The 139,516-nt window shown below is 45.8% G+C and overlaps 2 protein-coding genes across 3 annotated transcripts; one reads left to right on the forward strand and one right to left on the reverse strand.

Moving 5' to 3' along the window:
- Window positions 1–26,747: 26,747 nt before the first annotated feature.
- On the forward strand, window positions 26,748–101,263 carry LOC134346431 (uncharacterized). Its single transcript, XM_063047800.1, is given in 15 exon segments — window positions 26,748–27,755; window positions 27,834–27,929; window positions 28,278–28,511; window positions 29,716–29,738; window positions 29,835–29,953; window positions 36,289–36,800; window positions 36,802–36,844; window positions 83,282–83,805; window positions 83,884–83,979; window positions 87,576–87,809; window positions 89,012–89,034; window positions 89,131–89,249; window positions 97,675–98,186; window positions 98,188–100,283; window positions 100,406–101,263. Coding segments are annotated over 14 exon segments (3,009 nt in total). The 5' UTR covers window positions 26,748–27,344; the 3' UTR covers window positions 98,251–100,283; window positions 100,406–101,263.
- Window positions 47,858–79,495, reverse strand: LOC134346545 (sialidase-1-like). Of its 2 annotated transcripts, none has more exons than XM_063047961.1 (3): window positions 78,976–79,495; window positions 55,776–55,965; window positions 47,858–48,260 (listed from the first exon to the last, which is right to left on the reverse strand). In XM_063047961.1, exons 1-3 carry the CDS (start codon window positions 79,030–79,032, stop codon window positions 48,178–48,180), a joined length of 330 nt encoding a protein of 109 aa, XP_062904031.1. In that variant the 5' UTR covers window positions 79,033–79,495; the 3' UTR covers window positions 47,858–48,177. The 2 variants fall into 2 exon arrangements, with proteins under 2 accessions (XP_062904031.1, XP_062904030.1); XM_063047960.1 differs by having other exon boundaries at window positions 78,878–79,476.
- Window positions 101,264–139,516: the final 38,253 nt, after the last annotated feature.

Genomic DNA, 139,516 nt, shown 5'->3' on the forward strand with positions numbered 1-139,516 from the left:
CCCAGTGCAGGGTGGTGATGTGCAAGAACTGCAAAACCGAAGGCCACCTGACCAAAGACTGCATGCAGGCCAAGTCCTGCAACCTTTGTGGACAAGCTGGCCACCTGTACAGAGCCTGCCCGAGGCGTGGGGGCACCTACGCACGGGCGATCAGGGAAGGTGCTGGCCCTGAAAGGGCCCAGGCAGTTTCGGACGCCCCTGCCAGCACTGCAGAAGAGGCACCCGACAGGGCGGACGATGAGACCAGGGAGGAAGGGGCAAGCACCCCGAGACCTGCCACCCCACTGCAGACCCTCCAGGACCAGGCAAACGACGAGCAGGAGTCCATGGAGGAGGGGAGAGCTGAGGTGGAAACTGAATGGAAGGTCGTGAAACGCAAAAAGACCCAAAAGGCGGTGGCCAGGCGACAGAAGGCGGAGCAACGCAAGAAAAGGTCAGGGAACCACACAGCCTCTGGTACCCTGTCCTCTTCAGAGGAGGAAGGAGTTGGGGGAGGCCAGCAGCCCCAGCGGAAGAAGCGGCTGGCAGAACAGGTGGAGAGGAGGAGGGAAGTCTGCTGGCCACCCCCCAAGTACAGGAGGCGGAGAGCAGCAGACACACAGAGCTCCGGGAATCCGGGAGCAGAGCCATGGCTGGCACCCAGCAGCCGGAAGGGGAAGCAGCCCAGGAAGCCAACAACCCCCCGGGCCCAGAACCAGAACGGCCACACACGGAGGAGTACTACCAGCAGTACCTGAGCCCACAGGAGGTGGAAAACTTCACAAAGGCGGTGGGAATGAAGGCTCAGGATGGCAAGGGTGAGGACGGAGAGCAGCCAAAATAAAAGACCTGCAATGATGGCAGACCTTAAATTGGCGTGCTTGAATGTGCGAAGTTTGAAGAGTACTGGGCGATGCGTCAGCACGCTCCAGTACCTGGACACTGTAAAGGCCGACGTGACCTTCCTCCAGGAGTGCGGACTACCACATCTCCGTAACTACCGGAGGTGGTCACGGTGGTGGAAAAAAGGTTTGTCTGTGTGGTCGGGGGGCAATGATTGTCGTGCTTCCGGCCTGGGGATTCTGCTGCGGGGAGGCAACTTCTCAATCACCCAAGTTAAAGAGGTGGTTGCGGGGCGCCTCCTGGTAGCAGACGTCAAATACCGGGGCACTACGCTCCGGCTGATCAACGTGTACGCCTCCCCCGTTCGGAGCGAGCGACTGGCCGTCTTCGAGCAGCTCCCACAGCTGCTGTTGACGTCCCAGCTGGTCGTTCTGGCCGGAGACTTCAACTGCACCATTGATGCGGCTGGAGGACCCGGCAGGCGAGACAGTACCTCTAGACCCCTGAGGGAAACGGTGAAGACAGCCAAGCTGCGCGACGCCTTTGGCACCCCCACAGGTGGAGCACAGCCGCAAGCCACCTGGACACGATCGGACGGCTCAGCCCGCTCCCGGATCGACTTCCTCTTCCTGTCAGAGTCCCTCACGGTCAGGTCCACCGATGTCACGCCGGTGTTCTTCTCTGACCACTGTCTTCTGAGAGCCACCTGTCTCTTACGGGAGGACCAGAAGGCAGGCAGGGGGACGTGGAAGCTGAACGTAAAGCTGCTGACCCCAGAGAACATCGAGGAACTAGAGAGGGAGTACACAGGTTGGAGAGCCTTGAAAGCCTTCTTTGATTCCCCTGTTCACTGGTGGGAAGCCACCAAGGAGAACATTAGGAGGTTCTTCATCCGCAAGGGTATCCAGAAAGGAAGGCAGGAGCAGAGGGAACTGCGTAAACTCCAGACAGAGTTGCAGCAACTTCTCCTTCTGCAGTCGAAGGGGGTGGATGTCAGGGAGGAATTGCGAGAGGTGAAGGGCCGACAAGCCCATAACCTCGCCGCCGAATCCTCCAAGATCATCTTCCGATCAAGGGTCCAAACCGTGGAGCAGGACGAGACGTGCTCACGTTTCTTCTTCCAAAAGGTGCACAGGGGGAGCTCTGTGATCCACAACCTTAAGGAAGAGGACGGCTCAGTCGCGTCCTCGCAGACCGACATACTGAGGATCTGCAAGTCCTTCCATGCCGCTCTATACGACGAAAAGGCCATAGAATCCACAGCCTCCCGCAACTTCCTGTCGTCCATCACGCAGATCTTAGACGACGACAAGCGGGAGAGTCTGGATCAGCCACTGACCCTGGAATAGCTGACGGGCTCCATCCGTTCCTTTGGGTCGGGTAAGACTCCCGGAAGCGACGGCTTACCGGCTGAGTTGTACTCGGCTCTGTGGAACTGGATGGGCCCAGACCTGCTGGAAGTGTACAACGCTATGCTTCTGGCCGGCAGTATGTCTGAGTCCATGAGAGAGGGCATCATCACCCTCATCTACAAGCAGAAGGGGGAAAGGGAGGACATTAGCAATTGGAGACCCATCTCTCTCCTGAATGTGGACTACAAGATCCTGTCCAAGGCTATCGCCAACAGGGTCAAGTCTGCTCTGGGACAGGTGATCCACCCAGACCAAACCTGTGCTGTACCAGGCAGGAAGATCTCAGACAGCCTCGCGCTGCTGAGGGACACCATCGCCTACGTGCAGGACAGGGGGGTGGACGCCTGCCTGGTCAGCTTGGACCAGGAGAAAGCCTTCGACAGGATATCTCACACGTACATGGCGGACGTGCTCTCCAAAATGGGATTTGGGGAGGGAATCCGGAATTGGATTAGACTGCTCTACACAGACATCCGTAGTGCAGTCCAGGTCAACGGGTGGGAAACAGACAGCTTCCCCATCAGGTCTGGAGTCAGGCAGGGCTGTCCCCTCTCCCCTGTCTTGTTTGTGTGCTGCATAGAACCCTTTGCGGAAGCCATCAGGAGGGATTGAGGGCATAAGAGGGGTGACGCTGCCAGGCAGTGGAGGGACCCAAGTGAAAACCTCCCTGTACATGGACGACGTCACCGTCTTCTGCTCTGATCCGAGGTCAGTTCGCAGGTTGATTGGCACCTGCGAACAGTTCGAGCTAGCGTCGGGGGCCAGGGTCAACCGCACAAAGAGCGAAACCATTCTCTTCGGCAACTGGCCCGACCGATCCAGCGTCCCCTTCACCATCAGGTCTGACCACGTGAAGGTGTTGGGGATCTGGTTCGGAGGGGCCGAGGCGTGCAACAAGAACTGGCAGGAGCGGACCGCCAAAGTGAAACAGAAACTGGGACTGTGGGGAGGGCGCTCCCTGTCGATAACGGGCAAGAACCTGGTCATCAGGTGTGAGGTGCTCTCAGGGCTGCTGTACTTGGCGCAGGTCTGGCCCGTCCCCCGCTCCTACAGCTCGGAAATCACCCGGGCTGTCTTCAGATTCGTCTGGGGATCCAAGATGAAGCAGATGAGACGGACCGCCATGCACAAGTCCCTGGACAACGGGGACAAGAACGTCCCCAGTGTCGCCCTCACCCTGATGGCCAGCTTCGTATCTGGCTGCATCAGGTTGTGTGTGGATCCCAGGTATGTGGGCACCAAGTACCACTATGTGCCCAGATTCTACTTGTCGCCTTGGCTACGAAGGATGGTTCTGGCCCCACTCCCGCGCAACGCCCCAGTCAGCTGGTCGTTGCCGGCATACCTGTCCTACGTAGCAAAGTTCTTCCAGGAGAACGCCTTTGACCACAGGGCCATCAGGCAGTGGTCAGCACGTAATGTCCTGCAGGCACTGCAGGAGAAGGACGTGATGGACACAGTGGGGTGGTTCCCTGAGCAGACTGTCCAGTTCATCTGGCAAAATGCCTCATCGCCAGATCTAACCAACAGACACCAAGACCTCACCTGGCTGGCGGTGAGAGGGGCCCTCCTAGTCAGAGCCCTCCTGTACGCCCGGAACGTCGTCACCGCACCCCACTGCCCACGGGAGGACTGCAGTGAGGAGGAGTCTGTGACCCACCTCTTTGCACACTGCCAGTTCGCAAAGAGGGTGTGGAGGAGGATGGACGGTCTAGTGTCACGGTTTATCCCCAGCAGCTGCGTAACAGAGGACTCTCTGATCTACGGGCTGTTCCCGGGGACACACACGGAGACCAACGTCCGGTGCTGCTGGCAGATCATCAACTCGGTGAAGGACGCTCTTTGGTCGGCCCGAAACTTAATGATCTACCAGCACATGGAGATGTCCGTGGGAGAATGCTGCCGACTGGCACATTCTCGACTGCAGGAGTACGTGCTGAGCGACGCACTGAAACTTGGTGCATCCACCGCAAGGGCCCAGTGGGGAAGGACCACAGTATAGGTTTCTCCACCCGTGGGAGTGGGAGGGGTCGGATGGCGGGGAATATACCCCTCAACAGTGAAATGATATGGTAAGCTGAACTTCTGGAGTGCCATGTGGGTGGCTAGAAATACGAATATGTACTGTGTAAAATGGAAACGTATGTAAAGGATGAAAACTTTTTGAATGGTTTATTGTATATATTTATTTTTGAATAAAGTATATTTTGAAATTAAAAAAAAAAATTCACCCGCAGAGCTGCTATTCACTGCATGCTTTCTGTTTTTCACACCATCCTCTGTAAACTCTCTCACAAATTCCTACAGTTGTACCGTGGAGAACATGTTAACTGGTTGCATCACCATCTGGTATGGGGGGGGGGCTAACACACAGGATCAAAATAAGCTGCAGAGAGTGTCAAACTCGGTCAGCTCCATCACGGGCACTAACCTCTGTGGTGTCCAGGACAACTTCAATGAGCGATGCCTCAAAAAGGCAGCATCCATCATTAAGGACCTCCTCCACCCAGGTCGTGCCTGATTCTGATTGCTACCATCAGGCCATCCAATTTCTGAATGGACACTGAACCCACGAACACCACCTCACTACTTTTTAAATTTCAATTTTTGCACTACTCAGTTAACTATGCAATATACGAGGGGTGATTGATAAGTTCGTGGCCCAAGGTAGAAAGAGAGGTTATTAACTTCAAACTTACTGCATTTTCACTCAAAGGGTTGAACACACGAGCGTGTAAGGAGAACTGTATAACTCATCTCCTTCTATCTGAGGCTACTAACATAGTAATCACCCCTACTGTGGACCACCTGGAGGTCCAAGATGCTCTCGTTACCTGCACGTGCAGTTCAACTCTTTGAGTGATAATGTAGAAAGATTGAAGTTAATAACTCATCTCATTCTACCTTAGGCCACAAACTAATCAATCACCTCTGCTGTGGACCACTTCTACAAAGAAGGGATCCGTATGCTCCACGACCGCTGGACTAAGTGTGTACATGAAGGAGGGGACTATGTTGAAAAATAAATAAATATGCCAGGTTTTCTAAAATTGACTCCTTCTACCCTAGGCCATGAACTTATCAATCACCCCTCGTATACTTACTGTAATGCAGTTCTTTTCTATTATGTATTGTTTTGAATTGCTGCCACGAAGAAACAAATTTAATGACATGTGGTAGTGGTATTAAATTGGATTTTGAACTGTAGAGACTGTTGTGCTTGAAAAGATCAGCAGTTTGTGAGATACTCAAACACCCTACCAGCACCAACAATCATTTCACATTCACTGAGTCAGCAAAGTCACTGGGATCATCCCCAGTCTGAATAACAAACAAACCTCGTGACCATGTCCACATGTTTTTACGCATTGAGTTGCGACCACATGATTGGTCGATAAGATATTTGCATGAACGAGCAGGTGTACAGATGTATCTGATAAAGTGGTCACTGAATCTCTTGCTTACAGACAATTATATAAAAATACTAATATAGGAAAGTTAAACTGCAAAGAAAAATAACAATTCTACAGCCTAATCCAACAAGCCAAAGCATCACACAGCAAGCAGTGACAGCTGTGGTCACACTATTGTTTTGCAAACTTCAAACATTTTATTACTTTACTTGCTTTTACCAGGAGGCAATAAACGATACATTCTGGACAATCTTATCAGGCTGTGATGCTGTTTTAGGGGTCACTCAGTCCAAATTGTGATTGTTTTTTTTCTGTACTCTGTTATCTGCAGATTATCATGTTTTTGTAATAAACATAACCTCATACCTCTCTGGAGTGAATCCCATTCATCAGATTTCTGCCCAGCTCAACAGACCACTGACATACCCTCACAGTTATCAGGAAGAAAACTGTATAACCAGCTTCGATACAGATTGTAAACTCCTTTGTCAGGTCGAAAATTTCATCATCATGCATGGATGGACGCACCATTAAAAGCAATGGACTCAGCACTAAACCTCATGACCAACAGCCTTGTAACTACAAAAACTCAAGGTACTCAGCACTAAACCTTACAACCAACGGCCTTGCAACTAAGACTCCCCTTGTCCAGCCCATTCAATGGCCCCGTTTAGTGAGATTGCAAATAACACATGACCTCGGTAACATTTTCCTGTGATTCTCAACGTATATTAATGACAGAGTCTCCACAAGACTCTTGCATCAAGTATTCTAAAACCTGGGTGAGGAAGTATCTCACAGAGCAAAACACTGTGGATGAATGATTCTGTTGTATTTCTGTATTTTTCAGTAAATGCCCACAAGCAAATGAATATGATGGTGGCATATGGTAACATGATAGTAAATTACTTCAAACTGTTAAACTTTGGACAAAAATTCTTCAGTCCAACCCTGGCGTGCACGACCCTGGTGCTCGCCCAGCTAATCCCAATTTCCTGCATTCGGCCCATATCCCTCAAGTCCTGCCCCTCCACCTACTGTCCAAGTGCTTTTTCAGTGGCATTGTTACCTGCCCCAAACACTCCCCCTGGCAGCTCGTTCCATGCACTCACATCCCAGTCCTGTATGGCCAGCCCCTGATGTGGGCACAGCCGGAGGAAACAACCACCCCATCTCTACTCTGTTAAGCCCCATCCAAAACTCATGCACTTCAATAAGATCTCCTGAACTGAAGAACGTGGCCCCATTTGCTAAATCTCCCCTCAAACTTGCCAAGCCCGTCGTCAGCACAGTTCGGCCTCAAAGTCACCTACACTCAGCGGCCACTTTATTAGGTACCCCTGCTCCTGTGGCAGCAGCTCAATGTGTAAAAGCATGCAGGAGTGGCCAGAAACAGGTTTAATGCCACCAACACACGTCATGAGATTTGTTAACTTTACAGCAGTACAGTAAAAGACATGATAAATAGAGAAAAACTATGGTAGTATGTATATCTGTATACACATACACACATATAAATTAGTGCCATGAAATAACAGACAGTACAGTTGCCTGGATTGGGGAGCATGCCTTGTGAGAATAGGTTGAGTGAACTCAGACTTTTCTCCTTGGAGCGACGGAGGATGAGAGGAGACCTGACAGAGGTGTACAAGATGATGAGAGGCATTGATCGTGTGGATAGTCAGGGCTGAAATGGTTGCCACAAGACGACACAGGTTTTAAGTGCTGGGCAGTAGGTATGGAGGAGATGTCAGGGGTAAGTTTTTGACTCAGAGAGTGGTGAGTGCGTGGAATGGGCTGCCGGTAACGGTGGTGGAGGCGGATAAGATAGGGTCTTTTAAAAGACTTTTGGATAGGTACATGGAGCTTAAAAAAAATAGAGGGCTATGGGTAACCCGAGTAATTTCTAAGGTAGGGACATGTTCGGCTCAACTTTGTGGGCCAAAGGGCCTGTATTGTGATGTAGGCTTTCTATGCATATGGTTCAAGGATTTATATTTATGAATCCTAACTAAAGGTTTGGTGAAGAATAACAAAAAAGGGCCAATTTTAATTAAACTGTCAAATGTGCTGAAGCTGGAGTTCACCTTGAACTTCTCTGTCACTATCACACTGGGCCGTCAGTCAGCGTGAATGTACACAACACCTTCCGACCATCGCTCGCAATCCATCTCGAACCAAGGGGTCTCTCAGCAGATCGTATGCTACGATCGGTTCTCCCCAGTGTCTTCTCTATCCATCTCCTGCCAAACAAAAAACCCAAGCCCAACCTCAGCGTTCCTCACTCGAGAAACCTTCCCAACAATTCGACCATCCTAAATGGATGGCACACATTTCTCCTCATCTCTTATCTTCAACAATAACCCAAACAAGCTGAAAACAGAACAGGCTGCTCTGACAGAACTGCCAAAATGAAACACATACAGCAGAACAGTAAAAATATGAACCAGGGCATTGCATATATATGTCCATTAAATAGTTCAGTTCAAATCAGTAGCCCAAAACAAAAACAGAAATTTAAAAGGTGGTGAGGTAGTGTTCATGAGTTCAATCCATTTAGAAATCATATGGCAGAGTTGAAGAAACTGTTCCTGAATCACTGAGTGTGTGCATTCAGGGCTCCATACCCCCTGCCTGATGGTAACAATGGGAAGAAGGCATGTCCTGGGTACAGCGCCAAGGGAGTGATGGTCAAGAGGTTCAGTTGCTGTTCAGATCAGTCATCAGAATAGAGAAGAAATGTGATCTAAGTGACTTTGACCTTGGAGTGCATGTCAGTGCCAGATGGGGTGTTTGTGCATCTCAGAAACTGCTGATCTCCAGGGGTGTTCACGCACAACAGTCTCTAGGTTTTACAGAAAATGGTGTAAAAAAAATCCAGAGTGGCCATCATGTGGGCATAAACACTTTATTAATGAGAGAGCTCAGACTGGTTTAAGTTCACAGGAAGGCGATAGTAACTCAAATAACCACACATTACAAAAACAGTGATGTGCAGAAGAGCATCCTTGAACGCATATGTTGAACCTTGAAGACCACAAACATACATTCAGTGGCCACTTTATTGGAGGTAGCAAATAAAGTGGCCATTTAGTGTATTCATGCACCATTAGTTATGGTCCTTCACTGCAGCACATGAGCAACACACACTCACACTCTGTTGGAGGAGCTCAGCAGCGATGGAGAGGAATACGCAGTCTATGCTTTGGGCCAAAACCATTTCCTGCAACATCATCTTTTCTCCCCCTTTCCAGACTTGCTACCTGAACTGTTGAGTTCAACCAAAAAGCACTGCAGGACCGCACGGTACACTGTTGGTAGACAACTATTGGATCAGGAAACCATCTGCACTTCACAATGTCTATGGCGGGCTTGTAAATTCGTGACAGACTCATCTGACCACAGCAATCACCTATTCAATCTCCTGTTGCCCAGCAGGAGATACAGAAACATCCGCACACAGACATCCAGACTGAGAAACACATGTTCCCCAGGGTTGTCGTGCAACTGAACAATGCACCCCACCCACCCACAGCCCATAGGTACCATGGACACCTCCAAGTGCAACACATGGGCATAATTATTCATACTATATTTTATGTACAATCATTGTTTAATTTAGGTGTCACTCTAAGTAACTCAGACATTATTTTAAAATTTAAATGCTGTCATTGTGTTTTAGTCATTGAATTGCCAGTGTGCAGTTTTGCTCGGAATGGAGCAGCATTGCAATCTCGTCCTCAGCAACGACAATAAAACTCTAACCCAGTCCCTCCCGCATTTTGTGTGTGTTGCTCTGGATTTGCAGCATTTACAGAAATACTTGTGTTTCTTTCTGTAGCATATGATATGCGCCTGCTCTTATCACGAGTTCTTTGGTCACCAAGATATGCAGATGCTTCAGAATTATCTGGTCACGACTCTCTAACCAACAGCCATGTTGTTCAGAATACGAGAGGAGATCTCATCCCACAACCATCTGACTCTCTCTGCACCCATGTCTGTGGGGCTAGGCACGGCTCAAATCCCATCTGTAAATTTGCTGACGATACAACTATTGTCAGCAGAACATCAGATGGTGGTGAGGAGACATATTGGAGAGAGACAGATCAGCTGGTAGAGTGGAGTCACAGGAACAAACTTGCACTCCACATCAGTGAGACAAAAGAATTGATTGTGGACTTCAGAAAGAGTCAGACGAGGGAACACAGTCCTCATCGAGAGATCAGTAATGGAAAGGGTGAGCAATTTCAAGTTCCTGGAGGTCAGCATCTCCAAGGATCTTCTCTGGCCACAAAAATATGGCGGGGTGTTGGGGTATGCACGCCACAGGATCAAAATAAGCTGCTGGAAGTTGTAAACTCAGTCAGCTCCATCTTGGGCACCAGCCTCCGTAGCATCCAGGACATCCTCTCGGAGCAATGCCTCAAAAAGGTGGCATCCTTCATGAAAGACCTCCATCACCCAGGACATGCCTTCTTCTCATTGCTGCCGTCAGCATGGAGGTACAGGAACCTGAACACACAAACTCAATGATTCAGGAACAGCTTCTTCCCCTCTGCCATCAGAATTGTGAATGGGCAATGAACCCATCAACATAAACTCACTACTATTCTTTTCTTTTTGCACTACTCATTTAATTTTTTAAAAATGTATTTACATATACTTCTCACTATAATTTACAGTTTTCATTACATATTGCAATGTACTGTTGGATAAACTTCACGTCATAAGACAGTGATTTTAAACCTGATTCTGAACTGAACTGAACATTCATTCCTACTGACCCTATTTATTTGCTCCAATAACCCATCGAAGTTCAAAGTAAACTTTTTTATCAAAGTACGTATACATCACCATGTACAACCCTGGGATTTTTTTTCTTGCGGGTGTATTCACTAAATCCAATAACCATCATGGAATCAATGAAAGACAGCACCCAACAGGACGGACAAATAACCCACGTGCAAAAGTCAACACACTGCGCAAATACAAAAACAAACAATAAATATTGAGAACATGGGATGAAGAGACCTTGAAAGTGAGTTTATAGCTTGTGGGAACAGTTCAATGATGGGGCGAGTAAAGATATCATCTCTGGTTGAAGAGCCTGCTGGTTGAGGGGCAATAACTGTTCCTGAACCTGGTGGTGTGGGTCCTGAGGGTCCTGTACCTTTTTCCTGATGGCAGCAGTGAGAAGAGAGCATGGCCTGGACAATGCTCCTCAGACAGAGCTAGAGGGACCGGACTATTGAGGAGGTTGTATAGGTTAGGACTTTATAGTTTGGAGCATAGGGGATCGTACGTTGCTGTATAAAATCATGAAGAATAGAGACAGGGTGAATGAATACAGTTCTTTTCCCAAGATTAGGAAATGAAGAACTGGAGAGTACAGGTTTAAGGTGAGAGGGAAATGATTTAATAGGAAAGCAGTGGAGAGGGCTGCGGAGTGGGTAGTCCGTATATAGAATGAGCCATTAGAGAAAATGTTTGAGGAGAACACAATATTAACAGTGGTGAGAGTACACGGAGGAGACAGAGAGCTGAGTGATATGGTGGAACGGATCTTTCCCCCAAAGTCAGCAAAATTTAAGAGCTAATCATTGACTGTAGGAAGTGGGGAGGGGCGGTTGTGAGATGGTGCACGTCCTACTATTTGCAGCGTATTACAGAGGTCGAGTTCATAGGAGTGAATATCACCAGTAGCCCGTCCTTTCTAACCACACACACCACAGGCAAGAACGCTCATCAGTGCTTCTACTTCCTCAGGCTGCTAGTGAAATTTGGCTAGTCCCATTTCACCCTCACGCCATTTTTATAAAAGTTGACACACCAGAGAAAGCACATTATCCAATACAGTAGGGCTTGCTACAGAAACGACTCTGTCCAGGACGGCGAGAAACTGGACAGGTTTGTGGACGCTGCTCAGCACATCACGGAAAATAGCCTCTCCTCAGAGGACTCTGTCTGCAGTGAACAGAATCAAAGACCCCAACCGCCCGAGACATCCGCTCTCCACCCTCTCCCATTGCTCTGAAGATACAAAATCCTGAAAGCACGTACTACCAGACCCAAAGACAGCTTCTATCCCTCTGTTATAACTGAACGGTCCCGGAGAACGATAACTAACTTACTGCCGGTTACGCTGCTGGAGTTTCAGGGCAGCAATGAAGGTCCTGCATCTCCGGCTGTGTCCAGGGCTTCCTTCATCATGCCAGCAGCTTCCTCCTGGTTTTCACTACAGTCAGCCCTGCAATCCCGGGTGGAGACTCAGGAATACCGTCACACACAAAGTAGGATTCTTCATTGCTGTTTTCATAACTTCTGTTTGACAGTCAGGGTTATTAGCCGAACACCACCCCCCCACTACCCCACAAACTTGGAAGGCCGGTGGATCCCTCTTACTCTGGCCTCTACCCTTTGACTTGTTTGACATGGGTAACCCTTCCAAGAGCCAAAGCACAAAGCCCTGACTCCAGCCAACATAGCTCTCCGGGTCACTGAGGCACACCGGCCTCCAAACCACGACAAGGCTGTGGTCCTCTCGGAGGCTAGCATGATAAGATCTAGTCTTTAACCTCACGATCTATCTTGCTATGGCCTTCCACCTTATTGTCTGCCTGCACTACACTTTATTCTGCATTCTGTTAACTGCTTCTCCCTTGTAACAGCGACGCACCGATGTGATGACATTATCTATACAGATGGTTTACAAAACAAAGGCTTTCACTTTGCCTCAGAGACAATAATAAACCATTTACAATGTTGGCCACCTAACCACTTGCCTTCTCAATGCTGAGAAGCTGGTGTACAGAGATCCCCTGGTCCTGCAGAACACCGATGTGGTTGTATCGCGGACTGGTCTGGAAACACCAATGCCTATGAACAGACAAGTCTACAGAAAGTGGAGGACACAGCCCAGACCATCAGAGGAACAGATCCCCCCACCACCACTGAGCACATCTACGAGGAGCACTGCCGCAAGAAAGCAGCATCAATGACACCCCCCTCCCTCCCACCATCCAGGCCATGCTCTCTTCTTGCTAGACGTATAAAATCCTTTGGCCCCACACCACCAGGTTCATCAACAATTATCACCCTACACCCATCAAGCTCCTGAATGAGTGTTGATAACTTCACTCACCTCAACACTGAACTGACTCCACAACCTATGCACTCTACAACTCAGTGTTATTTATTTATTTTTAACCAGCATGATTTCTCTTCTCAATGTTGGTTGTTCATCAGTCTTTATTTATAGTTTTTCATAAATCTTACTGTACTTCTTCTTTCCTGTAACTGCCTGCAGGAAAATGAATCTTAAGGTAGTACATGGTCTCAGACTTTGAACTTTGACATCATTCACTCGCTCATCAGTTTAAAAATATCTCTCATTTCTATCACATTCTGTCTGCCATATGGGAAGGATGGCAGAGTGGAGACAGGTCTCTACCAAAGGAGGTGTAAGGTGCTCCTTCCTTCCGCCAGCCTGCAGGTCACCCTCGGCCAAGGTGCAGCACCTGCTTAGCCCCCTGATCAGGGTCACGTGAAGCCATGAGAGCAGGTGGTGGATGGTCCAGACCCAGAAATTTACCATCCCTTCACAGCCCAGGGCAGATTTTATCCAGGAAGGTAAAGCAATGAGGTCCTGAAGGTAGAATGCTGAGATGCAGGACCTCCAGGGCAGTACTCTTGCGATTGCTACCTATGCCACGCACCAGTGATAGTAGAAACAGGTCGATTTAGCAGATAAATGCGTGGCTGGGAAGCTGGTGCAAGGGGCAGGGCATCATGTTCTTGGGTCACTGGGATCTCTTCTGGGGGAGGTATGACCTGTTCGAAAGGGACGGGTTGCACCTGAACCCGAGGGGGACCAATATTCTCGCAGGCAAGTTTGTTAGAGCTGTTCGGGAGGGTTTAAACTAATTTGGTACCGGGGTGGGAACTGGACTGAAGGGACTCAAAATAGGACGGATGTTAAAAAAGCAAACTTAGCATGCAGTCAGACATGGAAATTTACAGCACATTACAGGCCCTTCGGCCCACAATGCTGTGCTGACTATGTAACCTACTTTGGAGACTGCCTGGAATTTCCCCAGTGCATAGCCCTAGGGTTGAGTGAAACAACTGCAAGGGCAAAAGGACCCTGATGGCAGTTACATACAGGCCTCCCAACAGTAGGTGGGATGTGAACCACAGATTACAACAGCACATCGAAAAGACGTGTCAAAAGGGCAATGTTATGATAGTCATGGGAGATTTTAACATGCAGGTCCATTGGCAAAATCAGGTTGGAAATAGATCTCAAGAGAGTGAGTTAGTTGAATGCCTATGAGATGGCTTTTTAAGTGCAGTTTGTCGTTGAATTACTCGGGGATCAGATTTACTGGATTGGGTGTTATGTAATAAACTGGAGGAGATTAGGGAGCTGAAGATGAAAGAGCCCTTAGGAGACAATGAAAACATGACTGGGTTCAAATTCAAATTTGATAGGGACAAAGTAAAGTCAGACATAGCAGTATTTCAGTGGTGTAAATAAAATTATAGTGGTATGAGAGAGGAGTTGGCCATAGTAAATTGGAAGGAGATGTTGGCAGGGATGACAGCAGAGCAGCAATGGTCTGAGTTTCTGTGAAAAATGAGGAAGGTGCAGGTTAGATGTATCCCAAAAACAAAGAAATACTCAAATGGCAAAATAGTACAACCATGGATGATAAAGGAAGTCAAAGTGAATGTAAAAGCAAAAGAGAGGGCATACACCAAAGCAAAAATTAGCAGGAAGACACAGGATTGGGAAGCTTTTAAAAAACCTACAGAAAGCAACTAAAAGAATCAGAAGAGAAAAGAGGAAATGTGAAAGCCAGCTGGTAAAAAAAGATCAAAGTGGATGGAAAAACTTCAAGTATGTAAAAAAATAAAACAGATGAGAATGGATATAGGTCCGCTAGAAAATTAGGCCAGAAAAATACTAGCAAAGAAGGTGCAGATAACATTGAAGAAGCAGGGAGTCTGGAGAAGGACAAAAGAAAGATCGGGAGAATAGGCAAAGAAGTGGTAGCTGGAATACAGATTGGAGAAGTGCATGGTTAAGCACTTTGCAAGAAGGAATAAAGCCACAGACTCTTTTCTAAATGGGGAGAAAATTCAAAATCAGGTGCAAAAGGACTTGGGAGTCCTTGTGCAGAATTCCCAAAAGGTTAACTTGTCGGTTGAGACGGTGGTAAAGAAGGAAAATGCAATGCTAGCATTCATTTTTAAAGCCCTAAAATATAAAAGCAAGGATGTAATGTTGATGCTTTATAAAAGGCACTGGTGAGGCCTCACTAGGAGTTTTGGGCCCCTTACATGATAAAAGATGAGCTGGCATTGGAAAGGCTCCAAATGAGGTCCGTGAGAAAAAATTCTGGGACTGAAAAGGTTACCATATGAGGTACATTTGACGGCCCTGCGCCTGTACTCACTGAAGTTTAGAAGAATGAAGGAGATCTCATTGAAACCTATTGAATATGGAAAGGCCTCGATAGAGTGGATGTACAGAGTATGTTTCCTGTAGTGGAGGAGTCCAGGACCAGAGGGCACTGCTTCAGAATATAGGAACTTTTATGTTCCAAGGGATTAAGTCCTAACCTATTCAATCTTTCCTTGTAACTCAAGTCCTCCAGCACTGGCAACATCCTTGAAAAAAAGCATCTTTCCCTTTACTCTTTCAACCTTCCTCCAAGGGGACGACAACCTTGTCACGGTTTGGAAGCTGGCGTGCCTCAATGACCTGGAGAGCTATGCAGGCCAGAGTCAGGGCAGTAAACTTTGGCTCTTGGTTAGGGTCACACATGCCACACAGGTCAAAGGGTAGAGGTCAGGCTAAAACTGGTCCGTGGTCCACCAGGTTCAGGGGTTCAGCTCAGGGCTAACTGGAAAACCAAAATTGTTACGGAAATGGCAATGAAAAGCTCTTCTACATCAGAGTGTGACGGTATTCCCGAGTCTCCAACCAGGACTTGTATGATTGACAGTAGTGAAAACAGAGAAGAAACTACTGATACAATGAAGGAAGTTCTGAACACCGCCAGAGATGGAGGACCTTCATTGCTGCCCTGAAAGCCAGCGGCTGTAACGGGCAGCAAGTACATCTTTCAACCTTATTTACATCTTTCCTGTAGGTAGGTGACCAAAGTTTCACACAATACTCTAAATTAGGCCTTACCAGTGTCTCAGACAACTTCAACATAACATCCCATCTCCTGCGCTCAAAAACTTCGATTTCTGGCACATAGGCCTTCATAAACTTTGTTTACGACTCTATCTACCTGTGACACCACCTTCAATGAATTATGGACCTGCATTCTGAGATCGCTTTGTACTCCCACACATCTCACGGCCCTACAGTTAATTGTGTTTGTCTACCAAAGTGAAATACCTCGCACTTCACCTTAAAATTCCATCTGTCATTTTTCAGCTGATGGAGATCCTGCTCCAAGCCATGATAGCCTTCTTCACTATGCACTAAACCCTCAATCTTTGTGTTATTGACAGCTTTGCTGATCCAGTTAACATCATCAGCCAGCTCATGGATAGAGATGGCAAACACCAACATACCCAGCACTGATCCCCACGGCACACCACTAGTCACAGGCCTCTAGTCAGTTGTAACTGTGACATTATGATCACTAGTTGCGAAGTATTCCCCTACACAAACTTCTGCCATCTGTCCAATCTGGATATCCCTTTATTGTGAGGCTGTGCCCTCTGGTCCTAGATCCTCACGTTATTGGAAACACCCTCTGCAGGTTTAACTGTACAGCCTTGCAATTCCTCTGTAACTTCAGGACTGTCCTGATGCAACTTTCAACCCAAAAGGTGAACAGTTCCTTCCGACCCACTGAGTTCCACTGAACTGTGGGGTGGCTAAGCTGTGTTGAGTATGTCTGTTGCTTCAGATTCCAGCATCTCCAGTCTCCCACGCTCCAGGGAATAACTTATTCAATAACCTATTCCTATCCTATTCAATCTTTCCCTGTAACTCACGTCTTCAATTCCCTGCAAGTTCTCTGTACACCTTTAATCTTACTGACATTTCCTGTAAAAACATCCTCAAAATTCCCGAGTTAAATTAGGCCAGGCCTCGATGATAACCAGCTGACAGTTGTAGTGTGGCTGAACTGTGAGAGTGTGTCTGTCTATCACCAGGGCCAAATGTCACCTGCTGTATCACAACCACTCCTCCAGTTCTCGTCTCACCTCACGGGGCAAAACCTGCTTGCATTTACCCTATTGATAGCCCTCATCATTTTGTACACCTCTATCAAAACTCTATCCAAACTCCTCTTAAACATTGACATCAAGCTGGCATCCATCACTTGTGTCGCCCACCACAAAGCTGACGGTATCAGAACCACGCCACTTTCCTGAACCCTTCTGCAAATTACTCACAATTCATATTCATTTCGCTCTCCAAGCAGATCATTTCTTTTACTCCCAATCACCTCTTAACTTGAATTCTTGCTGAAACATATTTAAAACTCCCTTTATTTGCCATCAGCGTTTTGACCCTTTCTTTTCCTTCTAATTTTTTGTTCCCCCACCCCACACTGCCCTCCGTACTCTCCACCCCTCCGTACTCCCCGTACCGGAACTAACCCACCTCACACTTATCTCCCACCCTCCTACCTTTTGGTACCCAGCACTCCCATCATCTGCACCTCTACCCCTCCCATTCTCAGTATCCCTCACCCCTCCCACCCTCTGTACTCCTTTGGATCTTCTGTAACCTTTTGGCGGTCACCGTTTGAAGCGAGTTTAACCGTTTGACACTTTCCCTTACGTGTCCAATTCGGGGAACACATGCTCCCTCCCTGCGGTTTGTCCCAGCCCCTCAACTCGACCCCAGAACCCACCCTTATATTCCTCCAGCCCACCGCCACCTCTCGCCCTCCCACAGCCAGTCCCTGTCACCCACCCAGGCCCTCACCTCAACCTGCAGCACCGCGCCGGGTAAGTCAGCAAGCAGGCGGCGGCCAACAGCTGCAGCCCCCGGCCGGCTCCCGATGCGCTGTGACTGCCCGGCCGCCCCTGGGCCATACTCCACGGCGGTCAGAGACCGGTCGACGGGCAGCCGGGTTCTACCAGCCCGATTCTATCAGCCGTTCTGCGGCACCGCGGCGCCGCTGTCTTAACTCATTATTACGTGCGGTGACCGCCCCTCGTGGGCGGGACGTGACGAGACGGGACGGCAGCGGAGGGAACCTCTCACAACCCCTCCCCGCAGGAAGGGCACTCAGCCACCGACACGCTCGCACCCGAAGCCCAAGCTCGTCCACGCAGTCTGTATATTTTTTTTAAAGATTCAACTACAGCGTCTCCAAAGCAAAAAGAGGCACAAGAGACCGCAGCCGCTGGAATCCGGAGCCACACACACACGAAAAGCTGGAGTCTGAGTATGCGATGGGAAGACTCAAAAAGTTACCTTCCCCAAGCAGTCAAGATGGAGGGTTTCGGCCCGAAACGTCGGCTGTTGACTCCTTTCCTCAGAAGCTGCCTGGCCTGCTGAGTTCCTCCAGCATTTTGTGAGTGTTTCTTTACCCCAACCACTAAGGCCGATCAACAACTCCCTCCACTGACCCACATTTCCTGTCACTCACCTCATGTGCAAACGGTCCTGTGCCTGGTGTCACTTTATGGACATACAAGCAATGTATATAAACTAGCTTATGTATTCACATTTGTGTTTTTATTACCGTGTTCTTTATTTTGTAGTAGAACATAGAATAATACAGCACAGTACAGGCCCTTCGGCCCACAATGTTGTGCCGACCCTCAAACCCTGCCTCCCATATAAGCCCCCACCTTAAATTCCTCCATATACCTGTCTAGTAGTCTCTTAAACTTCACTAGTGTATCTGCCTCCACCACTGACTCAGGCAGTTCATTCCACACACCAACCACTCTCTGAGTAAAAAACCTTCCTCTAATATTCCCCTTGAACTTCCCACCCTTTACCTTAAAGCCATGTCCTCTTGTATTGAGCAGTGGTGCCCTGGGGAAGAGGCACTGGCTATCCACTCTATCTATTCCTCTTATTTATCTTGTGCGCCTCTATCATGTCTCCTCTCATCCTCCTTCTCTCCAAAGAGTAAAGCCCTAGCTCCCTTAATCTCTGATCATAATGCATACTCTCTAAACCAGGCAGGATCCTGGTAAATCTCCTCTGTACCCTTTCCAATGCTTCCACATCCTTCCTATAGTGAGGCGACCAGAACTGGACTCCGTACTCCAAATGTGGCCTAACTAGAGTTTTATAGAGCTGCATCATTACATCGCGACTCTTAAACTCTATCCCTCGACTTATGAAGCTAACACCCCATAAGCTTTCTTAACTACCCCATCCACCTGTGAGGCAACTTTCAGGGATCTGTGGACATGTACCCCGAGATCCCTCTGCTCCTCCACACTACCAAGTAACCTGCCATTTACTTTGTACTCTGCCTTGGAGTTTGTCCTTCCAAAGTGTACCACCTCACACTTCTCTGGGTTGAACTCCATCTGCCACTTCTCAGCCCACTTCTGCATCCTATCAATGTCTCTCTACAATCTTTGACAATCCTCTACACTATCTACAACACCACCAACCTTTGTGTCATCTGCAAACTTGCCAACCCACCCTTCTACCCCCACATCCAGGTCGTTAATAAAAATCACGAAAAGTAGAGGTCCCAGAACAGATCCTTGTGGGACACCACTAGTCACAATCCTCCAATCTGAATGTACTCCCTCCACCACCACCCTCTGCCTTCTGCAGGCAAGCCAATTCTGAAACCACCTGGCCAAACTTCCCTGGATCCCATGCCTTCTAACTTTCTGAATAAGCCTACCATTTGGAACCCTGTAAAATGCCTTACTAAAATCCATATAGATCACATCCACTGCACTACCCTCATCTATATGCCTGGTCACCTCCTCAAAGAACTCTATCAGGCTTGTTAGACATGATCTGCCCTTCACAAAGTCATGCTGACTGTCCCTGATCAGACCATGATTCTCTAAATACCTATAGATCCTATCTCTAAGAATCTTTTACAACAGCTTTCCCACCACAGACATAAGACTCAGTGGTCTATAATTACCTGGACTATCCCTACTACCTTTTTTGAACAAGGGGACAACATTCGCCTCCCTCCAATCCTTCGGTACCATTCCTGTGGACAACGAGGACATAAAGATCCTAGCCAGAGGCTCAGCAATCTCTTCTCTCGCCTCATGGAGCAGCCTGGGGAATATTCCGTCAGGCCCAGGGGACTTATCTGTCCTAATGTAATTTAACAACTCCAACACCTCCTCTCCCTTAATATCAGCATGCTCCAGAACATCAACCTCACTCATATTGTCCTCACCATCATCAAGTTCCCTCTCATTGGTGAATACCGAAGAGAAGTATTCATTGAGGACCTCGCTCAGTTCCACAGCCTCCAGGCACATCTTCCCACCTTTATCTCTAATCGGTCCTACCTTCACTCCTGTCATCCTTTTTTCCTTCACATAATTGAAGAATGCCTTGGGGTTTTCCTTTACCCTACTCACCAAGGCCTTCTCATGCCCCCTTCTTGCTCTTCTCAGCCCCTTCTTAAGCTCCTTTCTTGCTTCCCTATATTCCTCAATAGACCCATCTGATCCTTGCTTCCAAAACCTCATGTATGCTGCCTTCTTCCACCTGACTAGATTTTCCACCTCACTTGTCACCCATGGTTCCTTCACTCTACCATTTTTTATCTTCCTCATTGGGACAAATTTATCCCTAACATCCCGCAAGAGATCTCTAAACATCGACCACATGTCCATAGTACATTTCCCTACAAAAACATCATCCCAATTCACACCCGCAAGTTCTAGCCTGGTAGCCTCAGAATTTGCCCTTCCCCAATTAAAAATGTTCCTGTCCCCTCTGATTCTATCCTTTTCCATGATAATGCTGAAGGCCAGGGAGCGGTGGTCACTGTCCCCCAGATGCTCACCCACTGAGAGATCTGTGAGCTGACCTGCTTCGTTACCTAATACTAGATCTAGTATGGCATTCCCCCAGTCGGCCTGGCAACATACCGTGACAGGAATCCGTCTTGGACACACTTCAACTCTGCCCCGTCCAAACGCTTGGAACTAATCAAGTGCCAATCAATATTAGGGAAGTTAAAGTCACCCATGATAACAACCCTGTTATTTTTGCACCTTTCCAAAATCTGCCTCCCAATCTGCTCCTCTGTATCTATGCTGCTACCAGGGGGCCTATAGAATACCCCCAGTAGAGTAACTGCTCCCTTCCTGTTCCTGACTTCCACCCATATTGACTCAAAACAGGATCCTGCTACATTACCCACCCTTTCTGTAGCTGTAATAGTATCCCTGACCAGTAATGCCACCCCTACTCCCCTTTTCTGCCCTCTCTATCCCTTTTAAAGCACTGAAATCCAGGAATATTGAGAATCCATTCCTGCCCTGGTGTCAGCCAAGTCTCTGTAATGGCCACTACATCATAATTCCATGTATATATCCAAGCTCTCAGTTCATCACCTTTGTTCCTGATGCTTCTTGCATTGAGGTACACACATTTCAGCCCTTGTATCTTACTGTCTTTACAATGTTTATTCTGCTTCTCTTTCCTCAAAGCCTCTCTATATGTTAGATCTGGCTTTACTCCATGCACTTCTTTCACTGCTCTATCGCTCCGGGTCCCATCCCCCTTGCAAATTAGTTTAAACCCTTCCGAACCACGCTAGCAAACCTACCTGCAAGGATATTGCTCCCCCTTGAGTTCAGGTGTAACCCATCCAATCTGTACAGGTCCCACCTTCCCCAGAAGAGATCCCAATGATCTAATAATCTAAAACCCTGCTCCCTGCACCAACTCCTCAGCCACGCATTCAACTGCCATCTCCTCCAATTCTTACCATCAGTGTCACGTAGCACTGTTAGCAATCCTGAGAACGCCACCCTTGAGGTCCTGTTCTTCAGCCTTCTGCCTAGTTCCCGAAACTCACACTTCAGGACCTCATCCTTCTTCCCGCCTATGTTGTTGGTCCCAACATGTATCACGACTTCTGGTTGCTTTCCCTCTCGTACCAGGATGTCGTGCACCCGGTCAGAGACATCCCGGACCCTGGCACCCGGGAGGCAACAAACCATGCGGGTGTCCTTCTCATGTCCACAAAATCTCCTGTCTGCTCCCCTGACTATGGAGTCTCCAATGACGACAGCTCTCCTCTTCTCCGTCCCACCCTTCGAACAACGGGTCAGACTCAGTGCCGGAGGCCCTGCCACCGTGGCTCACACCTGGTCGGTCGTCCCCACCAACAGTATCCAGGACGGTAAACTTATTATTCAGGGGAATGGCTACAGGGGTGCTCTGCACTACCTGTCTGCTCACCTTCGCTTTCCCCCCTCTGACTGTCACCCAATGACCTGCTTCCGACAACCTAGGTATGACTACCTCCCTATAGGTCTCATCTATGACTGCCTCATTCTCCCTCATGAGTCGAAGGTCATCCAGCTGCTGCTCCAGATTCCTTACACGGTCTTCCAGATCGCCCAGCCGTGTGCACTTCTGGCAGATGTGACTCTGCGGGAGAGGGGAGTTCCCCCAAGACTGCCACATCTCACATGAGAGGCACATCACCGTCTCAGGAGATGTTGTAAAAACTAACTGGGAACAAGCTCGTCCTCCGCCTCTTCTCGTCGAAGCCTCTCGAGTCAAAGCCTCAAAGCTCCACTCCTTCACTGGCCCACTCACTCACTTGTGTTTTTTGTGTGTATGTGCTGCATTGGATGCAGAGTGAAAATTATGTTCTCCTTTACACTTGTGTGCTGGAAATGACGAACTTGGAGGCCCCACACAGTGCCCTTTATCCTCAGTGTTTGCAGCCGCTGCACCAAGTGTCACAGCAGCCTGGTGTGCTGAGATAAAGAGGCGGTGTGGTCACTGATGGGCTCAGGAAATCTGAAAGCTCGTTTGCACAGAGCACCTATTACCAGCAGTCCATTGACAGGGTATTGTTTCAGGGTCAGCTCAGTATAGCGTTTAATACTGGTATAGATCATGAAATTTGTTGTTCTGAGGCAGCAGTACATTCCAATACATAATAAAATCTATAAATTATAATAAGAAATATATTAAATTGTCCAGGGTAAATATTATTTGCGTACCACAACACAAAAGTTTGAGTGCCCCTTTAAGGGAAAGTGAGGCCATCACTTGCACGAACACCGACACACCTGTGCAAATTTACTGATCACTAGGAAGCAATAATGTAACTCACACCAGTGTAAATTTATTGACGAAATACTGAAAACGCACTCCAAGTGAAACACAAATAAATAGACGTGCAACATCCAAGGACAAGGTATTGAACACTCTCCAAGGTTGTGTGATAAGCAGCTAATTAGAAGTTATCTGTATATTCTCTGTGAGACCATTGTCTGCATGAGGATTTTCTGACAGCGGTATCTGACCTTCCAAATGGGTTCTGTGAGCGTGTCACCGTCTTCTTCACTCATGTTTGTCGTCTCACTCCTTCTTCCTCCAGAAAATGGCTACCCTGATCCTGCCAGAATGTTCCATGGTATCTTATTGGCCAAGTGTTAACAAGACAAATCCAGCCAGCTAATTCAACAAGCCTAACTTATCAATCAACTGAATTACTCGATTGTGTAATGTAATTAAAGGAACGCGTTGCATTTTCAGAAAATCTGCAGGAAATAAAATACCCAACAGCATAACTATTAATAAAACAAAGCATGATATTAAGGCAACGATATTACATATACAATTAAATAACCCACCTCTCCACACCCTTAATGCAACTTCATTGTGTTCTTTGTCTTACTGTGTTCTTTTCAGTGCTGCGTCATATCCGAAGATTATTCTGTTCTTCTTTACACTTGTGCACTGGACATGACATGAAACAGTCTGGAATCTTTGATTCTAGTGCAAAAAAGAGAAAAGAGTGAGAGTGTTCATGGGTTCATTGCCTATTCAGAAATCTGATGGTAGAGGGGAGGAAGATGTTCTTGAAACATTTAATGTGAGTCTTCCGGCTCCAGTGCTGCCTCGTTGATGGTTGTAATGTGAAAAGGAAATGTCCCGGGTGATGGGATCTTTAATGATGGAGCCCCTTTTGAAGGCATCCGCGATGCTGGGGAGGCAGGTGCCCACGATGGAGCTGCATGGGGCAATTTTCAAACTAATGCTGGCATATATTGTTTACCAGAGAGAGCAGATGACCAGCCGACTGAGACATAATGCGCAGAAAGAGGCTCTACTGGGCCTACGCCATCCACACCCTTTTACATTGACTCGTTGTTAAACGTTCCACCTTCCCAGCAATGCCCCCGACCCTACCACGCAACCTGCACACTACTGCAGAGGCAGTACTGTCAAGTACAGGAGGAAGAACCCGGAGGTCCATGAGCCAGTCCTCATTAAGGGATCAGTGGTGGTGAGGTCTATGTCGGAGGGAAGGATTAAATTGATCTTAGAGTAGGTGAGAAGGTCTGCACAATCTGGTTGGCCCAAGGGCCTGTACTAATAACCCAGCTATAATCATCTGTTGCTATAAATTTCTTCATGAAAATGCATTTTCTAATCCACGTGAACTGGAAGCCAAACCTTCTCTGCCGAGAATTGCTCAATACTGACATCAGCGTCCTCTCCTGTTCACTCTGCTACATGACTCTTTTCCTGTCAGCACAGTAGCGACCTGAGTTCAATTCCCACTGCAGCCTGTAATGTGTTTGTACATTCTCCCCGTGACCACGTGGGTTTCCTCCGGGTGCTAAAAGTCATTTCTGCGCTGGGGAAAAGTCTCTGGCCATCCACTCGATTTACGTCTCTCATCTATCGCCATCTCTCATCCTCCATTCCAAAGACGAAAGCCCGAGTTCACTGAACCTGAAAGACATTCTCTCTAATCCAGGCAGCATCCTGCTAAATATCTTCTGCACCCTCACTAAAGCTTCCCCATCAGGTTCAAGTTCAATTGTCATTCAATACTCATGAATACAACCAAAGGAGACAACGTTACCCCAGGGCCAAGGTGCTAATACAGTCCAAACAGTCACACCCAGCACAAGGCACATACACGAGATCAATAAAATACAGTCACACAAAAAGCACATCGTCCCTGACCCTGAGTCCATCATGCTGCAGAAATCTGCAGTCGATCAGAATACAGCTTGTCTTCTAAACTCGACGAATTCTGGTAATGTCTCCCTCCTCCATCCTCCCTCTTTCTAACCATTCTGATGACCGTCCCACTACTTCACCTCCCCACCTGCCCATCACCTCCTTGTGCTGCCCCTCCTCCTTCCCTCTACTCCAGGGTCCACTGTCCTCATCTTTTAGATTCCTCCTCCTTCAGCCCTTTACCTTGTCCACCTATTGCCTCCCACCCTCCCCCATCCACCCACCTTTCTCCTCACCTGATCTCTCCTGTCACCTGTCAGCTTGTACTCCTTCCCCTCCCATCACCTTCTTATTCTGGCCTCATCTCCTTCCCTTTCCAGCCCGAATGAATGGTCTCAGCCTGAGACGTCGAGTTTCTGTTTATTATCTCTGCTATATCTGATGTGAAATGTGTTGCTTTGCACAGACATAACATCACTATGAATTATAAAATAAATAGAGCAAGTGAAGGAATAATGGGGTAATCAGTGAGAATCAAAGAAGATGGTTGTGGTGTTTGGAGCCGATCATCTCAGCCACAGGACATCTCTGCAGGAACTCCCCAGGACAGAGTCCTCGGCCCAAACACCCTCAGTTGCTTCATCAACGACCTTCTGTCCATCGTAAGGTCAGAGGTCGGGATGGTCACTGATGACGACACAATGTTCAGCACCATCTACCACTCCTCAGATAATGAAGCAGCCCACAACACAAATGCAGCAAGACCTGGGCAATATCCAGCCCTGGGCTGACAGGTGGCAAGTGACAATCACATCACACAGTGTCAGGCAGTGATATCTGAGGAAGGGATCTCTGGGAATCATGAGAATTGGGAAAATTGCGAAATATTGAAAGTAGCTGCCTCACCGTTTGGGAAATTACAGTAGTTAGACCAAGGGAGAAGGTCACTGGGAGGTGACGATATGACAGTCAGTACAGTGGTTAGATTGTGGATGTGTTCAGTCAGCAAGGTGAAGCTCACTGGATCAAAGGTAAACAGGTGGAGGTTGGATTGCAGACCACGGCAGGAGAGTTTATCATCAGATAATGAGAGTCACGGCAGGAAACCAGGGTCAGAAATGAAGACAATGAATTACGGAGAGCATTGGGAAATGGATGTCAGTCAGATCGAGAGACACCACATGGAAATAATCAAAGGTCAAATACTACAGAGAAATGTAGCTTTCTGATGAATTTTTATGAAATCCACATGTCACCATTGTATAACAGGAACCCATAATGTCATTGACTCAGTCGAGTATCTTTGCGAAGACACTGGAAGTGTTCTCCGATGTTTACTGCAACAGCGTCTGAATAAACTGACTTGTTCCTGAAACTCACCACTGCTGTCTGGCAGGTTCTTTCTGTGCTGTTCCATCTGAACTGTATTTAAGTGGGAGACTGGTCCCCACTCCCACAACCCAACCCCCAGTCCCTCTGTCCCTCGAGCTGCTGTTGTGGAAGCTCCCTGATGAAGACTGTCAGAGAGCAACACACACAAAACACTGGAGGACCTCAGGGTCTGTGGAGAGGAGAACTGTCGTCGTTTAAGACCGAGAACCTTCAACGCTGTTTATTTCTCTCCATATGCTGCCTGACCGGCTGAGTTCCTCCAGTACATCGTGTCTGTTGCTCTGGAATTCCAGCATCTGCAGAGTCTCTTGTGTTTGTGAGTGGAGATTCCAGCCCAGTGCCCCTGCATTCTGGGGCTGACGGGGTTTAGAAGACAGGCAGCGAAAAATCATTTCCACACGCGGGCCCCGTTCAGAACAAGTGGGACCAGACCTCTGGAGCCGGGCCGTATGTGGTGAAGTCAAGAAGGGAAATGGAGATCAGGATTTGAATGTTTTCCACACTGTGACATACAATGTCCAGTCCTGTGGTGATTCCTGCAGCCACATCTTTGTCATCGCCACAGCATCAGTCTCCTCACAGCAGATTCTCTCCACATCCCGTGTTCCATACTATTAACTGATTTAATAGTTGCATAAATTTACATTAATCACCGATTTTACGCCTCATTCTGACTATCTTCAGTCTTCGAGCTAAACAAAACGAGCTTTTGGAGGAACACCGAGGGTCAGACAGCATCTGTGGAGAGAAATGGACAATCGACAATTCGGTTCGAGAACCCTCATCTGGACTGTCTCTACCCGGAATATCTTCTGACTATTTTTCTCCACAAATGCTGTCTGACCTGCTTAGTTCCTTCCAGATTCTTGCATTTACAGTCCCTTCTCTCTCTCTGCTCAGGACTTGTCCCTTCAGTTCTGCCGCAGACTGAACCAAGCTCTTCTCTCCGGCTTTATCTATGTGAGACTTGTTTGATGTGTTTCTGACCCCTGCTGTGGAAATGAACATGAATCCTTCTCACGGGAAAGGAACATTCATTCCCGAGACCGCAGCGCCCCTAGAGGACAATCGCGGTACCGCAGGCGCTCAGCAGCTCCCGAAAGTGAAAGGATCCTGAACCAGGAAATACCGGGAGTTAACATGGCTTCGAAAGAACAGGTCGAGAGTTTAAGCGAGGAGGCAATTTGTCCCATTTGCCTGGATTTCTTCACCGATCCGGTTATACTGGAGTGTGGACACAACTTCTGCCGCTCCTGCATCACACGGTGTTGGGAAAGGGAGGAGAGAAACTCCTGCCCGGAATGTAGAGAGGAGTTTGCAGACCGCACCCTCAGGGCCAATCGGGCCTTAGCAAATCTGTCTGAGAAAGCTCGAAAACTAAACCTGAATCCGAAAGAGAAGGAAAATAAACTTCACTGCGAGAAACATGGGGAAGAACTGAAGCTGTTTTGTGAGACGGACAAGACACTGATCTGCCTGGTCTGTAGAGATGCGCGGGAACACAAGTCTCACAACTTCATGCCGGTTAACGAAGCCGTTGAAATCTACAAGGTAAAACTAACCAGGTTTTGATCAGCTGTTTACTTAGTTGCATGTTTTGGTTTAATGTCTTTACTCTCTGATTCCCAGGGTCGGGTTCAATCTTCCTTAGACTCTCTCACGAAAAAGAAATCAGACTTCGAGGAAATGGAGCAACAACAGAAAGAGAAGATTTCTGGAGTTCGGGTGAGGCTTCCAGAGCAGAATTTACAAATTCGCTGTTTAGTTTTGTTCTCTTTAATGCAGAATAGCAGAGTATCGCAGCTCCAGTAACCTGGGATCGATCCCGACCCCGGGAGCTGTCTGCGTGGAGTTTGCAATTAACCTTATGAAGTTGGGTGGTCTGTGAATCAGGTCGGAGTTAGTGGGTCAGAGACAGAGTATATGTTTCAGGGAGACGTGGGCGAATGTGATGGAGGGGATTGTTCTGAAAACCAGCAGAGACGTTAATGGGCTGAATGGTTACCTTCCATGTCAGAAGAAAATACAGAAAATAGCCTCAAATAGTAAACTAACCTCTCCTTTCATTGACAGGAACAGTCACACAGCCTTCAGTCCCAGATCACATCCCATTTTGTTGAACTGCGCCGGATTATCACCGAGAAAGAGCAGCGTGTGCTCCGAGATCTCAGGGAAGAAGAGGAGAGGATTCTGAATCCAATGGAAAAAAATCTTCGAGAGATTCAAGAGAATTTAAATTCCATCCAGGAGGAAATCTCAAAGTTACAGGAACGGATGGATCAACAAGAAAATATCACATTCCTCATGGTGAGAGATTTCACTTTGGATTTGTAAAAGTGCACAGTCAAAAAATAATGCATTTTATCTCAAATACTGTAGTTGGAAACTGATTTCCACCATGTGGACATCCTGACTGTTCAGAGTTGTGATTGTCCCAAACCGGCCTCCCACAACATCTGTACATCACAGGACAGTCTGCAACCTTCTTGGGAATGAGTTCTCTCTGATCAGAGCACTGAGCTGGTGATCGTTTCTGTGATTCCCACGTATAATATCCCTGATACTCAGAGTAACACCCAGTTACAGTCACAGGCTGTGAGTGTGCTTCTGATATTCTCTTCACCACGTTTCTTGTGGCATTTATTAAAAACCAACTGATGTTTTATCTTTGACTTTTGGTCTTACACAAGGAGAAATAGTTTCTTGATTCCCACCCCATCAAATCCATTGGGAATGTTAAATTCCTCCATCTGATCCTCCCTGACATTGTAACCAGATAAAAATGCACAACCTGTCCATTCTCTCCTGTAAATTCCATCCTCTCAGTTATGGTATAAATTTCAGAGTTACAAAATACACATGGACTAAGATGTTAGCTGCCCTCTGCTATCACCAGTTGGATCATCAGTTGATCTGCCACCTGTCTTCAGGAGTTTTGGCCCACTTATGATCAAGACTCCCTCGAGGTGGTGGGCCAGCAGTGCTAAAGCACCACCTCCCACTGGTGAGCTTAAAAACTTTGCATCTGCATCTATCAGAGTTGTTGGTCACTTCCATCCAACAGATAGTCTGCTCTTCAGGTGTCTATGCAACTACTGAAGGGTTTGCAATATATATATACACTGTCTGACTATCTGCCCCTCTGGACATACTTGGTCCACACCCATGCTGATCCTTTCTCTGCTGCCTCAGCTACAGCCCTGCTGGTTGACTTGATCTCTCTTCTAGTGAAGCCAAGATCACGCAGCCACTTCTGCAAAGTGAATGCAATAAATCCACGGCAGCCTACTTCGAATGGATAGCATGAGACCTTCCACCCTCTGTCTCTGCACTCATAATCATTCCTTGTACTTACTCCCGTGGTTCTCTGTCCCTCTTTATCCAATCGTTTCAGCGGGAGTGAGTTTAGTGGGAATGTTCAGCAGCTTGTAATAACTTGTCTCAGATTCCTGCTGTCGGGATGCTGATGGTCAGTCTCAGTCAATTGAGATCTGTGTTCTATTTATTTCAGGAGGAAGCTCATCGGAAGAGGAGGTAGGACATGGTCTTTACTGAAACACTGTATGGATTTGTAAAATAGTTCAAATATCACTGATGTTCAGTTTATAACCAGATGTATAATATTTACAGGATTAGTGATGAAGAACAGACATTGTCAGTGACAGATGGTGCCCTACTGGTTGAAAAATTCTATCGCCCCTATTTGTTCGACATTGCATTGGGAGAACCGTTGGACAGCATTAAGCAAGGTAAAACATAAGATTCATTCCGGCACCAACCCCACCTGCTGGGACACATCACTGTCACATGGTCAGCTGGAGATGTCAGACCCTTGAACACACCAAACAAGGGGCAAATTACAATCAATTCACTGGTCTGTTAGGTGAATCATTGCATCCTGATTCCATTTGCACTGGACAAACAAGCCAATGCACGAGTTTGAATCCTCACATGGTAGCTCTGGAATTAATATTCCATTAAACACAAATGAACACACACAAAATGCTGTAGGAACTCAGCGGGTCAGACAGCATCTATTGTAATGAATAAACAGCTGATGTTCTGGGCTGTGATCCCTCTTCAGGACTGAAATTGAAGGGGGGAGATGCCAGAATAAAAAGGTGGGGAGAGGGGAGAGAGGCTAGCTGGAAGGTGATAGGTGAAGCCAGGGGGGTGGGAAAGCTAAAGGGCTGGAGAAGAAGGAATCTGATCGGAGAGGAGAGTGGACCATAAGAGAAAGGGAAGGAGGAGGGGACCCAGGGAGTAGTGATAGGGAGGTGAGAAGAAGTTAAAGGCCCGAGTGGGGAATAGAAGAAGGGGGGTTGATGAGAAAAATTTTACCGGAAGAGGAAATCAATATTCATGCCATCAGGTCAGAGGCTACCCAGGCAGAATATAAGGTGTTGCTCCTCCATCCTGAGGATGGCCTCATCTTGGCACAAGAGGCGGCTGTGGACAGACATTTTGGAATGGGAATCAAAATGTTTGGCCACTGGGAAGTTTCCCTTTGGGCGGATAGAGTGGAACCTCCTTTACTGATAAGATTCCAGCACAGGTCGGCCTTTGTGCTCCTGTTTTTCACCCTCCCACAGCTGCCTCCCACCTTCCCATCTCCCAACCTCCCCCGCAACCTCGCTCCGACTAGCAATCAAAACTTTCATTGTGTTGGTCTCCACCTGTCATTCACTTCCCAGTGTCTCCCAACCCCACAGTCCACACTCCCCACCCTTCCGCTACCTGGAGCAACTCTGCACCTCTCATAACCTTATATATTTCTGTCAGATCACCTCCCAGTCCATTTACCTGCATTTGGCCCGTATCCGTCTAAACCTTCCCTGTCATCATTTCTCTGTCCCAGGTCTCAACTCCTCTTCTGTGCCAGTTCCACAGGGCCCTCAATTCTCCTGTGTTACAGAAAATGATCGACCTCATTTTCTACCACATTACAGAAGCGAATGTGCTGCAGGTCCTGAAATGCATAAAGTTCAATAAATCCCCAGGTCCTGATCAAGTTTATCCCAGGACATTGTGGGAAGGTCAGGAAGAAATTGTGGGGCCCTTTTGGAGATATGTGTGTCATCGATAGCTGTGGGTGAGGGGCCAGAAGACTGGAGGGAGACTAGTGTTGAACATTTATTGAAGATCGGCTGTAGGGAAAAACCTGGGACGTACAGACCGGTGACCTAACGTCGGTGGAGGGTACATTAATGCAGGGGATTCTGAGAGACGGGATCTACATTCATTTAGAAAGCCGAGGACTAATCAGGGATACCCAGCTTGGTTTTCTGCATGGACGGTACGGTAGCATAGTGGTTAGCACAACGCTTTACAGTACCAGTGACCCGGGTTCATGTCCAGTCACTGCCTGTAAGGAGTTTGTAATTTCCCCATGACCACGTGGGTTTATTCCAGGTGCTCCGGTTTCATAGTCCGAACCTGTACCGGTTGGCAGGTTAACTGGTCATTGTAACTTGTCCCATGGTCACGCTCAGATTAAATCAGGGGTTGCTGGGTAGTAGGGGTCATTGTAAATTGTCCCGTGGTCAGGTTCGGATTAAATCAGGGGTTGCTGGGTGCTGGGGGTCATTGTAACTTGTCCCATGGTCAGGCTCGGTCTGAACACTCTGCCTTCAGTTAGTCCTGACGAAGGGTCTCGGCCTGAAACGTCGACTGCACCTCTTCCTAGAGATGCTGCCTGGCCTGCTGCGTTCACCAGCACCTTTAATGTGTGTTGCTTGAATTTCCAGCATCTGCAGAATTCCTGTTTGCGTTTTAAAATCAGGAGTTTCTGGGTGGTGGAGGGTCATTGTAACTTGTCCCATGGTCAGGCTCGGATTAAATCAGTGGTTGCTGGGTGGTGGGAGTCAAAGGGCCGGAAGGGCCTATTCCGTGCTGTATCTCAATAAATAAATTACAGTTGATGAAAGTGCAGTAGACATCGTCTTCATGGAGTTTAGCGAGGGATTTGACGAGGTAGCAGAGAGTTAGATCACATAGGATACAGTACGATCTGGAATAGGATACAGAATTGTCTGGGTGGAGTCCTGTGACCAGCGGTTGTGCTGCAGGGATCGGTGCTGGGTCCACTGTTTTTCATCATTCACATGAATGATTTGGAGAGGATGTAGGTGACATGTTTAAAACGCAAACACAGGGAAATCTGCAGATGCTGGACATTCAAGCAACACACGCAAAAAGTGCTGGTGAACGCAGCAGGCCAGGCAGCATCAACAGGAAGAGGTACAGTCGACGTTTTGGGCCGGGACCCTTCGTCAGGACTAACTGAAAGAAGAGACAGTGAGAGATTTGCAAGTAGGAGGGAGAGGGGGAGATCCGAAATGATAGGAGAAGACAGGAAGGGAGGGATGAATCTCAGAGCTGGAAAGTTGATTGGCAAAAACGATACCAGACTGGAGAAGGGAGATAATCATGGGACAGGAAGCCTGGGGAGAGACAGAAGCGGGGAGGGGAGCCCGGAGGGTGGACCGCAGGCAAGGAGTTATAGTGAGAGGGACAGAGGGAGAAAAGAGAGAGAGAGAGAAAATAAGGGGGGGAAATAAAAAATATCAAATAAATAAATAAATAGATAAATAAATAAATAAGGGATGGGTTGTGAAGGGGAGGAGGGCATTAACGGAAGTTAGAGAAGTCAATATTCATGCCATCAGGTTGGACAGTGAAGGGGTTATTTATTTATTTAGATACAGTGTGAAACAGGCCGTCCCAGACCAATGATCTGCTCCACCCAGCACCCCAACTATTTAAAACTAGCCTAATCACAGGCAATGTACAATGATCATTTAACCTACAAACCGTTATGTCTTTGTACGAGCGTCACAGAGTGATAGAAACTAACAGCACAGGCCCTTCAGCCCACCTGGTCTGTACCGAAACATTTAAACTACCTGCTCCCATCGACCTGCACCAGGACCATCGTCCTCCAACTCCTGCCATCCATGTACCTGTCCAAACTTCTCTTAAATGTTTAAATCGAGCTTGCATGTACCACTTGCACTGGCAGCTCGTTCCACACTCTCACAACCCTCTGAATGAAGAAGTTTCCTTTCATGTTCCTCTTAAACTTTTCATCTTTCACCCTTAACTCATGACCTCTGGTTGTAATCCCAGCCAAAGTCCATGGAAAAAGCTCATTCACCATATCTCTACCCCTCATCATTCTGTATACCTCCATCAAATCTCCCCTTAGTCTTCTATGTTACAAGGAATAAAGTCCTAAACTATTCAATATTTCATTTTGACTTTGGTCTTCCAGTCCCAGCTATATCCCTGTAAATTTTCTCTGTACTCTTTCCTGTAGGTACCCTTTCCTGTAGTTATTCAGAAAGTCAGAAGGCATGGGATCCAGGGAAGTTTGGCCAGGTGGATTCAGAATTGGCTTGCCTGCAGAAGACAGAGGGTCGTGGTGGAGGGAGTACATTCAGATTGGAGGATTGTGACTGGTGGTGTCCCACAAGGATCTGTTCTGGGACCTGTAATTTTCGTGATTTTTATTAACGACCTGGCTGTGGGGGTAGACGAGTGGGTTGGCAAGTTTGCAGATGACACAAAGGTTGGTGGTGTTGTAGATAGTGTAGAGGATTGTCGAAGATTGCAGAGAGACATTGATAGGATGCAGAAGTGGGCTGAGAAGTGGCAGATGGGGTTCAACCCGGAGAAGTGTGAGGTGGTACACTTTGGAAGGACAAACTCCAAGGCAGAGTACAAAGTAAATGGCAGGATACTTGGTAGTGTGGAGGAGCAGAGGGATCTCGGGGTACATGTCCACAGATCCCTGCAAGTTGCCTCACAGGTGGATAGGGTATTTAAGAAAGCTTATGGGGTGTTAGCTTTCATAAGTCGAGGGATAGAGTTTAAGAGTCGCGATGTAATGATGCAGCTCTATAAAACTCTGATTAGGCCACACTTGGAGTACTGTGTCCATTTCTGGTCGCCTCACTACAGGAAGGATGTGGAAGCATTGGAAAGGGTACAGAGGAGATTTACCAGGATGCTGCCTGGTTTGGAGAGTATGCATTATGATCAGAGATTAAGGGAGCTAGGGCTTTACTCTTTGGAGAGAAGGAGGATGAGAGGAGACATGATAGAGGTGTACAAGATAATAAGAGGAATAGATAGAGTGGATAGCCAGCACCTCTTCCCCAGGGCACCACTGCTCAATACAAGAGGACATGGCTTTAAGTGAAGGGGTGGGAAGTTCAAGGGGGATATTGGAGGAAGGTTTTTTACTCAGAGAGTGGTTGGTGTGTGGAATGCACTGCCTGAGTCAGTGGTGGAGGCAGATACACTCGTGAAGTTTAAGAGACTACTAGACAGGTATATGGAGGAATTTAAGGTGGGGGCTTATATGGGAGGCAGGGTTTGAGGGTTGGCACAACATTGTTGGCCGAAGGGCCTGTAATGTGCTGTACTATTCTATGTTCTATGTTCTATGTACGTGACTAAACCTGCACACAATATTCCAAATTAGGCCTCAACAACATCTCATGCAACTTCAACATAACATACATCTCCTGTACTCAATACTTTGATTTATGAAAGTCAGAGAAAAGCTTTTTTGATGGACCTATCTCCCTGTAACAGCACTTTCGATGTATTAATGGACCCCTTTTCCCAGATCTGCCTTAGAACAGTGTCCTCAGTGCCCGACCATTCACTGTGTAAGATCTACACTGTGGTCCTACCAAAGTGCAACAGCTCACACTTGTCTGCATTAAATTCCAGCTGACACATTTCAGGCCATTTTTCCAGCTGCTCCAGATCCCACTGAAAGTAATGATGGTCTTCCTCGCTGTCCACTCCTCCCCAATCTGAGGAATGAATCAGGAGGACCGAGAGGGAAGGCACGAGGTCTCGGGGAGACCGTACAAACTCCTTACAGATGGTGTCGCAATTGATCTCAGAACTCCAGAACGCCGCGAGGTGCAACAGTATTGTGTTATCCACCATATAACCCATTGCTCATGGGTTATCCAAGATTACAGTTAGATCTGGGCCATTGGATGGAAATTGATTTTAATTCAGAGAGATGAGGGTGTTACATTTTGGAAGGGAAACCAGGACAGGATTACACAGGAATCAGTGAGGCCCTGGAGGGTGTTGTGGAACAGAGAGACCAGGAGGTGATTGCCTTCATCAGTCAGGAGCTGGGGCATCACGTTATGAGTGTACAAGACATTGGGAAGGCCACATTTGGAGCAGAGTAACACACACAAACTGCTGGAGGAACTTTGCAGGTCAGGCAGCAGCTATGGATATGAATAAATAGTTGATGTTTTGGGTCAAGGTTTTGTGTGTGTTGCTTTGGATTTCCAGCTTCTGCAGATTTTCTTGTCTTTATGATTTGGATCACACTGTCCAGTGCTGGTGATCTTTCTCCAGGAAGAATGTCATTAAACTGAGAGGGTATAAAACAGATTTACAAGGATATTACTGGTTTGGGTTATAAGGAGAGGCTGGATATGCTGGGTCTTTTTTCCTGGAGCTCAGGAGGCTGCCAAAGGAAACTGTAGAGGTTGGTACAGTTGCAATGTTTAAAAGACATCTGGACAGGTACATGTGTAGGAGAGTTTTAAAGGAATAATGGGCAAATATAGACAAATGGAACAAGTTCATTAAAGTGAGTTGGTCGACATGATTGAATTCTGCCTGACCTCCTCTTTAAATGCCTCCAGTGTTCACTCACCCCATCCTCACCTGGATCCAGTTTTTGCTCCACTCCTTTTTCATACCCGTTTCCACTGCTATCTCCCGTCTTTCTTTCCAATCTTGAGGTAAGGTCTCTGCTTGAAATCTCCCTTAACACATGCTGCTTGACCCGCTGAGATCCTCCAGAATCTTGTGTGTGTTCATCGGGGAAAATCCGCTCTCCATGTCGGGGGAAAAACTCGAGAAAATGCTGGTTGTCCATCCGCTGTGTTTGTGTAAAACACCGGAAAAGGCCCTGTCGGGCACCCGACTGCGCCTGAGGCCCAGCGGCCTCTCCCCCGGTCCGGTCCCGGGGCCGCGCTGCCCGAGTCTCCCCCCGATCCCCGGGGACTCTCTAATTCTCTGCTTCTCCCCCCAGTCTCTGTCACCCTGGATGTGGAAACGGCGAGTCCGCGGCTCGAGGTGTCTGAGGATCGGAAGAGTGTGAGATACACCGGGACCCGGAGGGATCTCCCTGACACCGGGAAGAGGTTCACACACTGGGCTTGTGTGCTGGGATCGGAGGGATTCACATCGGGGAGACATTACTGGGAGGTGGAGGTGACGGGGAATCGGTGCTGGGATCTGGGAGTCGCCGCAGAGTCTGTGGAGAGGAAGCGATGGGTCAGACTGAGTCCGGAGACCGGATTCTGGATCATCGGGCGGGATGGTGACGTGATGAAGGTTTACACCTCCCCTGAGTCCCGTCTCCCTGCCGGTCCCATCCCCGGGAGGGTGGGAGTTTATCTCAGTTACCAGTCCGGGACAGTTTCATTTTACAACGCGGAGACCAAGTCCCATCTCCACACCTTCACTGGGAATAAATTCACGGGGAAACTTTATCCTTTCTTCTGGATTTGGGATAAAAACGAGTGTCTGAGAATCTGCTCCGGTTCCGCTCCGGGTCTGTAAACGTGTCGGGTCCTGGGACCGGCGTCAGGAGTAAGTCAGTGTAAATATAAATGTGCGGAGGGTGAAATAAACACGATGTGATTACTACCCTGGAGGTCCTGCTTTTCAGCTCAAAACCCAACTCCCTGAACTCTCTCTTCAGGAGCTCCTCCCTTTTTCTACCAGTGTCATCGGTACCAACGTGTACCAAGACTTCTGGCTGGTCACCCTCTCCCTTCAGAATACTCTGCACCCGATCCGAGACATCCCATACCCTGGCACCTGGGAGGCAACACACCATGTGGGTATCTCTATCAGGCTGACAGAACCTCCTGTCTGTTCCCCCCACTATGGAATCCCCTATCACTACTGCATTTCTCATCATTTCTCCCTTCTGCACCACAGAACCAGGCTCAGTGCCAGAGACCCGATCGCTGTGGTCATCCTCTGTTGGGGTCACCCCCTCAACAGCATCCAAAACGGACCCAGTACACACTCAGGAAATGCAGGAAAAACACAGCAGGTTGGTCAGGATCTGTGGAGAGAGGAACAGGCTTCACGTTCCACGTCGGTGACCTCTCCTGGAATTGATTCAAACACTGCCTGCTCTGTTGTGGGTTTCAAGCAATTTCTGTTTTGTTTTAGTTCTTCCAGCATCTGATTCCAGAAGAAATGGGAGTGCAGTGTAATTTCCTCCGGAAGGGGGATGAAGAAGAAGGAATGTGCTCGGAGAGGGGAGTGGACCATTAGAGAAATCGATGCTCAGGTTGGCACTACCCGGAGATGTACGGTGAAGGGTAGAGAGACATGGACATGATATTTTGGAGCCGGAAGTGTGGCAACACATGCAGGCTGATCCCAGCACAATCCTCGGGCAGACTGCGTTGGTCATTGACGCAATGGAGAAATGTAAATGGTGAAGCCCCTGTGTGTATTTGTGTGTGGTGGAGACAGAGAGAGAGTCTGAGACTTGCTCCAGGCTCCCCAGGTAGATGCAGGGATGATGTTTCTGGTAACAGGGGTGTCAGGATGAGGAGGCACAGTGAGGGGACGACCATTCAGAGGTGAATAAATTTATTTACCCAGCTCATAATCTAACAGGGCTCTGCACATTTACACAGCAACTATGTTGAAGAGAGACGTGGATTGAGTTTTGGATACAAGGTGAATCAGTAGAAATAGCATTAGCACAGGGAAGTGGTATTAATCATGTCTAATGGGAGAGCAGATGTGAGGGGCTGAATGGTCTTCGTGCTTCTGTTTCTGATGTTCTTCAGAGCAGTGTACAGACTGACCAGAGGGAGGATAGAAGGGTCTGGGGAATAAATAGAGGTGTAAAGCAGGAAGATGAAAGGTGATTAAATATCAATTATTTAAATCATCAGGCGAATGTCTTTGACACTGAAATGGGGGATCTTGATGCAGCAGAAGATTGTGAGGTGTCAGATACACTGGGATTACTCAAACACAGATGCAGGAAAACTTCCTGACTTCACCCCTGTACAGCCCTGCTCTGATGTGAGGTCCCACTCTTCCTCATTAGACTGATGGAGGTAGACAGCACGCACACCGGCCCTTCAGCGTAACATGTCCCCGACAACCAAGGTGGCTTTCTCAGCACCTCCCATTTGACGGCATTTGGCCAGACTTCCTCTGAACATTTTCAATCAAGAACTTGTCTAAATGTCTTAAAAGTGTTTCAGTTCTATCGGCCTTTACCATTTCCTCTGGCAGCTCATCCCACTTACCGACCACCAACTGTGTGGAAAATTTGCCAATCGGGTCCACTGGTGATCTTTACCCTCTGAGCTTGAATCTATATCCTCTAGTTTTAGACTCCCCTCCCCTGGGGAAAGACTGTGTCCATCGACCTCATCACTGTCCTGCAGGATTTCATAAAGCACAATAATGTCAACCCTCAGTCTCCTTTGCTTCAGGGAAAACAGTCCAGGTCGATCCAGATTCTCCTGAAGCCCTTTAGCCCCAGTAACATTCCTGTGAATCTTGTCTGCACACATTCCAGCTGAATGTCATCCTTTCTACAGCTCGGTGACCAGAACTGCACCCAGTACTCTGAGTGTGGTCTCACCAATGTCTTGTACAGCTGTAACATGACAAACCATCTCATGTACTTAATGCCCGATCGAAGAAGGCCAGCGTACCATACACCTTCTTCACTACACTGTCTACCTGTGTCTCTACTCTCAGGAACTATGTACTTGTTCCCCTGGGTATTTGTATTCTACAACACTCCATACCCTCCATCCCCTGCCTGTTCATTTCCTGTTTAAATGTCTGTTTAACATCACGATCGTATCTGCTTCCACCACTCCCCATCCCGGCTGCACATTGCAGGAAGATACCACTCATTGTGTCCAAAAACATTGCTTGAACATCCCGGTTCAACTTTGATGATCTTACTTTAAAGCTTTACCCTTCACGTCGTGTCCTCAGGGAGATTAGACTGACTGAGACTGTCTCATAATTCGAGGAGGTGGTCTCACTGGGTATTGACAGGGTAGAGGCAGGAATGATGTTTCCCCTGTATGGGCTGTGGAACCAGGGGTCACAGACTCACAATCAGAGGTCGCCTCAGCAGGACTGAGATGAGGAAAAATTCCTCACCAAGTGTGCAGTGAATATTTGGAATTCTCTACAAAAGATTTCTGAATTTAAGGGGAAGAGTGATGATGCAATGCTGCAGGAAATTGGCACTGAGGTCAATGATCAGCCATGTTCTGAGTGAAAGGTAGAGCAGGAGCAAGGGGCCGAATGGCCACTCCCGCTCCTGTTTGTTACGTTCTTGAATCACAAATCGCTCTTTGTGTCTTTTAATTTTTTTTGTGTGTAGAGCATCCTCTGTACCCCGTGTTGACTGTATTCACTCCACTGTCTCCAATGCGTGTAACAGTCTGCAGAGTTTGTTGTATTCTTTGTTTTTGTATCCAGTGAGAAACACGTCTGTGTAAGCGCCCGGGACACTTCACTGCATTTACACAGCGACTGTATCTAAATACCAGTTGTTGTTGTTGACAGCTTTGTCCACAACTGCTGAACATAGAACATTGAACAATACAGCACAGGAACAGGCCATTCGGCCCACAAGTCTGTGCTGAACATTGTGCCAAATTAATCTCATCCCATCTGCTTGTACACGGTCCACAACCCTCCATTCCCTGTCTGTTCATGTGTCTGTCTAAATGTTGTTGTTGTATCTGCTTCCACCTCCTCCCCTGGCAGCACGTTGCGGGCAGCGACCATTCTCTGTGTAAAACAAACTCACCTCATCAATCTCCTTTAAACCTTCCCCTCTCACCTCATATTTACTCCCTGTTGTATTTGACATTCCCACACTGAGGATAAAGAGACTCCGACTGTCTATCATGTCAGTGTCAGTTGGTGACTGTTTCCGCGACAGCTGCTGAAGCACCGTGTTCCCAGACTTCTGTACCTTGTGATCCCCTCAGTCTGTGAGCCCCCTCCCTGGTAAGGAGAGGGGGTGCGGACTGGACAAAGACTGCTGGGTGAACTCAGCGTATCAACCAACGTCTGCAGAGGCAAAGGGATGGCGGAGATTCACGGTGCAGGATTGCCACCTGCTGACCGACACCGGTACTGCTGGGAGAACTGAGAGTCGGTTAAATTTATCATCAAAGTACAGATATTGTATGTCACCATGTAGTGTCTTGAGATTCATTTTCTTTCAGGAAAAAGATATACAATAGAATTTATGAAAAAAAAACTATTCTTAAACCAATGTTTAAATGAAGACAAATCGTGCAAATAATAACAACAATAAAAATATAAATAACACAGAGAACATGAGATGCTGAGACTTTGAAAACGAGTCTTTAGATTGCGCAGTCAGTTCAGTGTTGTCCACGCTGGTTCACGAACCTGAATGTTGCAGTATAATAACTACCTGAAATATGTCTTATGGATAGGTGGGTTAATTGTAAACCGTGTAGTGTTCCATGTGTGTGTCTGTAGTAGAATCTGGAGAGTGTTAATGAGTTCACAGGGAGAATCTTTTCAAAATACGATCTATGTATTTATGTCGAATTAATGGAAATAGACAGCCGAGGACTCCTTGATATACTACTGGCTGTCACCAGGAATTCGAGAGTTAATATATATCTGCTGTCAGATCATCAATGCAGTTTCGTATGCTCAATAATTGCTGGTTTTCCAATGTAAGGAGATGTCCTTCAGTGAATGCTGATGACTGGCACATAAGCACATAAGAAATAGGAGTAGGAGTCGGCCATCCGGCCCATCGAACCTACCCCACCATTGAATAAGATCATGGCTGATCTGTCTGTAAACTCAGCTCCATCTACCTGCCTTTTCCCCATAACCCTTAATTCCCCTACTATGTAAAAACCTATCTAACTGTATCTTAAATATATTTAGTGAAGAAGCGTCAACTGCTTCCCTGGGCAAAGAATTTCCACAGATTCACCACTCTCTGGGAAAAAACAGTTCCTCCTCATCTCCGTCCTAAATCTTCTCCCCTGAATCGTGAGGTAATGTCCCCTCGTTCTAGTCTCACCTACTAATGGAAACAAATTTCTTACTTCTATCTTATCTATTCTTTTCAAAATTTTGCTTGTTTCTATAAGATCCCCTCTCATTCTTCTGAATTCCAGAGAATATGGTCCCAGGCGACTCAATCTCTCCTCATAGGTTAACCGCTTCATCTCTGGAATCAACCTGGTAAACCTCTTCTACACTGCCACCAAAGTCAGTACATCCTTCCTCAAGTATGGAGACCAGAACTGCACACAGTACCCTGTAGAGTTGCAGCATGACCTCCCTGCTCTTGAATTCAATCCCTCGAGCAATGAAGGCCAATATTTTGTTTGCCTTCTTAATAACCTGTTGTACTTGCAAGCCAACTTCTAGCGATTCATGCACAAGCACTCCCAAGTCCCTCTGCACAACAGCATGATGCAATCTTTCACCATTTCAATAATAATCTGCTCTTCTATTATTCCTTCCAAAGTGACAATAGACAATAGATAATAGGTGCAGGAGTAGGCCATTCGGCCCTTTGAGCCAGCACCGCCATTCACTGTGATCATGGCTGATCATCCACTATCAGTATCTGGTTCCTGCCTTATCCCTATAACCTTTGATTCCGCTACCTTTAAGGGTTCTGTCCATCTCTTTTTTTGAAAGCATCCAGAAACTTGGCCTCCACAGCCTTCTTGGGCAGAGCATTCCATATATCCACCATTCTCTGGGTGAAAAAGTTTTTCCTCAACTCCGTTCTAAATGGCCTACTCCTAATTCTTAAACTGTGGCCTCTGGTTCTGGACTCACCCATCAGCGGGAACATGCTTCCTGCCTGCAGCGTGTCCAATCTCTTAATAATCTTATATGTTTCAATAAGATCCCCTCTCAGTCTTCCAAATTCCAGAGTATACAAGCCCAGTCGCTCCAAACTTTCGACATATGACAGTCCCGCCATCCCGGGAATTAACCTTGTGATCCTACGCTGCACTCCCTCAACAGCAAGAAGGTCCTTCCTCAAATTTGGAGACTTAAACTGCACACAGTACTCCAGGTGTGGTCTCACCAGGGCCCTGTACAGCTGCAGAAGGACCTCTTTGCTCTTATACTCAATTCCCCTTGGTATGAAGGCCAGCATGCCATTAGCTTTCTTCACTGCCTGCTGTACTTGCATGCTTGCTTTCAGTGACTGATGTACAAGAACACCTAGATCTCGTTGTGCTTCCCCTTTTCCTAACTTGACTCTATTTAGATAATAATCTGCCTTCCTGTTCTTACCAACAAAGTGGATAACCTCACATTTGTCCACATTAAACTGCATCTGCTATGCATCCGCTCACTCACCCAGCCTGTCCAAGTCACCCTGCATTCTCATAACATCCTCCTCACATTTCACACTGCCACCCAGCTTTGTGTCATCGGCAAATTTGCTAATGTTACTTTTAATTCCCTCATCTAAATCATTAATATATATTTTAAACAGCTGCGGTCCCAGCACTGAACCTTGCGGTACCCCATTGGTCACTGCCTGCCATTCCAAAAGGGACCCGTTAATCGCTCCTCTTTGTTTTCTGTCAGCCTGCCAATTTTCAATCCATGTCAGTACTCTGCCCCAATACCATGTGCCCTAATTTTGCCCACTAATCTCCTATGTGGGACTTTATCAAAGGCTTTCTGAAAGTCCAGGTACAGTACATCCACTGGCTCTCCCTTGTCCATTTTCATAGTTACATCCTCAAAAAATTCCAGAAGATTAGTCAAGCACGATTTTCCCTTCGTAAATCCAGGCTGACTCGGACTAATCCCGTTACTACTATCCAGATGTGTCATAATTTCATCTTTTATAATTGACTCCAGCATCTTTCCCACCACCGACGTCAGGCTAACCGGTCTATAATTCCCTGTTTTCTCTCTTCCTCCCTTCTTGAAGAGAGGTACAACATTAGCCACCCTCCAATCCACAGGAACTGATCCTGAATTTATAGAACATTGGAAAATGATTACCAATGCGTCCACCATTTCTAAAGCCACCTCCTTAAGTACCCTGGGATACAGACCATCAGGTCCCGGGGACTTATCAGCCCTCAGACCCAACAGCCTATCCAACACCATTCCCTGCCCGATATAAATTTCCTTCAATTCATCCATTACCCTAGGTCCTTTGGCCACTATTACATCTGGGAGATTGTTTGTGTCTTTCCTAGTGAAGACAGATCCAAAGTACCTGTTCAACTCGTCTGCCATTTCCTTGTTCCCCATAATAAATTCACCCGCTTCTGTCTTTCAGGGCCCAATTTTGGTCTTAACTATGTTTTTCCTTTTCACATATCCAAAGAAGGTTTTCGTATCGTCCTTTATATTCTTGGCTAGTTTACCTTCGTACCTCATTTTTTCTCCGCGTATTGCCTTTTTAGTTACCTTCCGTTGCTCTTTAAAAGTTTCCCAATCCTCCGGCTTCCCACTCGTCTTTGCTATGTTATACTGTCTTTATATTATTTCAGCTGAGTTAAGCACTAACGCCAGCACTAGACAAATTGCTAATTAAGTGAAGGTACAGGGTGTTAACAACTCAGATATTTTAACCCTTTACTCAAAATCTTCTTCCACAATTGTTGATTTCTTTGCACACCATTGATTACAGCTGAATTGTGTGGTAGAATCTTGATGGAGTTGATGAGAATGCAGGAGGACACTTCTGAACAAAATCTGTGGTACTGTATTAATAATGTAGATGGACAGTTGAGGACTTCTGATATACTGGCTGTTACCACAGACTCAAGCGTTAACGGCCATCTGCTGTAAGGCATGGCCAGACCGCACTGACAGTAGACTCGGTAATACTGAGTCCCTTGTCTAAGAAGGGATGTGTTGGCACTGGAGAGAGTCCAGAGGATGTTCTCGAGAATGATTCCAGGTATGAAAGAGTTAACGCATGAGTAGTGTTTTTATAGCTCTGGGCCTGTGCTCAATGGAGCTGAGAAGAATGTCGAGGGACCTCATTGAAATCTTTCTTTCTTTCTTAATCTTTTTATTGATTTAAAAACAGCACATATACAAACAAGAGGAGAATTATCTCAAATATATATAACAATAACAATACAAACAGGAAGTGAAATAAACATTATCAAAATCATACACAGTATTAAGCTAATATGTAGTATATAATAAAAAAAAGACAGCTAATTCTCCTGTTATAAAGTCGTAAAGAGAAAAAAAAGACTTTAAATTTTTAAATAAGAAGAACCCTCCCCCCACTACACTATATGAAAAAAAAGAGGGAAAAAAAGGACTGGGCAGTCCATTCTGAGGATATGACCAAAAAGATAGGAAGGACTTTCTGGCGAAAACTAAAACTTCAAAAAAAAATTGGAAGAGCAATAAATCAAATCTAATGAAAATCTTGAATAAAAGATTGCCAGATTTGCTCAAAGTTAAAGGATGTATCAAATGTCTGACTTCTCATTTTCTCTAAACTTCAACAAGACATAATGGAGGAGAGCCAATAAAAGACAGTAGGTGGAATAGAATCCTTCCACTTCAATAAAATGGCTCTTCTAGACAACTGAGTTGAAATACATTGAGCGGAAACAGGAATATTTCCTGCTTCCGATGGGATAACCCCAAAGATTGCCGTAAGTAAATTAGGTTGTAGGTCCAGATCCAAGACTTTTCATAGCTTTTTAAAAACATCTCTCAGAAAATTATCTAGCTTTATACAAGACCAAAACATACGAGTTCAAGTAGCCACCTCAATATTATATCTATCACAAATTGGATTGATGTTGGAGAAAATACGTGCAAGTTTATACTTTGACATATGGGCCGGATGCACTACCTTGAACTGTATCAGAGAATGACGGGCAGAGAATGAATTATTAAGGAAATCAAAAAGATTACTCCATTGATTATCTGAAAATAACTCTTCAAATTCCACTTCCCAAGCATGTTTAATTTTATCATTCGATATCGTTCGTAAATTCAATAACCATTTATAAATTATAGCTATCAACCCTTTCTGAGTGGTTTAAGCTGAAAGACAGCATCGTCATATTAGGTGGATAAGCAGAAGGGTAATCTGGCAGCAAACCACGTAAAAAAAATTCCTAATTTGTAAAGATCTAAAAAACTGTACATTAGATAAATCATATTTATCCACCAATCGAGAAATCTACATTAAGTAATCCCCTAAAAACAATTCTGAAAAAGTTGTTATTCCCTTGGTTTTCCAAATTGAAAAGGCCTTATCCAGAACTGATGGTTTAAAAAAAAAATTGAAATGGGTAGTACTAGAAAGAACAAAATTATTTAATTCAAAAAATCTGTGAAACTGAAACCAAATTCTTAATGTATGTTTAATAATGGAATTAAAGTCTTGTCTACTAATCTTAGAAAACAAAAAGGGAAGAGGAGCTCCCAGTAAAGAGGCCAAAGAGAACCCTTTCGCCAAGTTTTCCTCCATATCCAGCCATGGACATTCATGCATGTCTGAATAATGAATCCAAAAAGTAATACATCAAATATTAATTGCCCAATAATACATTTTAAAATTTGGCAAAGCCATACCATCGTCTTGTTTTGATTTCTGCAATAAGGGTTTAACTGAGTCTAGGATTTTTATTATTCCAAATATAAGATAAGATTATAGAGTCTATTCTGTCAAAAAACGTTGCAGGAACAAAGGAATATATATAAGAATTTTGGTAGAACTATCATTTTAATAGCATTAATTCGACCTATTAATGATCATGTCATGGGTGACCATTTAGAAAGCATTTGCTGGGTGTAATCAATTAAAGGGAGAAAATTATATTTATATAGGTCCTTAAAATTAATAATAGAGCTTTAAAAATCTTGTAATCTTTTTCTTTTAGTTTATTTTTATCCACACTTTTCTTTTTCACTTTGCCATACTTCTTTAATCTGTTGAGCCCTCCCCACCCCACTATTGAGTGCTGGACAAGCTCACGGGCTGAGACTCCTCCAGCACTGTCTCTAGGATCCCACTCCCGCCTGACTCGCAGTAATACCCTCTTGTCCCCGACCACAGACCGAATTTGAGACAGCTAATCTCCTGCAGCAGAGAATCCAGGTAACTCTTCCTCTCCCTGATGTGCCACCCTGTTGAAGCTCAGATTCCAGGTCGTCAACTTTGAGCCTGAGTTCCTCGAGCAGCCAACACTTTCTGCAGATGTGACCAGCATCAGGAACCACAGTGGAGTCCTCCGGCTCCCATATCATGCAGCTACAGCACATCACCTGACCCTGCATGATTCCGACTTTATTTAATTAGCTGTAATTTAGTGAGTTTTTTTCAACCACTACAAAAGCTTTACCTGCTACTTACTTGTGCCTCTTCGCCAAAGCCACTTGAGCCAAAGCCAAAGTTCCCACTCCTACACCGGTCCATTTACAGAACAGCCACTCTGCTTTGTCCCTGCTTTACTTTTATTTGCTCCTGTGCCGCAATTGCGCCGAGCCAGGGAAAAGCTCCTTTTAAAACTCATATCGATCCTTGATTAATGTCGCATCAAAGAATCACTTGTCTGAGATAGAATATAGAATAGTACAGCACAGTACAGGCCCTTCGGCCCACAATGTTATGCCGACCCTCAAACCCTGCCTCCCATATAAGCCCCCACCTTAGATTCCTCCATATACCTGTCTAGTAGTCTCTTAAACTTCACTAGTGTATCTGCCTCCACCACTGACTCAGGCAGTGCATTCCACACACCAACCACTCTGAGTAAAAAACCTTCCTCTAATATCCCTCTTGAACTTCCCACCCCTTAGCTCAAAGCCATGTCCTCTTGTATTGAGCAGTGGTGCCCTGGGGAACAGGCGCTGGCTAACCACTCTATCCATTCCTCTTATTATCTTGTACACCTCTATCATGTCTCCTCTCATCCTCCTTCTCTCCAAAGAGTAAAGCCCTAGCTCCCTTAATCTCTGATCATAATGCATACTTTCTAAAACAGGCAGCATCCTGGTAAATCTCCTCTGTACCCTTTCCAATGCTTCCACATCCTTCCTATAGTGAGGTGACCAGAACTGGACACAATACTCCAAGTGTGGCCTAACCAGAGTTTTACAGAGCTGCAACATTACATCGTGACTCTTAAACTCTATCCCTCGACTTATGGAAGCTAACACCCCATAAGCTTTCTTAACCACCTTATCTACTTGTGAGGCAACTTTTAGGGATCTGTGGACATGTACCCCCAGATCCCTCTGCTCCTCCACACTACCAAGTATCCTGCTATTTACTTTGTACTCTGCCTTGGAGTTTGTTCTTCCAAAGTGTACCACCTCACACTTCTCCGGGTTGAACTCCATCTGCCACTTCTCAGCCCACTTCTGCATCCTATCAATGTCTCTCTGCAATCTTTGACAATCCTCTACACTATCTACAACACCACCAACCAGATCAGCTGGAAACAACCAGGGACGCTTTAATAAAATAGCCCTTCTGGCTAATGATGTGACAAATGCAATTACATATTGGTCTGATATAGAAACACCGTGAATATATTGGGTTATCCGAACAAAACTGTCCATTTATTTTTCCAGAAAACTTATTACAAATCTCGGACTTTGTCAAATTTATAGAGATTCAGATAAAAGATTTTGTCCTTTTTAATAATTCGGGAATGTGTCGAAATTGATTATATGGGATACATTTAAAACATATTTGCGAGGTCAGATAATCTCCTATTTGACTGAATGATTGATTCATGCCATCTGCAGCAGTCCGCGAAACCGCAATACTTCAGTGAAAATTTAAAGATCTCCCTTTCCGTGTGCTCTACGAATTTTAGTCCACTGGCGCCTCGCGTCGTACATGCAGAGGAATCGTTGAAATAAGTCAACTGCACTGTACCTTGAAACACATTTTTCTTGAAACTAGAAGCGCTCTGCATGCTCGTCTGGTCAGAGAGAATCTGTGGACTGAAAAAAAGGTCAACATCTCAGGTCAATGACTTTACTGCGCAGAGTTAGGATTTGGCACAAGAGATTATACAGAAATCTGATAATATAGAGCAACACACACAAAATGCTGGAGGAATTCAGCGGTGGAGGCAGCATCTATGTAAATGAATAAGCAGTCGAAAAGCTTCAACAGCACACCCGAAAAGATGACAGTTTATTCATTTCTTTTTCAATCTTTTTATTAGTTTCATAATAATAAACATAGCATAGTAATGATACAAAGTTATTGGGAATACATTGTTATAATTGTCTTTTTAAAACTTATTAATTCTCACAATTATAAACATAATAACAAAGTTGATACAAAAAGATTGGAATAATCATAACAAGCATCTGCAAAAAGGATTTTAAGTAACATTGGTATAATAGACTTCCAAACTCATAACGAAATTAGTCATAAAGAAAAAAAAAGAAATAAAAAAAAAAATATATATATATAAACAAAGAAAAACCCCCAAAAAGAAACAGAACAAATCAGGGCTAGACCAATACCTTGAATCAGACACGTTCAGTAATGTCGTCGACTCCGCACCTCTACTCATATAACTTAAGTTTTAAAAAAAAGATTCAGAAAGGTCAAATTACATCATATGAAAATGTTGCATAAAAGATTTCCAAGTTTCTTCAAATTTAACCACATTGCTATAATTGACAGAGTTAAATATATATCCAGTTGACACTTAAATGTTAAAACTCCCAAACATACAGGATACAGATGAACAGTATAAAACGAAGAAAAATATCGAGAAAAAAAATCATGAAAAAGGAAAAACTAAAACTATAACCCACCCCGCAAAAAACTAACCTAAACAGTGTTAATCAACTAAAAAAAAAGACATGGGCTGTTATGTAACATCATAAAAAAAGAAAGCATTAGTGTTGACGACTCCGTTACTCTCAACAAATATTACGAAGAAATAGAGTAAGTTTGAGGCGCATGCCATGAGGAGCACTTTAAAGTAGTGGGAGCTTGTCTCCACTACCTCTCCTCGGCTTGACAACCTTGGAACCGGGATCATAAACAACACTTCTAATTCTTTACAAATTTAAACACAGCATAGTTTGAGAGAACCAACGAAATGTGGTAGGAGAATTAATCTCTTTACAAATCAGCAAAATGGATCTTCTAGCCATTAATGTAAAAAATGCAATCATCCGACGAGCTGAAGAAGTTAAATGACTTGATTCTGTCATTGGTAACCCAAAAATGGCAGTAATTGGTTGAAGTTGTATGTCAATATTCAAAACAGTTGAGATAATATCAAAAATATCCTTCCAATATTTTTTCAACAAAAGACATGACCAAAACATACGAGTTAAAGAAGCTATCTCAGAGTGACATCTATCACATATAGGATTTATATGAGAGTAATAACGAGATAATTTATCTTTAGACATACGAGCCCTGTGCACTACTTTAAACTGTATCAGTGCATGTTTAGCATATATAGGGGATGAATTAAGTAAATGAAGATTTTTTTCCCCATTTTTCAATCGGTACAATGATCTTAAGTTCTCTTTCCCAATCAGTCTTAATTTTATTAGATACATCAGGACATATATTCATAATTGTATTATAAATAATTGCTATAACACCTTTCTGAAAAGGATTTAAATCTAATTTTTTTCCAAAATATCGATTGAATAAAAATTCAGAAAGTTAGAAGAAACAGTATTTTAAAAATTTCTAACCTGTAAATATCTAAAAAGAGTGAGATCTAGGCAGATTATATTTATTAGATAATTGTTCAAAGAACATAAAACAATTATCCGAAAATAAATCACAAAATCGTACTATACCTTTGATTTTCCAATCCAAATATGCATGTTCCATAGTGGAGGGTGAAAAAGAAAATAGATGTAATAGGGCTTGCTAAAATAAATTGGTTCAACCCAAAAAATTTTCGAAATTGAAACCAAATGCGTAAAGCATGTTTAACTATTGGGTTATCAATTTGTTTATACAATTTAGAAAGAGTAAAGGGAAGCGAAGTCCCAAAAATAGAACCCGGTGAAAACCCTTGTAAAGAATTACATTCAAGATTTACCCAATGTGGACTTGAAATTACATCCAAGTCCCATAACCAAAATTTTAAATATCGAATGTTAATTGCCCAATAGTAAAATCGATGATTCGGGAGAGCTGACGGTTTATTCATTTCTATAGCGAGTTCTGCGTTTCGGGAGAACGTAGGGTGTGGCGGAGTGAAGGTGAGGAAGCTCCGTGACTGGTGGAGCCCTGTGGCAGCGACTGACTGACACAAGTAGCAGTGGAACTGACTAGGGGAGGCATGTGATGCAGCAGTCAGCGTAACGCCATGAGAGCACCAGCGAACTGGATTCAACCCTCGCCGCTCTCGGAAAGGAGTTCTCTGCCACAGCTGCCTGTGGCAAAGAATTCCACAGATTCATCACTCTGTGGCTAAACAAATTCCTCCTCATCTCCGTTTTAAAAGGACACGCAAGGCTGTGCCCTCTGGTCTTAGATGCTCCCACCATAGGAAACATTCTCTGCACATCCACTCTATCAAGCCCTTTACACCTTTGATAGTGTTCAATGAGGTCACCCCTCATTCTTCTGAATTTGAGTGAAAACAGGCCCAGAGCCAAACGCTCTTCCTATGACAAGACAGTCAATTCTGGAATCATTTTCGTGAAACTCCTTTGAACCCTCATCAGTTTCAGCACACCCTTTCTAAGTGTGACAGTGTCCTGAATTACCCCTATGAACTGTGGAGAGACAGAGACAGAGACATATATATGAAGAATGCTCACAGTTTGTTTACATTTCTACAAGGACGCTGCCTGCTTTCACATTCTTACACAGAGAGAGAAGGGAGGAGCTGATTTGAGAGACAGTTGGTACTCAGCACGGGAAGATAAATAGAAGGTCAGATGATAGACCTGAGACACATGGTTTTGGACACTGAATGAGCTTTGCTATGCCCACAGAAAAAGTGGGTTTTTGGAGGATCCATCAGGCAGATCGATCAGTGGCTCTTGCAGTGTGGAAAGGGTGTGACTGGTGGGGAGTCATTTATGTGTCCAACCCTCGCCAGGGTTGATAATTCCACCACAGAAGAATGGTCCCCTTTGTTGAGGTCACAGTTGGGGCCTTTTAAAGGATTTTAGAGGACAACGGGAAGATTGACGGCGTCAGCTCATCTGAAGACTCAAATCCTTCTCTCTCTCTCTCCATCACTACTCAACTCAATACCACGAACTGAACTTTACTCATCATTGTAAGACTATTTACCCCTAGATTTGAAGAAGCTTGGTTTTTATATATATTCCACACTTACTTATTTAAAATCATTACTAACCTGTTTGATTTATCTGCATATTACTGTATTGTGTAATTACTAATAAATACTATTAGTTAATAGCAATACTGGACTCCAAAGTGTTTTCTATTTCTGCTGGTTCATTAACCCGTCATGGGGTACGTGACACTAAGATAGTGAGCCCAAAGCTACTCACTATACTCCAAGTGGCGCCTCACCTGTGCTTTATGAATTCTCAACATTACATCCTTGCTTTGATATTCCAGCACTCTTAAAATGAATGCTAACATCACATTTGCCTTCCACAACAGTCTTATACTGCAAACTAATCTTCTGGGAATCGTGCACAAGGACTCCCAGAATGGGGGGTGGGGGGCAGATTTCATTGAAGCCTATCGAATTTGAAAGGCCTGGATAGAGAGGATGTGGAGAGGATGTCTCCTCCAGTAGATGAGTCAAGGACCAGAGGGCACAGCCTCAGAATACTTTTTAGAACAGAGATGAGGAGGAATTTCTTCAGCCAGAGGGTGGTGAATCTGTGGAATTCATTGCCACAGATGGCTGAGGAGGTCATGTCATTGAGTCTATTTAAAGCGGAGGTTGCTAGGTTCTTGGTTGGTCAGGGTATCAAAGTTTACGGGGAGCATGGGATTAAGAGGGATAATCAGCTATGTTGGAATGTCAGAGCAGACTCGATGGGCCAAATGGTCTAATTCTGCTCCTATGTCTTATAGACACATGCCAATGATGCGTTGGAGCAGTTCTGCGCAGTACAGACCCTTCGGCCCATAATGTTGTACCAACAGGCAAAGGCAAGGCAAGTAGGCAAGTTCATTCCTTATTTAACTATTGAGATAATAGGGTGCAAGTCTACAGGGCCAGTGTTCTGTTCTGGGTATCAGATGTGGGATTTCCAGGAGACTATCAGCCTTCCCGATGGCCACATCTGCACCAAGTGCATCAAGATGCAGCTCCTTAGAGACTGTGTTAGGGAACTGGAGCTACAGCAGGGGTAGGGGTAATGGCAGAGGTAGACAACTGTGGCTGACAAGGGAAGTTAAGGACTGCAGAAAGGCTAAGGAAAGGGCAAATTAGGTAGCAAAAGTGAGTGGGAAGTTGAATGGTTGGGAAATTTTCAGAGGGCAACTAAAAACCTATAAGGAAAAGATGAAATATGACAGCAAACTAGCTAATAATATAAAGCAGGATACCAAAAGTTTCCTTCAGTCATATGACGAGTAACAGAGGTGAGTGTTGATATTGGACCACTGGAAAGTGATGCAGGTGAGGTAGTAATGAGGGACCAAGAAATGGCAGTTGAACTTAATGGGTACTTTGCATCAGTCTTCACTGTGGAAGACACTAGCAGTGCGCTAGAGGTCCGCGAGTGTCAGGGAGAAGCAGTGAGTGCTATTGCTATTACAAAGGAATAAGTGCGAGGGAACTCGAAGGTCTTAAGGTGGATAAGTCACCTGGACAAGATGGACTACATCCCAGACTCCTGAGAGAGGATGCTGAAGAGATAACGGATGCATTGGTCATGATCTTTCAAGAATCATTTGAATCTGGCATGGTTCCAGAGGATTGGAAGATTGCAAATGTCACTTCACTCTTTAAGACCAGAGGAAGGCAAAAAAAAAAAAAAAAAAGAAATTATAGACCAGTTAGCCTAACTTCAGAGGTTGGGAAATTGTTGGAGTCATTATTAAGGATGAGGTTTCAGGGTACTTGGATTTCAATAATGGAATTGATGGCTTTGTGGCAAAGTTTGTGGATGATATGAAGATAAGGGGAGGGGTAGGTAGTGCTGAGGAAGCAATGCGATTGCAGTAGGGCATAGACAAATTGGAAGAATGGACAAGAAAGTGGAAGGTAGAATACAGTGTTGGGAAATATATGATCATGCATTTTAGTAAAAGGAACAATAGTGTGGACTATTATCTAAATTGGGAGAAGGTTCAAACATCAGAGGTGCAGAGAGTCTCAGGAGTCCTTGTGCAAGACTCCCAGAAGGTTAATTTACAGGTTGAGTCTGTGGTAGAAGAGGGAAATGAACATTGGCATTTATTTCAAGGGGAATAGAACATAAAAGCAAGGAAATAATGCTGAGCCATTATAAGACACTAGTCAGGCCGCACTTGGAGTACTGTCAACAGTTTTGGGCCCAATATCTCAGAAAGGCTGTGTTGTTATTGGAGAGAGTCCAGAGGAAATTCACAGGGATGTTTCCGGGAAAGAAGGGGTTAACATATGAGGAGCATTTGGCAGCTTTGGGACTGTGCTGACTAGAATTTTGAAGAATGCAGGGAATCTCACTGAAAGGACAAGACAGAGTGGATATGGAGAATGTTTCCTATGGTAGGGTATCCAGAAGCAGAGGGCACAGCCTCAAAATTGAAGGGTGACCTTTAAAACCAGAAACATTGAGGAATTTTTTTTAGCCAGAGAATATTGAATCTGTGAAATACTCTGCCACAGATTGTGGCGTAGGGAAAGTCCATGGGTATATTTAAGGCGGAAGTTGACAGTTTCCTGATTGGTCAGGGCATCAAAGGATGTGGCAAGAAGGCAGATGTATGGGCATGAGGGGGACCCTGGATCCGGATGATACAAAGGCAGAGCAGACTTGATAGGTTGGATGACCTAATTTTGCTTCCATGTCATATGGTCTAACCTTCTAATTTGTTCCAAGTTTAATCTGATCTCCCTCTCCCTCCACAGTGCCCTCCATTTTTCTATCATCCATATGCCTATCCAAGAGTGTCTTAAATGTCCCGAATGTATCTGCCTCTACCACACCTGGCAGCACATTCCACACATCCACCACTCTGTAAAAAGAAACCTACCTCTTGCATCACTCCTCCCTATACTCCAAACACCTGAAGTTTATCTGCCCTTGCTGTAGTGGTAGTTAATAATGTTAGCCACTCCCACAAGGGAGGAGTTCACATACTGTACAAGCAGGGTTATCAATAAAAGTTCAGCTGAGTATCCTGCACGCTGATGTCCTGGTGTGCTCTGCACTATCCCTCAATATTAACACAATGCTTACCGCCCTGGGAGAAAGCCTGTGGCTATCCACTCAGTCTAAGCTTCTTCTCATCTTCTACACCTCTATCAAGTGGCCTCTCATCCTCCAAAGAGAAAAGCCCTATCTCAATCAACCTTTCCTCATAAGACATACTCTCTATTAAGGCAGCATCCTGGCTAAATCTCTCCTGTACACTCTCTAAAGCTTTGACATCATCCTATAATGAGGCAACCAGAACTGAATACTCTGAGTTTAATCTAGTCCAACCAGAGTTTTATTGAGCTGCACCATTACTTCGTGGCTCTTGAACTAAATCCATCAAATAAACAGCCAATGCACCATTCTCCTTCTTAACCACCCTAACAACTTGCACTGCAACTTTGAAGGATCCATGTACGTGCACCTCAAAATCCCTCTGTCCCTCCAAAGGTCTCAGATTCCTGCCATGAACCTCGTGCTCTGCCTTTGAGTTTAACTCTCCAAACTCAATCACTTTACCCTTTTCCATGGCATTCAAACAGACTACACGACATAGGAGCAGAATTAGGCCATTTGGCCCATCGCATCTGTTCCTCAGACACGTGGATGGGAAAAGGTTAAGAGTGACAGGGCCCAAATGGGACGAGTGCAGGAGGACAACTTCGTCAACATATATGAGTGACACCATATGACCAATTTTCATGCTGCAGAATTCTACGATGATCGACTCCAAGGCTGTCAGGGTATTTCAATAACACACAAGCACAAGCCCCAGTAGCCATGACGCATTTTGGGTCAGGAATAAGGCTCTGTGTTTGAGATCGACCCTCCATACCCAGTTGGGCTCATTTGTAACCACAGAACCATCAGTGACATTACCTTTAAGCAACCACTTTGAAATGGCTACTTAACCTGGGAAAATCTCTGTTGGATCGACAATACGAACATTTTTGAAAATGAATTTTTGAAAAGTGGTCCATTCACTAAGGCCATCATCGAGGCAAAGATCTCTCACAGAATCCTTTAGCACAATCTCCCGTCATTCTCCTCTGCTCTGGGGATTGAGGTGCTAACCTAGTCAACTTTTGCCAATAACTCAGGTCCTCAAGTCCTGGCAATTTGAGGGAGACATAAGCAGGACCTTCATTCCTTACTGAAGGACAATGTTTACCCATTCACCTTTATCAGTGGACGTGCGGATGGCAATGAACTTGGCACCAATGTCAGCTGACGAATATTTTCTTGCCTCGGCCACGGCAATGAGTTTATTAGAGGGGGTGATCGCGATGAGTGGGATCCTGAAGGTGTTGACTTCGCCAATGACACCCCTGATCCACAGCAGCTGCTCGTCTTCAATGAGTGAGCGGATCTGGAGGAAAAGGTGGAAGGATAGTTACACTGGACAACGAAGATTTTGCCTCCTGAATACTTTTGCATGTATCTTATGGACTTCACCCTGCCGATCACCATGAAATTTCCCTATCGCACATCATTTTTTGAAATAGCCTATATTTGTATTACAATTCATAACTCAAGTCAGTTAAAATGTTGGCCACAATGTAAGCTGAGGAGTTTTCTACCTTGCCCGGGTATGCTTAGGCAGGCTGGATGCTGCAGGGCAGGACAGATTTTAGAAAGGCTGTACATTTCCCTGAAGGATTTTGCTACTTGAGGCAGACTTTCCCCAGGATACCCGATACCAAGATTAAGGAAGCAACACACACAAAATGCTGGAGGAACCCAGCAGACCAGGCAGCATCTATGGAAAAAAAGTACAGTCGACGTTTCAGCCCAGCATTTTGTGAGTTGCTTGGACTTTCAACCTCTGCAGATTTTCTGTTTGTGCCAAGATTAAGGAAGGCATTTTTGTTGGTCAACAATTCAAACACGTCATCAGTGACAGGCAATTCAAAGTAGTTCTAGTGGGGCTGGGGATAATCACATAGAAGGCATTCAAGGATGTTGTTGAAAATCTTCTTGGCAACTACCGAGCTTCAAACTACATGCAGCTGGTTAACAACATGCTTCAAGCATACAAAACCATGAAGTGCAACATGTCACTAAAGATTCATTTTCTGCATTCCCATTCAGACATCTTCTCTTGGTGCAATGCTGGCTGATTATTGTTCGACACTAAGGGAGAGCCTCAGACATCGAGTACAAATGAAAATCATCAACAAAACATTTTAACTTAGTTGCACTACTGCAAAGCATCAGCACCTTTATGCAATTAAACTTACTATATTCAATAAAAGTTATATCTTGTTTCTCCAAATTCCTACGTGACACAGGTAGTTCAAAATTATATTGTGTTCAGTTTCAACTGGTCTATCAGACAGCACTACATCACAAAACAGGCCCTTTGGCCCATCTAGTCCATGATAGACTGTTATTCTGCCTAGTCCCATAGTCCTCCATTCCCTTCACATCCATGCACCTATCAACAATTCTCTAAATGTTGCAATCGAACCTGCATCCACCACCTCTGCTGGCAGCTCGTTCCACACTTGCATCACCCTCTGAGTGAAGTTGTTCCCCTTAAAAATGTCACCCTTCACCCTTAACCCATGACCTTTTGCTCCAGTCTGACGTAATCTCTGCCACTGTTCTGAATGTACAGCAGGATCTTGTGATCATTAGTTTTAGTAGAATGGTAGCACCTTTTGTGAGCCCAGACACGCCACCATCTTACAGGAAGAAATTTGATACAGGTACACAAAATTATGAGGGGTAAATGCATGCAGGCTTTTCCGACTGAGGCTGGGTGAGACTACAACTAGAGGTCATGGGTTGAGGGTGAAAGCTGAAATGTCTAATGGGGACGTGGGGGGGAATTTCTTCACTCAGGGGATTGAGAGAGTGTGGACGTACTGCCAGCACAAGTAGTACAAGCAAGCTCGATTTCAACGTTGAAGAGAAGTTTGGATAGGTACTGTACATGGATGGTAGTGGAATGGAGGGCTCTGGACCAAGTCCAGGTAGATGGAAGTAGATAGTTGAAGTGGTTCTGCATGGACTAGATGGGCCAAAGGGCCTGTTTCTGTGTTGTACTTTTCTATGACGGTTCAGGAGCAACCTCCATAGATGCATCTTGACCTCCAGCAAGAGAGCGCTAGTGATAGGGGACTCGATAGTTAGAGGGGCAGATAGGAGGTTCTGTGGTCGTGACAGAGAATCCAGGATGGTTTGTTGCCTCCTGAGTGCCAGAGTCAAGGATGTCTCTGATCGCTTGCATGACATTCTGAAGTGGGAGGGTGACCAGCCAGATGTCGTGGTGCACATCGGTACCAATGACATAGCAAGGAAGAGTGAGGAGGTCCTGGAGTGTGAGTATAGAGAGCTTGGCAGGAAGTTGAAAAGCAGGACCTCGAGGGTGGTAATCTCAGGATTGCTACCTGTGCTACGTGCCAGTGAGGGTAGGAATAGGATGCTCTGGAGGATGAACAAGTGGCTGAGGAACTGGTGTAGGGGCAGGGTTTCAGATTTCAAGATCATTGGGACCTCTTCTGGGGCAGGTGGGACCTGTACAAGAGAGACGGGTTACACTTGAACTACAAGGGGACCAATATCTTTTCAGGGAGGTTTGTTAGTGCTGTTGGGGAGGCTTTAAACTAGATTTGCAGGGGGATAGGAACCAGAATGCCAGAGCTGACAGTGTGGCTGGGCTGAAAATAAATGATGTTAAAAGTTCAAGCAAATCCGCTAATAGAAAGGTTGAGTGGTGGTAAAATTCTTCTGAGGTGTATATATTTCAATGCTAGGAGTATTGCGAGTTGAGGGCGTGGATTGACACGTGGAATTGTGACGTTATAGCAATTAGTGAAACATGGCTACAGGAGGGCAGGACTGGCAGCTTAATATTCCAGGGTTCCGATGTTTCAGATGTGATAGAGGCCGAGGAATGAAAGGTGGGGGAGTAGCATTGCTTGTTAGGGAACATATTACAGCAGTGCTCAGGCAGGACAGATTAGAGGGCTTGTCTACTGAGTCCTTATGGGTGGAGCTGAGAAACAGGAAAGGTATGGCCACATTACTGGGATTGTATTACAGACCACCCAATAGTCAGCGAGAATTGGAGGAGCAAATCTGCAGAGAGATAGCAGGCAACTGCAAGAAACATAAAGTTGTAGTGGTAGGGGATTTTAATTTTCCACATATTGATTGGGACTCCCATACTGTTAGGGGTCTAGATGGGTTAGAGTTTGCTAAATGTGATCAGGAAAAGTTTTCTAAATCAATATATTCAGGTACCAACTAGAGGGGATGCAATATTAGATCTCCTATTAGGAAATGAGTTAGGACAAGTGACGGAAGTGTGTGTAGGGGAGCACTTTGGTTCCAGTGATCAGAAACAGTTTCAATTTGATCATGGACAAGGATAGATCTGGTCCTAGGGTTGAGGTTCTGAACTGGAAGAAGGCCAAATTTGAAGAAATGAGAAAGGATCTAAAAAGTGTGGATTGGGACAGGTTGTTCTCTGGCAAGGATGTGATCGGTAAGTGGGAAGCCTTCAAAGGAGAAATTTTGAGAGTGCAGAGCTTGTATGTTCCTGTCAGGATTAAAGGCAAAGTGAATAGGAATAAGGAACCTTGGTTCTCAAGGGATATTGCAACTCTGATAAAGAAGAAGAAGGAGTTGTATGAAATGTTTAGGAAACAGGGAGTAAATAAGGTGCTTGAGGAGTATAAAAAGTGCAAGAAAATACTTAAGAAGGAAATCAGGAGGGCTAAAAAAAAGACATGAGGTTGCCTTGGCAGTCAAAGTGAAGGATAATCCAAGGAGCTTTTACAGGTATATTAAGAGTAAAAGGATTGTAAGGGATAAAATTGGTCCTATTGAAGATAAGAGTGGTTGGCTATGTGTGGAACCAAAAGAAATGGGGGAGATCTTAAATGGGTTTTTTGCGTCTGTATTTACTAAGGAAACTGGCATGAAGTCTATGGAATTGAGGGAATCAAGTAGTGAGATCATGGAAACTGTACAGATTGAAAAGGAGGAGGTGCTTGCTATCTTGAGGCAAATTAAAATGGATAAATCCCCAGGACCTGACAGGGTATTCCCTCGGACCTTGAAGGAGACAAGTGTTGAAATTGCAGGCACCCTGGCAGATATATTTAAAATGTTGGTGTCTACGGGTGAGGTGCCGGAGGATTGGAGAATGGCTCATGTTGTTCCGTTGTTTGAAAAAGGATCGAAAAGTAATTTGGGAATTATAGGCCGGTAAGTTTGACGTCGGTAATGGGTAAGTTATTGGAGGGAGTACTAAGAGACAGAATCTACAAGCATTTGGATAGACAGGGACTTATTAGGGAGAGTCAACATGGCTTTGTGCATGGAAGGTCATGTTTGACCAATCTATTGAAGTTTTTCAAGGAGGTTACCAGGAAAGTGGGTGAAGGGAAGGCAGTGGATGTTGTCTACATGGACTTCAGTAAGGCCTTTGACAAGGTCCCGCATGGGAGGTTAGTTAGGAAAATTCAGTTGCTAGGTATACATGGAGAAGTGGTAAATTGGATTAGACATTGGCTCAATGGAAGAAGCCAAAGAGTGGTAGAGAGAATTGCTTCTCAGAGTGGAGGCCTGTGACTAGTGGTGTGCCACAGGGATCAGTGCTGGATCCATTGTTATTTGTCATCTATATCAATGATCTGGATGATTATGTGGTAAACTGGATCAGCAAATTTGCTGATGATACAAAGATTGGAGGTGCAGTGGACAGTGAGGAAGGTTTTCAAAGCTTGCAGAGGGATTTGGACCAGATGGAAAAATGGGCTGAAAAATGGCAGATGGAGTTTAATACAGACAAGTGTGAGGTATTGCACTTTGGAAGGACAAACCAAGATAGAACGTACAGGGTAAATGGTAAGGCACTGAGGAGTGGAGTGGAACAGAGGGATCTGGGAATACAGATACAAAATTCCCTAAAAATGGCGTCACAGGTAGATAGGGTGATAAAAAGAGCTTTTGGTACATTGGCCTTTATTAATCAACGTATTGAGTATAAGAGCTGGAATGTTATGATGAGGTTGTATAAGGCATTGGTGAGGCCGAATCTGGAGTATTGTGTTCAGTTTTGGTCATCAAATTACAGGAAGGATATTAATAAGGTTGAAAGAGTGCAGAGAAGGTTTACAAGGATGTTGCTGGGACTTGAGAAACTCAGTTACAGAGAAAGGTTGAATAGGTTAGGACTTTATTCCCTGGAGCGTAAGAGAATGAGGGGAGATTTGATAGAGGTATATAAAACTATGATGGGTATAGATAGAGTGAATGCAAGCAGGCTTTTTCCACTGAGGCAAGGGGAGAAAAAAACCAGAGGACATGGGTTAAGGGTGAGGGGGGAAAAGTTTAACGGGAACATTAGTGGGGGTTTCTTCACACAGAGAGTGGTGGGAGTGGAGGTGGTAAATGCGGGTTCTTTTTTAACATTTAAGAATAAATTGGACAGATGCATGGATGGGAGGTGTATGGAGGGATATGGTCCATGTGTAGGTCAGTGGGACTAGGCAGAAAATGGTTCGGCACAGCCAAGAAGGGCCAAAAGGCCTGTTTCTGTGCTATAGTTTTTCTATGGTTTTCTGTGGTTTCTAATATAGTGTCAAAGTCACAGAGGATTCACAATGCAGGTGGACAAACAACAGAGGAACAGAAGCTGTCCTCAAGTCTGGTGGTGTGTGCTCCCAACCTTTTGCATCTTCAGCCTGGTTGTAGGAGAGAGAAGACAGAGTAACTCGGGTTCGGTTGGGAAGTACTGCCATTGGTTTATTATTGTCTTGTACACCGTTCATGCAGATCAGATCATTACACAGTGCATTGGGCTGGAAGGTGGTAAAACAATACCAATGTAAAAAGTGTCAAAGTTACAGAAAGAGTCCAGAGCAGGCAAACGATAAAGTGGAAGATCAAGAAGATCATAAGAATAGTAGGGTGAAAGAACCATGGGTGACAAGTGAGGTGGAAAATCTAGTCAGGTGGAAGAAGGCAGCATACATGAGATTTAGAAAGCAAGTATCAGATGGGTCTATTGAGGAATATAGGGAAGCGAGAAAGGAGCTTCCCTACAAGTTGGGTCTTTATTCTTTGGAACGTAGAAGGTTGAGGGTGGACTTGATAGAGGTATTTAAAATTATGAGAGGGATAGGTAGATTTGACGTGGATAGGCTTTTTCCATTGAGTGTGGGGGAGATTCAAATAAGAGGACATGAGTTGAGAGTTAAAGGGCAAAAGATTAGGGGTAACATGAGGGGGAACTTCTTTACTCAGAGAGTGGTAGCTGTGTGGAACGAGCTTCCAGCAGAAGTGGTTGAGGCAGGTTCAATGTTGTCGTTTAAAGTTAAACTAGACAGCTATATGGACAGGGAAGGAACAGAGGGTTATGGTCTGAGTGTGGGTCGGTGGGACGAGCTGAGAGTAAGAGTTCGGCACGGACTAGAAGGGCTGAGATGGTCTGTTTCCATGCTGTAATTGTTATATGGTTATATGGAGCTTAAGAAGGGGCTGAGAAGAGCAAGAAGGGGGCATGAGAAGGCCTTAGCTAGTAGGGTAAAGGAAAACCCCAAGGCATTCTTCAATTATGTAAAGAACAAAAGGACAACAGGAGTGAAGGTAGGACCGATTAGAGATAAAGGTGGGAAGATGTGCCTGGAGGCTGCGGAAGTGAGCGAGGTCCTCAATAAATACTTCTCTTTGGTATTCACCAATGAGAGGGAACTTGATGAAAGTGAGGACAATATGAGTGAGGTTGATGTTCTGGAGCATGTTGATACCCATGCCTTCTGACTTTCTGTACAAGCCTACCATGTGGAACCTTGTCAAATGCCTTACTAAAATCCATAGATCACATCCACTGCACTACCTTCATCTATATGCCTGGTCACCTCCTCAAAGAACTCTATCAGGCTTGTTGGACGCAATCTGCCTTTCACAAAGCCATACTGACTGTCACTGATCAGACCATGATTCTCTAAATGCCCATAGATCCTATCTCTAAGAATCTTTTCCAACAGCTTTCCCACCACAGACGTAAGGCTCACTGGTCTATAATTACCCGGACTATCCTTACTACCTTTTTAGAACAACGGGACAAGATTCACCTCTCTCCCATCCTCCGGTACCATTCCCGTGGACAACGAGGACATAAAGATCCTAGCCAGAGGCTCAGAAATCTCTTCTCTCACCTCATGGAGCAGCTTGGGGAATCTTCCGTCAGGCCCCGGGGACTTATCCATCCTAATGTATTTTAACAACTCCAACACCTCCTCTGCCTTAATATCAACATGCTCCAGAACATCAACCTCACTCATATTGTCCTCACTGTCATCAAGTTCCCTCTCATTCGTGAATACCGAAGAGAAGTATTCATTGAGGACCTCACTCACTTCCACAGCCACCAGGCACATCTTCCCACCTTTATCTCTCATTGGTCCTACCTTCACTCCTGTCATCCTTTTGTTCTTCACAAAATTGAAGAATGCCTTGGGGTTTTCCTTTACCCTACTCGCCAAGGCCTTGTCATGCCCCCTTCTTGCTCTTCTCAGCCCCTTCTTAAGCTCCTTTCTTGCTACCCTATGTTCCTCAATAGAGGCATCTGATCCTTGCTTCCTAAGCCTCATGTATGCTGCCTTCTTCCACCTGACTAGATTTTCCACCTCACTTGTCACCCATGGTTCCTTCACCCTACCATTTTTTATCTTCCTCATTGGGACAAATTTATCCCTAACATCCCGCAAGAGATCTCTAAACATCGACCACATGTCCATAGTACATTTCCCTACAAAAACATCATCCCAATTCACACCTGCAAGTTCTAGCCTGGTAGCCTCAGAATTTGCCCTTCCCCAATTAAAAATGTTCCTGTCCCCTCTGATTCTATCCTTTTCCATGATAATGCTGAAGGCCAGGGAGTGGTGGTCACTGTCCCCCAGATGCTCACCCACTGCGAGATCTGTGACCTGACCTGCTTCGTTACCTAATACTAGATCTAGTATGGCATTCCCCCAGTCGGCCTGGCAACATACCGTGACAGGAATCCGTCTTGGACACACTTAAACTCTGCCCCGTCCAAACCCTTGGAACTAATCAAGTGCCAATCAATATTAGGGAAGTTAAAGTCACCCATGATAACAACCCACATCAAAGTCGCTGGCGAACACAGCAGGCCCGGCCTGAAATGTTGACTGTACCTCTTCCTAGAGATGCTGCCTGGCCTGCTGCATTTCTCAGCAACTTTGATGTGTTTTGCTTGAATTTCCAGCATCTGCAGAATTCCTCGTGTTTTCATGATAACAATCCTGTTATTATTGCACCTTTCCAAAATCTGCCTCCCAGTCTGCTCCTCGGTATCTCTGCTGCTACCAGGGCGCCTATAGAATACTCCCAATAGAGTAACTGCTTCCTTCCTGCAGCCTTCGTCTCTCCTGAGACAGCCCACAAGGCAGTGCGGCTATTTACCCACAGCTGGGGATCTGGTTCACGAGCACCAGGGTGTGTCCACACATTGGTGGGCCTGCGTGCTACGTGTGCCTGACCTCCTCCCTGGCCTCTGCAGTTCAGCCCGAGTCCAAAAGTTCAGTTTCCATGTCACCAAAATAAATCAATTAAAGCATGTATGTGTATAAAATAGCACAAAAACAGAAATAATATATATTAAAAAGTGAGATAGTGTTAATGGGTACAATGCCCATTTAGGAATCAGATGGCAGAGGGGAAGAAGTTGTTCCTGAATTGCAGAGTGTGTGTCTTCAGGCTTCTGTACCTCCTTCCTGACAGTAACGATGAGAAGAGGCCCTATCCTGGGAGACGGAGGGCCTTAGTAATGGACGTCACCTTTCTGAGGCCCTGCTCCTTGAAGGTGTCTTGGGTACGACGGAGGCTGGTACTCAAGATGGAGCTGACTAATTTCACAACTTTCTGTAGCTTCTTTCATCCTGTGCAGTCGTTCCCCTCCCCATACCAGACAGTGATGCCGTCTGTCAGAATGCTCTCCACAATACATCTGTCGAAGTTTGAGTGTTTTTGTTGTCAAACCAAACCTCTTCAAGCTCCTAATGAAATATAACCGCTGTCTTGCCTCCTTTATAACTACATCGATCAGTTGGAATCAGGTTAGATCCTCAGAGACCTTAACACCCAGGACCTTGAAATTGCTCACTCTCTTCATTTCTGATCCCTCTATGAGGAATGGTTCGGATTCCCTTGTCTTACCCTTCCTAAAGTCCACAATCAGCTCCTTCATCTTACCGACATTGAGTGCCAGGCTGTGTTATGCAAAAAAAAACTCTGACCAAAGAGATAACCATCTATGATAAAAATCAACCAACTAAGTAGCTAGATTAAAGTGGGATGACACCAGCTGCAGAAATACTAAGAAGCTTCTGCAAAAGTACTGAAAAGCAATTATACTACAATCAGTGCACAATACCTTGAAGAATTACACATATACACTCAGTACAGGAGTGGAACCTGGTGTCACACTTACTGCTGTAGCCAATCCACTTCATGGTGTGAGATGCTCAGAGACAATCTCTGTATACCACTGCTGTAACGTGTGGGTATTTGAATTGCCATTGCCTTCCTGTCAGCTTGAACCACTGCCGGCATTCTCCTGACGCTCCCATTAACGAGGCAATTTCACCCACAGAGCTGCTGTTCACTGCATGCTTTCTGTTTTTCACACCATCCTCTAAACTCTCTCACAAATTCCTACAGCTGTACCGTGGAGAACATGTTAACTGGTTGCATCACCATCTGGTATGGGGGAGGGGGGCTAACACACAGGATCAAAATAAGCTGCAGAGAGTGTCAAACTCGGTCAGCTCCATCACGGGCACTAACCTCTGTGGTGTCCAGGACAACTTCAATGAGCGATGCCTCAAAAAGGCAGCATCCATCATTAAGGACCTCCTCCACCCAGGTCGTGCCTGATTCTGATTGCTACCGTCAGGCCATCCGATTTCTGAATGGACATTGAACCCATGAACACCACCTCACTACTTTTTAAATTTCAATTTTTGCACTACTCAGTTAACTATTCAATATACGAGGGGTGATTGAGAAGTTCGTGGCCCAAGGTAGAAAGAGAGGTTATTAACTTCAAACTTACTGCATTTTCACTCAAAGGGTTGAACTGCACGTGCATGTAAGGAGAGCTGTATAACTCATCTCCTTCTATCTGAGGCCACTAACTTAGTAATCACCCCTACTGTGGACCACCTGGAGGTCCAAGATGCTCTCGTTACCTGCACGTGCAGTTCAACTCTTTGAGTGATAATGCAGAAAGATTGAAGTTAATAACTCATCTCATTCTACCTTAGGCCAGAAACTAATCAATCACCTCTGCTGTGGACCACTTCGACAAAGAAGGGATCCGTATGCTCCAAGACCGCTGGACTAAGTGTGTACATGAAGGAGGGGACTATGTTGAAAAATAAATAAATATGCCAGGTTCTCTAAAATTGACTCCTTCTACCCTAGGCCATGAACTTATCAATCACCCCTCGTATACTTACTGTAATGCAGTTCTTTTCTATTATGTATTGTTTTGAATTGCTGCCACGAAGAAACAAATTTAATGACATGTGGTAGTGGTATTAAATTGGATTTTGAACCGCAGAGACTGTTGTGCTTGAAAAGATCAGCAGTTTGTGAGATACTCCAATACCGCTACGAGCACTAACAATCATTCCACGTTCACTGAGTCAGCAAAGTCACTGGGATCATCCCCAGTCTGAATAACAACCGAACCTCGTGACCATGTCCACATGCTTTTACGCATTGAGTTGCGACCACATGATTGGTTGATAAGATATTTGCATTAACGAGCAGGTGTACAGAAGTATCTAATAAAGTGGTCACTGAATCTCTTGCTTACAGACAATTATATAAAAATACTAATATAGGAAAGTTAAACTGCAAAGAAAAATAACAATTCTACAGCCTAATCCAACAAGCCAAAGCATCACACAGCAAGCAGTGACAGCTGTGGTCACACTAAAGTTTTGCAAACTTCAAACATTTTATTACTTTACTTGCTTTTACTAGGAGGCAATAAACGATACATTCTGGACAATCTTATCAGGCTGTGATGCTGTTTTAGGGGTCACTCAGTCCAAATTGTGATTGTTTTTTTTCTGTACTCTGTTATCTGCAGATTATCATGTTTTTGTAATAAACATAACCTCATACCTCTCTGGAGTGAATCCCATTCGTCAGATTTCTGCCCAGCTCAACAGACCACTGACATACCCTCACAGTTATCAGGAAGAAAACTGTATGACCAGATTTGGTACAGATTGCAAACTCCTTAGTCAGGTCGAAAATTTTATCATCATGCATGGATGGATGCACCATTAAAAGCAATGGACTCAGCACTAAACCTCATGACCAACAGCTTTGTAACTACAAAAACTCAAGGGACTCAGCACTAAACCTTACAACCAACGGCCTTGCAACTAAGACTCCCCTTGTCCAGCCCATTCAATGGCCCCGTTTAGTGAGATTGCAAATAACACATGACCTCGGTAACATTTTCCTGTGATTCTCAACGTATATTAATGACAGAGTCTCCACAAGCCTCTTGCATCAAGTATTCTAAAACCTGGGTGAGGAAATATCTCACAGAGCAAAACACTGTGGATGAATGATTCTGTTGTATTTCTGTATTTTTCTGTAAATGCCCACAAGCAAATGAATATGATGGTGGCATATGGTAACATGATAGTAAATTACTTCAAACTGTTAAACTTTGGACAAAAATTCTTCAGTCCAACCCTGGCGTGCACAACCCAGGTGCTCGCCCAGCTAATCCCAATTTCCTGCATTCGGCCCATATCCCTCAAGTCCTGCCCCTCCACCTACTGTCCAAGTGCTTTTTCAGTGGCATTGTTACCTGCCCCAAACACTCCCCCTGGCAGCTCGTTCCATCCACTCACATCCCAGTCCTGTATGGCCAGCCCCTGATGTGGGCACAGCCGGAGGAAACAACCACCCCATCTCTACTCTGTTAAGCCCCATCCAAAACTCATGCACTTCATTAAGATCTCTGGAACTGAACAACATGGGCCCCATTTGCTAAATCGCCCCTCAAACTTGCCAAGCCCGTCGCCAGCACAGTTCGGCCTCAAAGTCACCTACACTCAGCGGCCACTTTATTAGGTACCCCTGCTCCTGTGGCAGCAGCTCAATGTGTAAAAGCATGCAGGAGTGGCCAGAAACAGGTTTAATGCCACCAACACACGTCATGAGATTTGTTAACTTTACAGCAGTACAGTAAAAGACATGATAAATAGAGAAAAACTATGGTAGTATGTATATCTGTATACACATACACACATATAAATTAGTGCCATGAAATAACAGACAGTACAGTTGCCTGGATTGGGGAGCATGCCTTGTGAGAATAGGTTGAGTGAACTCAGCCTTTTCTCCTTGGAGCGACGGAGGATGAGAGGAGACCTGACAGAGTGTACAAGATGATGAGAGGCATTGATCGTGTGGATAGTCAGGGCTGAAATGGTTGCCACAAGACGACACAGGTTTTAAGTGCTGGGGAGTAGGTATGGAGGAGATGTCAGGGGTAAGTTTTTGACTCAGAGAGTGGTGAGTGCGTGGAATGGGCTGCCGGTAACGGTGGTGGAGGCGGATACGATGGGGTCTTTTTAGAGACTTTTGGATAGGTACATGGAGCTTAGAAAAATAGAGGGCTATGGGTAAGCCTAGTAATTTCTAAGGTAGGGACATGCTCGGCACAACTTTGTGGGCTGAAGGGCCTGTATTATGCTGTAGGTTTTCTATGTTTCTATGGATATGGTTCAAGGAATTATATTATTGAATCTTAACTAAAGGGTTGGTGAAGAATAACAAAAAAAAAGGGCCAATTGTAATTAAACTGTCAAATGTGCTGAAGCTGGAGTTCACCTTGAACTTCTCTGTCACTATCACACTGGGCCCTCAGTCAGCGTGAATGTACACAACACCTTCCGACCGTCACTCACAATCCATCTCGAACCAAGGGGTCTCTCAGCAGATCGTATGCTACGACCGGTTCTCCCCAGTGTCTTCTCTCTCCATCTCCCACCAAACAAAAAACCCAAGCCCAACCTCAGCGTTCCTCACGAGAGAAACCTTCCCAACAATTCAACCATCCTAAATGGATGGCACACATTTCTCCTCATCTCTTATCTTCAACAATAACCCAAACAAACTGAAAACAGAACAGGCTGCTCTGACAGAACTGCCAAAATGAAACACATACAGCAGAACAGTAAAAATATGAACCAGGACATTGCATATATATGTCCATTAAATAGTTCAGTTCAAATCAGTAGCCCAAAACAAAAACAGAAATTTAAAAGGTGGTGAGGTAGTGTTCATGAGTTCAATCCATTTAGAAATCGTATGGAAGAGGGGAAGAAACTGTTCCTGAATAACTGAGTGTGTGCCTTCAGGGCTCCATACCCCCTGCCTGATGGTAACAATGGGAAGAAGGCATGTCCTGGGTACAGCGCCAAGGGAGTGATGGTCAAGAGGTTCAGTTGCTGTTCAGATCAGTCATCAGAATAGAGAAGAAATGTGATCTTAGTGACTTTGACCTTGGAGTGCATGTCAGTGCCAGATGGGGTGTTTGTGCATCTCAGAAACTGCTGATCTCCAGGGGTGTTCACGCACAACAGTCTCTAGGTTTTACAGAAAATGGTGTAAAAAAAATCCAGAGTGGCCATCATGTGGGCATAAACACTTTATTAATGAGAGAGGTCAGACTGGTTTAAGTTTACAGGAAGGCGATAGTAACTCAAATAACCACACATTACAAAAACAGTGATGTGCAGAAGAGCATCTCTGAACGCATATGTTGACCCTTGAAGACCACAAACATACATTCAGTGGCCACTTTATTAGAGGCAGCAAATAAAGTGGCCATTTAGTGTATTCATGCACCATTAGTTATGGTCCTTCACTGCAGCACATGAGCAACACACACTCACACTCTGTTGGAGGAGCTCAGCAGCGATGGAGAGGAATACGCAGTCTATGCTTTGGGCCAAAACCATTTCCTGCAACATCATCTTTTTTCCCGCTTTCCAGACTTGCTACCTGAACTGTTGAGTTCAACCAAAAAGCACTGCAGGACCGCACGGTACACTGTTGGTAGACAACTATTGGATCAGGAAACCATCTGCACTTCACAATGTCTATGGCGGGCTTGTAAATTCGTGACAGACTCATCTGACCACAGCAATCACCTATTCAATCTCCTGTTGCCCAGCAGGAGATACAGAAACATCCGCACACAGACATCCAGACTGAGAAACACATGTTCCCCAGGGTTGTCGTGCAACTGAACAATGCACCCCACCCACCCACAGCCCATAGGTACCATGGACACCTCCAAGTGCAACACATGGGCATAATTATTCATACTATATTTTATGTACAATCATTGTTTAATTTAGGTGTCACTCTAAGTAACTCAGACATTATTTTAAAATTTAAATGCTGTCATTGTGTTTTAGTCATTGAATTGCCAGTGTGCAGTTTTGCTCGGAATGGAGCAGCATTGCAATCTCGTCCTCAGCAACGACAATAAAACTCTAACCCAGTCCCTCCCGCATTTTGTGTGTGTTGCTCTGGATTTGCAGCATTTACAGAAATACTTGTGTTTCTTTCTGTAGCACATGATATGCGCCTGCTCTTATCACGAGTCCTTTGGTCACCAAGACATGCAGATGCATCAGAATTATCTGGTCGCGACTCTCTAACCAACAGTCATGCTGTTCAGAATACGAGAGGAGACCTCATCCCACAACCATCTGACTCTCTTTGCACCCATGTCTGTGTGGCTAGGCACAGCTCAAATCCCATCTATAAATTTGCTGATGATACAACTATTGTCAGCAGAACATCAGATGGTGGTGAGGAGACATATAGGAGAGAGACAGATCAGCTGGTAGAGTGGAGTCACAGCAACAAACTTGCACTTCACATCAGTCAGACCAAAGAATTGATTGTGGACTTCAGAAAGAGTCAGACGAGGGAACACAGTCCTCATCGAGAGATCAGTAATGGAAAGGGTGAGCAATTTCAAGTTCCTGGAGGTCAGCATCTCCAAGGATCTTCTCTGGCCACAAAAATATGGCGGGGTGTTGGGGTATGCACGCCACAGGATCAAAATAAGCTGCTGGAAGTTGTAAACTCAGTCAGCTCCATCTTGGGCACCAGCCTCCGTAGCATCCAGGACATCCTCTCGGAGCAATGCCTCAAAAAGGTGGCATCCTTCATGAAAGACCTCCATCACCCAGGACATGCCTTCTTCTCATTGCTGCCGTCAGCATGGAGGTACAGGAACCTGAACACACAAACTCAATGATTCAGGAACAGCTTCTTCCCCTCTGCCATCAGAATTGTGAATGGACAATAAACCCATCAACATAAACTCACTACTATTCTTTTCTTTTTGCACTACTCATTTAATTTTTTTAAATGTATTTACATATACTTCTCACTATAATTTACAGTTTTCATTACATATTGCAATGTACTGTTGGATAAACTTCACGTCATAAGACAGTGATTTTAAACCTGATTCTGAACTGAACTGAACAGTCATTCCTACTAACCCTATTTATTTGCTCCAATAACCCATCGAAGTTCAAAGTAAACTTTTTTACCAAAGTACGTATACATCACCATGTACAACCCTGGGATTTTTTTTTCTTGTGGGTATACTCACTAAATCCAATAACCATCATGGAATCAATGAAAGACAGCACCCAACAGGACGGACAAATAACCCACGTGCAAAAGTCAACGCACTGCGCAAATACAAAAACAAACAATAAATATTGAGAACATGGGATGAAGAGACCTTGAAAGTGAGTTTATAGCTTGTGGGAACAGTTCAATGATGGGGCGAGTAAAGATATCATCTCTGGTTGAAGAGCCTGCTGGTTGAGGGGCAATAACTGTTCCTGAACCTGGTGGTGTGGGTCCTGAGGGTCCTGTACCTTTTTCCTGATGGCAGCAGTGAGAAGAGAGCATGGCCTGGACAATGCTCCTCAGAGAGAGCTGGAGGGACCGGACTATTGAGGAGGTTGTATAGGTTAGGACTTTATAGTTTGGAGCATAGGGGATCGTACATTGCTGTATAAAATCATGAAGGATATAGACAGGGTGAATGAATACAGTTCTTTTCCCAAGATTAGGAAATGAAGAACTGGAGAGTACAGGTTTAAGGTGACAGGGAAATGATTTAATAGGAAAGCAGTGGAGAGGGCTGCGGAGTGGGTAGTCCGTATATAGAATGAGCCATTAGAGAAAATGTTTGAGGAGAACACAACATTAACAGTGGTGAGAGTACACGGAGGAGACAGAGAGCTGAGTGATATGGTGGCACGGATCTTTCCCCCAAAGTCAGCAAAATTTAAGAGCTAATCATTGACTGTAGGAAGTGGGGAGGGGCGGTTGTGAGATGGTGCACGTCCTGCTATTTGCAGCGTGTTACAGAGGTCGAGTTCATAGGAGTGAATATCACCAGTAGCCCGTCCTTTCTAACCACACACACCACAGGCAAGAACGCTCATCAGTGCTTCTACTTCCTCAGGCTGCTAGTGAAATTTGGCTAGTCCCATTTCACCCTCACGCCATTTTTATAAAAGTTGATACACCAGAGAAAGCACATTATTCAATACATTACGGCTTGCTACAGAAACGACTCTGTCCAGGACGGCGAGAAACTGGACAGGTTTGTGGACGCTGCTCAGCACATCACGGAAAATAGCCTCTCCTCCGAGGACTCTGTCTGCAGTGAACAGAATCAAAGACCCCAACCGCCCGAGACATCCGCTCTCCACCCTCTCCCATTGCTCTGAAGATACAAAATCCTGAAAGCACGTACTACCAGACCCAAAGACAGCTTCTATCCCTCTGTTATAACTGAACGGTCCCCGAGAACGATAACTAACTTACTGCCGGTTACGCTGCTGGAGTTTCAGGGCAGCAATGAAGGTCGTCCATCTCCGGCTGTGTCCAGGGCTTCCTTCATCAGGCCAGCAGCTTCCTCCTGGTTTTCACTACAGTCAGCCCTGCAATCCCGGGTGGAGACTCAGGAATACCGTCATACACAAAGTAGGATTCTTCATTGCTGTTTTCATAACTTCTGTTTGACAGTCAGGGTTATTAGCCGAACACCACCCCCCCACTACCCCACAAACTTGGAAGGCCGGTGGATCCCTCTTACTCTGGCCTCTACCCTTTGACTTGTTTGACATGGGTAACCCTTCCAAGAGCCAAAGCACAAAGCCCTGACTCCAGCCAATATAGTGCTTTGGGTCACTGAGGCACACCGGCCTCCAAACCACGACAAGGCTCTGGTCCTCTCGGAGACTAGCATGATAAGATCGAGTCTTAACCTCACGATCTATCTTGCTATGGCCTTCCACCTTATTGTCTGCCTGCACTACACTTTATTCTGCATTCTGTTAACTGCTTCTCCCTTGTAACAGCGACGCACCGATGTGATGACATTATCAGTACAGATGGTTTACAAAACAAAGGCTTTCACTTTGCCTCAGAGACAATGATAAACCATTTACAATGTAGTCCACCTAACCACTTGCCTTCTCAATGCTGAGAAGCTGGTGTACAGAGATCCCCTGGTTCTGCAGAACACCGATGTGGTTGTATCGCGGCCTGGTCTGGAAACACCAATGCCTACGAACAGACAAGTCTACAGAAAGTGGAGAACACAGCCCAGACCATCACAGGAACAGCTCCCCCCACCACCACTGAGCACATCTACCAGGAGCACTGCCACAAGAAAGCAGCATCAGTGACCCCCCCCCCTCCTCCCACCATCCAGGCCATGCTCTCTTCTTGCTTGACGTATAAAATCCTTTGGCCCCACACCACCAGGTTCATCAACAATTATCACCCTACACCCATCAAGCTCCTGAATGAGTGTTGATAACTTCACTCACCTCAACACTGAACTGACTCCACAACCTATGCACTCTACAACTCCGTATTATTTATTTATTTTTAACCAGCACAATTTCTCTTCTCAGTGTTGGTTGTTTATCAGTCTTTATTTATAGTTTTTCATAAATCTTTCTGTATTTCTTCTTTCCTGTAAATGCCTGCAGGAAAATGAATCTTAAGGTAGTACATGGTCTCAGACTTTGAACTTTGACATCATTCACTTGCTCATCAGTTTAAAAATATTTCTCATTTCTATCACATTCCGTCTGCCATATGGGAAGGATGGCAGAGTGGAGACAGGTCTCTACCAAAGGAGGTGTAAGGTGCTCCTTCCTTCCGCCAGCCTGCAGGTCACCCTAGGCCAAGGTGCAGCACCTGCTTAGCCCCCTGATCAGGGTCACGTGAAGCCATGAGAGCAGGTAATGGATGGTCCAGACCCAGAAATTTACCATCCCTTCACAGCCCAGGGTAGATTTTATCCAGGCCCAGTAATAGACCATCCCTTCACAACGCAGCGTAGATTTTAATCCAGGCCCAGTAATGTACCATCCCTTCACAACACAGGGTAGATTTTATCCAGGAAGGTAAAGCAATGAGGTCCTGAAGGTAGAAAGCTGAGATGCAGGACCTTCAGGGCAGTACTTTTGCAATTGCTACCTATGTCACACACCAGTGATAGTAGAAACAGGTGGATTTAGCAGATAAATGCGTGGCTGGGAAGCTGGTGCAGTGAGCAGGGCATCATGTTCTTGGATCACTGGGATCTCTTCTGTAGGAGGTATGACCTGTTCAAAAGGGACGGGTTGCACCTGAACCCGAGGGGGACCAATATTCTCGCAGGCAAGTTTGTTAGAGCTGTTCGGGAGGGTTTAAACGAATTTGGTACCGGGGTGGGAACTGGACTGAAGGGACTCAAGATAGGACGGATGGTAAAAAAGCAAAGATAGCATGCAGTCAGACTGTTAGGAAGGGCAGGCAGATGATAGGACATAATTGCAGCCAGCAGGGTGAGTATCAGTGCATTAGGGATGCAGAATCAAAAAGGTTTGCAAATACAGTACTTAAAGTTTTATATCTCAATGCACAGAGGATAAGAAATCAGCTGGATGATCTTGTTGCACTGTTACAGATTGCCGGGTATCATGGTTTCATGTTGTGGCCATCACTGAATCGTGACTGAAGGATAGTTGTAGTTGGGAGCTAAATCTCCAAGGTTACATGTTGCATTGGAAGGATAGGAAGGTAGGCAGAGAGGGTAGCATGCCTCTGCTGGTAAAGAATGGCATCAAATCAGTAGAAACATATGACAGAGGATCAGAAGATGTTAGAACATAGAAATTTACAGCATATAACAGGCCCTTCGGCCCACAATGCTGTGCTGACCATGTAACCTACTCTGGAGACTGTCTGCAATTTCCCTAGTGCATAGCCCTAGGGTTGAGTGAAACAACTGCAAGGGTAAAAGGACCCTGATGGCAGTTACATACAGGCCTCCCAACAGTAGGTGGGATGTGAAATACAGATTACAACAGCACATAGAAAAGACGTGTCAAAAGGACAATGTTATGATCGTCATGGGAGATTTTAACATGCAGGTCCATTGGCAAAATCAGGTTGGAAATAGATCTCAAGAGAGTGAGTTAGTTGAATGACTATGAGATGGCTTTTTAAGTGCAGTTTGTCGTTGTATTACTCAGGGATCAGCTTTACTGGTTTGGGTGTTATGTAATAAACTGGAGGAGATTAGGGACCTGAAGGGGAAAGAGCCCTTAGGAGAAAATGAAAACATGATTGGGTTCAAACTGAAATTTGATAGGGAGAAAGTAAAGTCAGACGTAGCAGTATTTCAGTGGAGTAAATAAAATTATAGTGGTATCAGAGAGGAGTTGGCCATAGTAAATTGGAAGGAGATGTTGGCAGGGATGACAGCAGAGCAGCAATGGTCTGAGTTTCTGTGAAAAATGAGGAAGGTGTAAGTTAGATGTATCCCAAAAACAAAGAAATACTCAAATGGCAAAATACTACAACCGTGGCTGCCAAGGGAAGTCAAAGCGAATGTAAAAGCAAAAGAGAGGGCATACAACAAAGCAAAAATTAGCAGGAAGACACAGGATTGGGAAGCTTTTAAAAAACCTACAGGAAGCAACTAAAAGAATCAGAAGGGAAAAGAGGAAATGTGAAAGCAAGCTAGTAAAAAAAGATCAAAGTGGATGGAAAAACTTCAAGTATGTAAAAAATAAAACAGATGAGAATGGGTATAGGTCCACTGGAAAATTAGGCCAGAAAAATACTAGCAAAGGAGGTGCAGATAACATTGAAGAAGCAGGGAGTCTGGAGAAGGGCCCAAGAAAGATCGGGAGAATAGGCAAAGAAGTGGCAGCTGGAATACAGATTGGAGAAGTGCATGGTTAAGCACTTTGCTCGAAGGAATAAAGCCACAAACTGTTTTCTAAATGGGGAGAAAATTCAAAATCAGCTGCAAAAGGACTTGGGAGTCCTTGTGCAGAATTCCCAAAAGATTAACTTGTAGGTTGAGACATTGGTAAAGAAGGAAAACACATTGTCAGCAATTTTTTTTTTTAAAGTCCTAAAATATAAAAGCAAGGATGTAATGTTGATGCTTTATAAAAGGCACTGGTGAGGCCTCACTAGGAGTTTTGGGCCCCTTACGTGATAAAAGATGAGCTGGCATTGGAAAGGCTCCAAATGAGGTCCATGCGAAAAAATTCTGGGACTGAAAAGGTTACCATATGAGGTACATTTGACGGCCCTGGGCCTGTACTCACTGAAGTTTAGAAGAATGAAGGAGATCTCATTGAAACCTATTGAATATGGAAAGGCCTCGATGGAGTGGATGTACAGAGTATGTTTCCTGTAGTGGAGGAGTCCAGGACCAGAGGGCACTGCTTCAGAATAAAAGAACTTTGACTTTCCAATGGATTAAGTCCTAACCTATTCAATCCTTTCTTGTAACTCAAGTCCTCCAGCACTAGCAACATCCTTCAAAAAATGCATCTTTCTCTTTACTCCTTCAACCTTCCTCCAAGGGGACGACAACCTTGTCACGGTTTGGAAGCTGGCGTGCCTCAATGACCTGGAGACCTATGCAGGCCGGAGTCAGGGCAGTAAACTTTGGCTCTTGGTTAGGGTCACACATGCCACACAGGTCAAAGGGTAGAGGTCAGGCTAAATCTGGTCTGTGGTTCACCAGGTTCAGGGGTTCAGCTCAGGGCTAACTGAAAAACCAAAATTGTTACGGAAATGGCAATGAAAAGCTTTTCTACATCAGAGTGTGACAGTATTCCCGAGTCTCCAACCAGGACTTGTATGACTGACAGTTGTGAAAACAGAGAAGAAACTACTGACACAATGAGGGAAGTTCTGAACACCGCCAGAGATGGAGGACCTTCATTGCTGCCCTGAAAGCCAGCAGCTGTAACGGGCAGCAAGTACGTCTTTCAACCTTATTTACATCTTTCCTGTAGGTAGGTGACCAAAGTTGCACACAATACTCCACATCAGGCCTTACCAGTGTCTCAGACAACTCCAACATAACATCCCATCTCCTGCGCTCAAAACTTCGATTTCTGGCACATAGGCCTTCATAAACTTTGTTTACGACTCTATCTACCTGTGACACCACCTTCAATGAATTATGGACCTGCATTCTGAGATCACTTTGTACTTCCGCACATCTCAGGGCCCTACAGTTCATTGTGTTGGTGCTACCAAAGTGAAATACCTCACACTTCACCTTAAAATTCCATCTATCATTTTTCAGCTGATGGAGATCCTGCTCCAAGCCATGATAGCCTTCTTCACTATGCACTAAACCCTCAATCTTTGTGTTATTGACAGCTTTGCTGATCCAGTTAACATCATCAGCCAGCTCATGGATAGAGATGGCAAACACCAACATACCCAGCACTGATCCCCACGGCACACCACTAGTCACAGGCCTCCATTCAGATGTAACTATGACATTATGATCACTGATTGCAAATTATTCCCCTACACAAACTTCTGTCACCTACCCTACATGGACATCCCTTTATTGTGAGGCTGTGCCCTCCGGTCCTAGATCCTCAAGTTATTGGAAACATCCTCTGCAGGTTTAACTGTACAGCCTTGTGATTCCTCCGCAACTTCAGGAGTGTCCTGATGCAATTTTCAACCCGAAACATCAACAATTCCTTCGAACCACTGAGTTCCACTGAACTGTGGGGTGGCTAAGCTGTGTTGAGTATGTCTGTTCTTCCGATTCCAGCATCTCCAGTCTCCCACGCTCCAGGGAATAACCTATTCAATAACCTATTCCTAACCTATTCAATCTTTCCCTCTAACTCGGGTCTTCAATTCCCTGCAAGTTTTCTGTACACTTTTAATCTTATTGACACATTGCCTGTAAAAACATCCTCAAAATTCCCGAGTTAAATTAGGCCAGGCCTCGATGATAACCAGCTGACAGTTGTAGTGTGGCTGAACTGTGAGAGTGTGTCTGTCTATCACCAGGGCCAAATGTCACCTGCTGTATCATAACCACTCCTCTAGTTCTCGTCTCACCTCACCAGGCAAAACCTGCTTGCATTTACCCTCTTGATAGCCCTCATAATTTTGCACACCTCTATCAAAACTCTATTCAAACGTCTCTTAAACATTGACATCAAGCTTGCATCCATCACTTGTGTCGCCCACCACAAAGCTGACGGTATCAGAACCACTCCACTTTCCTGATGGCTTCTGCAAATTACTAACAATTCATATTCATTTTGCTCTCCAAGCAGATCATTTCTTTTACTCCCAACCACCTCTTAACTTGCTGAATTCTTGCTGAAACATATTTAAAACTCCCTTTACTTGCCACCAGAGTTTTGACCCTTTCTTTTCCTTTTAACTTTTTGTTCCCCCACCCCACCCTACCCTCTGTATTCCCCACCCCTCCGTACTCCCCGTACCGGAACTAACCCACCTCACACTTATCTCCCACCCTCAGTGCCCTCACCCCTCCCACTCTCCTACCTTTCGTTAACCCAGCACTCCCATCATCTGCACCTCTACCTCTCCCACACTCAGTACTCCTCACCCCTCCCACCCTCTGTATAGCTTTGGATCTTCTGCAATCTTTTGGCGGTCACCGTTTGAACCGAGCTTAACCGTTTGACACTTTCCCTTACGTGTCGAATTAGAGGAACACATGCTCCCTCCCTGCGGTTTGTCCCAGCCCCTCAACTCGACCCCAGAACCCACCCTTATAATCCTCCACCCCACCGACACTTCTCGCCCTCCCACAGCCAGTCCCTGTCACCCACCCAGGCCCTCTCCTGAACCTGCAGCACCGCGCCGGGTAAGAGCAGCAAGCAGGCAGCGGCCGATGCGCTGTGACTGCCCGGCCGCCCCTGGGCCATACTCCACGGCGGTGAGAGGCCGGTCGACGGGCAGACAGGTTCCACCGGTCCGATTCCATCAGTCGTTCTGCCACCGCGGCGCCGCTGTCTTAACTCATTATTACTTGCGGTGACCGCCCCTCCTGGGCGGGACGGGACGGCAGCGGAGGGAACGTCTCACAACCCCTCCCCGCATGAAGGGCACTCAGCCACCGACACGCTCGCACCCGAAGCCCAAGCTCGTCCACGCAGTCTGTATATTTTTTTAAAGATTCAACTACACCGTCTCCAAAGCAAAAAGAGGCATAAGAGACCGCAGCCGCTGGAATCCGGAGCCACACACACACGAAAAGCTGGAGTCTGAGTATGCGATGGGAAGACTCAGAAAGTTACCTTCCCCAAGCAGTCAAGATGGAGGGTTTCGGCGCGAAACGTCGGCTGTTGACTCCTTTCCCCAGATGCTGCCTGGCCTGCTGAGTTCCTCCAGCATTTTCTGAGTGTTTCTTTACCCCAACCACTAAGGCCGATCAACAACTCCCTCCACTGACCCACATTTCCTGTCACTCACCTCATGTGCAAACGGTCCTGTGCCTGGTGTCACTTTATGGACCTACAAGCAATATATCTAAACTAGCTTTTGTATTTACATTTATTGTGTTTTTATAACCGTGTTCTTTATTTTGTTGTGTTGTTTGTGTGTGTGCTGCATTGGATGCAGAGTAAAAATTATGTTCTCCTTTACACTTGTGTGCTGGAAATGACGAACTTGGAGGCCCCACACAGTGCCCTTTATCCTCAGTGTTTGCAGCCGCTGCACCAAGTGTCACAGCAGCCTGGTGTGCTGAGATAAAGAGGCGGTGTGGCCACTGATGGGCTCAGGAAATCTGAAAGCTCGTTTGCACAGAGCTCCTGTTACCAGCAGTCCATTGATAGGGTATTGTTTCAGAATCACCTCAGTATTGGGTTTAATACCGGTATAGATAATGAAATTTGTTGTTCTGAGGCAGCAGTACATTGCAATACATAATAAAATCTATAAATTATAATAAGAAATATATTAAATTGTCTGGGGTAAATATTATTTGCGTATCACAACACAAAAGTTTGAGTACCCCTTTCAGGGAAAATGAGGCCATCACTTGCATGAACACCAACACACCGGTGCAAATTTACTGATCACGAGGAAGCAATAATGTAACTCACACCACTGTAAATTTAAACTGTATTGACAAAATACTGAAAACACAGTCCAAGTGAAACACAGATAAATAAACGTGCAACATCCAAGGACAAGGTATTGAACACTCTCCAAGGTTGTGTGATAAGCAGCTAATTAGAAGTTATCTGCATATTCTCTGTGAGACCATTGTCTGCATGAGGATCTTCCGACAGCGGTATCTGACCTTCCAAATGGGTTCTGTGAGCGTGTCACCGTGTTTTTCACTCATATTCACTCATAGCACAATAGCGACATGGGCTCGATTCCCACTGCAGCCTGTAACGTGTTTGTACATTCTCCCCGTGACCACGTGGGTTTCCTCCGGGTGCTAAAAGCCATTTCTGCCCTGCGGAAAAGTCTCTGGCCATCCACTCGATTTACGTCTCTCATCTATCGCCATCTCTCATCCTCCTTCATTCCAAAGACAAAAGCCCGTGTTCACTGAACCTGAAAGACATTCTCTCCAATCCAGGCAGCATCCTGCTAAATATCTTCTGCACCCTCTCTAAAGCTTCCCCATCAGGTTCAAGTTCAATTGTCATTCAATACTCATGAATACAACCAAAGGAGACAACGTTCCTCCAGGGCCAAGGTGCTAATACAGTAACAACAGTCACACCCAGCACAAGGCACACACACGAGATCAGTAAAATACAGTCACACAAAAAGCACATCGTCCCTGACCCGGAGTCCATCATGCTGCAGAAGTCTGCAGTCGATCAGAATACAGCTTGTCTTCTAAACACGAGGAATTCTGGTAATGTCTCCCTCCTCCACCTTCCCTCTTTCTACCTATTCTGATGACCATCTCACTACTTCTCCTCCCCACCTGCCCATCACCTCCTTGTGCTGCCCCTCCTCCTTCCCTTTACTCCAGGGTCCACTGTCCTCGTCTTTTAGATTCCTCCTCCTTCAGCCCTTTACCTTGTCCACCTATTGCCTCCCACCCTCCCCCATCCACCCACCTCTCTCCTCACCTGGTCTCACCTGTCACCTGTCAGCTTCAACTCCTTCCCCTCCCATCACCTTCTTATTCTGGCCTCATCCCCTTCCCTTTCCAGCCCGAATGAATGGTCTCAGCCTGAGACGTCGAGCTTCTGTTTATTATCTCTGTTATATCTGATGTGAAATGTGTTGCTTTGCAGCAGTAGTGCAGTGCACAGACATAACATCACTATGAATTATAACATAAATAGTGCAAGTGAAGGAATAATGGGGTAATCAGTGGGAATCAAAGAAGATGGCTGTGGTGTTTGGAGCCGATCATCTCAGCCACAGGACATCTCTGCAGGAACTCCCCAGGACAGAGTCCTCGGCCCAAATACCCTCAGCTGCTTCATCAACGACCTTCTGTCCATCGTAAGGTCAGAGGTCGGGATGGTCTGATGACGACACAATGTTCAGCACCATCTACCACTCCTCAGATAATGAAGCAGCCCACAACACAAATGCAGCAGGATCTGGACAATATCCAGGCCTGGGCTGATAGGTGGCAAGTGACAATCACACCACACAGTGTCAGGCAGTGATATCTGAGGAAGGGATCTCTGGGAATCATGAGAATTGGGAAAATTGCAAAACATGTAACTAGCTGCCTCATCGTTAGGGAAATTATAGTAGTTAGGCAGAGGGAGAAGGTCACTGAGAGGTGACAATATGACAGTCAGTACAGTGATTAGATTGTGGATGTGTTTAGTCAGAAGGTGACGCTCACTGGATCAAAGGTAAACAGGTGGAGGTTGGCTTGCAGACCACGGCAGGAGAGTTTATCATCAGATAAGGAGAGTCATGGCAGGAAAGCAGGGTCAGAGATGAAGACAATGAATTACAGAGAGCACTGGGAAATGGATGTCAGTCAGATCGAGAGACACCACATAGAAATAATCAAAGCTCAAATACTACAGAGAAATGTAGGTTTCTGATGAATTTTTATGAAATCCACGTTTCCATTGTATAACAGGAAGCCGAAAGACCATTGACTCAGTGGAGTATCTTTGCGATGACACTCGAATTGTTCCCCGATGTTCACTGTAACAGGGCCTGAATAAACTGTCTTGTTCCCGAAACTCACCACTGCTGTCTGGCAGGTTCTTTCTGTGCTGTTCCATCTGAACTGTATTTAAGTGGGAGACTGGTCCCCACACCCACAACCCAACCCCCAGTCCCTCTATCCCTCGAGCTGCTGTTGCGGAAGCTGCCGGATGAAGACTGTCAGAGAGCAACACACTCAAAACACTGGAGGAACTCAGGGGCTGTAGAGAGGAGAACAGTCATCGTTTCAGACCGAGAACCTTCAACGCTGTTTATTTCCCTCCATATGCTGCCTGACTGGCTGAGTTCCTCCAGTATATTGTGTGTGTTGCTCTGGAATTCCAGCATCTGCAGAATCCCTTGTGTTTGTGAGTGGAGATTCCAGCCCCGTGCCCCTGCTCTCTGGGGCTGACGGGGTTTAGAAGACAGGCAGGGGGAAATCATTTCCACACGTGGGCCTGTTCAGAACAAGTAAGACCGGACCTTTGGAGCCGGGCCATATGTGGTGAAGTCAAGAAGGGAAATGGAAATCAGGAGTTGAATGTTTTCCACACTGTGACGTACAATGTCCAGTCCTGTGGTTATACCTGCAGCCACATCTTTGTCATCGCCACAGCATCAGTCTCCTCACAGCAGATTCTCTCCACATCCCGTGTTCCATATCATTAACTGATTTAATAGTTGCATAAATTTACATTAATCACCGATTTTACACCTCAGTCTGACTATCTTCAGTCCTCGAGCTAAACAAAACGAGCTTTTGGAGGAACACCGAGGGTCAGGCCGCATCTGTGGAGAGAAATGGACAATCGACATTTCGGGTCGAGAACCTTCATTTGGACTGTCTCAACCTGGAATATCTTCTCTCTATTTTTCATCACAAATGCTGTCTGACTCACTTCGTTCTTTCCAAATTCTTGCTTTCACAGTCCCTTGTGTCTCTCTTTTCAGGACTTGCCCCTTTAGTTCTGCTGTAGACTGAACCAAGCTCTTCTCTCCGGCTTTATCTATGTTAGACTTGTTTAAAGTGTTGCTGATCCCTGCTGCGGAAACGAACACGATTCCTGCTCACTGAAAAGGAACATTCATTCCCGAGACTGCAGCGCCCCTAGAGGACAATCGCGGTACCGCAGGCGCTCAGCAGCTCCCCGAAAGTGAAAGGATCCTGAACCAGGAAGTACCGAGAGTTAACATGGCTTCGAAAGCACAGGTCGAGAGTTTAACCGAGGAGGTAATTTGTCCCATTTGCCTCGATTTTTTCACCGATCCGGTTATACTGGAGTGTGGACACAACTTCTGCCGCTCCTGTATCACACGGTGTTGGGAAAGGAAGGAGAGAAACTCCTGCCCGGAATGCAGAGAGGAGATTGCAGACCGCAGCCTCAGGGTCAATCGGGCCTTAGCAAATCTGTCTGAGAAAGCTCGAAAACTAAACCTGAACCCGAAAGAGAAGGAAAGTAAACTTCACTGCGAGAAACATGAGGAAGAACTGAAGCTGTTTTGTGAGACGGACAAGACACTGATCTGCCTGATCTGTGCGACTGCGCGGGAACACAAGTCTCACAACTTCATACCGGTTAACGAAGCCGTTGAAATCTACAAGGTAAAAATAACCAGGTTTTGATCAGCTGTTTACTTAGTTGCATATTTTGGTCTAATTTCTTTACTCTCTGATTCCCAGGGTCGGGTTAAATCTTCCTTAGACTCTCTCACTAAAAAGAAATCAGACTTCGAAGAAATGGAGCAACAACAGAAAGAGAAGATTTCTGGAGTTCGGGTGAGGCTTCCAGAGCAGAATTTACAAATTCGCTGTGTAGTTTTGTTCCCTTTGATGCAGAATAGCAGAGTATCGCAGTTCCAGTAATCTGGGATCGATCCTGACCCCTGGAGCTGTCTGCGTGGAGTTTTAAACACAAAATAATCTGCAGATGCTGGGGTCAAAGCAACACTCACAACACGCTGGAGGAACTCAGCAGGTCAGGCAGCATCCGTGGAAACGATCAGTCGACGTTTCGGGCCGGAACCCTTCGTCAGGACTGAAGAGGGAAGGGGCAGAGGCCCTATGAAGAAGGTGGGGGGAGGGTGGGAAGGAGAAGGCTGGTAGGTTCCAGGTGAAAAACCAGTAAGGGGAAAGATAAAGGGGTGGGGGGAGGGGAAGGTGAAGAAGGAATAGGGAGAAACACAATGGATAGTAGAAGGAGGCGGAACCATGAGGGAGGTGATAGGCAGCTGGGGGAGGGGGCAGAGTGACATAGGGATAGGGGAAGGGAGGGGGAGAGAATTACTGGAAGTTGCAGAATTCTATGTTCATACCAAGGGGCTGGAGACTACCTAGACGGTATATGAGGTGTTGCTCCTCCATCCTGAGCTTAGCCTCATCATGGCAGTAGAGGAGGCCATGTATGGACATATCTGAATGGGAGTGGGAAGCAGAGTTGAAGTGGGTGGCTACTGGGAGATCCTGTCTGTTGTGGCGGACGGAGCGGAGGTGCTCGACGAAGCGGTCCCCCAATCTGTGTTGGGTTTCACCGATGCAGAGGAGGCCGCATCGGGAGCACCGGATGCAATAGATGGCCCCAAAAGACTCACAAGTGGAGTGTTGCCTTACTTGGAAGGACTGTCTGGGGCCCTGAATGGTGACGAGAGAGAAGGTGTAGGGACAGGTGTAGCACTTGCGCTTACAGGGATAAGTACCGGGTGGGAGATCCAAGGGGAGTGATGTGTGGACCAGAGAGTCGCGGAGGGACCGATCCCTGTGGAAAGCGGAGAGGGGTGGAGAGGGAAAAATGTGCTTTGTGGTGGGGTCCTGTTGAATGTGGCGGAAGTTGCGGAGGATAATGTGCTGGATCCGGAGGCTGGTGGGGTGGTAGATGAGGACAAGGGGAACTCTGTCCTTGTTGTGGTAGCGGGATGATGGGGTGAGAGTCAAAGTGCAGGAAATGGAGGAGATGGTGGTGAGGGCATCATTGATGACAGCAGAAGGGAAACCACGATCCTTAAAGAAAGAGGACATTTGTGATGTCCTGGAACGGAAAGCCTCATCCTCAGAGCAGATGCGGCAGAGACGGAGGAACTGGGAATCGGGAATGGCATTTTTGCATGTGGTGGGTTGCAAAGAGATATAGCTGAGGTAGTTATGAGAGTCAGTGGGCTTGTAGAAGATGTCAGTGGACAGTCTGTCTCCAGGGATGGAGACCGAGACATCGAGACAGGGGAGAGAATTGTCCAAGATAGACCAAGTGAATTTGAGGGCTGGGTGGAAGTTAGAAGTAAAGTTGATGAAATTGACGAGCTCAGCATGGGTGCAGGAAGCAGCACCAATGTAGTCGTCAATGTACCAAAGGAAAAGTTGGGGAGCAGTACCAGAATAGGTTTGGAGCACACACTGTTCCACATAACCAACGAAGAGGCAGGCATAGCTGGGGCCCCTCCGCTATTTTCTGGATAATAGACCTCACCAGTTCCTCAACACCACTACCCTCCCCCGGTTGGCGGAACTGGTTCTTACACTCAATAACTTCTCTTTTGGCACTTTCCTCAGACCCATGGTGTAGCTATGGGAACTTGCATGGGCCCTGGCTATGCCTGCCTCTTCGTTGGTTATGTGGAACAGTCTGTGCTCCGAATCTATTCTGGTACTGCTCCCCAACTTTTCCTTCGGTACATTGACGACTACATTGATGCTGCTTCCTGCACCCATGCTGAGCTCGTCAATTTCATCAACTTTACTTCTAAATTCCACCCAGCCCTCAAATTCACTTGATCTATCTTGGACACTTCTCTCCCCTTTCTCGATCTCTCAGTCTCCATCTCTGGAGACAGACTGTCCACTGACATCTCCTACAAGCCCACTGACTCTCATAACTACCTCAACTATACCTCTTCCCACCCCGCCACATGCAAAAATGGCATTCACAATTCCCAGTTCCTCCGTCTCCGCCGCATCTGCTCCGAGGATGAGGGTTTCCGTTCCAGGACATCTCAAATGTCCTCTTTCTTTAAGGATCGTGGTTTCCCTTCTGCTGTCATCAATGATGCCCTCACCCGCATCTCCTCCATTTCCCGCACTTCAGCCCTCACCCCATCCTCCCACCACCACAACAGGGACAGAGTTCCCCTTGGCCTCACCTACCACCACACCAGCCTCCGGATCCAGCACATTATCCTCTGCAAATTCTGCCACCTTCAACAAGACCCCATCACTAAGCACATCTCTCCCTCTCCACCCCTCTCCACTTTCTGCAGGGATCGGACCCTCCGCGACTCCCTGGTCCACACGTCCCTCCCCACTGATCTGCCACCCGGCACTTATCCCTGTAAGCACAAGTGCTACACCTGTCCCTACACCTCCTCTCTTGCCACCATTCAGGGCCCTAGACAGTCCTCCCAAGGGAGGCAACACTTCACTTGTGAGTCTGTTGGGGTCATCTATTGCATCCGGTGCTCCCGCTGCGGCCTCCTCTACATCGGTGAAACCCGACGAAGATTGGGGGACCGCTTCATCGAGCACCTCCACTCCGTCCGCCAAAACAGACAGGATCTCCCAGTAGCCACCCACTTCAACTCTGCTTCCCACTCCCATTCAGGTATGTCCGTACATGGCCTCCTCTACTGCCATGACGAGGCTAAACTCAGGCTGGAGGAGCAACACCTCATATACCATCTAGGTAGTCTCCAGCCCCTTGGTATGAACATAGAATTCTACAACTTCAGGTAATTCCCTCCCCCTCCCTTCCTCTATTGCTATGTCACTCTGCACCCTCCCCCACCTGCCTATCACCTCCCTCAACATTCCGCCTCCTTCTACTACCCATTGTGTTTTCCCCTATTCCTTCTTCACCTTTCCTGCCTATCCCCTCCCTGCTTCCCTTCCCCCACCCCTTTATCTTTCCCCTTACTGGTTTTTCACCTGGAACCTACCAGCCTTCTCCTTCCCACCCTTCCCCCACCTTCTTTATAGGGCCTCTGCCCCATCCCTCTTCAATCCTGATGAAGGGTTCCGGCCCTAAACTTCAACCGATCGTTTCCACGGATGCTGCCCAACCTGCTGAGTTCCTCCAGCGTTTTGTGGGTGCTGCGTGGAGTTTGCATGTTCTTTCCGTAACCAGTACCTTCCTTGAGCTGACTTTGCAGGTTGAACGGTAATTTGGCTACTGTAATTAACCTTGTGATTGTGGGTGGTCTGTGAATCAGGTCGGAGTTAGTGGGTCAGAGACGGAGTATATGTTTCAGGGAGACGTGGGGGAATGTGATGGAGGGGATTGTTCTGAAAACCAGCAGAAAAGTTAATGGGCTGAATAGTGACCTTCCATGTCAGAAGGAAATACAAAAAATAGCCTCAAATAGTCAACTAGCCTCTCCTTTCATTGACAGGAACAGTCACACAGCCTTCAGTCCCAGATCACATCCCATTTTGCTGAACTGCGCCGGGTTCTCACTGAGAAAGAGCAGCGTGCACTCCGAAATCTCAGGGAGGAAGAGGAGAGGATTCTGAATCCAATGGAGAAAAATCTTCGAGAGATTCAAGGGAATTTAAATTCTACCCAGGAGGAAATCTCAAAGTTACAGGAACAGATGGATCAACAAGAAAATATCACATTCCTCATGGTGAGAGATTTCACTTTGGATCTGTAAAAGTGCACTGTCAAAAAATGATGCATTTTAACGCAAATAATGTAGTTGGAAACTGATTTCCACCATGTGGGCATCCTGACTGTTCAGAGTTGTGATTGTCCCAAACCGGCCTCCCACAACATCTGTACATCACAGGACAGTCTGCAACCTTCTTGGGATGAGTTACTCTCATCAGAACACTGAGATGGCGATCGTTTCTGTGATTCCCACGTATAATATCCCTGATACTCAGAGTAACACCCAGTTACAGTCACAGGCTGTGAGTGTGTTTCTGATATTCTCTTCACCACATTTCTTGTGGCATTTATTAACAACCAACTGATGTTTTATCTTTGACATTTGGTCTCACACAAGGAGAAATATTTTCTCCACTCCCATCCCATCAAATCCATTCGGAATGTTAAATTCCTCCATCTGATCCTCCCTGACATCGTAACCAGATAAAAATGCACAACTTGTCCAGTATCTCCTGTAAGTTCTATCCTCTCAGTTATGGTATAAATTTCAGAGTTACAAAATACACATCGACTAAGATGTTAGCTGTCCTGTGCTATCACCAGTGGGATCTTCAGTTGATCTGCCAACTGTCTTCAGGAGTTTTGGCCCGCTTATGATCAAGACTCCCTCGAGGTGGCGGGCCAGCAGTGCTAAAGCACCACCTCCCACTGGTGAGCTTAAAAACTTGGCATCTGGCTCTCTCAGAGTTGTTGGTCACTTCCATCCAACAGATAGTCTCCTCTTCAGGTGTGTATGCAACTACTGAAGGGTTTGCAAGATATATATACACTGTCCGTGTATCTGCCCCTCTGGACATACCTGGTCCACACCCATGCTGATCCTTTCTCTGCTGCCTCAGCTGCAGCCCTGCTGGTTGACTTGATCTCTCTTCTAGTGAAGCCAAGATCACACAGCCACTTCTGCAAAGTGAATGCAATAAATCCACGGCAGCCTACTTCGAATGGATAGCATGAGACCTTCCACCCACTGTCTCTGCACTCATAATCATTCCTTGTACTTACTCCCGTGGTTCTGTGTCCCTCTTTATCCAATCGTTTCAGTGGGAGTGAGTTTAGTGGGAATTTTCAGCAGCTTGTAATAACTTGTCTCAGATTCCTGCTGTTCAGATGCCGATGGTCAGTCTCAGTCAATTGAGATCTGTGTTTTATTTATTTCAGGAGGAAGCTCGTCGGAAGAGGAGGTAGAACATGGTCTTGACTGAAACTCTGTATGGATTTGTAAAATAGTTCAAATATCACTGATGTTCAGTTTATAACCAGATGTATAATATTTACAGGATTAGTGATGGACAACAGACATTGTCAGTGACAAATGGTGCCCTACTGGTTGAAAAACTCTATCACCCCTATTTGTTTGACATTGCATTGGGAGAAGCATTGGACGGCATTAAGCGAGGTAAAACATACAGATTCATTCCGGCACCAATCCCACCTGCTGGGGCACATCACTGCCACATGGTCAGCTGGAGATGTCAGACCGTTGAACACACCAAACCAGGGGCAAAATACAACCAATTCACTGGTCTGTTAGGTGAATCATTGCATCCTGATCCCATTTGCACTGGACAAACAAGCCAATGCACGAGTTTGAATCCTGACATGGTAGCTCTGGAAGTAATATTCCATTAATGACATTAAAGGGGATAAAATCTGGTATCACTGTGGTGACAGGGATTGTCTGAAAAATACACCAGTTCTTCGTGCCACTCACCGTGTCTGACCTGTCCGTGACCGCAGTCTGATTGACTCAGCTCTACCCCCTGCTGGACTCGCGAGTCTCACTGTTGTTATCAAACCAGCACATTAAAGACTGAGCAACACACATCAAAGTTGCTGGTGAACCAGCAATTTTGATGTGTGTTGCTTAAATTTACAGCATCTGCAGAATTCCTGTTGTTTACGTTAAATACTGAGCCCGGACACACCAACCAGCATTAACACTGGTGAACACAGCATAGATAAATAAGGTAGATAAATCACCCGGACCAGATGGAATGCACCCGCGTGTTCTGAAGGAAGTAGCTGTGGAGATTGCGGAGGCATTAGCGATGATCTTTCAAAAGTCGATAGATTCTGGCATGGTTCCGGAGGACTGGAAGATTGCAAATGTCACTCCGCTATTTAAGAAGGGGGCAAGGAAGCAAAAAGGAAATTATAGACTTGTTAGCTTGACATCGGTGGTTGGGAAGTTGTTGGAGTCGATTGTCGAGGATGAGGTTACAGAGTACCTGGAGGCATATGACAAGATAGGTAGAACTCAGCATGGATTCCTTCAAGGAAAATCCTGCCTGACAAACCTATTACAATTTTTTGAGGAAATTACCAGTAGGCTAGACAAGGGAGATGCAGTGGATGTTGTATATTTGGATTTTCAGAAGGCCTTTGACAAGGTGCCACACATGAGGCTACTTAACAAGATAAAAGCCCATGGAATTACAGGAAAGTTACATACGTGGATAGAGCGTTGGCTGATTGGCAGGAAACAGAGAGTGGGAATAAAGGGATCCTATTCTGTTTGGCTGCCGGTTACCAGTGGTGTTCCACAGGGATCAGTGTTGGGGCCGCTTCTTTTTACATTGTACATCAACGATTTGGATTATGGAATAGATGGCTTTGTGGCTAAGTTTGCTGACGATACGAAGATAGGTGGAGTGGCCGGTAGTGCTGAGGAAACTGAGAGTCTGCAGAGAGACTTGGATAGATTGGAAGAATGGGCAGAGAAGTGGCAAATGAAATACAATTTTGGAAAGTGTATGGTTATGCACTTTGGCAGAAGAAATAAACGGGCAGACGATTATTTAAATGAGGAAGGAATTCAAAGTTCTGAGATGCAACGGGACTTGGGAGTCCTCGTGCAGGATACCCCTTAAAGTTAACCTCCAGGTTGAGTCGGTGGTAAAGAAGGCGAATACAATGTTGGCATTCATTTCTAGAGGAATAGAGTATAGGAGCAGGGATGTGATGTTGAGGCCCTATAAGGTGCTGGTGAGACCTCACTTGGGGTACTGTGGACAGTTTTGGTCTCCTTATTTAGGAAAGGATGTGCTGACGTTGGAGAGGGTACAGAGAAGATTCACTAGAATGATTCTGGGAATGAGAGGGTTAACATAAGAGGAACGTTTGTCCACTGTGGACTGTATTCCTTGGAGTTTCGAAGAATGAGGGGAGACCTCATAGAAACGTGTCAAATGTTGAAAGGCATGGACAGAGTGGATGTGGCTAAGTTGTTTCCCATGATAGGGGAGTCTAGTACGAGAGGGCATGACTTAAGGATTGAAGGGTGCCCACTCAGAATAGAAATGCAAAGAAATTTTTTTAGCCGGAGGGTGGTGAATATATGGAATTTGTTGCCACGGGCTGCAGTGGAGGCCAAGTCATTGGGTGTATTTAAGGCAGAGATTGATAGGTATCTGAGTCGCCAGAGCATCAAAGGTTATGGTGAAAAGGTGGGGGAGTGGGACTAAATGGGAGAATGGATCAGCTCATGATAAAATGGCGGAGCAGACTCGATAGGCCGAATGGCCGACTTCTGCTCCTTTGTCTTATGGTCTTATGGTCTTATAACTGGTCTGGCAAATCTCCCTCACACACATTCACAAGAAGGTTTAGCAGATTGTAGTCAGAGCCTCAGCATTGCACATTGTTAGTCCCCTCAGTAACCTGGAAACTATTCTCTTCAGACACAGTGAATGGTTTCTATTTGAACAATTCACACACGTGTCACAACACACACACACACACACACACACACACACACATTGATACATTGATATATTGATAATATTCAAATGCACCATCAGAGAGGGACACATCGTCAGAGACACAGACACATTTCCGTGTGTTTGTCCCATATCTTTCTAACCATTGCCTATCGTTGTACCTGTCTAAATTGATTTTATATTATTTTAATTATACCTCTTTCCACAGCTTCCTTTGGCAGCAAATTCCACATGTACCCACTTCCCTCACAGATGGAAAGCTGCCCTGCAGATCCCTTGAAACACTTTCCCCTCTCACCCTCAATCTCTGCCCTCTAGTTTTGGACTCCCCTGGAGTTCCCTGGTGTGACCTTCCAGCCCTTCTTAAGGCACCACCTCAGCCACCCTCCAGTCTTCCAGCAGCTCAGCTGTGGTGAAATGTGAAGCAAGTATATCTGCCAGAGTCTCTGCAAATTCATCCTCTGTCCTAATGAGGGGCTGTGGGGAGTGGGTTTGTGGGAAAGGAGACAAAGGGACCCTTATCACCCATATTCATCCCCTTCACCTTCTGTTTCCATCTACACACACAGTTCACCACAGGCTTTCCACCCCCTCCCCATCTGGTTCCGATTCCATCTGCCATTCATCTCTCCCCTCATGGATCCCATGATCATAAACAGGAAAAAGTCTGTAGATGCTGGAGATCCAAATCAACACACACAAAATGCTGGAGGAACTCAGCAGGTCAGACAGCATCTATTGTAATGAATAAACTGTTGATGTTCTGGGCTGTGATCCTTCTTCAGGACTGAAATTGAAGGGGGGAGATGCCAGAATAAAAATGTGGGGAGAGGGGAGAGAGGCTAGCTGGAAGGTGATAGGTGAAGCCAGGGGGGTGGGAAAGCTAAAGGGCTGGAGAAGAAGGAATCTGATCGGAGAGGAGAGTGGACCATAAGAGAAAGGGAAGGAGGAGGGGACCCAGGGAGTAGTGATAGGGAGGTGAGAAGAGGTTAAAGGCCAGAGTGGGGAATAGAAGAAGGGGGACGGGGTGAGAAAAAATTTTACCTGAAGAGGAAATCAATATTCATGCCATCAGGTCAGAGGCTACCCAGGCAGAATATAAGTTGTTGCTCCTCCATCCTGAGGATGGCCTCATCTTGGCACAAGAGGCAGCCGTGGGCCGACATTTTGGAATGGGAATCAAAATGTTTGGCCACTGGGAAGTTCCCCTATGGACGGATAGAGTGGAACCTCCTTTACTGATAAGATTCCAGCACAGATCGGCCTTTGTGCTCCTGTTTTTCACCCTCCCACAGCTGTCTCCCACCTTCCCATCTCCCAACCTTCCCCGCAACCTCGCTCCGACTAGCGATCAAAACTTCCATTGTGTTGGTCTCCACCTGACATTCACTTCCCAGTGTCTCCAAACTCCAGTCCACACTCCCCACCCTTCCGCTACCTGGAGCAACTTGCCTGCCATCTTTCACCAATCTTTAGTCCACAGTCACTTCAGACTCCTGTCTCACCACTCCCCTTCTCCTCTGCTCAATCTACGCCCCTCATAACCTTATATATTTCTGTCAGATCACCTCCCACTTACCTGCACTTGGCCCGTATCCTTCTAATCCTTCCCTGTCATCATTTCTCTGTCTCAGCCAGTTCTACGGGGCTCTCAATTCTCCCGTGTTACAGAAAACGATCGACCTCATTTTCTACCACATTGCAGAAGCAAATGTGCTGCAGGTCCTGAGATGCATAAAGTTCGATAAATCCCCAGGTCCTGATCAAGTTTATCCCAGGACATTGTGGGAAACTCAGCAAGAAATTGTGGGGCCCTTTTGGAGATATGTGTGTCATCGATAGCTGTGGGTGAGGGGCCAGAAGACTGGAGGGAGACCAGTGTTGAACATTTATTGAAGATCGGCTGTAGGGAAAAGCCGGGGAAGTACAGACCGGTGAGCCTAACGTCAGTGGAGGGTACATTAATGGAGGGGATTCTGAGAGACAGGATCTACATTCATTTGGAAAGTCGAGGACTAATCAGGGATACCCAGCTTGGTTTTCTGCATGGACGGTACGGTAGCATAGTGGTTAGCACAACGCTTTACAGTACCAGCGACCCGGGTTCATGTCCCGTCACTGCCTGTAAGGAGTTTGTACGTTCCCCATGACCACGTGGGTTTCTTCCAGGTGCTCCAGTTTCACAGTCCAAACCCGTACCGGTTGGCAGGTTAATTGGTCATTGTAACTTGTCCCATGGTCAGGCTCAGATTAAATCAGGGGTTTCTGGGTGGTGGGGTCATTGTAACTTGTTCCAGGGTCAGGCTCGGATTAAATCAGGGGTTTCTGGGTGGTGGGGGTCAAAGGGCCGGAAGGGCCTATTCCGTGCTGTATCTCAGTAAATAAATTACAGCTGATGAACGTGCAGTAGACATCGTCTCCATGGAGTTTAGCGAGGGATTTGACAAGGTAGCAGAGAGTTAGATCACATGGGATACAGTACGATCTGGAATAGGATACAGAATTGTCTGGGTGGAGTCCTGTGACCAGCGGTTGTGCTGCAGGGATCGGTGCTGGGTCCACTGTTTTTCATCATTCACATGAATGATTCAGAGAGAATGTAGGTGACGTGTTTAGTAGGTTTGTGAAGGACTCTAAAATTGGTGGTTTCATGGACAGTGAAGGGGTTATTTATTTATTTAGATACAGTGTGAAACAGACCGTCCCAGACCAATGACCAGCTCCACCCAGCACCCCAACTATTTAAAACTAGCCTATTCTTGGGGCAATGTACAATGACCATTTAACCTACAAACCATTATGTCTTTATACGAGCGTCACAGAGTGATAGAAACTAACAGCACAGGCCCTTCAGCCCACCTGGTCTGTACTGAAACATTTAAACTACCTGCTCCCATCGACCTGCACCGGGACCAGAGTCCTCCAACTCCTACCATCCATGTACCTGTCCAAACTTCTCTTAAATGTTTAAATCGAGCTTGCATGTACCATTTGCACTGGCAGCTCGTTCCACACTCTCACGACCCTCTAAGTGAAGAAGTTTCCCCTCATGTTCCCCTTAAACTTTTCATCTTTCACCCTTAACTCATGACCTCTGGTTGTAATCCCATCCAACCTCCGTGGAAAAAGCTCATGCACCATATTTCTACCCCTCATAATTTTGTATACCTCTATCAAATCTCCACTCAGTCTTCTATGTTACAAGGAATAAAGTCCTAAACGATTCAATCTTTCCTTATGACTCAGGTCTTCCAGTCCCAGCTGCATCGCTGTAAATTTTCTCTGTACTCTTTCCTGTAGGTACCCTTTCCTGTAGCTATTCAGAATGTCAGAAGGCATGGGATCCAAGGAAGTTTGGCCAGGTGAATTCAGAATTGGCTTGCCTGCAGAAGGCAGAGGGTCGTGGTGGAGGGAGTACATTCAGATTGGAGGGTTGTGACTAGTGGTGTCCCACAAGGATCTGTTCTGGGACCTCTACTTTTCATGATTTTTATTAACAACCTGGATGTGGGGGTAGAAGGGTGGGTTGGCAAGTTTGCAGACGACACTAAGGTTGGTGGTGTTGTGGATAGTGTAGAGGATTGTCAAATATTGCAGAGAGATATTGATAGGATGCAGAAGTGGGCTGAGAAGTGGTAGATGGAGTTCAACCCGGAGAAGTGTGAGGTGGTACACCTTGGAAGGACAAACTCCAAGGCAGAGTACAAAGTAGATGGCAGGATTCTTGGTCGTGTGGAGGAGCAGAGGGATCTGGGGGTACATGTCCACAGATCCCTGAAAGTTGTCTCACAGGTAGATAGGGTATTTAAGAAAGCTTATGGGGTGTTAGCTTTCATAAGTCGAGGGATAGAGTTTAAGAGTCGCGATGTAATGATGCAGCTGTATAAAACTCTGGTTAGGCCACACTTGGAGTACTGTGTCCAGTTCTAATTGCCTCACTACAGGAAGGATGTGGAACCATTGGAAAGGTTACAAAGGAGATTTACCAGGATGTTGCCTGGTTTAGAGTGTATGCATTATGATCAGAGATTAAGGGAGCTAGGGCTTTACTCTTTGGAGAGAAGGAGGATGAGAGGAGACAGGATAGAGGTGTACAAGATAATAAGAGGAATAGATAGAGTGGATAGCCAGCACATCTTCCCAGGGCACCACTGCTCAATACAAAAGGACATGGCTTTAAGGTAAGGGGTGGGAAGTTCAAGAGGGATATTAGAGGAAGGTTTTTTACTCAGAGAGTGGTTGGTGTGTGGAATGCACTGCCTGAGTCAGTGGTGGAGGCACATGCACTTGTGAAGTTTAAGAGACTACTAGACAGGTATATGGAGGAATTTAACGTGGGGGGTTATATGGGAGGCAGGGTTCGAGGGTTGTTGGCACAACATTGTGGGCCGAAGGGCCTGTACTGTGCTGTATTATTCTATGTTCTATGTTCTATGTACGTGACTAAACCTGCACACAATATTCCAAATTAGGCCTCAACAACATCTCATGCAACTTCAACATAACATACATCTCCTGTACTCAATACTTTGATTTATGAAAGTCAAAGAAAAGCTTTCTTGATTGCCCTATCTCCCTGTAACACCACTTTTGATGTATTAATGGACCCCTGTTCCCAGATCTGCTGGAGAACAGAGTCCTCAGTGCCCGACCATTCACTGTGTAAGACCTACACTCGGGTCCTACCGAAGTGCAACAGCTCACACTTGTCTGCATTAAATTCCAGCTGACACTTTTCAGCCCATTTTTCCAGCTGCTCCAGATCCCACTGCAAGTAATGATGGTCTTCCTCGCTGTCCACTCCTCCCCAATCTGAGCGATGAATCGTGAGCACCCAGTGGAAAGGCACGAGGTCTTGGGGAGACCATACAAACTCCTAACAGATGGTGTCAGAATTGATCTCAGAACTCCAGAACGCCGCGAGGTGCAACAGTATTGTGTTATCCACCATATAACCTGTTGCTCATGGTTTATCCAAGATCTTGATGGATTAGATATCTAGGCCATTGGATGGAAATTGATATTAATTCAGAGAGATGTGGGTGTTACATTTTGGAAGGCAAACCAGGACAGGATTACACAGGAATCAGTGAGACCCTGGAGGGTGTTGTGGAACAGAAAGACCAGGAGGTGATTGTCTTCATCAGTAAGAATACTGAGTACAGGAGCTGTGATGTCACGTTATGAGTCTACAAGACATTGGGAAGGCCACATTTGCAGCAGAGTAACACACACAATCTGCTGGAGGAAAACAGCAGGTCAGGCAGCAGCTGTGGATATGAATAAACAGTTGATGTTTTGGGTCAAGGTTTTGTGTGTGTTGCTTTGGATTTCCAGCATCCGCAGATCTTCTTGTCTTTATGATTTGGATCACACTGTCCAGTGCTGGTGATCTTTCTCCAGGAAGAATGTCATTAAACTGAGAGGGTATGAAACAGATTTACAAGTATATTACTGGTTTGGGTTATAAGGAGAGGCTGGATACTCTGGGTCTTTTTTCCTGGAGCTCAGGAGGCTGCCAAAGGAAACTGTAGAGGTTGGTACAGTTGCAATGTTTAAAAGATGTCTGGACAGGTACATGTGTAGGAGAGTTTTAAAGGAATAATGGGCAAATATAGACAAATGGAACAAGTTCATTAAAGTGAGTTGGTCGACATGAATGAATTCTGCCTGACCTCCTCTTTAAATGCCTCCAGTGTTCACTCACCCCATCCTCATCTGGATCCAGTTGTTGCTCCACTCCTTTTTCATACCCGTTTCCACTGCTATCTCCCGTCTTTCTTTCCAATCTTGAGGTAAGGTCTCGGCTTGAAACATCGACTGTACATCTCCCTTGACGCATGTTCTTTGACCCGCTGAGATCCTCCAGAATTTTGTGTGTGTTGATCGGGAAAAATGCGCTCTCCATGTCGAGGAAATTCTCGGGATGATGCTGGTTGTTCATCCGCTGCAGTATGGGTAAAATCACAGGAAAGGATGCTGTCGGCCACCCGACTGAGCCTGAGGCCGAGCGGCCTCTCCCCCGGTCCCGTCGCGGGGCCGCGCTGCCCGAGTCTCCCCCCGATCCCCGGGGACTCTCTAATTCTCTGCTTCTCCCCCCAGTCTCTGTCACCCTGGATGTGGAAACGGCGAGTCCGCGGCTCGAGGTGTCTGAGGATCGGAAGAGTGTGAGAGCGACCGGGAGCCGGAGGGATCTCCCTGACACCGGGAAGAGGTTCACAGTCGGGTTTTGTGTGCTGGGATCGGAGGGATTCACATCGGGGAGACATTACTGGGAGGTGGAGGTGACGGGGAATCGGTGCTGGAGTTTGGGAGTCGCCGCAGAGTCTGTGGAGAGGAAGGGATGGGTCACACTGAGTCCGGAGACCGGATTCTGGATCTTAGGGCGGTTTGGTGACGTAATGAAGGTTCACACCTCCCCTCGATCACGTCTCCCTGCCGGTCCCATCCCCGGGAGGGTGGGAGTTTATCTCCGTTACGAGTCCGGGACAGTTTCATTTTACAACGCGGAGACCAAGTCCCATCTCCACACCTTCACTGGGAATAAATTCACGGAGAAACTTTATCCTTTCTTCTGGACTGTATATACAAACGAGTGGCTGAGAATCTGCTCCGGTTCCGCTCCGGGTCTGTAAACGGGTCGGGTCCGGGACCGGCGTCAGGAGTAAATCAGTGTAAATATAAATGTGCAGAGAGTGAAATAAACACGATGTGAGAATTATCGATCCATTAATTTTAACTCGTTCACCGCATCCGTCAACGGAACAGAAACACCGTGGATTCAGCAGCAGCCGCGGGCGGCGGGTCCTGAGCTCCCCGGCTCCCCCGGGTGCTAAAGTCCACCGGGACTGCCCGGGTAACTGGGACAAGTGGTGGTGGTTCTATGTGGGAGAGGGAGGTCAGGGTGAGCCGGGATCTCTAGATTGAATCAGATATTCATTTTAAGACCATAAGGTATAGAAGCAGAGGTAGGCCATTCGGCCCATCAAGTCTGCTCCACCATTCAATCATGGACTGATCCAATTCTTCCAGTCATCCCCTTCCCCCTGCCTTCTCCCCATACCCTTTGATGCCCTGGCTAATTAAGAACCTGTCTATCTCTGCCCTAAACACACCCAATGACTTGGCCTCCATAGCCACTCGTAGCAAGAAATTCCACAGATTTACCACCCTCTGACTAAAGTAATTTCTCTGCATCTCAGTTCTAAAAGGACGTCCTTCAATCCTGAAGTCATGCCCTGTTGTCCTAGAGTCCCCTACCATGGGAAGTAACTTTGCCAATTCTAATCTGTTCAGGCCTTTTAACATTCAGAATGTTTCTATGAGAGCCCCCCTCATTCTCCTGAACTCCAGGGAATACAGCCCAAGAGCTGCCAGACGTTCCTCATACAGTAACCCTTTCATTCCTGGAATCATTCTTGTGAATCTTCTCCGATTCCTGTCCAATGTCAATATATCCTTTCTAAGATGAGAAGCTGCTCACAATACTCCAAGTGTGGTCTCACGAGTGCCTCAGAGCCTCAACATCACATCCCTGCTCTTATATTCTCTACCTCTAGAAATGAATGTCAACATTGCATTTGCCTTCTTCACCACCGACTCAACCTGGAGGTGAACCTTCAGGGTATCCTGCACAAGGACTCCCAAGTCCCTTTGCATCTCTGCATTTTGCATTCTTTCCTCATCTAAATAATACTCTGCCCGTTTATTTCTTCCACCAAAGTGCATGACAGTACGCTTTCCAACATTATAGTTAATTTGCCACTTCTTTGCCCATTCCCCTGAGCTATCTAAGTCTCTCTGCTGGCTCTCTGTTTCCACAACACTGCCCACTCCACCACCTATCTTTGTATCATCGGCAAATTTAGCCACAAATCCATTACCCCATAGTCCAAATCATTGACGTACATTGTAAAAAGCAGTGGTCCCAACTTTGACCCCTGTGGAACTCCACTGGTAACCGGCAGCCAGACAGAATAGGATGCCTTTATCCCCATTCTCTGTTTTCTGCCAATCAGCCAATGCTCCACCCATGCTAGTCACTTCCCTGTAATTCCATGGACTCTTATCTTGCTAAGTAGGCTCATGTGCGGCACCTTGTCAAAGGTCTTCTGAAAATTCAAGTACACCACATCTACTGCATCTCCTTTGTCTACCCTGCTTGTAATTTCCTCAAAAATTTGCAGTTGGTTTGTCAGGCAGGATTTTCAGGTGTAACCCGTATTTTTTATACAGGTCGTAGCTCCCCCAGTGACCCGGTAGCCCAAAACCCTGCCCGCTACACCAGTCTCTCAGACATGCATTAATATGCCTGTTCATGCTATTCTTGTGCTCGTTAGCACTTGGCACAGGCTGCAATCCTGAGATTACTACCCTGGAGATCCTGCTTTTCAGCTCACTACCCAACTCCCTGAACTCTCTCTTCTATCAGTGTCATCAGTACCAACGTGTACCAAGACATTGGGAGGCACATGGGAGGCAACACACCATGTGGGTATCTCCATCAGGCTACAGAACCTCCTGTCTGTTCCCCTCACTATGGAATCCCCTATGACTACCACATTTCTCATCGTGTTTCCCTTCTGCACCACAGAACCAGGCTCAGTGCCAGAGACCCGATCGCTGTGGTCATCCTCTGTTGGGGTCACCCCCTCAACAGCATCCAAAACAGACCCAGTTCACACTCAGGAAATGCAGGAAAAACACAGCAGGTTGGTCAGGATCTGTGGAGAGAGGAACAGGCTTCACGTTCCACGTCAGTGACCTCTCCCAGAATTGATTCAAACACTGCCTGCTCTGTTGCGGATTTCCAGTAATGTCTGTTTTGTTTTAGTTCTTCTAGCATCTGATTCCAGAAGAAATGGGAGTGCAGTGTAATTTCCTCCAGAAGGGGGATAAAGAAGAAGGCATGTGCTCGGAGAGGGGAGTGGAGCATTAGAGAAATCAATGCTCAGGTTGGAACTACCCGGAGAGGTACGGTGAAGGCTGGAGAGACGTGGATATGATATTTTGGAGCCAGAAGTGTGGCAACACATGCAGGCTGATCCCAGCACAATCCTCGGGCAGACTGTGTTGGTCATTGACGCAATGGAGAAATGTAAATGGTGAAGACCCCTGTGTGTATTTGTGTGTGGCGGAGACAGAGAGAGAGTCTGAGACTTGCTCCAGGCTCCCCAGGTAGATGCAGGGATGATGTTTCTGGTAACGGGGGTGTCAGGATGAGGAGACACAGTGAGGGGACGACCATTCAGAGGTGAATAAATGTATTTACCCAGCTCATAATCTAACAGGGCTCTGCACATTTACACATCAACTATGTTGTAACATTCCTGTGAATCTTGTCTGCACACATTTCAGCTGAATGTCATCCTTTCTACAGCTCGGTGACCAGAACTGTACCCAGTACTCTGAGTGTGGTCTCACCAATGTCTTGTACAGCTGTAACATGACAAACCATCTCATGTACTTAATGCCCTGATCGATGAAGGCCAGCATACCATACACCTTCTTCACTACGCTGTCTACCTGTGTCTTTACTCTCAGGAATTATGTACTTGTTCCCCTGGTTATTTCTATTCTGCAACACGTTCCCATACCCTCCATTCCCTGCCTGTTCATTTCATGTTTAAATGTCTGTTTGAACTGAAGAATTTCAGAGTTATAAACTTTGATAATAAAATGAACCTTTGAACCTCGTAAACATCATGATTGTGTCTGTTTCCACCACTCCCTATCCCGGCCGTCATTCCAGGAACAAACCACACATTGTGTCAGGAAACATTCCTTGAACATCCCGATTCCTCTTCGAAACTTTACCCTTCACGTGGTGTCCTCAGAGAGATGACACTGACTGGGCCAGTCTCAAAATTAAAAGGACAGTACATGTTGGGCTGAAGGGCCTTTTCCTGTGCTGTACTGTTCCATGTTCAGTGTTCTAAACTTTCCTGACAGTTGGCATCCTATAGTACATTAATAACAAAGTAACCATCTCCATATTTCTAACTCCTCCCAATATACTCTCACTGGCCGTTCCCCACAAGGATCTCTCTAAATGCTGTGGTGATGTTCTCCCTAATCAACATCACAACTCCCCCTCCTCTCTGACCTCCACTTCTGTCACGTCCTTTGCATCTGTAGCACAGTGAGGTGGTTTTGATCTTATTCAATGGGACAGCAGGTGTGAGGGACTGAACAGCCTCCTCTTGCTGCTATTTCTGATGTTCAGAGCTGTGAACAGACTGAACTGAGGGAGGATAGAAGGGGTCGGGGAATGAATAGAGGTGTAGACCAGGAGGGTGGTCCCAAGTGAACAGAGATCTGGCAAGTGAGCGGCTTTAAAACTGAGTTTGTAAAGGTTCAGGATCAGCCTGTCCTTGTCAGAGTGAATGGCGAGACTGGAGGGATGAGGGAACCCTGGCTGACGAGGGTTATTGAGGCTCTGGTTCGGATGGAGTCGTAATTCAGGTGAAACCAGCCGGGGTCCTCGAGGAGTAGAAGGGGTGTGGAGAACACTGAAGAGAGAAAATCAGGAGATCAAAAGGGGACATGAGATAGCTTCAGCAGGTCAGATAAAGGTGATTCCAAAAAGATTCTATGAATCTGTGGAAAACAAAAGGGTAACTGGTGAGGGAATATGCCCCTTGAAGGATCAGTGTGGTCATCTATGTGTGGAGACACAGCAGATGGGTGAGGTCTGAAATAAATACTTCTCATCTGTATTTACTGTAGAGAAGGTGATGGAAGCTGGGGAATTCAGGGAGGGAATATGAATGTCCTGAAACATAGCGACATTACAAAGGAGGCTGGCAGGCTTAAACACATCAAGCTGAATAAATCCCAGTGTCTGACCCGGCGTATCCTCTGTCATGGTGGGAATCCAGAGGAGAAATTGCCGGGTCCCTGGCTGTGATATTTCAAACACTGAACACAGAGCAGTACAGCACAGGAACAGGCCATTCTGCCCACGCTGTCTATGCTGACCATGATGTCATCACGTTTGCCTGCAAATGATCCACATCCTCCATTCCCTGTCTGTTCATTTCCCTGTTTAAATGTCTGTTAAATGTCACGAGCGAACCTGCTTTCACCACTCCCCATCCCGGCTGCACATTGCAGGAAGATACCACTCATTGTGTCCAAAAACATTCCTTGAGCATTCCAGTTGAACTTTGACGATCTTACTTTAAAGCTTTACCCTTAACGTAGTGTCCTCAGGGAGATTAGACTGACTGAGACTGTCTCATAATTAGAAGAATAAAAGGTGGTCTCACTGGCACAGACACAGTCTCACTGGGTATTAGAAACATAGAAACATAGAAAATAGGTGCAGGAGTAGGCCATTCGGCCCTTCGAGCCTGCACCGCCATTTATTATGATCATGGCTGATCATCCAACTCAGAACCCAGCCTTCCCTCCATACCCCCTGACCCCTGTAGCCACAAGGGCCATATCTAACTTCCTTTTAAACATAGCTAATGAACTGGCCTCAACAGTTTGCTGTGGCAGAGAATTGACAGGGTAGAGGCAGAAATGATGTTTCCCCTGGATGGGGTGTGGAACCAGGGGTCACAGATTCACAAGCAGAGGTCACCTCAGCAGGACTGAGATGAGGAAAAGTTCCTCACCCAGTGTGTGGCGAATATTTGGAATTCTCTACAAAAGATTTCTGGATTTAAGGGGAACAGTGATGATGCAATGATGCAGGAAATTGGCACTGAGGTCAATGATCAGCCATGTTCTGAGTGAAGGGTAGAGCAGGAGCAAGGGGCCGAATGGCCACTCCCGCTCCTGTTTGTTACGTTCTTGAAACACAAATCGATCTTTGTGTCTTTTAATTTTTTTGTGTAGAGTATCCTCTGTACCCCGTGTTGACTGTATTCACTCCACTGTCTCCAATGCATGTAACAGTCTGCAGAGTTTGCTGTATTCTTTGTTTTTGTATCCAGTGAGAAACACGTCTGTGTAAGCGCCCGGGACACTTTACTGCATTTTCACAGCGACTGTACCTGAATACCAGTTGTTGTTGACAGCTTTGTCCCCAACTGCTGAACAGAGAACAATACAGCACAGGAACAGGCCATTCGGCCCACAAGTCTGTGCTGAACATTGTGCCAATTCAATCTCATCCCATCTGCCTGTACACGGTCCACAACCCTCCATTCCCTGTCTGTTCATGTGTCTGTCTAAATGTCACGGAAATGTTGTTGTATCTGCTTCCACCACCTCCCCCGGCAGCACGTTCCAGGCAGCGACCATTCTCTGTGTAAAACAAACTTGCCTCATCAATCTCCTTTAAACCTTCCCCTCTCACCTCATATTTACTCCCTGTTGTATTTGACATTCCCACACTGAGGATAAAGAGACTCCGACTGTCTATCATGTCAGTGTCAGTTGGTGACTGTTTCCGCGACAGCTGCTGAAGCACCGTGTTCCCAGACTTCTGTACCTTGTGATCCCCTCAGTCTGTGAGCCCCCTCCCTGGTAAGGAGAGGGGGTGCGGACTGGACAAAGACTGCTGGGTGAACTCAGCGTATCAACCAACGTCTGCAGAGGCAAAGGGATGGCGGAGATTCACGGTGCAGGATTGCCACCTGCTGACCGACACCGGTACTGCAGGGGGAACTGAGAGGTTTAAATTTATCATCAAAGTACAAAGTACATCAAAGTCTTGAGATTCATTTTCTTTCAGGGAAAAAGTATACAATAGACTTTATTTAAAAAAATGCTTAAACCAATGTGTAAATGAAGACAAATCGGGCAAATAATAACAACAATAAAAATACAAATAACAGAGAACATGAGATGCTGAGACTCTGAAAGCGAGTCTCTAGATTGTGGAGTCAGTTCAGTGTTGTTGTGAACAGCTGTCCACGCTGGTTCACGAACCTGATTGTTGTAGTGTCATAACTACCTGAAATATGACATGGATAGGTGGGTGAATTGGAAACCGTGTATTGTTCCTTGTGTGTGTCTGTAGTAGAATCTGGAGAGAGTTAATGAGTTCACAGGGAGAATCTTTTCAAAATACTGTCTATGTATTAATGTCGAATTAATGGAAACAGACAGCCAAGGACTCCTTGATATACTACTGGCTGTCACAAGGAATTCGAGAGTTAATACATATCTGCTGTCAGATCATCACTGCAGTTTCGTATGCTCAATAATTACTCGTCTTCCAATGCAACGAGATATCCTTCAGTGAATGCTGAAGACTGACACATAAGAACATAAGAAATAGGAGCAGGAGTCGGCCATCCAGCCCATCAAGCCTGCGCCGCCATTCAATAAGCTCATGGCTCATCCGTCCGTAAACTCAGCTCCGTCTACCTGTCTCTCCCCCATAACCCTTAATTCCCCCACTATATAAAAATCGATGTAACTGTATCTTAAATATATTTAGTGAAGAAGCCTCAAATGCTTCCCTGGGCAAAGAATTTCCATAGATTCACCACTCTCTGGGGAAAAAAAAACAGTTTCTCCTCATCTCCGTCCTAAATCTTCTCCCCTGAATCGTGAGGCAATGTCCTCTAGTTCTAGTCTCACCTACGAATGGAAACAACTTTCCTACTTCTATCTTATCTATTCCTTTCAAAATTTTGCTTCTTTCTATAAGATCCCCTCTCATTCTTCTGAATTCCAGAGAATATGGTCCCAGGCGACTCAATCTCTCCTTATAGGTTAACCCCTTCATCTCTGGAATCAACCTGGTAAACCTCCTCTACACTGCCACCAAAGTCAGTACATCCTTCCTCAAGTATGGAGACCAGAACTGCACACAGTACACTGTAGAGTTGCAGCATGACCTCCCTGCTCTTGAATTCAATCCCTCGAGCAATGAAAGTCAACATTTCGTTTGCCTTCTTAATAACCTGTTGTACCTGCAAGCCAACTTTTAGCGATTCATGCACAAACACTCCCAAGTCCCTCTGCACAACAGCATGATGCATTATGCAGTCATAATCTGCTCTTGTATTATTCCTTCCAAAGTGACAACAGACAATAGACAATAGGTGCAAGAGTTGGCCATTCGGCCCTTCGAGCCAGCACCGCCATTCACTGTGATCATGGCTGATCATCCACAATCAGTATCCAGTTCCTGCCTTATCCCTATATCCTTTGATTCCGCTATCTTTAAGAGCTCTATCCATGTCTTTTTTGAAAGCATCCAGAGACTTGGCCTCCACAGCCTTCTTGGGCAGAGCATTCCATATATCCACCACTCTCCGGGTGAGAAAGTTTTTCCTCAACTCCCGTTCTAAATGGCCTACCCCTAATTCTTAAACTGTGGCCTCTGGTTCTGGACTCACCATCAGCGGGAACATGCTTCCTGCCTGCAGCGTGTCCAATCCCTTAATAATCTTATATGTTTCTATAAGATCCCCACTCAGTCTTCTAAATTCCAGAGTATAGAAGCCCAGTCGCTCCAATCTTTCGACATATGACAGTCCCGCCATCCCGGGAATTAACCTTCTGAACCCACGCTGCACTCTCTCAATAGCAAGAATGTCCTTCCTCAAATTTGGCGACCAAAACTGCACACAGTATTCCAGGTGTGGTCTCACCAGGGCCCTGTACAGCTGCAGAAGGACCTCTTTGCTCTTATACTCAATTCCCCTTGGTATGACGGTCAGCATACCATTAGCTTTCTTCACTGCCTGCTGTACTTGCATGCTTGCTTTCAGTGACTGATGTACAAGAACACCTAGATCTCGTTGTGCTTCCCCTTTTCCTAACTTGACTCTATTTCGATAATAATCTGCCTTCCCGTTCTTACCACCAAAGTGGATAACGTCACATTTATCCATATTAAACTGCATCTGCCCACTCACCCAGCCTGTCCAAGTCACCCTGCATTCTCATAACATCCTCCTCACATTTCACACTGCCTCCCAGCTTTGTGTCATCGGCAAATTTGCTAATGTTACTTTTAATTCCCTCATCTAAATCATTAATATATATTGTAAACAGCTGCGGTCCCAGCACTGAACCCTGCGGTACCCCATTGGTCACTGCCTGTCATTCCAAAAGGGACCCGTTAATCGCTACTCTTTGATTTCTGTCAGTCTGCCAATTTTCAATCCATGTCAGTACTCTGCCCCAATACCATGTGCCCTAATTTTGCCCACTAATCTCCTATGTGGGACTTTATCAAAGGTTTTCTGAAAGTCCAAGTACACTACATCCACTGGCTCTCCCTTGTCCATTTTCATAGGTACATCCTCAAGAAATTCCAGAAGATTAGTCAAGCACGATTTCTCCTTCGTAAATCCATGCTGACTCGGACTAATCCTGTTACTACTATCCAGATGTGTCATAATTTCATCTTTTATAATTGACTCCAGCATCTTTCCCACCACCGACGTCAAGCTAACCGGTCTATAATTCCCTGTTTTCTCTCTTCCTCCCTTCTTGAAGAAAGGTACAACATTAGCCACCCTCCAATCCACAGGAACTGATCCTGAATCTATAGAACATTGGAAAATGATTACCAATGCGTCCACGATTTCTAAAGCCACCTCCTTAAGTACCCTGGGATGCAGACCATCAGGTCCCGGGGACTTATCAGCCCTCAGACCCAACAGCCTATCCAACACCATTCCCTGCCCGATATAAATTTCCTTCAATTCATCCATTACCCTAGGTCCTTTGGCCACTATTACATCTGGGAGATTGTTTGTGTCTTCCCTTTTTGTCTTCCCAAGTGAAGACAGATCCAAAGTACCTGTTCAACTCGTCTGCCATTTCCTTGTTCCCCAAATAAATTTACCTGCTTCTGTCTTCAAGGGCCCAATTTTGGTCTTAACTATGTTTTTCCTTTTCACATATCTAAAGAAGCTTTTCATATCGTCCTTTATATTCTGGGCTAGTTTATCTTCGTACCTCATTTTTTTCTCCACGTATTGCCTTTTTAGTTACCTTCTGTTGCTCTTTAAAAGTTTCCCAATCCTCCGGATTCCCACTCGTTTTTGCTATGTTCTACTTCTTCTCTTTTATTTTCTCTGCTATGTTATACAGTCTTTATATTATTTCAGCTGTGTTAAATACTAACGCCAGCACTAGACATATTGCTAACTAAGTGAAGGTACAGGGTGTTAACAACTCAGATATTTTAACCCTTTACTCAAAATCTTCTTCCGCAATTGTTGATTTCTTTGCACACCATTGATTACAGCTGAATTGTGTGGTAGAATCTTGATGGAGTTGATGAGAATGCAGGAGGACACTTCTGAACAAAATCTCTAGTACTGTATTAAAAATGTAGATGGACAGTTGAGGACTTCTGATATACTGGCTGTTACCACAGACTCAAGCGTTAATGGCCATCTGCTGTAAGGCATGGTCAGACGGCACTGACAGTAGACTCGGTAATACTGAGTCCCTTGTCTAAGAAGGGATGTGTTGGCACTGGAGAGAGTCCAGAGGATGTTCTCGAGAATGATTCCAGGTATGAAAGAGTTAAGGCATGAGTAGTGTTTTTATAGATCTGGGCCTGTGCTCAATGGAGCTTAGAAGAACGTCAAGGGAGCTCATTGAAATCTTTCTTTCTTTATTCATCTTTTTATTGATTTAAAAACAGCATATATACAAACAAGAGGAGAATTATCTCAAATATATATATCAATAACAATACAAACAGAAAGTGAAATAAACATTATCAAAATCATACACAGTATTAAGCTAATATGTAGTATATAATAAAAAAGAAGACAGCTAATTCTCCTGTTATAAATTCGTAAAGAGGGAAAAAAGACTTTAAATTTTTAAATAAGAAGAATCCTCCCCCCACTACACTATATGAAAAAAAAGAGGGAAAAAAGGACTGGGCAGTCCATTCTGAGGATACGACCAAAAAGATAGGAAAGACTTTCTGGCGAAAACTAAACTTCGAAAAAAAATTGGAAGAGCAATACATCAAATCTAATGAAAATATTGAATAAAAGATGGTCAGATTTGCTCAAAGTTAAAGGATGTATCAAATGTCCGACTTCTCATTTTCTCTAAACTTCAACAAGACATAATGGAGGAGAGCCAATAAAAGACAGTAGGTGGAATAGAATCCTTCCACTTCAATAAAATGGCTCTTCTAGACAACAAAGTTGAAATACATTGAGTGGAAACAGGAATATTTCCTGCTTCCGATGGGATAATCCCAAAGATTGCCGTAAGTAAATTAGGTTGTAGGTCCAGATCCAAGACTTTTGATAACGTTTTAAAAACATCTCTCCGAAAATTATCTAGCTTTATGCAAGACCAAAACATATGAGTTCAAGTGGCCACCACAATATTACATCTGTCACAAATAGGATTGATGTTGGAAAAAACACGTGCTAGTTTATCCTTTGACATATGGGCCCGATGCATTACCTTGAACTGTATCAGAGAATGACGGGCACAGATAGATGAATTGTTAACGAAATGAAAAATTTTACTCCATTGATTATCTGAAAATGACTGTTCAAATTCCACTTCCCAAGCACGTTTAATTTTATCATTTTTAACCATTTATAAATTATAGCTATCAACCCTTTTTGAGTGGTTTAAGCTGAAATAGAGCATCGTCATATTAGGTGCATAAGCAGAAGGGTAATCTGGCAGCAAACCACGTAAAAAATTCCTAATTTGTAAAGATCTAAAAAACTGTACATTAGATAAATCATATTAATCCACTAATTGAGAAAACTACATTAAATAATCCCCGAAAAACAATTCTGAAAAAGTTGTTGTTCCCTTGGTTTTCCAAATTAAAAAGGCCTTATCCAAACCTGATGGTTTAAAAAAAAATTGAAATGGGTCGTACTAGAAAGAACAAAATTATTTAATTCAAAAAATCTGTGAAACTGAAACCAAATTCTTAATGTATGTTTAATAATGGAATTAAAGTCTTGACTTCTAATCTTAGAAAACAAAAAAGGAAGAGGAGCTCCCAGTAAAGAGGGCAAAGAGAACCCTTTCACCAAGTTTTCCACCAAATCCAACCATGGACATTCATGTATGTCTGAATAATGAATCCAAAAAGTAATACATCGAATATTAATTGCCCAATAATACATTCTAAAATTTGGCAAATCCATACCACCGTCCTATTTTGATTTCTGCAATAAGGGTTTAACTCAGTCTAGGATTTTTATTATTCCAAATATAAGATAAGATTATAGAGTCTATTCTGTCAAAAAACGTTGCAAGAACAAAGGAATATATATAAGAATTTCGGTAAAACTATCATTTTAATAGCATTAATTCGACCTATTAATGATCATGTCATGGGTGACCATTTAGAAAACATTTGCTGGGTGTAATCAATCAATGGGAGAAAATTATATTTATACAGGTCCTTAAAATTAATAATAGAGCTTTAAAAATCTTGCAATCTTTTTCTCTTTTTTTTCTTTTGCTTTTACTTTATTTTTATCCACACTTTTCTTTTTCACTTTACCATACTTCTTTAATCTGTTGAGCCCTCCCCACCCCCACTATTGAGTGCTGGACAAGCTCACGGGCTGAGACTCCTCCAGCACTGTCTCTTGGATCCCACTACCGCCTCACTCGCAGTCACACCCTCTTGTTCCTAACCACAGACCGAATTTGAGACAGCTAATCTCCTGAAGTCGAGAATCCAGGCAACTCTCCCCCTCCCTGATGTGCCACCGTGTTGAAGCTCAGATTCTTGGTCATCAACTTTGAGCCTGAGTTCCTCGATCAGGCAACACTTGCTGCAGATGTGACCAGCATCAGGAACCACAGTGGAGTCCTCCGGCTCCCATATCATGCAGCTACAGCACATCACCTGACCCGGCATGATTCCTACTTTATTTAATTAGCTGTAATTTAGTGACTTTTTATTCAACCACTACAAAAGCTTTACCTGCTACTTACTTGTGTCTCTCCACTGAAGCCACTTGAGCCAAAGCCTCACCGATTCCACTCCTACACTGGTCCATTTACAGAATAGCCACTCTGTTTTGTCCCTGATTTACATTTATTTGCTCCTGCTAATGCATCGCGCACCGATTGGTGTGCCGCAATTGCGCCAAGCCCGCGAATCGCTCCTTTAAAAACGCATATTGATCCTTGATTGATGTCTGATCAACCTATCACTTGTCTGAGATCAGCTGGAAACAACCAGGGACGCTTTACCGCAAACAGTGAAAGAAAATCTTATTATCCAGTGCAGCATTCAGCCCCAGATATTGCAGCACACCTACTGGACAATCGCGGTACTGCGGGGGATCAGCGATCCCCGAAAGCACACTGTCGGAGACTCAGCAGCGGAACCCCGGAGTAAACAATGGATCCGTCTGAGGTTACTGCTGGGACAGACAGGCGGACCAAAAAAAATCTCGAGGGCGGCAAAAACGATAAAACCCTGCTGAAGTCACATCGTTAAACTGAAACTCACTTACTCCACCTAACTAAATATTTATACTAAATGGAAAATACTACCAACGGCAAAAGCGCAGGTACAAAACCGGCAAAAAAAACAGAAATCAACCTGGCTGGCTGCAGTTTCGTGACGGCGCCGGCTGTAGATTTATCAAACTTTAATTAGAACAGATGCAAAGTATCGTACGGAGTTTTGGCCGTCTCGTTCCGGGAAGAACGTGAGTGCTTTGAGAGGTACTAAAGATTTTGCTTACATTAGAGAGCTATGAGCAAAGGGTGAACTACTCTGGCTCCCAAAGTGTTGCATCCAATATCACGCCCCCTCTTCTCCCTCTCCTTTCTACGAAGGCTCTCTCCACGATTCTGCGCTGAAAAATAACCTCGGAAGAAGTTTCTTGTGCATGACATACAGTTGGTTGTCACCAGGAGAAGATTCTAATTGGCCGCTCAACTGTTCCCGAGGCCAAGAGACCCCTCCCCTGCGCTACTGGAGATTCGCCCGGATCCCCGGGGATTCTCTAATTCTCTGCTTCTCCCCACCCGCTAGTCTCTGTCACCCTGGCTGTGGAAACGGCGCATCCCGAGCTCGAAGTGATTGAGAGAGTGTGAGGTAGACCAGGACACGGAAAGATCTTTTCTTTTTTAAAAATATTTTGATTAAATATTATTGAAAATCAACAAAAAAAACCCCAAGAATCAGAAGGGGACCATCTTCATCAACTCAAATCAAATGGAGCCCCGCCTTTTCTCAAAGTCAAATCGGGGATCAAAAGTTCGACTTCTGATTTTCTCCAAACTAAGACATAACATCACCTGGAAAAACCATTGTATCAAAGTGGGAACAGAAGCATCTCTCCGTTTTAATAAAATAGCCCTTCTGGCCAATAGTGTGACAAATGCAATTACATATTGGTCTGATATAGAAACACCGTGAATATATTGAGGGATTAGACCGAACAATACTGTCAATTTATTTTTCCAGAAACTTTATTACAAGGCTCGGACGTTGTCAAATTTATAGAGATTCAGATAAAAGACTTTTTTCTTCTTAATAATTCGGAAGATGTGTCGAAATTGATTATATGGGATATATTTAAAACATATTTGCGAAGTCAGATAATCTCCTATTTGACTGAATGATTGATTCATGCCATCTGCAGCAGTCCGCGAAACCGCAATACTTCAGTGAAAATTTAAAGATCTCCCTTTCCGTGTGCTCTACGAATTTTAGTCCACTGGCGCCTCGCGTCGTACATGCAGAGGAATCGTTGAAATAAGTCAACTGCACTGTACGATTAAACATATTTTTCTTGAAACTAGAAGCGCTGTGCATGCTTGTCTGGTCAGAGAGAATCTATGGATCGAGAAAAAGGTCAACATCTCAGGTCAATGACTTTACTGCGCAGAGTTAGGATTTGGCACAAGAGATTATACAGAAATCTGATAATATAGAGCAACACACACAAAATGCTGGAGGAATTCAGCGGTGGAGGCAGCATCTGTGGAAATGAATAAGCAGTCGAAAAGCTTCAACAGCACACCCGAAAAGACAACAGTTTATTCATTTCTTTTTCAATCTTTTTATTAGTTTCATAATAATAAACACAGCATAGTAATAATACAAAGTTATTGGGAATACATTGTTATAATTGACATCGTTAAATATAAATCCAGTTGACACTTAAATGTTAGAACTCCCAAACATACAGGATACAGATGAACAGTGTAAAACAAAGAAAAATATCTGGACAAAAATCATGAAAAAGGAAAAATAAAATTATAACCCCCCCCCCAAAAAACTAACCTAAACAGTATTAATCAACGAAACTAAAAAAAAGAGACACGGGCTGTTATATAACATCACAAAAAAAAAGAAAGCATTAGGGTTGACGACTCCGTTCTCTCAACAAATATTACAAAGAAATAGAATAAATTTGGAAAAGGACAAATTACATCATATGAAAATAGAACCATAGAACCATAGAAACTACAGCACAGAAACAGGCCTTTTGGCCCTTCTTGGCTGTGCCGAACCATTTTCTGCCTAGTCCCACTGACCTGCACACGGACCATATCTCTCCATAAACCTCCCATCCATGTATCTGTCCAATTTATTCTTAAATGTTAAAAAAGAACCCACATTTACTACCTCGTCTGGCAGCTCATTCCATATCCCACCACTCTCTGTGTGAGGAAGCCCCCCCCCCAATGTTCCCTTTGAACTTTTCCCCCCTTCACCCTTAACCCATGTCCTCTGTTTTTTTTTCTCCCCTTGCCTCAGTGGAAAAAGCCTGCTTGCATTCACTCTATCTATACCCATCATAATTTTATATACCTCTATCAAATCTCCCCTCATTCTTCTATGTTCCAGGGAATAAAGTCCTAACCTATTCAACCTATTTAAAATGTTGAATAAATGACCTCCAGGTCTTTTCAAATTTAGTAGAGGGATCATAAACAACACTTCTATTTTTTTTTTCCAAATTTAAAGGCAGCATAGTTTGAGAGAACCAACGAAATGTGGTAGGAGAATTAATCACTTTTCAATTCAGCAAAATGGATCTTCTAGCCATTAATGTAAGAAATGGAATCATCCGACGAGCTGAAGCAGTTAAATGACTTGATTCTATCATTGGTAACGCAAAAATAGCAGTAACTGGGTGAGGTTGTATGTCAATTCAAAACAGTTGAGATAATATCAAAACTATCTTTCCAATATTTTTTCAACAAAGGACATGACCAAAACATGAATTAAAGAAACTATCTCGGAGTGACATCTATCACATATGGGATTTATAAGAGAGTAATAACAAGATAATTTATCTTTAGACATATGAACCCTGTGCAGTGCTTTAAACTGTATCAGTGCATGTTTAGAACATATAGAGGATGAATTAACTAACTGCAGAATTTTGTCCCATTTTTCAATCGGTACAATTAAGTTCTCTTTCCCAATCAGTCTTAATTTTATTAGATACATCAGGACATATATTCATAATTATAGTACAAATAATTTCTGTAACACCTTTCTGAAAAGGATTTAGATAGAAGGTCAGATGATAGACCTGAGAGACACGGTTTTGGACACTGAATGAGCTTTGTTGTGCCCACAGAAAAAGTGGGTTTTTGGAGGATCGATCAGTGGCTCTTGCAGTGTGAAAAGGGTGTGACCGGTGGGGAGCTATAATACCACATTTCCATGTGTTGATCCATGCCCTGAGCTAATCTGCCTTTCCTACGATTTTAGTTCCATTGAAATATACGCAGAACAGGATATTCGTCGCATCATGCTTAGTCTCTTGATTCCAGAAATTGTCCGAGGTCTTAACAACATCTGTCACCTCAATCTCTCCACTCTCTGTTCTGGCACTCCAGTTCCGTTTCAGGTGCAAGCCGTCTGTTCTTACAAGGCCCACTTTTTCTGGAAGAGAGCCCAATCAATTGATCAAAAATCTGACGCCGTCCATCCTACGCCAACTCCTTAGCCGCACGTTAAACTGCAAAAGCTTCCTATTTCTGACCTCACCAGCACTTGGCACGGGTACTAATCCTGATATAACTACCTTGGAAGTTCTTGTAACATATCACCGAACTGACTGATCTTACTTTGCAGAACCTGGTCACTGTTGCTACTGATGTCATTACCATAATTGGAGCTTGACCTCTGGCTGCTTTGGCTGCTCACCGTCCCACTGCAGAACGGTGAGGACTCGATCCGAAAATGGCCCACCCAGGACGTGGCAGCAACGGGGACACTGAACTTGACAGTCATAATATGAAGCAAGGAAATAGAATTCCGAGACTGTAAGGTATAAAGAATGTCTGGTAACCTGAACGATTACATTTCAATGTTGGACCCGAGAGCAGCAATATATCCAGATAAAGTTGTTGAAGGTCCGTTCAGTTTTACGATAGGAAGTGGTCCAACTATCTTCGTTTGAAGTGCAAAACAAAAGATCGGGGCGAGAACTGAATGCAGAGTTCGATGTTACATAGAGGTACCAACTAGAGAAGGGGCAGTGTTGGATCTCCTGTCAGGGAATGAGATAGGGCAGTGACGGAGGTAATGTGTTGGGGAGCACTTTGTGTCCAGTGATCACAATACCATTAGTTTCAATATAATTATGGGGAAGGATAGGACTGGACCCAGGGTTGAGATTTTTGATTGGAGAAAGGCTCACTTTGAGAAGATGCAAAATAATTTAGAAGGAGTGGATTTGGACAATTTGTTTTATGGGAAGGATTTAATAGAGAAATGAAGGTAATTTAAAGGTGAAACTTTGAGGGTACAGGATCTTGATGTTCCTGTTAGGTTGAAAGGAAAGGTTAAAAGTTTGAGAGAACCATGGCTTTCAAGGTATATTGGAAACTTGGTTCGGAAAAAGAGAGGGATCTACAATAAATATAGGCAGCTTGGAGTAAATGAGGTGCTCGAGGAATATAAAGAATGTAAAAAGAATTTTAAGAAATAAATTAGAAAAGCTAAAAGAAGATATGAGGCTGCTTTAGCAAGTAAGGTGAAAATAAATCCAAAGGGTTTCTATAATTATATTGATAGCAAGAGGATAGTGAGGGATAAAATTGGTCCCTTAGAGAATCAGAGTGGATGGCTATGTGCGGAGCCAAAAGAGATGGGGGAGATTTTGAACAATTTCTTTTCTTCAGTATTCACAAAAGAGAAGGATATTGAATTGTGTAAGGTAAGGAAACAAGAAGGGTAGTTATGGAAAGTATTGTGGCGACCCACTTTCTGGCACACACGAACCGGCTCACAACAGCGCGCGCAGGCAGAGGGCCGGCCCCAAAAAGGGCGCCAGGCCATCTCACCAGCAGGGGGAAAATCCCGCGCGCAGAAAGGGTCTGGGAATATGCATTCCCCACAGCAATCCCGCCCAGGGAGGGCGGGAACGGGAAGGCTTTAAAGCGGGCCGCGAAGTTTGAATAAATCTCTTTCATCGCAACTCTAACTCACCGACTCCGTGTGGTTATTCTGGCGCTGTGTGTAGCACATCGCTACAATTGGTGACCCCGACGGCCCAAACGATATTTGGACCAGAGATGACCAACGCTGCATCTGTTCACGCAGTTTCGTTAAAACTGCCAAGCTTCTGGACGCTGCGACACCATTTATGGTTCGAACAAGCAGAAGCACAATTCCACATTCGGCAGATAACCTCGGAGTCCACTCGCTACTACTACGTGCTGAGCTCCCTCGACCAGGAGACTGCTGCACAAGTTGAGGAGTTTATACAGTCGCCCCCGGAGGACGGCAAATACACAGCATTCAAAGCCCTGCTCATAAGGACTTTCGGACTCTCACGGCGCGAACGAGCACGCCGCTTAATGCACCTGGATGGTTTGGGAGACAGGCCGCCGTCAGCATTAATGAACGAGATGCTGGCCCTGGCTGAAGGACACAAACCCTGCCTCATGTTTGAACAGGCGTTCCTAGAGCAACTGCCCGAGGACATATGCCTGCTGCTGTCCGATGCAGATTTCAGCGACCCCCGGGAGGTGGCGGCCCAAGCAGATGTGCTGTGGAATGCCAGGAAAGAGAGAGGGGCATCCGTCGCACAGATCACCAAGCCGCGTGCTCAACGACAGACCAGACCAGGCCCGGCAGCAGAGCCTACAAAACCCGGCGACGGGAGTGAGGAGCCCAACGAACAATGGTGTTTCTACCACCAGCGGTGGGGCACAGAGGCCCGCCGCTGCAGACCACCCTGCAAATTCCCGGGAAACGCCAGGGCCAGCCGCCGCTGATGGCTACGGCGGCTGGCCATCAGGACAGCCTCCTGTACGTCTGGGACAAGCAGTCGGGACGCCGCTTTTTGGTCGAGACCGGAGCGGAGATCAGCGTCTTACCTCCAACGAGTTACGACACCCGCAACAGAGAACCAGGATCCACCCTGAGGGCCGCAAATGGCAGCACAATACGAACCTACGGCACCCGCACGGTGCGGCTACAGTTCAGCTCCCGCCGGTTCACGTGGGACTTCACACTGGCCGCCGTGGCCCAACCACTGCTGGGGGCAGATTTTCTACGAGCCCACAGCCTCCTGGTCGACCTGCAAGGGAAGCGATTAGTCCACGCCAAGACTTTTCAAACGTTCTCCCTGGGTGAAGCACAGTTGCCAGCCCCACACCTGGACTCCGTCACGCTGTCCGACGATGAATTCACCAGGGTCCTGGCGGATTTCCCATCAGTACTGACACCGCAGTTCACGGCAGCCATGCCCAGACACGGAGTACAGCACCACATCCCGACCCACGGACCACCCCTCCACGCCCGTGCTCGAAGGCTTCCCCCGGACAAGCTCCGACTGGCGAAGGAGGAGTTCAAGAAGATAGAGGAATTAGGGATCATACGACGGTCCGACAGCCCATGGGCCTCCCCGCTTCACATGGTGCCCAAGGCAACGGGGGGCTGGAGACCATGCGGTGACTACCGCAGACTGAACGAGGTTACAACGCCAGACCGCTACCCTGTGCCGCACATTCAAGACTTCGCAGCAAACCTACACGGCGCAAGGATCTTTTCCAAGGTAGACCTCGACCGGGGATACCATCAAATCCCTGTACATCCGGACGACATCCCCAAAACAGCACTTATCACCCCGTTCGCACTTTTCGAATTCCTCCGAATGCCGTTTGGTCTAAAGAATGCCACACAGACGTTCCAGCGGCTAATGGACGCGGTGGGACGCGACCTGGACTTTGCATTCATCTACTTGGACGACATCCTTATAGCCAGCAGTAGTCGGCAGGAGCATCTGTCCCACCTCCGCCAGCTCTCCTCCCGCCTGAGCGAATTCGGCCTTACAATCAATCCAGCCAAATGCCAGTTCGGACTCAACACCATCGACTTCCTGGGCCACAGGATTACCAAAGACGGGGCAACCCCGCTGCCCGCCAAGGTAGACGCGGTCCACCACTTCCCCCGACCCAACACAATCAAAGGCTTGCAGGAATTCGTGGGTATGGTGAATTTCTACCACCGTTTCCTCCCCTCAGCAGCCCGAACCATGCGCCCCCTGTTCACCCTGATGTCGGGTAAGGGCAAGGACATTACCTGAGACGAAGAGGCCGCAACTGCTTTCGTTAAAGCCAAAGAAGCCTTAGCAAACGCCGCGATGCTAGTGCACCCCAGAACGGACGTTCCTACTGCCCTCACGGTGGACGCATCCAACACAGCGGTCGGTGGAGTGCTGGAACAACTCATCAAGGGTCGCTGGCAACCCCTGGCGTTCTTCAGCAAACACCTACGACCACCCGAACTCAAATACAGTGCTTTCGACCGGGAGCTATTGGCACTATACCTGGAAATCCGGCATTTCAGGTACTTCTTAGAAGGTAGGCCCTTCACCGCGTTCACAGACCACAAACTGCTTACCTTTGCGTTCACTGAGGTGTCCGACCCCTGGTCGTCCCGCCAGCAGCGACATCTGTCCGACATCTCCGAGTACACGACGGACATCCGGCATGTCTCGGGAAAGAACAACGTCGTGGCGGACGCACTTTCCAGACCTACCATACAGGCCCTGTCCCAGGGGGTGGACTATGCAGCGCTGGCGGAAGCACAGCAGGCAGACGCTGAGATCCCCAGTTACAGGACTGCAGTCTCCGGTTTGCAGCTTCAAGACCTCCCAGTAGGCCCAGGTGAGAGGACCCTACTATGTGACGTAGCTACCGGCCAACCCCGCCCCGTCGTCCCAGCAGCCTGGCGCCAGCGGGTGTTCGAGTCCATTCACAACTTAGCGCACCCCTCCATCAGGACCACCGTAAGGCTGGTCTCCAACAGGTTCGTGTGGCATGGACTTCGTAAGCAGGTCAGTGAATGGGCCAAAACGTGCATGCAGTGCCAAACGGCCAAGGTGCAGCGGCACACCAAGGCTCCGCCGCAGCGGTTCGAACCCACCCGCCGGAGGTTCGACCACATTCATGTGGATATCGTGGGGCCCCTGCCAGTGTCGCGAGGAGCGCGGTACCTCCTAACTATGATAGACCGGTTCACCAGATGGCCAGAGGCAGTCCCGCTCACCGACACCACCTCCGAATCCTGTGCCCGAGCACTGATCGCAACCTGGGTAGCACGCTTTGGGGTACCGGCCCACATTACCTCCGACAGGGGCGCCCAGTTCACCTCCAGCCTGTGGTCGGCTATGGCCAGCCTTTTAGGAACACAGCTGCACCACACAACTGCCTACCACCCACAGTCGAACGGACTAGTGGAGCGCTTCCACCGTCACCTGAAATCGGCTCTCATGGCCCGCCTGGAGGGGCGTAACTGGGTGGACGAACTTCCCTGGGTCCTGCTCGGAATCCACACGGCGCCCAAGGAGGATCTACACACCTCGTCGGCCGAGTTGGTGTACGGCGCGCCCCTGGTCGTCCCAGGAGAGTTCATACCAACCCCAAGGGGGCAAGAGGAAGAACTCACAGCAGTCCTGGACAGACTACAGGAGAGGCTCGGTAACCGGGCCCCCATCCCCACTTCACAGCACGGACGGAGCCCGACCTGCGTACCCAAAGACCTGCAGAACTGTAAGTTTCTTTTTGTACGACGGGGCGGACACCGGGCACCGCTACACCGGCCCTACGAGGGACCGTTTAAGGTGATCAGAAACAACGGGTCCACGTTCGTGCTGGACATTGGGGGGAGAGAGGAGGTTTTCACGGTGGACCGACTCAAACCGGCCAATGTGGACTTGGCGCAACCGGTCCAGGCTCAGGCACCGCGGCGCAGAGGCAGACCTCCCAAACAGAGGCCGATGCAGACTGTGGACATTGGGGGAGGTATCGCCGGTTCTGGGGGGGGCGGTTATGTGGCGACCCACTTTCTGGCACTCACGAACCGGCTCACAACAGCGCGCGCAGGCAGAGGGCCGGCAGCAAAAAGGGCGCCAGGCCATCTTCACCAGCAGGGGGAAAATCCCACGCGCAGAAAGGGTCTGGGAATATGCATTCCCCACAGTAGTCCCGCCCAGGGAGGGCGGGAACGGGAAGGCTTTAAAGCGGGCCGCGAAGTTTGAATAAGTCTCTTTCATCGCAACTCTAACTCACCGACTCCGTGTCGTTATTCTAGCGCTGTGTGTAGCACATCGCTACAATATGATGATTAAAGAAGAGGAATTACTGGCGCTTTTAAGGAATATAAAAGTGGATAAGTCTCCGGGTCCTGACAGGATATTCCCTAGGACCTTGAGGGAAGTTAGTGTGGAAATAGCAGGGGCTCTGACAGAAATATTTCAAATGTTATTAGAAACCGGGATGGTGCTGGAGGATGGCGTATTGCTCATGTTGTTCTATTGTTTAAAAAAGGCTCTAAGAGTAAACCTAGCAATTATCGGCCTGTGAGTTTGATGTCAGTGGTGGGTAAATTGATGGAAAGTATTCTTAGAGATGGTATATATAATTATCTGGATAGACAGGGTCTGATTAGGAACAGTCAACATGGATTTGTGCGTGGAAGGTGATGTTTGACAAATCTTATTTAATTTTTTGAAGAGGTTACTAGGAAAGTAGACGAGGATAAAGCGGTGGATGTTGTCTGTATGGACTTCAGTAAGGCCTTTGACAAGGTTCCACACAGAAACTTGGTTAGGAAGGTTCAATAGTTAGGTATTAATATTGAAGTAGTAAAATGGATTCAGCAGTGGCTGAATGGGAGACGCCAGAGAGTAGTGGTGGATAACTGTGTGTCAGATTGGAGGACGGTGTCTAGTGGGGTGCCCAAAGCTATGTCCTCTCGTATTTATCTCTCGTAATCTCAGTGGAAAGAACCTATTCACATTTGCTCTGTTTGTGCCTCTCATAATTTTGTAAATCTCTATCAAATCTCCCCTATTCTTCTACGCTCCAAGGAATGAAGTCCTAACATGTTCAATCTTTCCCTATAACTCAGTGAATCTTCTCTGCACTCTTTCAATCTCACTGATAGATGGCTGAATTTTCTGGAAATAACTTCTCCCACAGAGGAAGAAGTTTCAAATGGCGGGGTAGGCAATCATGGCTGACAAAGGAAGTTAAGGACAACATAAGAGCCAAAGAAAGCACTTTAGGGTAGCAAAATTGAATGGGAAGTGTGATAATTTTGATGCTTTTAAAATCCAACACAAGGCAACTAAAAAGCTATGAGAAGGGGAAAAAATGAAAATATAAGAGCAAAGTAGCCAGGAAAATAAAGCAGAATAACAAAAGCTTTATCAGTTCTATGAAGAGTAAAAGAGATGCTGGACCATTGGGAAATGATGCTGGTGTGGTGGTAATGACAGTGACAAAGAAATAACAAATGAACTAAATTGATACTTTGCATTTGTCTTCACTGTGGAAGACTCTGGCAGTGTGCCATAGGTCCGCGAGTGTCATGGAGCAGGAATCAGTGTCATGACTATTACAAAGGAATAAGTGCCAGGTAAACTCAAAGATCTTAAGGTGGATAAGTCACCTGGGCCAGATGGACTACATACTCGTGTCCTGGGAGAGGCTGCTGAAGAGATAATGGATGCATTGGTCACGATGTTTCAAGAATCATTGATTCTGACATGATCCCGGAGGATTTAAAGATTCCAAGTGTCCCTCCACTATTCAAGAAGAGAGGAAGGTAAACGAAATGAAATTATAGGGCAGCCTCAGTCTCTTCAGGACGTAGAGGCAAGTATTTCCCTTCTTCACAGCTGCTGTGTTTGTTCTCCACCCGTCTGTCTTCCACGTGTCCCCCCAGGTACTCACCACATTCACGTTCTCATCATCAATACTAGCAAGGCCTCCTAAAGCCCGCCACCATCTCTTTGTCTTACAGATGTTGAGCTACAGGTTTTTGCAAAATTCTCCACCAGAGCCCTGTATTCATCTTCTCGTCCTCCATTAGAACAGCCATGAGGAAGAAGTTAGAAAAGCGTTTAATTGGAGTAAGAGAAATTATGAGTCTATCAGGCAGGAAATTGGAAGCTTAAACAGATGTTCTCAAGGAAAAGTACGGAAGAAATGTGACAAATGTTCAGGGGATAGTTGTGTGGAGTTCTGCATAGGTACGTTCCTATGAGACAGGGAAGTTATGGTAGAGTACAGGAACCGTAGTGTACAAAGGCTGTAATAAATCCAGTCAAGAAGAAAAGAAAAGCTTACAAAAGTTTCAGAGAGCTAGGTAATGTTAGAGATATAGAAGATTATGAGGCTAACTGGAAGGAGCTTAAGAAGGAAATTAGGAGAGCCAGAAGGGGCCACGAGAAGGCCTTGGTGGGCAGGATTAAGGAAAACCCCAAGGCATTCTACAAGTATGTGAAGAGGAAGAGGATAAGACGTGAAAGAATAGGACCTATCAAGTGTGACAGTGGGAAAGCGTTTTTGGAACCGGAGGAAAAAGCAGAGGTACTTAATGAGTACTTTACTTCAGTATTCACTATGGAAACGGATCTTGGCGATTGTAGTGATGACGCAGCAGATTGAAAAGCTTGAGCATGTAGATATTAAGAAAGAGGATGTGCTGGAGCTTTTGGAAAGCATCAAGATGGTTAAGTTGCTGGTACCGAACGAGATGTACCCCAGGCTACCGTGGGAGCGAGGGAGGAGACTACCGAGCCTCTGGCGATGATCTTTGCATTATCTATGGGGACGGGAAAGGTTCCGGAGGATTGGAGGGTTGCGGATGTTGTTCCTTTATTCAAGAAAGGGAGTAGAGATAGCCCAGGAAATTATAAACCAGTGAGTCTTACTTCACTGGTTGGTAAGTTGATGGAGAAGATCCGACAGGCAGGATTTATGAACATTTGGAGAGATATAATATGATTAGGAATAGTCAGCATGGCTTTGTCAAGGGCAGCTCGTGCCCTACGTGCCTGATGGAATTTTTTGAGGATGTGACTGAACACATTGATGAAGGTAGAGCAGTAGATGTAGTGTAGATGGATTTCAGCAAGGCATTTGATAAGGTACCCCATGCAAGGCTTATTGAGAAAGTAAGGAGGCATGGGATCCAACCGGACATTGCTTTGTGGATCCAGAACTGGCTTGCCCACAGAAGGCAAATAGTGGTTGTAGGCTGGTCATATTCTGCGTGGGTGTTGGTCACCAGTAGACTGCTTTAAGGATCTCTTCTGTGACCCTTACTCTTCGTGATTTTTATAAATGACCTGGATGAAGAAGTGGAGGGATGGGTTAGTAAGTTTGCTGATGACACAAAGGTTGGAGAAGTTGTAGATAGTGTGGAGGGCTGTCAGAAGTTACAGCGGGACATTGATAGGATGCAAAACTGTTCTGAGAAGTGGTAGATGGAATTCAACCCAGATAAGTGGGAGGTGGTTCATTTTGGTAGGTCAAAAATGATGGCTAAATATAGTATTAATGGTAAGACTCTTGGCAGTGTGGAGGATCAGAGGGATCTTGGGGTCTAAGTCAATAGTACGCAAAAGCAGCTGCGCAGGTTCTCTCTGTGTTTAAGAAGGTGTGCGGTGTATTGGTCTTCATCAATCGTGGGATTGAATTTAGGAGCCGAGAGGTAATGTTGCAGCTATATAGGACCCTGGTCAGATCCCAGTTGGAGTACTGTGCTCAGTTCTTGTCTCCTCACTACAGGAGGGACGTGGAAACCATAGCTAGGGTTCAGAGGAGATTTACAAGGATGTTGCCTGGATTGGGGAGCATGCCTTATGAAAACAAGTTTAGTGAACTCGGCCTTTTCTCCTTGGAGCGACGGAGGATGAGAGGTGAACTGATAGAGGTGTATAAGATGATGAGAGGCATTGATCGTGTGGATAGTCAGAGACTTTTTCCCAGGGCTGAAATGGTTGCCACAAGAGCGCACAGGTTTAAGATGCTGGGGAGTAGGTACAGAGGAGCTGTCAGGGATAAGTTTTTTACGCAGAGGATGGTGAGTGCGTGAATGGGCTGCTGGCAATGGTGGTGGAGCGGATACAATACGGTCTTTTAAGAGACTTATGGATAGGTACATGGAGCTTAGAAAAATAGAGGGCTATTGGTAAGCCTTGTAATTTCTAAGGTTGGGACATGTTCAGAACAACTCTGTGGGCCGAAGGGCCTGCATTGTGCGGTAGGTTTTCTATGTTTCTATGTTTCTAATATCTTTAGTCAAATTGTGGTGAATCTGTTGAATTCCTTGTCACACGCGGATGTGCGGCCTATTCAATGGAAGAGGTAGGTTGATGATTAATCAGGGCGTGAAAGGTGATGCACAGAAGACATGACAATGCGGATAGGAGGCAAATGGATCAGCCATGATGAAATGGCGGAGCAACCTCGACGGACCTCATGGCCTAATTCTCCTCCTATTTCTTAGGGTCCTATGGTCTTAATTCAATAAAATAAATGGTACAAAACCGGAAATTCAATTATCCTTATTCACCTTCCAAGCTAATTTACAAACTTTCCGATTTCGACATTCGGAATGGAACCAGAACAGATAGTCAACCAGTTTGGGTCCAATGTTTGAAAGGAAGGATAAAGTTTCTCCGAGAATCTAAAGTCGCTGATGGTGTACAGAAGGGACTTGTTGACCACATTGTAAAATGACACTGTAGCTGCTTCGTAACGGAGAAGAACTCCTACCCTTTGGGGAATGGATTCGGTACGGAGTTCCAATCGATATGCATACATTTTGCTATCCCTCTGCCTAATGGCCCAGGTACCATTATGCGGTTTTAGTACCAGATGTCCATTCCTCTCTGCAGACTCTGCGGCGACTCCCAGAGCCCAGCGCCGATTGCTCCTCACATCCACCTTCCAGTAATGTCTGTCCGATGTGAATCCTTCCGATCCCAGAACACAAACCCCAAATATCAACCTTCGCTCAGTGTCCGGACGACTGCAGTTGGTCCTGATCCATTTCACACTCTTCCGATCCTCAGGCACCTCGAGCCGCAGATGGGCCGTTTCCACGTCCAGGGTCACAGAGGCTGAGTCTAATGGGGGTGGTGGTGGGGGGAGGTAGGGGAGGAGAAGCAGAGAATTAGAACGGCCTGAGAGATCGCGGGGAGACACAGGCAGCACGGTGTCGAGCTCTGAGAAGTCTGTCGCTGAACAAATCAAATACCAGAGCTAGAACTTGTACCTGGTATATCAGCAACATTTATAGGGCAATGTAGATAGGTACCTAGAAAAGAAAAGGAGATTGGAGGGCTATAGCGAAATGCGGGCAGATGGGACAAGTGACCTTGTCAACACAAGCAGCATGGATATGTTGAGCTAAGATCCCGTTGCATTCCTGTAGGACTTTAACTGCTTAATACTGTCACGAACACGCAACGGTTTTAAAAGAACCAGCAGCGATGGAGCACACCTGGATTCTGGTTTTGATGTTAGAATCCACTATCTCCATCAGTAACTACTTAAAATAGTAACTTAGACAAGTAAAACAAAAGTTAGCAGTGTTATGCATATAGGTGTGTAAATATAATTCGCAAAGTCATTCAAACTCAGATGGCAAGATTCAAAGTCTTACGATGGTAATGTAACAAAGTTCAGTTCAATGCACGGAGTTGTTATTGTTGGTATGAGAGAGATATTTGTAATCCAAAGGCGAAATCCACGATAGGAGAGGAACAAGTAAACACGTGACATTGGTTTTCCGTTGTCAGCTCCAAATCCAGAGACGAAGTTTCACCGAAAATGATCTTCACAGAATATCCTTTCTCACAAGTGGTTACCACAGTACCACGCCCGATTTCAGCTACGGGTCATCCCAAAGTGGTCGCCACAGGATACTCAAACCGAATCCACGTATGGATTATCACCAACAGTAGCTTATCACAAAGGGGACCATCCTCAAGGGAAAACTACCACCTAGGCAAGGGTAGACACACCGGTAGATTCCACAAGGTTATGCTAATCACACAATGTGATAGCCACTTATCCAGTTCCACGAGATGCGAAATAACTGCAACAGTGATTTGCCACAGGGGTGCCTTATTCAGTGAACTACCACGCACAGACAAGAGTAAACACACACTTGGTATTCCCAAAGGTTTCCCCTCACCAGAGAACCCACTCCTGTGGATTAACTATGTGACAATCACACCTTCGTATTCGAATGGAGTCAAACTCACCCTTATGGGCTTCTTGGAGAGAGTGCAAATAGTGATCTCATTGTCACTAGGTTTCTTTTGTTTCAAACCTTTCTCTCCTCTTCTAGCTGCAACTGCTTCTAGTTGCAGCAACTTGTGAGAGTCATTTATCAATACTCTGGATCGATACTCAACTCAGCCCTTGTGGACTACTGAAATAGTCAGTAGTCAGTAGAAATCCAACAGGGCAAAAGTCAGTCTCAATTCTCTCGGCGTTTTACACTGACAGTCCACAGAAAAAAAAAACCCTCGGGTGTACATAACACCTACCCCGAGAAAGCAAAATTTTGCTATAGGAGCAAAAATTTTAACTGTGGATTACAGAGTATAAAGCAATACATATGTGCTTATCATGTAGCACATTTCAGAAGCGTATGAAAATAATAGTTTCTATTTAGCTCTTAAACGTAGCATCCAAACAGTCAATCTACCATGATATTGTCTTTAACTTTCACATGCCTTATTACAAAATAAAATTCCTGCAAAACCAGATCCTGTTGTGTACAAAATGGCGGTTGGTCAACCATTTCTCGTGTCCAACTCACAACAGAACAATTTGCCATCACGTGATCACCTTTCTTACCAGCTCGAATAGGAATTTCAAAGACTGCCTGAACTATACCCTGAACAGGTGCCGACTCATCACTCATGTTTTCTCAACTAATCACATCCGTTGAACTTACTGAAGTCATGTTGACCTTGTAATACGTTCCGAACAAGTCATGAATTCTATTTCCAAGACCATTAGTTGCATATGTTTCCATAGTAACATCTACAGATGGTCCCTCTTGGTCAAAACAACACTTCCCTTTGTTTTGCGAAGTCTCCAAACCCTGTCTCTCCAAATCACAATCTTGAAAAAACAAAACCACAACCTCGGGCTTGTATACTTTTAAATTCCAAAACAAAATTTAACAAACTAACAGGCACTTTCTCACCTAACCCTTGTCCCTCCAGCAAGGTCAAAGGTCTTGAAACCAATCCAGACTTCAGAAAATGACTGAATTCCTCTCCGACCAAATCAGACAGCTTAGGCTTTAACTGAGTTTCAACACAATGTTCAGCATCCTGCAGGTTGACAGATGCTTCAACAACCTGAACACAGGCAATTGGGAATGCTTCCTCTTCCAGGCTTTCATCAATAGTCCCAGCTTCAAATTCTACTTTACCCTGATCATCCCAGATATTCTCTTGGAATCTCTCATTAGGGATAAACTTAACCTTGTAGGTTAAAACATACTCATCTGCTGGTCTGGCAGATTCTTGCAAAGTAGTAGCATCTTTTTTATTTAGGAACGTCCTTATTTCATCAGGAACCACGCACCTACACTCTCATCAAATTCATTAACATGAATAACAAACAGAATGGAGGCAGCAACGATGCCGGTGGTTCAGCTCTGGTCACGGACATCCAGTGTGAAAAACAACCCTCCACCACCACCCTCTACCTCCAACCACAAACCAGTTTTGTATCAGCTCACCCAGGATCTCATGCCACAGGGGCTGTTCCTGTGGGGTAAAGTTCAGTATATGATGTTCAAATTATCTCAGCAATACCCCAGCAAATTCTTCCTTGGCTTCCCCACAAGGTCCGAGGATGGACATGATCAGGCCCCAAGAGTTTATCAGCTTTATGAGTTTAAGACTTCCAGCATCACCTCCTGTTTGTCGTGTTTCAGGACAATACTATTTATTCTCTTTCCAAAATTCACCAGCTTCTATTCCCTTCTCCACAGTAAACACAGACGAGGGGAACCAGACCTCACTCATCCCTTTTTGCTCCACACACGGACACTGCAGGGGAACTTTTCTCTCACTATTTCTCTTCAGATCAATGGACAGACTGAACTGAGGGAGGACAGAAAGGGCCGGGGAGTAAATAGAGATGTGGAACAGGAGGGTAAACAGACATCTTGTGAGTGAGGATCCTGAACAGGGTTTGGAGGGGTTCGGGATCAACATGTTCCGATTAGAGTGAAGGTCAGCAGTGCTGGGATGAGGTATCCCTGGCTGACGAGGATTATTCAGACTCTAATCAGGAAAATGATGGAGTTGTTTGTCAGGTGAAAGTAACTGGGATGAAGTAATTCCCTTGTGAAATAGAAGGAACGTAGGAGTAGAAGGAATGAAGAGGGAAATCGGGAGGGCAAAAAGAAGCCACAACATAACTAGCAGATTCTGTGAATATGTTGGAAGAAAAAGAGTAATTAGTGATATGTCCCTTGAAGGATCAGTTTGAATCTGGGGATTTCAGTGAGGAGAATAGTAATGTCCTGAAACATAACATCCTGTTTCAACTTTGACCCTCTCACGTTAAAGCTTTATCCTCTACATAGTGTCCTCAGAGAGATCACACTGCTGGGCCTGTCTCAAAGGTAGAAGAATAAGAGGTGGTCTGACTGAGACAGACACAGTCTCACAGGGTATTGACAGAGCAGAGGCAGGAATGATGTTTCACCTGGCTGGTGTGTGGAACCACAGTTCACAGACTCAAAATAACACGTCTCCTCATCAGGACTGAGATGAGAAAGTTCGTCACCCAGAATGCAGTGAAACTTTGGAATTCTCTCCACAATGTTTCTCGATTTTTGGAGCTCCGTGATGATGGGGATGGCACATAAAGCATAAAGTGGAGCTGAGGTCAAAGGTCAGATGTTCTGAGTGAAGGACAGGACAGACACAAAGGACCAAATAGCCACATCTGCTGCTATTTCTTAGTGTCTTAATACACATATGTATATTTGTGCCATTTCATGTCTTGGCCTTCAGTCTGTTGGATTACACAGGGTTAACCAATTCACTCTGTGTAGAGCGTCCTCTGTACCCCATTTTTGCTGTACTCAGTCCAAAGTTCAAAGTAAATTTATTATCAAACGACATATATGTCACCATATACAAACCTGAGATTCATTTTCTTGTGGGCATACTCAATAAATCCAACAATCACAATAGAATCAATGAAAGACTGCACAAACAGGGCAGACAACCAGTGTGCAAAAGACAACAAACTGCGAATACAAGGAGAAAGAAAAACAAGAAATAGTGATAAATAAATAAATATACAATAAACATTAAGAACATGAGATGAAGTGTACTTGAAAGTGAGTCCATAGGTTTGTGGGAACAGTTCAGTGATGGGGCGAGTGAATTTGAAGTTATCTGAACCAGATCATGTGAGTCCTGGTAGCAGCAGTGAGAAGAGATCATGAGCTGGGTGTTGGGGGTGTGCAGATTTCCTGCAACAGTGGTCTGTGTAGATGTGCTCAATGCTGGGGTATTGGGGATTCCATACCAGACTGTGATGCAGCCAATCAATATGCTCTCCACCACACACCTATACAAGCTTATCAAGGTTTTAGATGTTGTGCTAAACCTTGGCAACCCCCGGAGGAAACAGAACCGCTGTCTGCTTTCTTTCTAATTGTACTGAATTGTGCTGGGCCCCAGTCAGTAACTCTGAAATGATAACGCCGAGGAATTTAAAGTGGCTGACCCTCTCCACCTCCGATCTTCCAATGTGAGCTGGCTCATTGACATCTAGTTCCCTCTTCCCGAAGTCAATAATCAGCTCCTTTGTCTTGCTGACATTAAGAGTTTGTTGTTCTGGTGCCACTCACCCAGATTTTCAATCTCCCTCCGATATGCTGATTCATCACTACGTTTGATTGGCCTGAGATAGTGGTGTCACCAACAAATTTAAACATGGCATTGGAGCTGTGCTTAGCTCCAGATTCAGAAGTATAAATCGAGTCCAGCAGGGGTCCAAGAACACAGCCTTGTGGTGCACCTGTGCTGATGGAGATTGTGGAGGAGATGTTACCAATCTGACATGACAAGGGTGTGCAAGTGCAGAAATTGAGGATCCATTTGCACAAGGAGCTTTTGAGGCCAAGATCATGAAGCTTAGTGAATCGTCTTGAGAGCCTGACAGTATTGAATGCTGAGCCGACTTTGATAAAGAGCAAACAACAGGAATTCTGCAGATGTTGGTAATTCAAGCAACACACATAAAAGTTGTTGGTGAACGCAACAGGCCAGGCAGCATCTCTAGGAAGAGGTGCAGTCGACGTTTCAGGCCGAGACCCTTCGTCAGGACTAACTGAAGGAAGAGTGAGTAAGGGATTTGAAAGTTGGAGGAGGAGGGGGAGATCCAAAATGATAGGAGAAGACAGGAGGGGGAGGAATGGAGCCGAGAGCTGGACAGGTGATAGGCAAAAGGGATACGAGAGGATCATGGGACAGGAGGTCCGGGAAGAAAGACAAGGGGGGGGGACCCAGAGGATGGGCAAGGGGTATATTCAGAGGGACAGAGGGAGAAAAAGGAGAGTGAGAGAAAGAATGTGTGTATAAAAATAAGTAACAGATGGGGTACAAGGGGGAGATGGGGCCTTAGCGGAAGTTAGAGAAGTCGATGTTCATGCCATCAGGTTGGAGGCTACCCAGATAAAGATAAAGAGCATCTTGATATGTTCATCTCTGCTGTCCAGGTGTGGCCTGTATCTGGCCACAACCCTCCATTCCCTATCTGTTCATGTGTTTGACTAATTCCCACTGAAATGTTGTTGTTGAATCTAGTTCCACCACCTCCCCTGGCAGCACGTTCCAGGCACCAACCATTGCCTGTGCAAAGAAAAAACTTGCAACATCAATCTCCTTTAAACCTTCTCCTCTCACCTTTTATTTACCCCCTGTAGTATTTGACATTCCCACGCTGAGGATAAAGAGACTCTGACTGTCTATAATGTCTGTGTCAGTTGTTGCTGACTTTTCCCTCGACAGGGGCTGAGTCACTGTGTTCCCAGACTTCTGTACCCTGTGTAACGCCCTGGGTCACATTTTTACTGTTCTGCTGTAGGTATTTCATTCAGCAGCTCTGTAAGATCAGTCTGTTCTGCTCTCAGCCTGTTTGGGTTATTGTTCAAGATGAGGGATGATGAGGAATGTGTGTCATCCAGTCAGGATGGTGGAACTAGGGGGAGGTTTTTCTGGTGAGGGGCACTAAAGTTGGGCTTGGGGCTTTTGTTCGGCGGCAGATGAAGAGAGAAGACGCTGGAGAGAACAGGTCGTAAGATTTGATCCGATGAGGGACCGTGATTTGATGAAGCCAAGTGGCACAATTCTCATTTCATAGAGAGACGGATGTGTGAGTACGGAGGAACTTCTGGAAACTTCTGAAATGCCCGCCTCGCTGCCGCTGCTACTGTGTGGTAACCGGAATCTCCGAAGCAGAAGGCCCCGAAATCCTCGGCTTTGCGTGTTTCAGCGGCCGTGGCGAGGTCGAGGGCGCTCGGCAGGCTGTATCAGAGGGCTGGTTGGAAGCTTGAAGTTTTCGGACGGATGCACACAGTGTTGGCTGTGGTCGGCTGCTTCCAAGGCATCGGCAAGTTGACGGTACCTGGAGGTTTATGACAGGGAGTTTCTCCCTTTTGCCGCCTGCTATCGGGGACTTTTGAGACTTTATTTACCGTGCCCATGGTTTGTTCTTCAACAAAATATGGTATTGCTTTGCACTGCTGTAACTATATGCTATAATTATGTGGTTCTGTCAGTGTTAGTCTTTGGTTTGTCCTGTTTTCTGTGATATCACTCCGGAGAAACATTGTATCATTTCTTAATGCATGTACGGATTTCTAAATGACAATAAAAGAGGACTGAGTGTTCTCATAATTTAAGATTGATTGAGGATTGGTGAATATAGTGAACCGTTGACCTCCAACTGCACAGTTGATTGTTTAATTAAAATGGCCTTTCTCTTTTTTTTTCTTTACTAACTCTTTAGTTAAGTTTCATAAATGTATTTGCTTTGTTCGAATGCAGTGTCGTGTCTGTTACTCCGTGGCACTAATGTCTAACAGGGTAGCAAATTACACAGCATCCACACAAACCGGGGTTTCGGGTACGAGAGCCGTCTCAATCTCACAAGTTTGACGGGACCAAGCAGTGTCTTCCCAAGACTTACACAGACAAGGAAACCAGAGGCTTTCGCTTGTGATCCCCTCAGTCTGTGATGCTCCCTCCCTGGTAAGGACCGTGGGGGGGGGGGGGGGGGGTTCCAGAGTAATTCCCCACAACCCCTGCTGGACAGTGGGGAGCGGCGAGAGTGCACTTGGCATCTGTTGACACAATCCGTCCCGACTGGGTGAAAGCAGAGTGTGAGAGCGAATAACTGGAGCAATTCCGCCACCTGCTGGCCGCACAGGGCATGAAGAATATGATATTTAAGATTCATTGTGTTATTTTCTGATTCAAGTCAAGTCAAGTCAAGTCACTTTTTATTGTCATTTCGACAATAAATGCTGGGACAGTATACAGTAAAAACGAGACAACGTTTTTCGGGGCTATGGTGCAATATGAAACAATACAAAAACTACACTGAACTACGTAAAACAACACAAAAACTACACTAGACTACAGACCTACCCAGGACTGCATAAAATGCACAAAACAGTGCAGGCATTACAGAAGATAATAAACCAGACAATAGACACAGTAGAGGGCAGTAGGTTGGTGTTAGTCCAGCTCTGGGTATTGAGGAGTCTGATGGCTTGGGGGAAGAAACTGTTATATGGTCTGGTCGTGAGAGCCCGAATGCTTCATGCCTTTTGCCAGATGGCAGGAGGGAGAAGAGCTTGTATGAGAGGAGCGTGGGGTCCTTCATAATGCTGTTTGCTTTCTGGATGCAGCATGTGGTGTAAATGTCTGTAATGGCGGGAAGAAAGACACCGATGATCTTCTCAGCTGACCTCACTGTCCGCTGCAGGGTCTTGTGATCCAAGATGGTGCAATTTCCGAACCAGACAGTGATGCAGCTGCTCAGGATGCTCTCAATACAACCTCTGTAGAATGTGGTGAGGATGGGGGGTGGGAGATGGACTTTTCTCATCCTTGGCAGAAAGTAGAGACGCTGCTGGGTTTTCTTTGCTATGGAGCTGGTGTTGAGGGACCAGGTGAGATTCACCGCCAGGCGAACACAAAGAAATTTGGTGCTCTTAACAATCTCTACGGAGGAGTCGTCGATGTTCAGCGGAGAGTGGTCGCTCCGTGTCCTCCTGAAGTCAACAGCCATCTCTTTTGTTTTGTTCACATTCAGGGACAGGTTGTTGGCTCTGCACCAGTCCGTTAGCTGCTGCACCTCCTCTCTGTATGCTGACTCATCGTTCTTGCTGATGAGACCAACCACAGTCATGTCATTTGCGAACTTGATGATGTGGTTCGAGCTGTGTGTTGCAGCACAGTCGTGGGTCAGCAGAGTGAACAGCAGTGGATTGAGCACACCGCCCTGGGGGCCCCCCGTGCTCAGTGTGATGGTGTTGGAGATGCTGCTTCCGATTCGGATTGACTTAGATCTCCCAGTCAGGAAGTCTAGGATCCAGTTGCAGAGGGAGGTGTTCAGGCCCAGTAGGCTCAGCTTTCCAATCAGTTTCTGAGGAATGATGGTGTTGAATGCTGAACTGAAGTCTATGAACAGCATTCGATCGTACGTGACTTTTTTGTCCAAGGTGAGTTAGGGCCAGGTGGAGGGTGATGGCAATGGCGTTGTCTGCTGAACAGTTGGGACGGTGCGCGAACAGCAGGAGGTCCAGTGAGGGGGGCAGCAGGGTCTTGATCTGCCTCATGACGAGCTCAGCTCAGGGTATTCACATATGCATTGACAAACAATCGAGATGCTGCACACGTGTTCAAGGCCACAAGAAAACACCTCATTAGAACCAGCACAAATGGAACCCAGATAGAAAAATCAAAAGTCTGCAGTAATTGCAGCACAGAATCAAAATAATTCTTATCATTCACTGAGACGATCTCTGCAATGTCAGAAGGGTGTCACAGATCCAACAATTGTTCTCACAGCTCCCCATCCCTAGTCCCTCTCCCCTCATCCCTATCTTTTCTAAATTTCGGCACTAACACCGGTGGTGATCTAGCCTCAGAGAATACTCTCCCATTGCACAAAGAAAACGCCCCTTTTTATACCATTTAAGATTCCATCGAAGCATAACATAATCATCGCCCCAGTATTTTTCTGTAGCTTGGTGGTTCCAGCTGAACCCTCTTATCCATAATGACCTGCAGCCCAGACACAGAATTTCGGAAGAAAGTAACATCGGGGATGTAAAGAGGAAATCATCCTTCATTGGTATTTCATCTTCATGATATGCATTCGAAATAGGGACAAGAAATTGGTGAATCAGAGGGAAAACAGGCCATTACCACATCCCAACCTGACACAATTTTGTCTTTGAAATTCCATTTTAATTTGGCATGTGCCAAGGAGGAATCAAAATTAACTCTTTCCTTACACAGGGAAATGCACGTTCTTCAGTGTCTCCCGGAGATGAGACAGGGGTACAGTTCTGCCGGAACTCACCGGAGCGCTGATCCGGCACCTCTGTAAAAAAAAAGTCAAAATAAACAAGCGGGGAATTTAACAGCGGCCGCATATTAAATAGAGGGAATTTTACGGAAGCGGGTTTTTTTTTCAGAGGAGGTGGTGGCTGGTGGGGAAAATACCACTGATAACATTATTTGATCGTTTTAGGTGAAATCCTGGAGCTGTGACTGTTTTTGTGAAATACCTCCTCGCTCGACCCGTTGTCCCAGCATACCCTGCTGTAGCCTCCCGCCATTCCACAGGTCCTCAGTCTCTCTCCAGCACTCGTTGTTTGAGGTTTGTTCGCCGAGAAAATAAAATCTTAGATATTTTGAAAAGTGGCATGTCGCTTGCCGAAGTGGGCCATAAGGTCGGTTAGAATGAATTGAGCATTCGCACAATAAAGCAGAAAGAATCTGAAATTTTTCCTTCTGCATATTATTTAGCTCAGAATGACAGACCATACTCTGATCACTTTGGCGTATTGGAACTTTAAAAAAAAGGTATTGACATTGGAACTGGACTGCATTCCCACACTTGTGCGACAGAGATAATTAATCACAGAGCCATTAATATGAAAAAGAAAATTTGCCAGCATCTCAAACAGATAAATGGCAAATTTTCTGTTCTCATTGATGATTCAACAAGCCTGAGCATTAAGACCGCCTTAATAGTTTACCTGAGATGTGAAAGCGATAAGGAAGTTGATCCCATTTTATGTTTTTCGATCTAATTGAATTGCCTGATCAGAAAGCTGCAACTATTGCTAAGCATCTATTGAACTGTCTCAATAACCATGGGTTTGACGACTCTTACTTGAAACAGAATCTTGTAGCATTTTCTACAATTCTCATTTAATTCAAGAATCATTTAATGGACAAATTGTTCTGTGTTTACAGTAGATCACCTCTAAATCAAAAGGAACTGTCTGAATGTGTCTCTCAACTGCAACAACAAATTTGCAAAATAGGCCATGTTCTGGGTACCAGGTGAGTAGCTAGCTCGTTTTGAACAGTTTCAGCAATGTGGCAAAATTATGAAGCACTGTGATTTCATTTCGAAAAAGCAATGAAGGATGAAAGTGCTACGTGACAGTGATGGTAAGAATTGGAGGAGATGGCAGTTGAATGCGTGGCTGAGGAGTTGGTGCAGGGAGCAGGGTTTTAGATTTTTGGATCGTTGGGATCTCTTCTGAGGAAGGTTGGACCTGTACAGATTGGATGGGTTGCAACTGAACTTGACGGGGAGCAATATCCTTGCAAGTAGGTTTGCTAGCATGGTTCGGGAGGGTTTAAAATAATTTGGGTCCCGGAGCGATAGAGCAGTGAAAGAAGTGCATAGAGTAAAGCCAGATCTAACATACGGAGAGGCTTTGAGGAAAGAGAAGCAGAATAAAGGGTGTAAAGACAGTAAGGTAGAAGGGCTGAAATGTGTGTACCTCAATGCAAGAAGCATCAGGAACAAAGGTGATGAACTGAGAGCTTGGATACATACATGGGATTATGATGTAGTGGCCATTACAGAGACTTGGCTGGCACCAGGGCAGGAACGGATTCTCAGTATTCCTGGATTTCAGTGCTTTAAAAGGGATCGGGGGCGGGGGAAGGGAAGGAGGGGTGACATTACTGCTCAGGGATACTATCACAGCTACAGAAAGGGTGGGTGATGTAGCAGGATCCTCTTTTGAGTCAGTATGGGTGGAAGCCAGGAACAGGAAGGGAGCAGTTACTCTATTGGGGGTATTCTATAGGCCCCCTGATAGCAGCAGAGATATGGAGGAGCAGATTGGGAGGCAGATTTTGGAAAGGTGCAAAAATAACAGGGTTGTTATCATGGGTGACTTTAACTTCCCTAATATTGATTGACACCTGATCAGTTCCAAGGGTTTAGATGGGGCAGAGTGTGTCCAGGACTGATTCCTGTCACAGTATGTGGACAGGTCGACTAGGGGGAATGCCATACTAAATCCAGTACTAGGTAATGAACAGGGTCAGGTCGCAGATCTCTCAGTGGGTGAGCATCTAGGGGACAGTGGCCACCGCTCCCTGGCCTTTAGCATTATCATGGAAAAGGATAGAATCAGAGAGGACAGGAAAATTTTTAATTGGGGAAGGGCAAATTATAAGGCTATAATACTAGAACTTTCAGGTGTGAATTGGGATGGAGTTTTTGCAGGGAAATGTGCAATGGATATGTGGTCGATGTTTAGGGATCTCTTGCAGGATGTTAGAGATAAATTTGTCCCAGTGAGGAAGATAAAGAATGGTAGGGTGAAGGAACCATGGGTGACAAGTGAGGTGGAAAATCTAGTCAGGTGGAAGAAGGCAGCATATATGAGGTTTAGGAAGCAAGAATCAGATTGGTCTATTGAGGAATATAGTGAAGCAAGAAAGGAGCTTAAAAAGGGGCTGAGAGGAGCAAGAAGGGGGCATGAGAAGGCCTTGGCGAGTAGGGTCAAGGAAAACCCCAAGGCATTCTTCAATTATGAGAAAAACAAAAGGATGACAGGAGTGCAGGTAGAACTGATTAGAGAGAAAGGTGGGAAGATGTGCCTGGAGGCTGTGGAAGTGAGCGAGGTCCTCAGTGAATACTTCTCTTCGGTATTCACCAATGAGAGGGAACTTGATGATGGTGAGGACAATATGAGTGAGGTTGATGTTCTGGAGCATGTTGATATTAAGGGAGAGGAGGCGTTTGAGTTCTGTGGAGCTCTGTAATTCATATATTCCTTTCATCTTGGTTTAGCACTTGACATTATAAGAAGCCCTATTCATATATATATTTCACACCCAATTTGTGTACCTGTTCATTACATGCATGGGGCAAGGAAGTTGCCCAGCACGTGAAATGAGCAGGTACATAGATTGTGTGTGACATATACAGTATATAGAGATGATATAGGAAATGGCAAGCACTTTGTCAGCTCAGGCACCCAAAAAATTAGCACTGCACCCCTGGTTGAGGATGACTCATTTCCACTCCAGAACTGAGGTGACCGAGGAGACCAATGTGGGATCTGCAGTGTAGGATTAGTGTAAGGGTGTGGATAATGGTTGATAAGATTCAGCCTGTATCTGAGCTTCAGTTTGCATTTCAAATCTGCCTTTTATTCATAATAAAATATATATAAAATTCGGAACACGGTGTGAACAGTATTTTACATTCTGAGTACCATTTGGTCAATCCAGTCAGTCATGTTCACATTGTTTAAACCATTGCCGCTCAGGTTGCTCAGAGGTGATGCAACTTTTCAATGTTGGCAGCATTCCCTGACGGACATCTCGCTGTGCTGGGAGACCAACAGGTTTCGGGCGGACCAAAGAGCGTCTCTCACTGAGTTGATGATCTTCCAGCAGCAGTTTCCGTGCTGAATGACTGAATGACACTGAGATCACCGGAAACAGGAACATTAGCACTGAGGCCGGCAGGTCAAATGTCTCTTGTTCACAGAGGGACGATGAAATATTCCACCCTGCAGGAGCCCTGGCCTGACTCGAGGGTCCTGCCTTCTGTAATATCTCACTGTTGTGGAGGGAGGGAGTTGTGTTTAGAGCTGTGCTTTGTGTGTGTGTGGGGGGGGGGGCAGGGGGTGATCCGATGGGTGAACTGAGAGATTATCGGGTGTTGGGAGGGTTTAAGCACATGATTGGAAGGGGTCTGATCAGACAGGTCACTGGGCCTGACTAATCTGCGGAAACAGAATCAGAATCGGGTTTATTATCTCTGTTATATATGATGTGAAATGTGTTGCTTTGCAGCAGCAGTGCAGTGCACAGACATAACATCACTATGAATTATAAAATAAATAGAGCAAGTGAAGGAATAATGGGGTAATCAGTGGAAATCTTTGTGTCATCTCTGGCACAAAGAAGATGGTTGTGGTCTTTGGAACCGATCATCTCAGCCACAGGACATCTCTGCAGGAACTCCCCAGGACAGAGTTCTCGTCCCAAACACCCTCAGCTGCTTCATCAACGACCTTCTGCCCATCGTAAGGTCAGAGGTCGGGATGGTCACTTATGACGACACAATGTTCAGCACCATCTACCACTCCTCAGATAATGAAGCAGCCCACAACACAAATGCAACAAGACCCGGACAATATCTAGGCCTGGGCTAATAGGTGGCAAGTGACAATCACATCACACAGTGCCAGGCAGTGATATCTGAGGAAGGAAACTCTGGGAATCATGAGAATTGGGAAAATTGAAACATATTGAAATTAGCTGCCTTACCGCTTGGGAAATTATAGTAGTTAGACCGAGGGAGAAGGTCACTGAGAGGTGACGATATGACAGTCAGTGCAGTGATTAGACTGTGGATGTGTTTAGTCAGCAAGGTGAAACTCACTGGATCAAAGGTAAACAGGTGGAGGTTGGATTGCAGACCACGGCAGGAGAGTTTATCATCAGATAATGGGAGTCATGGCAGGAAAACAGGGTCAGAGATGAAGACAATGAATTACAGAGAGCATTGGGAAATGGATGTCAGTCAGATCGAGAGACACCACATAGAAATAATCAAAGGTCAAATATTACAGAGAAATGTAGATTTCTGATGATTTTTTTATGAAATCCACATGTCACCATTGTATAATAGGAACCCGTAAGATCATTGACTCAGTGGAGTATCTTTGCAATGACACTCGAAGTGTTCCCTGATGTTCACTGTAACAGGGCCTGAATAAACTGTCTTGTTCCCGAAACTCACCACTGCTGTCTGGCAGGTTCTTTCTGTGCTGTTCCATCTGAACCATATTTAAGTGGGAGACTGGTCCCCACACCCACAACCCAACCCCAGTCCCTCTGTCCCTCGAGCTGCTGTTGTGGAAGCTGCCGGATGAAGACTGTCAGAGCAACACACTCAATGTACTGGAAGACCTCAGGGGCTGTGGAGAGGAGAACAGTCGTCGTTTCAGACCGAGAATATTCAACGCTGTTTATTCCTCTCCATATGCTGCCTGACCGGCTGAGTTCCTCCAGTATATTGTGTGTGTTGCTCTGGAATTCCAGCATCTGCAGAATCCCTTGTGTTTGTGAGTGGAGATTCCAGTCCAGTGCCCCTGCTCTCTGGGTCTGATGGGGTTTAGAAGACAGGCAGGGAAAAATCATTTCCACAC

Source organism: Mobula hypostoma, chromosome 5, assembly GCF_963921235.1.
Source record: "Mobula hypostoma chromosome 5, sMobHyp1.1, whole genome shotgun sequence".
NCBI lineage: Eukaryota > Metazoa > Chordata > Chondrichthyes > Myliobatiformes > Myliobatidae > Mobula > Mobula hypostoma.

Coding starts and splice junctions, on each gene's coding strand:
- LOC134346545 (XM_063047960.1), bottom strand. CDS start 78,973: ATGGCCCAGGGGCGGCCGGGCAGTCACAGCGCATCGGCCGCTGCCTGC. Junction 55,966..78,877: donor AGGTTCAGGAGAGGGCCTGG/GTGGGTGACAGG, acceptor CTTTTCCTCCAG/ATCCGCTCACTCATTGAAGA. Junction 48,261..55,775: donor CCGCACGTCCACTGATAAAG/GTGAATGGGTAA, acceptor CCTTTTTTTCAG/TCCACAGATTCTCTCTGACC.